A 120,908-nucleotide genomic window follows, 5' to 3' on the forward strand; every position below is an offset into this window, starting at 1 on the left:
ATATAAGTTTGAAAATTGGGCGGCGTTGTAGTGGTTAGAAATGATGCCCCACAGCAAGAAGGTTCTGGGTTCGAACCCAGAACTCTGGCCAACTGGGGCCTTTCTGTGTGGCGTTTGCATGTTCTCCCGGTGCTTGCATGGGTTCTCTCTGGGTACTCCCCCCCCCCCCCCCCCCCCCCCCCCCATTGACTCAAACTGTTCTGGTGGAACACCAGAACAGTTTGAGTCAATAGGAGGATCATGTTTACCTGCTACTGTAAACCAACAAGGTTAGGTAAATGTTAGGTGAAGGGCAGGTAATCATCAGCACGAGGGCCGCTGTGTAAAACAACTAGTACACAGTACAGGTAAAGCATCGGAACTGGTAAAGCATCGGAACTGCACAAATTAGCCCATAACATCCTTACAGTGGAGCTTGTCCAACGCTGGAAAAATTCCCAGACTTGAGTTCCTGAATGATCCAACTAAAACTGAACATATTCATGCACTGGCATAGAAAACACATTGATATATGCCTAATTTTAAGTTTCTGTTAGTTTTGAGTGTTATTAACCTCATGGATAAAAGTCCTATGTGCGACATTCTTGGTCAGTCGGTTAAGCCCCAGAGGTTGAACCCTACAGATAAAGGTAATCTCCTCACTAGTACTCTCCTTGGAGCTGCCGATAATAAGCACCTGGGTTCATTGTTCACATGAGTGAACACCTCCAGGCCTTTAGGAAAAGGCAGTGAAATCTAACCATGCCAGAAATGGTTACAGTCACAATATTGAGCAACTGTGTCAACAGCCATGTTCACACAAACCTTTTGCTGTTGAGATTATGTTACCAAATATAAATTTAAATATTGGACACCAGTACTGTTTGAGTCAATATGAGGATCCTCTCCCACAGCACTATTTGCCTACAACTGTAAACCAAGGTTGGGTAAAGGTTGGGTGAAGGGTAAGTATCATACATGTGACAGAGGTCAACTTTAGAGTGATAACACTGACATATCAACACAATGACCTCTGGGTAAAAATCAGCTTAGCATTATACAGTAGAGCTAAAGCATCAGAACTGCACAAATTAGCCTGTAACACACTTTACCGTGGAGTTTATCTCAACCTGGAAAACGTCCCAGACTTGAGTCTCTGAGGTCTTCCTGAATGATCCAGCTAAAACTGAACATATTCATGCACTGGCACGAAAAAAACATATTAATTTTGTGTGTCTAATTTTAAGTTTCTATTAATTTTGAGAGTTATTAACCATCTGGATAAATGCCCCATGTTGCTCTTCAGTCGGTTAAGCACCGGAGGGTGAACCCTACTGATAAAGGTAATCTCCTGGCTTGTCCATTCCCCTGACAGATATCTCCTAATGGCACAACATTTTGTGCAGACATTCATGCCCATCTCAATATACACCAGTCAGCCATAACATTATGACCACCACCGCTTGTCCTGTGAAGGGCCGCGGGGGGGGGGGCTCTGTGGCAAACTCAAAGGCCCAGTCGGCCCATGGATTTGAACCCGGAACCTTCTTGCTGTGAGGCATCAGCGCTAACCACCACCCCACTGGTCCGCCCCATCAACTTTTTTTAACCAAAACTAGATTAACATTCATTCCATAAGCTCATTTTGGCGTCATAATCTGGTACAGACACATGTAATATAAGCAGAAAAGACTCCCCTTAGAGGATTTGCGCTTACAGTTGCTATCACTATAAATTACTGCCATTGCTTTGTGTAATTATAAGCCATTAAAAGAAGCTAAGGTGTGAACGATATTGGATTTTTATTTATTTTTTGATACCAGCGTGTTTGTGTTCTCCAATTATGACTCTTCAAATGTCCCTTCATGGCCCTTTGTATCGATCGCCACAGGCTTTACTGCCGTTAGAAATAAAGGGGATTATAGACTCACTTGTTCAGGAGATAAATTGCCGAAATAATTGTGAAGTAACTCCCTTTATCAGTACTGTGGCCTCAAGTGTGTTATACACACACATGATACTATTCCTTTTTTTAAAAATCATGGACTGAAAGCTGAGTCTACAGGGGATACTTGTTCAGGATACTTCCATCCCACTCTGTTAGAGGTCTTCCACACACCCAAAGAGAAAAAAAGTGAGCATGATGGAGTGTCTTGTAATCCACATTATGAGGAGACGCCCTCTTCTAGTGTTTACGGAGGAGCAGCTCCTACTGTTTATTGGTCTGGTATGAAAAAGTAAACAGGTGTGAGGCCGTTCTATGTCGTGCACTTGACGTACCACATGCATTTAAATACATGATTATCTTGATTATCTGTGCTTGATCTTTATTAGTTTCAGCAGAGGACACGGCAGCTCGTGAAGCTGTCATACACGTTACGGATAAATGCATCAATGACAGCTGCAAGTGGGTTTTCTTTGTGTGTCAATATGTAATAATAAATATTTGAGCGCTTGCTATTGTAGAACTAGTGACAGGTGGACGCCCTGATAGTTCATGTGACTGAGCAGGTGCCCGGTGAACTTTTATTTTGCAAATGGAGTTTTTTCAGCATTTAAAAGGTGTGTTCTGTTGACACGCTGGGCGAACTAAAGAAACTACATTTTTGGTTATGCAGCTGTCTTTGAGGTAGACTCCTTTGTTTGTTTTTTTCATAAAATGGATTGCCATGAAATTAGTTTCAGACGCTGACGATGACCAGAAGTTGAACACCTCACTCTTCGTCATTGACGTTGCTGCTGCCCGTGGTGCTGAATCCTGGTTAAAATGAGCAGGATGGTACTTTGGTGACACAGGTCAGTTTGTGCCTGATCTCGTGGTGATGTTAGTAAATGATACTCCATTTTGATATTAGCTGGGGTGGGTATAAAGGAAGAAGAGTAAGAGGTGTTTAACATGCAACACTGGTCCTCAGATATGGTAGATGCCTTAACTATTAAGTCAACAGGTCATCATCCACATCCTGATTTCTGTTTATTCATTTACTTATTTTTGTCTCAGGCTCTCCACATTCAGCAAATCTGTCATTTCTGGATTCTGATTAACCACTGCGGATATGCAGATAATGGGAAGAGCACAGTCTGGACTGTAGTTGGCTTCCATCTAATCATTTGTGACAAACAAAACTAAAACACAGCACTGCTGGTGAAGGATGTTTGGTTAACTGACTACTAAAGCTTGGTTTGTGCTTCTGCGACGGAACCACGCTGAGCCTACTTGAGCGGCCACTGTATCTATGCATTTAAACATTCGCACCGGTGCGTCAGCATTGTTCTGAAGACCGTACACACCGGATGGCAGGTCAGCCTCGTTGTCGTGTTCGAGTTGAAAGTTGAACAGGAGTTGCTTTTACTGAAATCTCTGCAACTCGGAAAAGAAAGAAGACACACACTGATCAGGCATAACATTATGACATCCCTTGTGGCAACAGAATGTTGTTAGTGTGGGGGCCTCTGTGGATCATCCCACAGATACTTGATCAGTTTGGGATCTAGTGAATTTGGAGGCCAGGTCAACACCTTGTGCTGTTTTTCATGTTCCCCCTCGCCACCCCATCCCCTCCCAGTGTAGGTCCTGCTCGGGACGATCATTGGCGCAAACGATCCGGCGGATAAAACCGGAGAGGAGGGAATACGAAGGAGAGGTGACCGTAGAGTAACACCGGCTGAGGCACACACACACACACACAGAGTCTCCACACAGAGTCTCCGCACCGAGTCTCCAGCATCACCCAAATGCGATGGCATAGCAGCTCCTGCAGCAAAACGCAAAGACTCGACTCCGATCAGCAGGGCTCTCATCCACCATGAACCTCTGAAAGACATCTGACTCAGGCACAGTTGTGAAGGGTGGGAAGGGGAGTAGAGGGGGGGAACAGGACGACCCCTGCCATTGCACTTAGGATGTAAGACTGCAATGTGAGGTGGATGGTGCATGTGTGTGATGTTGATTTAGGAGGAGGATGTGTTTGAGGAGGATCCGAGTGATACTAAATGAAGAGCCATTTGGGAAAAGTTTGGGAGACATAAGAACCGTCTCTACTATAGGAGCCGAGCCATAAGATCCGAATCATTGAAAAGAGCTGGACTTCCCATCACTACTGGCAACAGAATTGTTTAAGTTGTTCCTAAAGCATTTTTGTGTGTGTGTCTGTGTCAGGCTGCCCTCAAGGAGTGTCATTGCTATGGGGGTGGGGGTGCCTGGTCTGGTCTAGGTGGGTGCTACATGTCTAAGTAACATCCACATGAATGAATGGGTCCTAAAGTCTCCCAGCAGAAGAACCGTCGCAATTTGCAGTCCTGATTGAACTCTGACCCTTGTCTCGTGCACGTACTTCACTTGTGGTGATTTAGGTTGAATGCCAGGTCCAAAAGTTTCCCAGCAGAACACTGTATTGTCACAAGATGCTCAATGTTATTCACTTCTCCTGTCTGTGGTTTTAATATTGTGGCTGATCGGTGTAAACCGATCTGCCATGTGAGAGTGGGGGGCCTCCAACTCAAATGCATTGTTCATTATTTCCAACAGTTCCAACTTTAAGTTGTGACCTGCTGCTCCTCAGGCGCCACCCTCAGGCCGCAGCACCAGCGGTAAACGTCTCCAGACGGCACCACTGTCTCTTCACATCACATCCGAGCAGCGTTTTTGCCCGCTGTGCAGTGAGCGTTGGAGCCTCACGGGGTCTCTGGCACGGTCACGGAGTTTCTGATCGGCAAACACTGCGCGGAGTTGGGTTCTTTTTTTTTTTTATTAAGGCAGCCATTTTGGAGACTCTGCGGAGCATTAAAGGAGAAACGAGTAATTGCAGACGTTTCTGCATCTGTGCGACTCCACTCCTCCTCTCATGTTTCATCTTTATCTCCGAGCACGGGCGACCCCCTCGCCCCGCTGATAAGCGGCATAACGGGGGGGAGGAGGAGGAGGAGGATGAGGAGGTCCCTTCTCGCGGGGCTCCTCCTCCCATTCCCTTCGTATTCTTTCACTTGCCCCCACACACACGCACTCGTCTCCACCTCCTCCTTACTGCGAGAGGCAGAGAGAGAGAGGGAGAGAGAAGGGGGATCGTGATGAAAAAGACGTAAAAGACAGGAGAGGAGTAGAGGGGCTTCTTATTTTTCATGCGAGCGGAAAAGGCGTCACAGCGGGTGCAGAGCGCAGCGCGGAGGACGGAAGAGAGAGAGAGAGAGAGAGAGACGCATCACGGAGGGAGACAGAAAAGACGGAGGGAGGAGGCGGCAGCGGGTCGTAAACACGACAGAAAACGGCGAATAGGACGCCAGACAGCGGCGATCATCACCCCACCGCCACCCCCACCCCGTGTTCCTTCTCATCTCTCCATCTCCATCCTCTTTTTTATTTTTTCTGGCTGAATTATTTTGCGCACCGGATCAGCTCGGCGGGTTTCTCCCCGTTGTCTTTTTTTTTTTTTGATAGCAGCTCGGTGTTTTCGGGGAATAAGCGTCGGCTGAGCCATCACTGCAACCGACAGGACCCCCTCCTCCCCCTCGCCACCCCATCCCCTCCCAGTGTAGGTCCTGCTCGGGACGATCATCGGCGCAAACGATCCGGCGGATAAAACCGGAGAGGAGGGAATACGAAGGAGAGGTGACCGTAGAGTAACACCGGCTGAGGCGCACACACACAGAGTCTCCACACAGAGTCTCCGCACCGAGTCTCCACACAGAGTCTCCAGCATCACCCAAATGCGATGGCATAGCAGCTCCTGCAGCAAAACGCAAAGACTCGACTCCGATCAGCAGGGCTCTCATCCACCATGAACCTCTGAAAGACATCTGACTCAGGCACAGATGGGTAAGAGGAGATGCTCGGCGTCTTGTTTTGTGAATTCCGGGATGTGGAGGCTGGGCGGGTGGGTGGGTGGGGGGGGGGGGGTTGTGAAGGGTGGGGAGGGGAGTAGAGGGGGGGGGAACAGGACGACCCCTGCCATTGCACTTAGGATATAAGACTGCAATGTGAGGTGGATGGTGCATGTGCGTGATGTGTGATGTTGATTTAGGAGGAGGATGTGTCTGAATGTGTGTGCTTTGCATTAAGGCGCATGGCTTTTGTCGCTTGTTGTCCTCTGTTCTCTTGATGCCTGGTTTGAATAACAGTCTTCCAGAAACGTGGGCTGATAGGTTCCTGAATGGGCCCACTATACAGCCTCTGGGGTCAAGGGGTCAGAGAGGGGACTACTGCCCTTTTACCTGCAAAAAGTCTTGGAAAGATAAACAAAATGAATTAATCTTTAAAGTAATCCATAAAAAGCTTAATGCACTAATTCAGAAAACTAATCCATAATGGGTAAAATGACCACAACAAAACAAAAATGGCCCCGTGAAACGACCACAGAACCAAAAACTATTCTTTGCATTTTCAAATCACTAGTAGTTCTGAAAGGCCCAATGCTGACACGACTTGGGGTCTGACTCCCACTTCCCCCTGCGGCGTTTTCGCGAGGCATTTTTAAGTGCCCACTAATGTTGCCATGTTCTACAGCCTGCCTCTTCGTTTTTTTTATTTTTTTTCCCCTACCACTGTCACACGTCCCCTATTTTTCCACCCGACGCACCTGAACTGATGGCAGCGCTCAGAGCCCTGTCACCGCTACATCTCCCAGCCCCGGAGGAAAGCGGCGCCACATGTCACATCACCGCGTCTGAATCACCGCTGCGAGCGACTGTCTGCCGTTTGCAGCGAGCGCTGACAGAAACCGTTTCTGTCTCGGGTCCAGTCAAACTGAAACCAAAAGCTGCCACAGCTGAACTGCAGCTGGGTCCGTTTCTAATTTCTCATGAGAGCGGCGCTCAGGGGTCGCGTATTGATCCGAGGCTCCGGAAGGGTGCAGGCTTACGATGGGTTGAGTAAGCTGATATATCTGATTTTTTAGCTTACTCATTTTTCTGCAAATGAGTGAGGGAGGGGGGGTTGGCGTTGGCCTGTGGGAGGCAGAGAAGCAGATGATAGTTTGGACTGTGGCGAGACACACAGGAAGAATCTGGCTGGTAAACAGGAAATCCTTTCTCTTTCCCTTCGCGTCGCATGTTGCCCTTGAGCCTGGCAATTAATCGGCAATGACTCCATTACAGCGGCCCGGTGGTGCAACAGTAGCAGACTGTAGTACCTGACAGCTCCCAGGTGAGCATGTGGGAAGCAAGGCGTTGCCGTTGAGCATGCACGAATGCAGGATTTTAAAGATGCACGGGAAGAGGTAATGATTTGAGAATGTTTCTCCAAGAGGGTACCAGCTCTTGGATGGCCTGTAAGGTATGCCACACCTCTTCTTTGTTGGTGGTCCAGTTGCACCCATAAGCTTCACCATGAAATGGCAATTTGTTGACTTGTTTGGACAAGATCATTGCCTGCCAGGTGTTAAAAGGGAGCAGGGAAGGAGTCTGAGTCAGAGGAAAGTACCTCACCGAGCTTGCAGCTACTGCTACCACTTCTGCCACAGTGGCTGCCAATGGCTGACGATGCCCCAACAAACATCCCAGAGCCCCCCCGCCCCATCTCTACCTTCCAAACTACAACACGGACAAAGATCACATCTCATCGGAGAGCCGGCCTTTTCAGTTCTGAGATGCTGATGCTGAGAGGCAGACGGGCTGGTGTGGGAGTCCTCGTGTTTGTGTGTGTGTATAGGCTCAAGGGCAACGTGTGATGTGAAATATTAAGGGGATCTTTGGGCGGGATTGGATTTCGAATGAGAATGGATGGATGCGTAGGGGGAAAAAAAATAGAATACGAGAAAAATAGAGAGAAAAGAGGGATTGACAAGGGAGCTCCACCTGAGCCCCACGGCCAAAACTCACTTCTTTTGCCAGATTTGCTTAAGGAGCACTCGAGTGATTTCTCCCTCTGTCTGTCACGACGTCTCAGCTTCATTTCCAATTGGCTGCATTGGCATGACATGTACGTACATTAATGTTGTCACAGACTAGAGAGAGGAAAATAGTGGATAAAGGAAAAGCCCCCCATACACTGGTCAGCCACAACATTATGACCACTGACAGGAGAAGTAAATAACATTGACCATCTTGTGGCAATTCAGTGTTCTGCTGGGAAACATTTGGACCTGGCATTCATTCGTGTGGATGTTCCTTAGACATGTAGCACCCACCTAGACCAGACCAGGCACCCCCACCCCATAGCAATGACACTCCTTGATTGCAGCAGTCATCCCCACAGAGACACACACAAAAACAGTTTAGGAACAACTAAAAAAAAACATGAAAAACAGCACAAGGTGTTGACCTGGCCTCCAAATTCACTAGATCCCAAACTGAGGGAGACCTACACAATATTAGGAAGGTGGTCATAATCTTATGCCTGATCAGTGTACATCTCCTATTCATAAGAATAAATTTTCTATTGTTTTGATTTGTCATCTTATCATCTTATTGTCATTTGACACCCGGCAAGGAAGCAAGTAAGCGCTGTTCCCGAAATGGCGAGCTACCCCTTTAAGGCCGTTAAATGCAGACTGACAGATCATTTGTCCTCTGTCCGTCTTTTCCCGTGGCAGCAGATAAACTTAGCTGCTGGTCCTGCAGTGTTTCTGTCTTTACCCACCAAAAGAAAGGCCGCCATCAGTATCATCGGACAACGTCACAATGTCCGGAGCGTTGCTGAAAAACCTTCCGCTCATATGTAGCTCTGAAATGGTATACATACATACAGTACACCGATCAGACATAACATTATGACCACGTCCTAATACTGTGTAGGTCTCCCTTGTGTCTCCAAAACAGTTGTGACTCATCAGAGAATGGACATGGACCTTTTGTCCATTATTTTTTTTTATTAACTCAAGCCTGAATTGCTGCCTGCTCTGTCTGATAACGGAGCTTTTTAACCGCCAACTGCTCAAATGTCAGATTATTAGTCGCAAACATCAACGGATCCAAACGTTTCTCCCCACCAGCAGTTAACACACTCATTTCACTCAAGTTAGCCTTCAAAATGCCTTTTACGGTGTCCTTTAACCTTTCATTGGAGATCTCAACCTCATAATGATTCGCTATCTTTAATAGCTGCTACCTTAGTAGTGCACCTATCCAAAAACTCCTCAGATGGAGCCTTAACAAACTCAGCTACTTCAGCCATGGCACACACACCGGAGAAAAGCCCGCAGTTACTTCTCTCAGACACAAGACAACATGAGTGACAGCAAGGTGAACACAAGGTCCGACAGGCCCCCCAAACAGAGCATACGATCCCCTCTAACTAAACTACCTAACCAAAACTAGCTAAACTTAATCACCCCTAGTCTTCGTGCGGCTACTTGCGGCGGGTGTTTATGCACTGGAGACCGCTGGCATGGGAAAGCGACCGCTCACTGGCGACAAACCCATAACCACGGCCGTGCTCCAGAGGACCAAGCTCTACCGCTTTCACCCCAATACCAAAACACAACGCCGCTTCGTAGGAAACGTCGCCTTATTCATAGCAATTAACGAGCCCATAAAGTTGTGCACCGATTGCGCAACAGAACATGAACTTTGTCGTGACCTGGCTCGTAAGCCATGACAAAAAAATGGAGAGACGCAGGTTAAACGTAAAGGTTAAAAAATGTATTTAAATTACAAAGTCGGCAATCAAGACTGAAATGAGGTTTGAGCGGGCGTATCGGTGTGCCTGTCGACGGGTGCATGATAGTGTGTGTGTACTGCTGGAAGGTGCGAAAATAAAATAACTAGGCCGATGCCAGCAGAGCAATAACGCAGTGCCGGAGGGATCAAGATCGAGAGTCGAGATCCGTGAGGGCTGCTACTGCCAGATCTTAAAGGATCAGGGAGACTGATCAGGTGCTCCCGGTTTCCCAAATTGAGTCCCGCCCACTAAGGTACCTGCAGAAAACAGACAAGCAAGAAAACAAGGGGGGAAAACACCGAACAGGCCCTACGGCAGCAGGCTGCCGTCACAGCGAGATCTCCCTGTCATCCATTCTTCCTCTTATTCCTCCTCTCACACAGCACTCCCATTATGCCGATCCCTCTTTTCACAGCCTGTGACTCAAGTTGCACGGCTGAAACAAATGGCCTAGCTGGCACACACAGAGAGTCTGTCAGTTAGTATTGCCAGAGGTGATCAGAAGCCACCTCCTCTGTCACATCAACCTGTTTTGCAGCTTTTCCTTGGAAAAGATAAGAATTTCTTTTCTAGGTAATCAGGTGTTGGCTACGAGTCACCCGAACCCCTGGTTTCAAACCCGTAGACTGCAGTCACATCGAGGATGTTTGAAGCTGTCATGTCAAGAGACAGTTTATTCCCCGAGTTTTTTTTTTTTTTCCCAAGTTGAACGTATTGCGTTTTGTGGAAGTGAGTGAGAATATCTGCTGGAAGCGGCCACGGACCAGGCTTGTTGTTATAAGCAGATGGAGGCAGACATCTGATATCCTGCAGTGTGTGAACACCAGTGAAGGACGGCAAAGGGCAGCAAAGACAGCTTTGCACAGCCGAAGGAAATTTGTATGTCAAATACAGGAAGGCATTTTAGTGCGTTCCTTCATTTGTTTGTCTTCCAGTGGTGACTTTTGGAGACTAAACTCAATTTGCTGGAGTGGAGTTGGGTGTAAACAAACAAAACAAACAGACAAAGCAAACATTTCTTTTACGTAAAATACCATATGGAACACTCTTTGAGTATGTTCTATGACCTCAGAAGAAATACTTTTAGCACAGCGTCACATAGTAAAGAACTATGAAAGGAAAGAAGGATTCCTTTCACTGAAAATGTGTCACCTTCCTTGGATATTTGACCCCCACGACCTCTGCAAGTCGAGGCAACTTTCCTCACTCTCCCACTTGTATACGGGCGGAGGACATGTTGACAAGTGGAAACTCGCGAGCCCCCAGATGAGAAGGAGACATATTGTGTTCGGCAGTTAAACCCCTGAAATGAAAAAAATATCTGTATGGCCATTTCGGAGATTCTGGACTTTTCGGTGAGGCAGGAGGTACAGTCTTTCTAAGCGTTTAAACTTGGTAGCGTCAAACACATTTCTTTAATTTCGCAATCAAAAGTGTAAAGCGGCACAGAGGAGCTGCGGTTGTCTGCCTACGGGTTCATTTCTGCTCTAAATTTTAATGCAGCTCTGATGCGCTGACAGAAACTGAAATTAGCGCATGTTCTCAGGATGCAAATGATGCACATGACTTGTTTTCCCGCACACTCCGGACGTGGAACGATTGTGGCTTTGAGCATCAGAACACAAACGAGTCTTTGTTTAGCAGAGGTTGCTGATCAGGTATTCAAACACAGCAGTGTCGCATTAATCTCCCAGGTGAACGTAAAAGGTCGACTGGCTCCCGGTTGCAGCACTTCCAGATCACCTGCGACTCCGCAGAGTGAAGTGCCGGTGGCGGCCATATTGGAGCGAAGGTTGCGGGAAGCCCAATCATGCGGGAGGGTTCGTGCTGGTCCCGGCGACCCCGAGGCAGCTTTGGCATCAATATGCTCTTTATTCCGCCGGTAGTCAGCGGGACAAAGGGATGTTTTGATTGCCGAGACACAGAGGCAAAACCCCGGTGAGCACTAAAGCAATTACAAGACACAGCTCAGCGGAGAGTGAAAGCAGAGAAAGGAGAAACATGCGGCGACCTGGGAGAAGCTGGAAAATAATCAGTTTCTGAGCGTTTTCTGTCAAGAGTTTTTCTCTCGGCTTTCGCGCGGCCCCGCTTCCCGTTGCTTCACCGTTGATACGCATCGTACGGTGTGCACCACTGTGCTTTGTAAGCGCCGCTGTTCAGGGAGACTCCAGGATGTCCAGATAGTGCAGCGCTAACCCCGCTAACAGGTTACGTACGGCCGGGCACAGCCTGCTGCTGCTGCCGTTGGGGGAATTAAGCCGTGCTCCACCTCTGATCTGGCATCTGTAGACACACATTCGCTCTATTAGACTCTACAAGGCTCCTGGCTGTGCTTACACCATTCCTTTAAAAGAGAGAGCCAAACACACACATCTCTTTCCTTTTTTGACACATATTTCATGCAGCGCATATAATCTTTCTCGGCCTTTCCCGCGAAGTCGTCCATTGTCTTTCCTCAGACTACACTTTTCCTACACACGCCTGCTTCGTGATCACCACCTCTGGCACATACTGCGGATCCCGTGTTGTGTTCAAAGACAGGTTGAAAGGGGAAAAGAAGGAAGGGACCGGTCAACCTGTACTTCCCCCCCCCCATCCTGCCTTTGGGGTTGAGTGTTCAGAGCCCTGGTTAGTCGGTCGGAGATTGTCCGACGATTGCCCCGGTGAGCCGCAGAGATAAAAATACCCCAGCAGAATGAAAGGTAGTGCTCTGGTGTCCTGCTTTCTTTTTATAAGCTCTCATTAGCGCAGTGAGTGAAGCTGCTTTGTTGAACACCCAAGCATCCCACATTTTCCTGTGTGAGTGTGTTTCGGCTCTATAGTTACCATGTCTGCACATCGGTATTTATATCATATTTTATGACCTATTTAAAACAAAAGAATGATAAAAAAAATTTAGAATCAATTTCCTATGTTTTTGTGAAGGACCATATACACCAATAAGGTATGGCATTATGACCACCTTCCTAATATTGTGTAGGTCTCCCTTGCGCCTCCAGAACAGTTGTGACTCATCAGAGAACAGACATGGGCCTTCTGAGGGCGTCCTGTGGTGTCTGGCAACAGAGCATTGTTAGTGTAGGGCCAATGGGTCCTGTGGGTTGAGGGGAGGGGCCTCTGTGGATCATCCCACAGTTACTTGATCAGTTTGGGATCTAGTGAACTTGGAGGCCAGGTCAACACCTTGTGCTTGGCTTACTTAGTCTGCAGCCTTACATGTCAGTCTCTAGAAATACAAAATGAACCCGAGCCAGGTTTGTGTGGTTTCTGATCGTGTTGAATCATACCGTTTCATATTCAGCTTGGTGTGTTAAGATATTCATGTAATTTCCGGAATGTTTTGCACAGACTTTGGGCCACAACGCATTTACCGTACTTCCTTCTTTGTACACTCACAGTTCTTGAATCCTCATGAGCTGTTTACTGAACCGTGTGCGCTCTTGGCTGACAGTGCCTTGATCCTAACTTTGACCTTGCCTACGTGCAATCTTCCAGCCTGTAAAGATTTCTGCTGGAGCCATTTCAGATGTAAACCGTTTCACAAGGATGGCCTGCATGTTATGAAGTTGCCTGTAGCTTTGGCCAACGTGAAAACAGTGGATTCCCTTCTTCTCAAGTGCATTAGCCACTGGAATGCATCTGTCGCATACTTTGAGATATTGCCCCCATTGTAGGCTACATAAACCACAGACTTACAATGCAGCGCAAGTCCACTTAATAACCCTTCCATAGTCTCTGACACACAAACACACACTGTCTCTCAGGCGGGGTCTTGAGGGGGCAGTGGTTGTGATGATTAAGTATAGATTTTTGCTGTGGCAGGTCGGACTGAGTGTGGCTTGGCTTTATGTGGGGGTGGATGAAGAGCACTCCACACACTGCTGCTGTTTGTCAAGGACTGACGCGACCATCAAAGGACTCGCGTCGCTTCCTATCTCCTTTCTGTCCCTCCTCCTCTCGCAGTGTGGAGGGTGCGTCCCTTTTCTAAATAAGGCAGTTTCTCCCTTGGCGTCCTCACCCCTCCCTCCACACGCAGGCACACACCGTCGCTGTGTCGTGCTCCTGTCAGGCTGCCAAGCTGACTTTACCACCGAGCCAAAATAGAAGTTGCCTGTCGCCGAGGACGTATCTTCCCCTTTCTTTCAGTGCCCCGCTTTCTCCCTCGCTTGCTTTCCTTTCAACTTCGCCCGTCTCTGTCGCCTCCGCGCCACCTTACACCGCTGTGGAGGCTTCGGGACATCCTCAGGAGACCCACCTAGCATGAAAATGGTCCTGACCTGCGCTCGACCCAGCATGTGTGTTTACTGAGGCTACGGAGCTGGAATGTACCGCTGCTGCACAATTTATAGGAGGGGTGCGCCTGGTGGTAGTTGGAAATGCAGCACGAGTCACGCCTGGGTCACAGATGAATATGAAGGTCTTTATTTGTGCGTTTTGGCTGCATTGCGTAACAGATGGTTTGGCAGAGTCAAAGGAGAGAAAAACTGAAAATATTCCACAACATTTGTGCATTTAGGTTAAAAACTGTGCAACATATAGACATTCTCCTAGCGTTTCAGTGGCTTGTACAGATCATACACACACCTTGCAATAGGTATCCATCTCCAGATACTGATCTACCGTGTCTAAATTTAGACTTTGTCTCGAGTATGTAATGGGATTTCTGTCTGTGTCTGTACCCGAGACATTGTAGTGGAAAAAAATGAGCAAATATAAACGATGGCAAACACTTGCACATTCAAAATATAGCATACATACTATATTTTAAACATCAGTGCTGACATGAGTCATCTGAATCTGACAGCTGGATTTCCCCTGAAGCTCATTACTCATTTGCCTGAAGCGGTCAGTGTAATAATAGTACAGGTGTACGCTGCCTGTGTGCAAATAAATATCAATCTAGTGTTGGTTTTCAGGTTCGCCTCTGACTGAACTCAACAGGAAGATCAGTTCTTTTTCATTTGCCATTGAACCTTGTATAAGGTGTTTTTTCAAACCGTAAGTATGCATAAGAAAATTAGCTAATACATTTGCCGTAGTCAGTGTTTAAATAAGGAAAGCGAACCAGTCAAAACACAGTGGGTCTGATGGGACCGGTGTGTTTTTAGGTCCCACTTCACATTGAAATGTCAGTACATGGACACCTTTGTACGGAGACACTTTTGAAAACATCTTTTGACTTGCAAATGCTTCTGGATTTGTGTGCAACCTTGGCAACACAGTGTGCGCCCATGATACACATCTAACACAAACACTACATCTGAAAACCAGTTGGCTGGAAGGAACATTGAGAATTTCTTTTGTTTTTTGCAAATGGTGGAACGGAATTCATAGTCCAAACGAGCAGAGGCAGCTAAGTGGACCTACGACATGTTCAATTTGTATTTGAAAAGACTCCATTGGATCGGGCCAGTCTGAACTTTGCCGTCTCTGCAGCATGTAGGACGTACATTGGGAGATGCCGTCGTGCCGGCTACACAGGCTTAATCTTTTCTTCCTCTCCGCTCAACTTCAGCAACCCTCCTGTCTTGAGCATACTTTGCACAGATTTGTGCAGAGTCCTCCCATGTGATGTACTGACGTTAAAGTCCTTCAGATATCTAAAGGGAGTATGTGAACTGACCACCAACAGACCTCTTGTTAATTTCTAGTCTGCCGAACATTGCTGTTTGGGTAGGCCGCAGTCATCCATGCGAAATACGCGACCAGCCTATCAAACTTGGGCTCATCTGATGGAGGGTGCCCTCCTTCAAAACCTCTGTGTAAGGTATCTGATCCTGCCTTTTGATGAAGGGCAGTCTTCAGAGGCAAATCCTGTTACAGACGTCAGCGTGCTGCTCCTGACATTTATCCTGGAGTTGGCGTGCAGCAAAGGTTATATCAACAGTCCACGCTGACTTTCCGGAATAAGATCAGGCCCCTAGATGTTAAAGGAGATATTTACTGGTACATGTGTCTAGATTTTGGAAGCTGTGGACCAGAAAGAGAGCCCCCTGTGATTGTCACAGAATTGGCGTTTCAATTTTCTTTTGTAGTTGTGCACAACAGTGGTATCTTTAGATATTTGGGGAAGTCAGTCTTTTTGTTTCACACAGAGGTAGAACTGAGGTTAGGGTGACATTTCAGAAAACACTAACCGCTAAGTTAATTTCCCTTTTGTATTGTTTTTTTGTTTTGACTTGCGAGGTCATCTCTATGCAATGCACACTCAGTTTTGGCGCGCTTTATTGTTTCTTGGGAGCCTACAGCATATCTCAAAATGATTTTGACTCTTGCCTGAGCACGAAATTGAAGACAACCCTATTCTATTCTATTCTTCTTTCACAGCATTCACTCAAGAATGTTTCAGGGAAATAAATAAAAAGAAAAACCTGGAAAAATCAGTGGAGGCCAAGGTAAAAGCTTCTGACAGGAAATTGAATTAGAAATGTTGTGGGCGAGATTATGTTCCATTCTAAAAAAAAAAAAAAAAAAAAGAAATACAAAATAGCAACTCAGCCACTGAGAAGTTTTTTTTTTTCTAAGAACGGCTGTGACGCACAGTTATCACATTACTCTTCTTTCTTCTGGTTGAAAGATGCGTACGTCAATGAGGAGGCTGTCGCTGCTAGTGCGAGGGAGGTGAGACGTTAACAAAGGTGGAGGAGGAAGAGCAATGGTGTGTGTGTGTGGATGGATGGATGGATGGAGGGATGGATGGAGGGAGGGAGGGGTGAATAGAGAGGACAACAGAGTGATGAGGAGGAGGAAAGACATTTTCATCAGGATTATCCCGGAGCAGAGAATCTCATCTGGGAAAGTGGCCCAGTGCTTACTGAACACACACACACAAACACGCAAACACACACTGCCTCAGGAGGCAGAAATAACTGGGAAAGCTCTGCTTCACCTCGGTTTGCCCAGGAAAGCCCCTCTTTAAAGCTGCTCGCTGCACTGTGGTCCTTCCAGCAAGACGCTGCTGCCGGATCCTAATATACTGTATAATGCCATGAAATGCTATGTGTGTTCATTCGTCAGTCCTCTGTGTTGAATCCCAGTGGATTTCCTCCCACTTGATTACCCTGTTTATTCATTGCGCGCCCCCAAACCCCTTCCCACCCACCAGCACGACGCAGCCAAGAGGAAAGCCTTGATAGCTGCGTGGTGCTTTGTATTCCACGGCTGTAGTTGCACACTGAAAACTCGAAACCAGATGCGTCAAAGTGTAGATTCAAGACCAAAACCGGGCGTATAGAAATTGCAGAATTACAGTGAGTGGCACAGAAACGATTTCCAGCGGGGGGAAGTGACCCTACTTGTGACATCAAAGCATCTAGAGTAATTCATCTCCGGCTAAAACCTACTAGAGCGCATCCCTCTTCGATTAGGGCCTGATCTTTGGTGGGTTTTGCCTCTCTATTCTTAGGCTGGATCTGGGCCTTAAGTTTTCTTCCTGATCCACTGATATCTCTGTGAAGGTTCTCAGTCATCCAGGTCATGGTATATCCAAAAACGTTAAAGAAAGGCAACTGGGAACGTCTTCTTTTTTTTAGATATTCCACCAATATCATGATTGGTAGCAACTGTTCTACACAACACTCTTGTCAGTCGCCTCTATTTGTTCGTCCTGCCGGTGGGGGATCCTGAGCTGATAGGTTCCATAGCATCATCTCCAGGGTTGGATGGAGCTCCGCTCTTGGCTAGCCTCTCTTGAACTTGTGTGATCTACCTTGCCTTCCTGGCCTAGACTTGGCCCGCTGATATTCCTGGCTCGGCATCACCCTACCTGGGCACCCGTTGCCCCCTATCACGTCATTTGATGCTATTACTTTTAGCCATAGCTCACCACTTCCTCAGCAAGATCCTACATAGCATCCTGGGTCTGCACTTCATATCCCTGCCCTTGACAGTTTCTGCTGGTCCTGGTTTTGTTTCCTCCACTAATGCCTCCATTCTTTTTGGATTACTGAAAGGCGGTGTGCAAGATAAAATCTTCTAAATCTTTGTTAAAGCCACTTTTTTTTCCATGTCCTCTGTTGAAACAGCTCTTCTCTGTTTACTCAGTGTAAGAGCCCTGTAAGTCTTTTATCTTTTACGAGGATTTTTTTTATCACAACCAGCAATATTGATTTTTTTCTTTTACTACAACACTGTCTTGGATTAATCCTAATGAATGCACCCCTCTTACTGAGTCCTCTACCCTAGAATTAATATCTTCCCATCAGAAAGATCAGAAAGGTGGAAGCCTTGTTTTCATGCACATGAATGATTATCACTGTTCTTTTGTCTTGCCCGGTGTTGATGTACAGTCCTTGTTTAATTTATACAAATCAATGTGCAGTTTAAGTTTCCATTCAGGTTCCAGTCCTTCCCCTCTTCAAACTGATACTCCTACACCGCTGAAATTTACCGTCTGTTCTTCTTCCTTTCTGTCAAGAAACCTTTGAGTTTCCATGAACCCCACTCCCTCTGGTAGAAGGAGCTTTTAATAGCTCATGCATAAATGTTTTAGATTCTATAGATCCTGTCAAAATCTCCTTCTTTGCCATAGTTAAAAGAGGACATAAGAAATAAGAAACAGATATTCCCAGAAGCAAGACCCCCCCCCCCCCATTTTTCATAGGAGATCCCTAAAGATGGTCATAATCCAAGAGTCCTTTCTAAAACCGTAGACTCTGTGATTGGTCCTCTCCATAGCATAGCTTTCATTTTTGTTTAGGACAACATTACGTTTCCTGAAGTATGAAAATGATTTGTTCCCAAAGCTTAGAGAAGTTCAGTATGATACAGTTTTCTGGGATCAACACAAGACCAAATGGTATTCCAAAGAGCTAAATCCATTTATATCCACTCGTAAAACAATTCTTTCTTCCAGTAGCTCATGTGGAAACCTTCCCTGAGCAATTTTGCCATATAAGCTCCAAAGCCGTGCTCTAAAATGATCTAAAATTAAGATTAAACTTCAGTTGGAAGCACAGGCTCACAGGTATTTGGTATGAAATGCAGCCATGAGTCTTCTTTGCTTCGGATCCTATGCATTGCGTGTTTTCAGAACGACAATAAGCCTCGAGGCTTTCTGGCCCCCTCCCCGCCTCATGGTCAGATATTGAACACTTGAGTGTTTCACTTCACCGGCGGCGCATTGTGCTGTAAAGGTTGTGTAAGCAGACACCATTCCCAGTGCCAATCAGTTGTAGATACCTGGGAGACAATGGAGCGTTGAAGGAAAGGTCGTGGTAGAGATCGGGTGTGTTTCTGACTTTTTGTGTTTTGGAAGAATCTGAGCCACACTGCAAAAAAGGAGCCAGCTCACATTTAACATCTATGTGAGATAACAGGTCAGTCTTACAGGCAGAAGTAACCGAAGACTTCTTAAACAATATATACATGTTAGGGGTTGTATAGACTTTACTGCTGTACCATGACGCTTTAAGCAGGAAGTCGACTAGTGACAGTTCATGTGACAATAACAACACGGATGCCTCCTGGAAAACAGGTGAGGAGCCCAGTGGGTCATTGCAGCAAACTAGCAGTGGTTCATCAAGTGTGTGGAAATACTTCACTAAAGATGAAGCCCATGCTACCTCGACTTGTATATAGGCTTTACATATCTGCACAGGATTGATAAGCTCATGTGTTTATGTTCAGTGGTGTGCTCTGTTACTTTACATGGTTGCTGTGGTTGTAGAGCGTTTTTTTTTTTTTTTTGTTCAGGCGAGAGCTGCATATCAGAAGTCTCAGTCTGACAGTGTTTATGGTGTTGACGTGGGTTACGACCGGCAGTAGTTTGTGTTCAAGCTTCAGCTACCTTGCAGAAAAGCCTCCGTAGCTTCTTTTCTGTGTGACGCTACAATACGTATTCAGGTCAAGAACATAGATTTCATTACTTTCTACTGTGTTTTTATGTGTGACGTCATCGACTAGTCAATGTCGACTCGACTTTCACCTCATAAGTTCAACCACTAATACATAAACCATACAACAGCCATGCTCGTGGCTAAGTGAGACTGTATTTGGACACGGAATGCTAAGCATGCTGACAGTGTTGATATGCTGTTGTTTAATGGGAACATGCAGTAGTTGTCTCCATCGTTAGCGCGCTAAAATGCTAACAGCTGCTAATTTGGAAGATGCATAAATCTCATAATGATAAAAATGCCAGTAGTTTTGCAGAAAATTAGTTGACTCACAACCTTTTGTAGCAACACATACGTTTAGATTTGTGCTTTTGAATGATTTATACAGATATGTTTTTCAGTGAAGTGTCAAGCAGAAATGTGGAATGACTGTATGTGCAACTCAAGGAAACAACGTGGTAAATAATTGTGGGCGTTGTCACAGGGGTGGCACCACTGCAGCTCGACCTGTATTCATATCTATGTAGTGTTTTTAATATATTAACATTAACACCCATGATTATCCAAGGGCCTTAAGGGCCTTTAGGTTGCACTGTGTGCATTCAACATGCAAGCAAGATGACATGACACAGGGCTGTAGTCATAATTCACAGTCTGACGGCCCATCCCGTCGTCTCATTCGCCCGTGATGGCATTACATTAACATAATGACAATCCAAAGATGGCTTTATTGAGGATTATGTGACTGTGCTGTGTGTTATTCTCACAGATAGACACACACATACACACACTCTCCCGCCGCACCAGAAGCTGTGATACAGCACTATGCTGGAGACGGGAGGTGGGCACGGCGTTGAATGGGCCCCATTGTGTTTTGCGACGGCACTGTCTTGGAGACGGACGCAAAAACATAATAAGAGGCAGTGTACCGGCATCAACGGCAGCCTTGTCCTCTGATAAATGACACGGTTTGCGCGCATTAGCATCGGCTCATCTCTAAGACGTGTTAAACATCTAAATACAGCAGTTGTTGCACGATTACTGGAAAGCTTCTGGCTTTGCACATACAAATCAACATTTTCTGTGGCGCTTTTTCCGGAAAAGTGTAATAATTTATCAAAAGAATAATAAGAATATGATTTATTTTAAGTTAGTCAGATTAGTTAGAAGAGATCTCTTATATTAGAACTCATTGATTCGATATATGAGGTAGTAACGCTTTAAGGTCTCTTAGATAAATAAATCCGTGTTGCAGCCCAACTCCGTATTAAGTTGCAGAGTAGTGGAGAACAGGCCGTCCCAGTTCTGACTTGAAGAACTTTTAAAGCGCAGCCTTTCCAGCCCAGTGATCTGTTGTTCGCTGCCATTACTTGCAGCATTGGATTGTTAACCCCAAGGACCCAGTTTTAGTCATCGTGACCAGAAGAAAAAGACGCCGCAATCAGGGAGCAATTTCAGTAAAAGCAGCTCGCTAAGTTTTATGCACTGCAGCTCACCTGAAGGCCTACAGGTGATAAAAAATGCTTGTTAAATGCTCTGTAACAAATGATTCCTGTGCAGTGGATTGGCTTACTTTATGTAGACTAGTTTCAAACTGACTACACTGACGGAATAAGAGATATTCCATATCCATACTGGCAATATTGCCGGCTGTTCGGTCCTCCATTGGTTTTGGTCCAGACTGAATGTTCAAGTTGAATCAGCTGCGCCCTCAGTTAGTTTTTAATGCTGCTATCTTGAGATCACGAGCTAATCATTTCGCCGTCTTGAGGATCTTGTTTCCTCAGGGAGCCAAAGTAGTATTAAGAGTCAACAAAGTCAGCGATAAAAGTTTTTCCTTTTTTTGTTAACCTATCATTTTCACTTTAGTTTTTGATTTGGTTTAAGTGTCAGAACTCCTTCTTCAGGTTTAGGAAAATATCAAGCAAGCTAGAATTCCTTGAAAGCAAACAGGTAGATTCATATCAGTGGTAAGGAAAACAAACAAGCCCTTTGTCATTCCCAACAGTCACGACAGCGATCTGTACGGTGTAATTAAATGACCAAATTATCCTTAAGCATAATGTGATCTTGAGATAACACAAATATCTTCTTTTCTTGTTATCTCCACATATTTAATTCGAGATAGCACCATCACAAACATTGTTTACGAGCCCGGCCATGCTCCCCTTCCACGTGCTTCACACCAGGACGAGCTGTAATGCTGTACGTTTATGGATCTGTTGACTTCTAGCGCTACTAGCAGGTCAGACTATCATACACCTGCACCTCTCCTGTTCCATTTAACATTTGCTAACTACTGGTTAGCATATCTCATCATGCTAAAAAAACTCAGATGGTAGTCGCAGTGAACATCACCGTGTTTTGAGCATGGTGATATTAGCGTTTATCTTGAAGCATTGCCGTGCAACTGCAGCCTCGTAGAGCCGCTATCGTGGCCGTTTCATACGCAGTCAGATGTCGAGATAAGCGCCTGAAAAGGCTTGCGCAACACTGTCTGCATGTGTGATGAGCCTACAACCATGGCTGCCTCGGACGCTCTTGAAAGACACCAATCAGGCGTAACATTATGACCACCTTCCTAATATTGTGTAGGTCTCACTTGTGCCTCCAAAACAGTTGTGACTCATCAGAGAACGGACATGGGCCTTCTGAGGGTGTCCTGTGGTGTCTGACTGGCAACAGACTGTTGTTAGTGGGGGGCCTTTGGGTCCTGTGGGTTGCAGTCTATGAATGATCGACCGTCTTTATTTCATCTTTTATGATCTCCATATTTACAGAGTCAAGGTTCATGTTTTCCAGATGCTATTGAAGAGGGTTGTAGAGTAGTACTAGTTAAACAGTTTGTAAAGGGTGTCTGGTTCGGCACACAGGTAAGACTTACTACTTGCTTCTTTCCTGTTTATTTGATTGTTGTTAACTAATTTATACGATTAACTCTTACATGTCTCTACACTCTTTCAAATTATGTCTCTGCAAGGAGAGACATCAAGCCCTTTTGCTGCAGTGCTTTCTGACCTAAAGTCGGTGGAAACAAACCGACGTGAAATTAAAACAGCTTGTAGCTGCAGATGAGTGCGAAGATGTAACGGAAGCCACAGGCGTACCGATTGCTGTGCCACCACACTAAAGCTGTAGTCGCGCGGTAAAGTTATTTCACGTTCTCTACTGGCAGCATTCAGATGTTTGAGTTCCTTCATTTCATTTTGCTTAGTGTGGGATTGTCAAATAACAGAAAATGAATATTTAGCGTTCCTCCTCCTCCTCCTCCTCCTCCTCCCTGTGACTGACACACCAACGCAAAATGTTGTTTTAATGACTATGAGCAGCAGAGACAGGAGTTGATCTGAGCTGCACCGACGGCGAAAAGATGACAACTCACACCCGGGCCTGGTGCACTCACGCTCGTCAGTCGACAGTTTGACTCTTCGCCGTGAATAAAATAAAAACACGCTCCCCCCTTTGCACAATCAGCGGCGGTGGCACAAAGAAAAATGCACGCCGGGCGGCAGGAGACGAAAGCCTGCAGACAGGTAGAGGCGTTCACGCTGACTCTGTCAACGCAAACAGATTAGACGGATAATCACGGGCGCACCGTTCATGCGAGCGGCACCCCGTCAGCTGACGCGGCTCTGACGTGCAGAATGCAAATACAGATCTGATGCTCTTGTAAATAATATCACCACTTCCTCTTTAATTTCGTCTCACGTCCTGTCCTTTTGCTTTCTTTTATCACATCCATGTTTAGTCACGTGTTCTTCACTTTCAATGGGTTGCAGAGTTTTGTGCATTTATACATTCTTAGCAGAAGAAAATAGAGAAGAAAGTGTTTCTGCCCACGCAGATAAAATGTCAAAATGTCAAAATATCTCCCTTTCCTTTGAAGGTGCACTTTTTGTTTTGATTGTAACGTGGTTAAATCTTGCCGGGCTGACTCCAGACATCAGTTGCTGCCTCAGTGGGACTGTTACCGTGTTAAATGCCTGGGGCAGCCTGACTCAAGCCAACCAGACCAACTTTATTTATATATATTTCACTCTGAATTCTTTACAAGACACTGTGAAGAGGTATCACGGCAGCGTTGATAACCTGACAGGTGAATTTTAAGCTAAATCACCATCTTGCAGCTTCATTTTGCACTTTAGCCCAGGGAGTCATGCCTTAGTAGTAAACCATTTATGCCCTTATTCGTACAGGTTTAATGTCTTATCAGCAGCTTCCTCACCTTCTGAAACACACTTCATATCACCCCCTACATCTCTTTCTACCTATTTTTGTCTCCGCTCTCTCTCACATTGACTCCGGCGAAACGTCACGCTGCCTCTCTGCAAAAGTCTTCTGCCATTACTGCCGGTCTGCCATTAGCCTGTGCTTGATTTTGATGGAAAGGCTGCAGAAAGAAAGATTTTTTTTTAAATCCTCAAATACTTACCTCGGTTTTAATACTCCGTGCAGTACAATTACGCAATTAACACCCTGCTATTCTTCAAACAATTTGCCTCGACAGCGCTGCGAGAGACTTTACGGGCTTGCTTCATGGTAAGCTTTGTTTTTTGCTAGTTGCATTATTATTATTATTATTATTATTATTATTTGAATCTCAAACTTTGCTGCACATTCAAAATGTTTTGAGTGTTACACCTTGGCTTTGTGTTGCTCCTACAACATGCACCGCCACGTGTGACAAAAATGCATTAAAACTCAATAATCTGTTTATTAGGTGCTGTTTAGGACCCAGAACGGGTGGACCCTGGATCTTGTTATGGTTGGTTGTTCTGGCCATCATCCATTAACTGAATAAATGATAGGACAAGGTTGATCATAGGGCTGGGTTTATTTATATATATATATATAAAAAAAAAAAGCTTTTCTGCTGCAGATCTTCCTTTGAAAGATCCAGTATCGATTAATAAAATCCTTGGACTACCTTTTTTTTACCTTTATACCTTTTTTTCTTTTTTTTTTTTTTAAATATATGCAATTTCCTGCATCCTCTATTGCATGACTGGTTTTGCATGGCTGCTCTTGCGAGATTGCACGACATGCTTAGTCATCATTATTGAGACATCCCGGAACATGACAGAAGCTACCAGTCTGAGAGCACCATCAGGCCCGAAAGCTAAAGTGTGGCAGCATTTTGAATTTAAAAAATAGGACTACAGAGAAAAGCTGGACAAAAAATTAATAAAAAAGCAAAGACGTACCAACAAGAGGTAAAATACTGTGGAATTACCACAAAATTAGCTTTGTGATTATCTCTTAAATAACTAAGCGAACCTTCATTGAAGCTGAAATCATATTTGATTTATTATGAATAAGATTCTAATTTATTAGGGACATCTAGACCAGGATCTAGGTTGCGTACCACTTATGCTGAACTGTCAGTAAGTAAAGAAGTACACAAAATTCTGCTGATGCTGAGGTGCAGTAGTGGTGCTGATGCCCTTTTTGCAGAATGATTAAGAGACACGTTTGCAGTACTTTAGTGTTATTTTTCGTGGGCGTGAAATGAATGGTTGCACTGTGGTGCATTTTGATAGACTGACTCAAACATCTCTTTCTGTCAAACTGTTCTTGCTATTACCATTTATTTCTGGCTACAGTGCTCATGCTGATGCATTTTGAACATTTCAAACGTCCATAATCCGCTCTTAAAAGCCCATCGACGAGGCGTGAAGTCGGAGAAAACCCCCCGACTGTTCTGTACCCTGCGCCGTTTTTTTTTTTTTTTTGGGAACATAATGCAGCATTTGTCAGAAAGAGAGAGGGGCTGTTTGTGCGTCTAAATGGTCCAATTTAACTATGTGAGCATACAGCTGTCCTTTGTGTTTAGGTTGTACCGCCGTTTAACCAGATTGACTGCTTGGCCATTGTAAGCTTGGTTCAGAAATGTGTTGTTGCTGTGTTTCGGGTCAAGACTTTCGTTGTCCGCTAACGCGAAGCTCCCATTTCCAGAAAATCAGAGAATACAATGCACACAATGACACGAATGGGGCATGCTGAAATTAATCACGGGGGAGAGGAATGATTGAGTCAAAGCACGTGGAGATGTAGGCTGAAAACTCATCACAAGTCACCATGCTGAATCACGTATCATCACCTACATTCTTCTCTTGTTCTACCATTAATTACTCTCAAACACCTTCCTCCTCTCTCTTCACCTCTGAGTCCTTTTCACCTTGATCAGTTTAAGGTCAGAGGAATTTTGTTTTCCTTTTCGGTTGCTGGGGAACGGAGGCTTTTTCTTCCTGCTCTTCTTACAGTAGGTCGATTGAAACAGAAGCGATCCGAGTAGTGAAGCTTATTCTCCCCCTGATGCCCCAAAACTGTAAAAATTGTAACTAATGCAAATCGCAGGGAATTGAACTGAATGAGTAGTGAATTTGGCGAGCCCGCGGAGTATTTCACAGCAAGTCTGACATCAGTAAGGAAAGTATAGCGCAGGTCAAGACTACGGTTCATAGCCTTTTTGTGGTTTGTGACGGCCTCATCGGAGGTCAATGGGCTCCAAGTAAAACAACAAAACGAGGCATTTCCTATTTCCGCTGAATGATTTGTAGTCATCTGGAGAAACAAAGTTAATTTTGTGCTGTGGATTTATTATTTCCTTTCATCTCACAACTTGTCACAACAAGTTAATAAATCTCCTAAACCCTTACGGGCGCCCAGGTCCCTACTGGGTAACTGTACAAGTTTTCTTTTTTTACTTCAGTTTTTAATACATCCACATGGCTTCATGCTCAGATTGAAGCCTGAGACAAACCTAAAAAAAAAAAAGTAGCTTTGAAACAGATGTGAAACAGATGGCAGACAAAAGAAATTCAGAAATGAAACTGAGTTATGTAAATGTCTAAGTATAGCTTAGTGTTTCAGAGGCAGGTGTTTGGTTTGGTCCAGGTTGATGGATGTTTTTTAAATGTCTAAACTGACCATAAAAGTAGAAAAATCCCCTTTTTTTGTTGTGTATTGGCAGAAGGATTAGGGATTATATGTTACTGAACTTTACTGTCATAACCCTGTGACAGTGTGGTGAGACAGAACCTCTGATAACCATCCAGAATGTCGTCGTTTGTCATATTAAGCTGAATCGGTAGATCTTTGGAGAGTGAAATAGCTGATGTGTTATCCCACCATTGAGCACTGTATCTTAAAAGGTTGTTATTTTCCATGGCTAAACTTTGAAACTACCCCTTGGTACATTTGTCCAGATGAAATAGCCTTTGTAGAAGGTTTTAGGACATCGTGAAAACAGCTTTTAGAAACCAGCTAGCCACATTCAACCTTATCTTTAGCAAAGGAAATGCAGGCTTAACATTGGCGCCTTTAAATTAATCAAGAGTTGTGCACATATTATAGGTTTTCTGTGATAAGAATAAAGTCCCAGCTGCATGACTGTACGTCAAACAGCACTTAGACGGGTTACAAAATGAGCAAATCTATAGCAGGTGTTAGTGTTACACCCATCCTACCATCACGAGAAGGAGCGTTTAACACCACTAACAGTTCCTCTGTGATCGCAGTGTACGAGTGTGTTGGCTCGTGTGTGGCTGATCGAATGCTGAAGACTTAGGAAGTGGACGGATGTTGCTGAATTATCAGGAAGTCAATTAGACCTCATTGGTTTATGGGAATTATGCAGTGCTGTATACAACGATCAGGCATAACATTGTGACCACCTTCCTAATATTGTGTACTCATCAGAGAGTGGGCATGAGCCTTCTGAGGGTGTCCTGTGGTGTCTGGCAACAGAATGTTGTTAGTGGGGGTCCTTTGGGTCCTATGGGTTGAGGGGAGGGGCCTCTGTGGATCATCCCACAGATACTTGATCGGTTTGGGATCCAGGGAATTTGGAGGCCAGGTCAACACCTTGTGCTGTTTTTCAGAATTTTCCGAAAATGAAAATTCTTGGCCGAAACCGAAAACCGAAAATGAAGAAACCAAGGCCGAAAACTGAAACACATCATCCCACAGATGCTTGATCAGTTTGGGATCTAGAATTTGTAGGCCAGGTCAACACCTTGTTGTGTGTGTGTGTGTGCCTGTATTAGGTTGTATCCTGCTGGGGATGGCTGCTGCCATCAAGGAGTGTCATTGCTATGGGGTGGGGGTGCCTGGTCTGGTCTAGGCGGCCAGGTCCAAACGTTTCCCAGCAGAACATTGAACTGTCGCAACATGGTCAATGTTATTTACTTCTCCTGTCAGTGGTTTTAATGTTGTGGCGGATTGGGGATATAACTCTGATGGCTCCATATTGGTAAATGTCGTATCTTCTGCCCGTTTGTGTACATTTTCGTCTGCTTTATTTGCTTATGTGTGATTGTGCCCCGTACTATCCTAACAGCGGGGGTAAGGCGCTAGCTCGGTGTCACCCTCACCCGGCGCCCACGTCGTTAACAGGTTGTCTCGTCGAATATAACGAGCTGCCAGTCGTATCTCCTGCTTACTCTCACATCCGAGGCAGCAAGAGCCTCCTGATGGGACAGGTGCTCATTTGCTAATTAATTTTTTTGGGGGGGGAAGAAAAATCCCTTCGTTTTCCTCCAGTCAGTCAAGTATTGTGTGCGTGTGACATCCAGCGCATGTCACCCTGTATTTACCTCAACAAAAAAGTGGCAGGTATTCATTGGAAACGGGTCTTAGTTTCTGCCGGCAGGTTTGCAGCGGCGTTGGGGTCTTAAACTGATTGTATGACACGATGTTAAGAAGTGAAGCGCGCAGATTTGTATAGGCTTGGTTAAGCGGTATAATGCACCGCTGCTACTATTGCTATGTTTAGAGTCAGGCAAACGTTCTGTGGCTTCTAAACCGTGCCAAAAAACACATACGGGAAATAAAAGCAAAAACAACAAGGTCTCAAACAGGACTCAGAGAATTTAAGGCCACATAGTTAACACATTCTGCAGCTTAATCATAGTAGTACTTATTGTTTACATAATGTGTCCTTACCGGTTTTGTAGTTCTGGGGATGACTAGCAGGCATTTCAATAACTGCAATCTGAACTTCAAACTGAAAACGACTCGTCTATACATGTATTTTGTGGAATATCCGGGTGTAGTGGTCATAGTGATGGATGTACCATTTGCTTAATGTAGTTCTGCACCATTGGGGAATGGGAATTATATCAACATTTTTTTTTTTTTTTAATGCCGTCCTCTATCAACGTCTTTTGCTTTTGCACTTAGTAACACAGAAAGCAGAAGTCTCAGGGCGCAGCTGAAGATAAGAATGGCATTTTAATCCTTTCAGTCAGGCGGTGACTTTGGCGTTCTGTTCAGCTCACGTCACGGAGCGGTTTCGGTGTCACCGCGCTCATGAGTGTGAGTTTATTTAATTTTGCAGTCACAGGATATACAGTGTGCACATGTAATCAGTAACTGTCAGATCTAATTTGTGGATTTTAAATCAACTTTCCCCTGAAAGCACATTAGTATAGGATGCACAAGCTTTCTCTTTATAGGGTGAAGACATTACTGTAAGTGTGTGAGGTTTCATTTAAAACTGCGGCATGTGTTTGCTTGGTGTAGTGCCCCTACTTCCTCACTAGTCTTGCAAAATGAAGTGAGATTATTTACACCGATCGGGCGAAACGTTATGACCACTTCCCACAGTGACTCATCAGAGAAAGGACATAACCTTCTGAGGGCGTCCTGTGGTGTCTGGCAACAGAATGTTGATAGCGGGGAGGCTTTGGATCATCCCACAGATATTTGATCAGTTTGGGATCTGGTCAATTTGGAGGCCAGGTCAACACCTTGTGCTGTTCCTCATGTTTTTTTGAGTTGTTCCTAAATTCAAAAAATTGTGTGTGTGTGCCTGTGTGGGCATGGCTGCTGCCGTCATTGGAGAGTCATTGCTATGGGGTGGGAGTGCCTGGTCTGGTCTAGGTGGGTGGTGCATGTCTAAGTAACATCCACACAAACGAATGCCAGGTCCAAAAGTTTCCCAGCAGAACACTGGATTGTCACAAGATGGTCGATGTTATTTACTCCTCCTGTCAGTGGTTTTAATGTTTTGGCAGATCGGTGTACACTGCATTTAACTTCAGTCAAAGTGCAGGAGAAACCTCAAGTTGCCCTTAACCGCTGCAGCCCATCTGCTGCGGTTTGAGTTTTCTAGAATAATTATTGTTTTGGTAGGCGTTCTCTGTTTTTATTTACCATTTCAAAATATCTGATGACTCATGCTGCACTCGGGGGCGTTTTATTTCCAGGAACGCTGGCTTTGGGCCTCGGGCTCGAACGCATCGTCCGGCGCTTGCACAGTCCCACCGGGACCGCCTCTGCTCTTGACACGGGGACTTTAAGGACTGCTCGGCTCTGGTAGTTTAAAATTTGAGTTTAATAGCTTTTATGTGTCTGTCAGCTAATTTCTCACTTGTATGCTGTTATCTCGGTGATCTGGGGTTTTTCCAGTCTTCACATGAACATTGCGGTCTTTGAAAATCCACAACGTAATTAGACTTGCGGAGGCTGATGCAGGTGAGTGCGACAGTACTGAGCGGCAACAAACAAGTTATTTCAGTCGGTCGCTGCCCTTTTTATAGCCCAGGGTGTAAACTTATACCAGCCACCCTGAGGCTGCATGGCTGTATACGTTTTATTGATGTACGTTATATACGCGCCTGGAATCTTGACTTAACCAGAGGTTGCCTAGTTTCCATTGAGTTGCTTGTCTTGTAAAAAATTTAAGTGGAAATGTAACTAAACGGATCTCTGCAGGAACTGATTTATCGTTCCACGGCTACGTGCTAATTTGACACTACAACATGATTTGCTGCTCGGTGTCAGATTCATTACTGAACTCCAGTAATCTAATTTACCTTTGTGCAGTTGATCATTATTTTTATGTAATTGTGTTAATACAAATCATGTGTTCCGGTAGCGATCACACCTTCAAGTTCCTTGCCATGTTGTCTGGTGATTTGTTAAAGTAATAATAATGAAATATGTGCCGTGTTGCTTTGCAAGGGGCTTTGCAAGAAAGCAATCCGAAGCTGCGCAGCGGTGGAAGCTTAAAAATATCTGCAAACTCCCCTCCTTTCTTTGTAGGTCGAAGATGACAAGGGAGTCTTATTTTCTGGCCCAGAGCAGAGAGGAAGACAGAAGGCAGAGAGAAAAAAGACAATGGGAAAGACAGGACGAGAGAAAGGGAATGACAATGAGATGTCAGCAAGGGGGAGATTGAAACTGGTGACAATAGGTGTTATATGTGTGTGTGTGTGTGTGTGTGTGTGTGTGTGTGCACGCCTGTGTGAAGATTAGCATGAGCGCGAGCGGGAGGGGGATAACAGCAAACAGCCCTGGGTTATTTACCAAGCCCTCGGAGGGATCGGACAGGCCAGCGCGCCACCTCCTCTCTCCAACACACATCCTGCTGACGAGTAGCTCAGGGTGCATGACATTTTCCTTTTCGATTTTTTTTTTTTCCCTTTTCCAGCCGTTTTCTTTTTTCCTCTACATTCCTGACCTTTCCAGCTAGCGCTGCAAGTGCTGGTGGGCCTTGTGTAGTCGAAAGGGAAGAAGGCTTGACAGAGATAAGAGCTAGCTGGGCTTGCCAAACGGTGGAGGTGGACGCCAGCGGCGGGGGAAACTCGAGCCGAGTGTGGAGCTACGGCGGCTGAATGGATGTTTGTTGTGGTCCTTGAGCGGCTTCTCGAAAATTGTCCAAACTCGAAACACATGGTAGCGATTGAGATGTTTACACTGTCTGACTCTTAAAGAGTCCGTTCATCCGTGTTGCAAAAACACATACACCGATCAGCCACAACATTAAAACCGCTGACAGTAGACGTGAATAACATTGACCATCTTGTGACATTTCAAAGTTCTGCTGGGAAACTTTTGGACCTTCATTCATTGGTGTGGATGTTACTGAGACATTTACCACCCAGGTTTTCACCTGGCCTCCAAATTCACTAAATCCCAAACTGATCAAGTATCTGTGCGATGCATTAGAGCAAGCCTGATCCACAGAGGCCCCTCCCCTCAACCCATAGGATCCAAAGGCCCCCACTAAGACACCAGACACCACAGGACACCCTCAGAAGGCCCATGTCCATTCTCTGATGAGTCACAGTCTGCTTGCCTCATCTACAGTAACAAGCACCCAGGGGGGCAAATATCGGACGAAACAAAGCACCTTGGCTAGAGCAGATAGTTCCAGACGATCAGATGCTCAGCACAAGTCCTCAGGTCCTTAGTCACAAGCACGAACCTTCTGCTGCAGAAATGATTCTTTCACAAACAAAATAAAACCTCGAAACTGAACTGAAATTCTTACACTTAAAAATAGTGCTAACCCTTGCCCTTCCTTGTCCTTCCTCTTTTTAGTTTCTGGGAACGACGTAAAGAAACATGAAATAACTAAAAATAACATAAGGTAGGGGAAATACATGAAATAGCTGTCATGATACAGACAGAACTGTTTTGGAGGCACATGGGAGACCTACACAATGTTAGGCAGGTGGTCATAATGTTATGCCTGATCGGTGTATGTGCTCACTACTTTTAGTGCTGTATAGCCGTGCACTTAGGTTTGCTCATAGTTGCATTGTATGTGAGATTGCTGTTTTTATCCAGTACAGAGGAACTGGAATGAATCATTGCGGTGACTGCATAATATTATCTCAGGCTGTGAATAATTTTCAGAGGAATCGTGTCTTTGGCAGCTTCCTCTTCCAAGGAAAATTGTTCGCTGCGACGTCAGTGGATTAAGGATCGGTATTTATGATCTGGATTTTTTTAAAGCTGCACCAACAAATACATGTATATCGCCAGTGGATCCAAAGGACTATGTGTAATATTAAAGGGATTACTTGTGGAGAAAAAGCGACACATAAACACGGCCCTACTCAGGAGCTCCATTGAACATTTTTGAAATTTTGAAATCACTGATTCGGTTTTACCCACAGCTTTAATGTTTTCACGAACCTTGTTTTTATCTTCAGCCGCTTTGTTAAACCCAGTGTGTGCAACCTGATCTGGGCCTGATAAAGTTAGCAATTAGCCATTGACCACAGTGACTCATAAGAACCTGAGAAGCTGAAAAAACAGCTTCGGTTAAATGCTAATTGTTGCACCTTTTGCAATAGTTGTCACAAAGCAATGCGTTAATGCCATAGACAGTATAAAGACGAAGCCACAGCAAGTAGAGCTCCCCCTGGTGGCTGGCTGCAGTACAGGTCATAAGCTCCACTTCCTCCATGTTAGTGGATGGGACTTGGGCCAAACTAGAACACTAAAATACACGTCAAATTTATTTTTTTCAAGCATGGTTTCTGTCATTTTAGGTAGTTAGTGTAATGTTGATGCATACACTTAAGTGTCAATTTTTTGGATAAGTTTCGCTTCAGTTATTTGACGCTACATAAACAGGATGTGACATATTGGCGACTACAGGTTGCCATGCCAACCACTCCGAAAATGTGTCCCGTGAGACTGTGAGAGTCGTCGCAAGATGCCAGCGCCCGTACCCCTGGGAAAATAGCATCAGTTTGGCCAATGCAAGGAAGTGGCGACGCATTGTCCATATTTTTATACAGTCTATGCTCTGCATGGTTAAAGCTCAAATAAGCAAGTTGTCACTTCCAGCTCTCAGTTAGTTGGCGACACTTTGTCCATATTTATGTACAGTCCGTGGTTAATGCAGGTCTTTTTTTCAGTTTTTTATCGCCTTCATCGTAGGAGATATCTCCGAAATAGGTGCCTAAAAATACCATGTAAGTAGAGACACCAAATGCATTAGACCTTTGACACGAGAAATGCCAGGCGGTCGGCCGTAGAGAAAGTCTCCGGGGCGGCGGTGTAATTGAAGCACTCGCAGGCTGCAGTCTCTGAGCGAGCAGCTGGAAACCTTAAAAAGCGCATGAGTCAGTCTTCCACTCTCCTTCAGCGGTCTTATCACTGCGACGCCGCTATCTGAGGGAGCTCTGATTCTGACAGAGACGTGGTGTCGACTCAACAGACTGCGGCCGCTGCGACCGTGAGAGCCAGCCAAGGGAATAATGGACCTTTTCTGTTGTGAAGCTGTGCAGCGCAATTTCCTGCTATGTGATCACACTCTTGCTTATGTGTGTCTTTTGCTCATTTATTGTCTCAGTGACAGAGGCCAACTTGAATTGCTTGAATTTTTCGACAGCTTTGCAACATGATCATTGTTCAGCCCGCCCTCGTCCTACCTCCTGTCTCTGCAGCTATTTGGGTTATTATATAACAGATCTGGGGGTCAAGGACAGTAGCATTAATAGTTTTTTTTGATGCAGTTGTGCAATAATTAGCGCACTCTTGACCCCCGGTGGCGTGAAAACCAATCCAAAATTTGCTAAAAAACAAAACTGATGTTTGTCATTGGCTGCTTCCTGCTTTGAATGCGAGCCTTCTGTAGCACAGCTGCAGGAAGTAGATCTGAGGCTCCGTCGAAAGCGGCACTTTCATTGCACCATAGCCGAGGGTGGTGTTGCGTTTTCTCTCCGTTTCACAACTTGTGAATTCTCCTTTTTGTTCTGGATCAGTTCACGAAACAAACGGCCAAAGTGTGTGTTCAAAAAAAAAAATCTTTCAGGAAGTTTATTTGGCTCAAAATAGCTCAGTGGCCGGTGCACTTCTGGGAACCAGAGCTTTTTAGATCCACTGTTGATTCTCCAAAATTGAGAACAGAGCAGACGGCTCATTGTCAAAATGATGTGGCCCTGGGCTTTTTCCCAGGCAGTTGTCTTTGAAATGATCCGTTCTATTTTCAGATGGGTCACAGAGAGGTTAAAGGCGGATTTTATTTGACACGACAGCCACAGATTATTTTAAATGCCATCAAACTCACTTTTAAGTTTTTTTTTTTTCTTCCTCTTCTTTTTATTGTGTTGGCTGGATAATTGCATTTGCAAGCTTGTGTTGTTTCCATTTGCTTTGCCTCCCTGTTTGGTTCCTAAAATGAACTTCCTCGGTGTCAAGTCTGAACGTGACCGAGGGTGTGGTGTGAAGGACAACAGTAACACACAAAGAGCTACAGTCATTCTTAATGGACATGTCTTCACATGTGCAAGAACAAGAAGGCGCAAATAATTACTTTATTGTCCGCACACAGTCGAGCAGCCGCCCTGACAGATAAGTGCGCCACGGAGGGCACAGACAGGCGATCGCGGTTGGCACCGGGCTCGTTATAAGTCTGTGAGACGTCTTGATCGGGCACCGTTGCTTTCTCGTGAGCGACGGCAACTGCTGAACAGCCTGTCGCGCTGCTTGAAATGTCTGCCTCGGACAGGGGAAGAAGCTGGAGAAACAGCGCGAGGGGTAGGAAACAGAGGACGTTTTTGTATGTCTGTGTGTGCGTATGCATGTGTGCATGTGTCAGCAGTGCATGTCTGAATGTGTTTTCCAGGGTCGTGTGGGGTGAGGTATGTGGTTGTGGAAAGAGTCAACAAGTGGTTCTTGGAGCAACTGAAAAGCATTTTAAGAAATCGGTGGCTTAATCACAAGCCTGGAACAGGGAGGGAAAATAACTGGATGATCATTTGAGAACTCCAAGTCAGAAATAAAAAAGATGTTACGATGAAACAAAACCAAAAACTCGAATGAGGATTTAAACTTTTCACAATTTCCTTGCCAACTGTTAAAGAGCGTGATAGAGCTTTGTTGGTTGGTGCAGCGTTCTGACAACTCGACCACTGCTCTGCACCACAGACATTATAAAGATGGACGTCGGAACGACTTCTCAAAAGTGAAGCCAATGCAAGTAGAGCTCCCCCTGGTGTCTGGCTGCAGTATAGGTCATAAGCTCCACCCCCCTCCATGTTAGTGGGTGGGACTTTCAAGGATGGTTTCCGTCATTTCAGGCAGTTAATATAATGTTGACGCATGTTCAAGTGTCATTTTTTTTTTGTATAAGTTTTATTTTAGTTATTTGACGCAATAGAAACGGGATGTGACATAATGGCGACCACCAGTTGCCTAGCCAACCGCTCCATAAAGCGTTTTTGCATCTTTGAAATCACTGATTCGGTTTTACCCACAGCCTTAATGTTTTCACGAACCTTGTTTCTGTCTTCAGCCACTTCGTTAAACCCAGTGTGTGCAACCTGATCTGGGGCTGACAAAGTTAGCAATTAGCCGTTGACCACAGTGACTCATAAGAACCTGAGAAGCTGAAAACACAGCTTCAGTTAAATGCTAATTGTTGCATCTTTTGCAATAGTCGTCACAAAGCAATGCGTTAATGCCATAGACAGTATAAAGACGAAGCCACAGCAAGTAGAGCTCCCCCTGGTGGCTGGCTGCAGTATAGGTCATAAGCTCTACCCCCTCCATGTTAGTGGGTGGGACTTGGGCCAAACTAAAACACTGAAATACACGTCAAATTTATTTTTTTCAAGGATGGTTTCTGTCATTTTAGGTAGTTAATGTAATGTTAATGCGTGTTCAAGTTTCAATTTTTTAGATAAGTTTCGTTTTACTTAGTTATTTGACGCTATAGAAACAGGACGTGACATAAAGGCGACTACCAGTTGCCATGCCAACCACTCCAAAAAAGTGTCCTGTGGGACCGTGAGAGTTGTAAAAACATTTTTTAGAGTCGCAAGATGGCGCCACCCGTATCCCCGGGACTATAGCGTCAGTTTGGCCAATGTAAGGAAGTGGAGGCACATTGTCCATATTTTTATACAGTCTATGCTCTGCGTGGTTAAAACTCCAATAAGCAAGTTGTCACTTCCAGCTCTCAGTTAGTTGGCTCAGACAGAAGTCTTTGGCTGCACAGTGCAGATATTTTGTCTTCTTTGATCCTGCAATCAGTGTCAGGTTCAATATATTTAGACTGGCTTTTAGTTTAAGAAAAGAGCAAATATTTTCATATATAATGCTAGCCACTTGTTGTCCTCTTTTTCTTTTGTTTCTTTTATCTCTCTCATTGCAATTATTTGTCTTTTCAAATTTCTGTTTACTCACTGCTTCACCATGAAAACCTGACCCTTTGTCAAGACAGATGAGTACGCTTTCAAACCGCTTTCAGAGCTTTGACCCTTTGACCCTCGATAGCGCTCATTAAACTGAAGCCTTTTCTTCTGTTGTAATGGAAACAGACGAAGCTAATATTTATACACTCGCTGTGTGCGCACAGACACCTGCCGGCCGAGTCAAGTGACGCGTGACTCACATCAACCGTCTGAAATCCCCTCAGTTCAAATCCAGCTGCACTTTTCAGGCACTTCCTCTTTGGATCTTTGATTAACTAGTTCTTCAGAAATGAAAGAAAGAGAGACAACTGGGAACATGTCATTATAATCTGTAGATACCGCAGTTCCACTGCAGTTTTCAACTTGTGCTAAATCTTTAAAAAGATGACATGGTGAAGTACGCCGATCAGCCACAACATTATGACCACTGAGATGAGAAGTGAATAACACTGACTGAGTTTACATGGTCTTTAGTATCCCGGTTTTGACTGGGTTTTTGAAGTATCCCGTTTTTGTGTTTGTGCATGTAAACACCATATCCCGAATTCAGAAACCGGGTTATGCCCATTTCCCGGTTTCAAGAAACCCGGTTTAGCCACCTGGAGTACTCCGATAGAAGCGGGGATACTGGAGCATGTATACACCTTATCCCGGTCTCTGACGGCTGCCCACTGTCTGCGCAGGCGCGAGTGACGCCAGGCGACGCACTAGATATACAATCAACATGGCGGCAACGAGGACCTCTCACTTTTGGAGCGACGAAGGGACTGAATTTTGCCTTAAAATAATGAAAGAACTCAACATAACTACGTGTTTAGATGGCAGAAAACACAGAAATGCCGACATATTCAAGTCTGTTGCAGAAAAGCTACGTGACGCTGGTTTTCCACCTCGCACTGTTGAACAAGTTAGGTCGCGTTGGAAAACATTGAAAAAGACGTAACACACGCATGCGCAGATAGGATGCAGTGATCAGAAAACGGGTTTCTGGTATTTATCATGTATACAGGGATATGAATAACCGGGTTTCTCTGTGTTCCATGTAAACACCATATCCCACATATGCTCAAAACCAGGATACTAAAGACCATGTAAACTCAGTCATTGACCATCTTGTGACAGTTCGGTGTTCTGTTGGGAAACTTTTGGACCTGCCATTCATTCGTGTGGATGTTACTAAAACATGTAGCACCCACCTAGACCAGACCAGACACCCCCACCCCATAGCAATGACACTCCTTGATGGCAGCAGCCATCCCCAGCAGGATGCAGCCTGACACAGCACGAGGTGTTGACCTGGTCTTCAAATTCACTAGATCCCAAACTGATCAAGTATCTGTGGGATGATCCACAGAGGACACGCTTTGTCCGAACGTTTTGTCCGTCACATGTGAAGGGATGGGACGAGCTAGTGGGGTGTGCTGAGTGATTTTAGGCTTTCCGCTGGTCGTCTTCTCAGTAAGTGACGGTCCGAGAACAGAGCCCCGGTGCCGCTCTCTGCTTCTTCTTCTTCTTCATGATCACACAGCTGACACGAATCACCTGACTCTCACTTTCATCTCGCCTCGCGGGCATCCAGCTCCTGCTACTCTTTTCAAAACGCGCCACTCCGCCTCCACCCTTCGCTCGGCCCCTCTTTGTCTCTCGCCGCGTTTACATATGTTTTAGTAACTCGATTAGAGCCAGCAGGGCCATACCGCAACTCTCAGATAAACCCCTTTAGAGTTATCTCGCTCGCGTTAAGGCTGTAATCGAGGACGCAGAACTCGATTAACCCAGCTGCGTTACTCAAATTCCTCTTGGCACCTTGGCGGCTTAGCGATGATATGTATTTTTTTTTTTTTTGGCGAAAGCGCTAGCAACTCTTGTAGGTGATGAAAAAAAAAAAATAAATTTAACACTGTTCATCTGGTGCAAGAAGCGCCAAAGAAGTTAGTTCGTGTTGTTGCTAAATATAGTTCTGAGTGAGATCTGCTGGTAAATTTCCTGACCGCTTAATTAAGTGTTTTCAAAGTTAAAAGACATTGCATTATCTTATATTAAACTCCAACATATTTTAATATTGATATTGGCCTCAAATGTCCGGTCTCAGTCGGCCTTGTTGTTGTTCTTGTGGTCGTCCAGATTACTGCGAAGCGTCTTGTTCCCTGAATTAAACTTTATCCTTAATCTGCGTCTCCTCAGTAGTAGCTGAATGTTTTAATCTCTTTCTGTTGAATTTGCTGTTGTTGCATAGCTCATCCTCTCCCTGTGATCTCGATCACACACACACACACAGCTTCTGGCTCTTTCCTTATTCAGATCTTCCAGTGCATTCCTCCCCCACACATCCCTTTCTCTCTCTCTCTCTATTTCCGTCTCCTCCTCCCTCCTTGCTTCCATCTCCGTCTCATATCTGAAGCCACACCGCTTCCTGCTGCACCACCATTGCAGCACTATTATCTCTGCACTAACCCCCCCACCCCCCACCCCGCTCCCTCGCGCTTTCACTTGTTAACTGCTCCTCTTCCTCCCTCTAGCAGTTGCTTTTTTATTTTTTATTTCCGCTGCCTCGCCCGCAGTCGCCACAACACGCCACCCCCTCAGTCTGATCACGACCTCTTCCCTCTCCTCTTTCGCTCTCTGATCACGCCCGCTCCTCGAGTGCCTCGGTTGACCTGTAAATTTAAATCGTTTTTTTCTCGTACCGAACGTGCTTCGTTCAGGTGCGGCGCCCCGACTCCTCATCTGAGAGGATGCTCGTTACCCCTGCGACGTCGGACAGGGAGGAGTTAAACAAAAAATAAATAAATGAAACTTCAGTTTCACTGCTGGGGGTTGTTGCTCTTGGACTTTTCAGCAATGAGTATCCTGTTACGCATAACACACAACAATACTGGACACAACGGCGTCATTCGTTCGGCAGTTACTGCCTGGACAGTGGACTAATGCAAAGACCATACGGCTTAACCAGAGCCAAAATGGAACCTTTCTAATGGGTTCCATCTTCCTGTTTCCGCAATAACAATGGATGGAAGCCACGCAGACAATAGCAGCGTGTCACTGGATCCTCCAGCCTACTGTTTTGTTTTTTGGGTGTTGACCTACTTCAGTTAATCCCAGTCGAGCGTGTACGCCTGTATGTCGTGTGTGGCTCAATTTGCAATTAAGCCCTCGTCGATTGGGCCGTCAGCGATGCGGCATGGACTCCTATAGGTTGAACCAGATCGTTAGCCAGCTGTCTGGTTTTGTTAAATGTAAAGCTGATTGCAGCTCGAGTGGATTTGAAGATGGCAAAGCAAAAAACAGACGAGGGGGGGAAAGCGCGGCGAGCACAAGCAGGTGCACTTTCAACAAAAGCCGTCTCTTGCTGGGACGTGCGTTGAGGATCAGTGGAAGAGCCCACGTGCGTCCGCCGCCGTTTCATTTTCTCCCACGCAGGCTGACGCGATGAGAGCCGGCACGTTCAGCAGGTAGAGATCATACCGCCGCCGCCGCCACCACCCTTCGAACTCTCTCTTATACTCTCTCTCTTGCGCACACAAACAAAACTAATGACTTCAGGCACAAACAGAAGTCCTGGCAGCAAGCAATTCTCAGTTCAGCAGGAGTCTGAGAGGAAGAGAGGGAGGACGGGAAGGTGGAGAAAAAAAAAAGAAACAGAATTGGTGTTTTCATCCTTTCTCGAAAAATAATGACACACCTGGGGAAAAGCGTCGCTACGAGGAAAGCATCCTTGTTTACCGTCAGGGTGATCTGCCGAGCCCCGTCATTACCGCAGATGTTATGCAAAAACAGTCGTGTGAGTCAGCTTCAGCCCTCCGCACGGTCTCAATGCCGAGCGCTAACGAGCTAACAGTAGCCTAGACGTGGCTGCTGGCCTTTTAGCTTCTAATAGAGTAGAAGTGAGTGGGTGTGGCAGGAAGATTTATGCCACGAAATGACTAAAGGAGCGAATCACTGCAGCGAAAATAGCTTTTTAAGAGAGCAGTGTTCATTAGTGGAGATGTGGGATGGTGCAGGAGATTGTGGGGAATTGGAAACATCGACTTTTTTTTTTTTTTTTTTTTTTTTTAGCTGTAGGCTACAAATTTATAACTGACATACCTTTTTTTTTTTTTTTTTTTAATTTGAAGCTCACTCAAACAGCACCAGAAACTGAGACAGCAGAACCGAGACCAGCGCACTCTGCAGGGAGTCGCATAACTTTCCGGGACAAAGCATATTCTGGAAAGGGAACGGTGGAAAAAGTGAATCCAGGTCAGGGACGGGAATGAGATGATGATGGTGATGATGATGGTGGCGATGAGAGGACACCGAACTAGAATGTTCTGTACGAGGCGCAGTTCATTCTCCGTGCATGAAACAAAACCGCTTTTATCCTCCAGGGAGATGCGGACTCGTTTCATTTCAGTCGTTTTCTTCGTGAGGCCTTTTATATTCCAGCTCTCCTTGCTTTTCAATCTCAGCCAGCTTCTTGAAATATGCATGATGTCATGTATACGAGTTCTAACAGTAGCTGACAAGGCTGCACGAGTTTTTACTTATTCAGGTTTTGACAGTATTTTTGGGTAAAATTTGATTTAACAATCCTAAGATTGATTTCAGCTATTAAAATAAGGGTTCTGAAGATTTGTTTAAATGTATTAGGTTCGTGAACGAAGCTAAGTGGATATTTGCTGTTCAGAGCAGTGGAGAAACAAAGCATTTTCAGATATATACAGATGAGGCATAACATTATGACCACCTTCCTGATATTGTGTAGGTCTCCCTTGTGCCTCCAAAACAGTTGGGACTCTTCAGAGAATGGACATGGGCCTTCTGAGGAAGTCCTGTGGTGTTTGGCAACAGGATGTTGTTAGCGGGGGGCCTTTGGGTCCTATGGGTTGAGAGGAGGGGCCTCTGTATCATCCCACAGATACTTGATTGGTCTGGGATCTAGTGAATTTGGAGGCCAGGTCAACACCTTGTGCTGTTCTTCTAAACCGTTTTTGTGTGTGTTCCTGTGTCAGGCTGCATCCTGGTTGGAGTGTCATTGCTATGGGGTGGAAGTAGGGTGCCTGGTCTGGTCTAGGTGGGTGCTACATGTCTAAGTAACATCCACTGGAATGGATGCCAGGTCCAAAAGTTTCCCAGCAGAACACTGAATTGTCACAAGATTAATTACGTCTCCTGTCAGTGGTCATAATGCTGTGGCTGATCGATGTAAATGGAGGAAATAAAAGTCCTGTGCAGTATTTCCAGTGGAGATGTGGACCCAAACTGTCAACATCAGACCATCTACACTGATGGAAGAACAGTTTTCTCCACAGTTGTTCTAAGAATAGCACGCTCAATCATCCAAGCACAATTTTTTTTTTAGTCATCATCATAATAATAATAATAATAATCACCGCCTTCTACGTTCACATGTGACATTTAAGTGGAAGCCAGTGTGTGACAGGCGGACAGCGTTCCATTACCATAAGAGACACCTTTTACTTTGTTTTTTTATTTTTTATGTACAGGAACGAGACCCTGCAGAGACAGATCACAAGAAACTCCTCTGTGAACTGCCGGTGTCAGAATGTCTTAGCCGCACGTCAGTGAGAGAAAGTTGAAATGAAAGGAAGGAAATGAGGAGAATGGCTGAATCAGGCCCGGGGAAAGAGGAAGCGGGAGAGTTCGGCTGAGCGAGGCTTTATTGTCGCTGGGGTGCACTCACTGTGCAGGTTTTACGGTCACAAACACAAAATGAGTTTAAAAAGAAACACACTGCAGAAATAATATGCGTTCCTACTAATCCTTAATACTCTTGAAGCTGGCAGCCTTTCTTCAACCATTAGATCCGTTACTGCTCGAACTCTTATTAGTGCATTCGCCGTCTGCTAATTTCCCAAATCGAAGTCATGAGGAGTTCTGCTCTTCCTCTGAAAACAGTTGGATATTGTCTGCTGTTTCTCTGGGCAGCCATCGAGCCTGAGAAAATTACTCAAGTGACACCCTCGAGTGAAACCACTTACGGAATCTTGTTTTTGGCCTCGCAGGCGGAAGGACTGGGTTACAAACAAGGGTGTGGAGTTTTAAATAAATGGACATTTATCTGGCTGAGAATCACAGTGAAAGGTGAAACCCTAGTTGAATTTGGGGATGTTTTTAGAACCGGCGTTTTTGGAGCTTGACCCGGTCTGAGCGCATGAGTTTTGGCCATTCTTTGGCCAATTTTGGACACTCACACTGCAATGTGTTTATATGTAGACAAAGTGTTACAGATTCATTCATGAGTGCTTTTGCTGCTTGCCATGATATTTCTTGTTTTGTGTGAGCGCTCGTCTACCCAAATCTCTACAAATGGAGGCGGTGAGCGCTAAATTAGCACGACCCACATAGCTACAATAACCACATTTGTTAGAAATACATTCATTCATTCATTCATTCATCTTCTGTAACCGCTCATTACTGTTGAGGGTCGCGGGGTTTGCTGGAGCCTATCCAAGCTGTCATCAGGCGAGAGGCGGGGTACACCCTGGACAGGTCGCCAGTCTATCGCAATGTACCTGAATTATCCTTTAGTCAAAAGCAGCTGTGAACATATTATGTATTATTTCTTTGCGGGTTTTTATTTCTTGATTTTACATGTAAATGAACGTGGTTATATTCAGATGAGTTGATGCGATTGTTTGCCTAAGCTGAAAAGGGAAGGATATGGAGTAGCCTACAGCAACTTGGAGTGGTTACTAGTGTAACCAAGGTTCCATGAATGCTCACCAAGAAGAAATATAACCTAAGAAGTGTCCAAAAAAAATGTTTCTGATGCACTGATGCTATCCTGACTATTAAAAACAATTTATACAGTGTATGAAATGTCTGCACACAGAATAAGAGCCTGCGTTTTGTATCGTTCCGTCTTTGTGCTAGCCCTTAGCTAGTTCACGTTACGTCTGGAGGTGTTTCCTCTGGGTTTTGACCAACTTGCTTTAAATAATTGTAAATCTGCGTGGTCTAAAAAAATCAAAAGCACAAACACTGGATTTTAAACGGCGGCGGAAACGTTGTATCAGTGAACAACACAAGTTGTCCAACCTGTTTTATCCATCAGGCTAAAGTCAGTAGAGAGCAGGTGAGCGGCCGGTGTGTGTGGAGGGTCTCGGGGGAGGTAGCTTTGGTGGAGGGGAGGGAAAGGGAGGGAAAATGATACCATGGCGGAGTAAATTAGATCCTGGTGGGCCACCACGGTATTAACGTTGTGTGGGAAACCCTGCTTCAGCCATACAGTACACAAGTGTTAAAAATGTTTGTGTAATTACCATTACCGCCAGAGGGGGAGACAGAGGGCAGCTTTAACAAAAAAGTGGAGGAGGTCCCATGTTACCCACCTCAACATATTCTCGATGTTCAGAGCGACTCTATTCACTGTAATTCACTGAGCTGCTGCTCATAGGTGTTTGGCCTCCAGAGTAGATGGGAATAGATAGATGGGGAGAGACGATGAGCTGTACGGCTGAACATTTGTCTCCACCTTCAGTGCAGAGAGTAAACAACTAGAGAAAGACCTCATGGACTGCCAATGGGTTGAATTATAGATGAGGATGGAGGAATGGATGCACTCCACGGCTTTTCCAATCCTCTCACTTCAATCCATGCGTTGTCACACACACACACACACACACAGAGCACATCAAGCCTACTACGTCGAGACAATATTCCTTGCACGCACCTGAGTCTCTCAGAGGCATCACACGTTCAGACTGCAGCTCCAGCCCTCCTCTCTCAGACGTTCACGTCGGCCTACTGTAAACACGCCTCGTATCTCGCGGTACTCAAAGTTTCACACGTTCATACACACACTTCCCGGGCCCCCCTCGCTGTTTCTGCATTATTTAAAGCCACTTAGCGCGCCGGCTTTCTCCTGACGTCTGACTCACCGCACCAGTGACCCGTGAGTTCAGAGAAGAAGAAGAGCTGAATTCACAGATTTCTGCCGCAAAAGATACGGGAGAAGAAGTGCTGCGTTCAGCTACTGGAAGAGATGGCCTCTGGTGCTGATAGGGAAGGGGAAACATTTTTGACCAGGAGTATACAAAACCTGCAAAACCAAGTATCTATATACAGACACATATTAAGTACAAACTTAAACTGTAAACTGTAATATTCATAGAAGAGCTGACCAGTGCCTGTTCTGGAAGCATCCACACAAATGAATGCCAGGTCCAAAAGTTTCCCAGCAGAACATTGTATTGTCACAAGATGGTCAGTGTTTTTCTTGTCAGTGGTCATAATGTTATGCCTGATCGGTGTAAGCAGAGAGACGCTTTGCAGACTCGATGAGACAATACCAAAGCCTTTCTGTCTTTGAAAATACTTTCCACTGACAAAATGCATCACCCTAAAACCAAGTCTTAACAGGTTTTAACCCTCAAAAAGTTGTAGGTCCCAGAAAAATGATCCCACAAGGACAACATGGCTCCAAAACGTTTGTATTCCATGAGTATCCGGGCCCCTATAACTGATAAACACACCCACACACACACACACACACATACAGAGAGAAGAGCTTTCCTGCCTTGACTTCTTATAAAACAAAAGGCTTTCAGGCACTTTGCAGAGGCAGGGCATCATTTATCATTCCACCTATGGAACCGTTTAGCTGACACGACAACATTTTTAAAGCCACAATACTATCGCTGGACGCTCCCTCTCTGGCCAGGCCGAGGGCTTTCAGTAGGTAAATACCGCTTAGAGCGATTTCTTTGAGAAACCACATCCTGTGTATGCTAATGTCTCATCTTTTCATGAATTAGAGCCATTACTTTGATTTATATTTTTAAATATATATTTAGATAAGGGCTGTAAATTGTGGCCAGGAAATGCAAATAATAGTAATACAATTAAATATGTATTCGGTTTCATTTCGAGCATGTGAATAAAATTATTTGAATAAAAAAATATATATATATAAATTTAAAAATTATTAAATTATAGTGTTTTCATTTTTACCTGCTTTTAAAAATAAATAAATAAATAATAATAATAATAGCTACATATTTATTAAGACGTTGTGGAAGCAGAGCTGGTAACTGCACATAAAGGCTCACTTCAGCCTCCTCCCACTGTTGTCATGTAGCCATGGCGACAGACATGCCCCGTCTCTGCCCTCCCGTCCTCCGCCAGCTCCAAATTCTAAGGCTGACAAACTCCAAATTAGTTCAGCAGGTCAGCAGTGCCCACACACACACACACACACACACACACACACACACACATTAAGTAGGGGGGGCAGTTAACTGAGAGAATTCCTCCTCCCAGCACGTAGACTCTCTCTATCTGTGACTGTTTATCACTTGGATCGGCCTCTGAGTATCCAAACCAAATGTTTGGCCCGTGTTTTACTCTCCAGGGGTGGACGTTTAATCCCAAAACCTTGTATTTATTTAGAAATCCTACAGATGCAGAGTTGTGTTTAAGGGGGAGGGGGTGTTGCAGCGTTGCAGGGAGTGGGTGGGGCGGCGGGGAAGCTGCTATCTCTCCACCTTTTCCGATATCAGACTATCCTCGGAATTAAAAGCTTTCAGCCGCGTAAACACAGGAACTCAAGCCGTCCCGAACGAAAACACGCAAAAAGTTTACGGACGGTGTCCTCTTCCCTCAATTCTTGTACTCAGTTTGAGATGGGTGTTGCCCTGCACTTTAAAGTGACCCCACCGGTTTAAATTTGAATTCTTCTCTGCACGACAAACCTGTCAGACTGAAAAAACAAAACAAAACAAAAAAACATGGTTGTGTGCATGTGTTTTTCCGACAAGGTCTTTTGCCAAACCTCTGTTAGACATTCACAGTTTTGTTTTCCGCGTGGAATTATCGACAAGACATTCTTATCATTATGCTAAGCTATGCAGTGTTTCACCTAGATTTTGGGTTTTGAGGGAGCGGATTGTTTTCCGCACACGTGTCTGTGTGTGCGCATCTGGGCGGAACTCAGCCATGTGCGATAACAGATGAAAACTAAACAAAAAAAACAAACCAGTGTTTCATATTTCTTTTTTTCCACCTCTAGGTATCTGCTACACGCATACCAACATTGCAGTTTAGTTTGCTTACTACTTGCTCTATCTTTGCTGGCTTTAAAATACTGTTTATTGTTTTTTCCTGTGGCTTTCCGGTCCTGTCGCATTAAACATTGTTGCATTCCTTGAGGCCTCCGCCCGGGTGTCTGACTTTTAAAACTTCCACCTGTGCATTATCTGACAGGCAGCGTCGCAGGGGGAGAGGAAGGTTGCAACAGTAGACTGGGAGCGACTGCTTGCGAGGGCTCATTTGGATAATTTCTGCAGTCATGCCTTGGCATAGAGGTTCCTGGGTATCCCTGAATCTGCAGAAAACCCCCACGCGATGCCAGCGGTTGCTCTGTTTGTAAGTGTTTTTGTATATGAACTGGTGATGGGCTGTGTGTGGACTGGTGACGGGCTAAATCAAATCAGTTAGGTCAGTTCTGCGTTATTTGTTTTCCCTCTTTTGGACCTCCTTCTTCTCTGTTTTCAAAACACCTTCAGCACTAAAGGAAATCTTGATTTATGCGGTGAAGTTAGCCATCAGTCAATTTGCAAATTTGTTGTTTTATTGTTATTTTGTTTATTTTTTGTCCCATAAATGTACCTTGTTCTACGACAGTAAAACCTTCAGTAACACTCGGACTAAGGACGATCAGATAATGACTACTTATCACCATAATCAGTATGAAGGGAATTACAGGCACAGGAATCATGTTAAAACCCTTTATAGGGCACTAAAACAATGTCAGTGAAGTGACCATATATGGTTCCTCGCCCAATAAAGGGTTAAAACCTTGATATGTCTTTTTTGTTTAGATGCGATTCTTAACACATGAACGTAAAATAAACATAGGCCTAGTTTCTCAAGCCGACACATCATAGTTTCAACTTAAGCGCGGTTTACTTCTCTGCGGGACATAGACTCCGTAACCTACGTACAGTACGTAGCCTACGCCGGCGTGAGCCATTTATACTTGTGCCTCGTCAGTCTGGCTCGCTCTGTAACACCACCACCCAAACACTAGTAGGCGCCGTGTCCTTTTTTTTGTCAGGGTACGTTTTGTTAATACTTTCTGCTTCACTTTCAACAATGGCGACTGAAACCTTCGCCGAAATTTTGACCAAGACGAGTCATAAAAATCTCTGCGTCTCCGAACCTCCTCAGTTAACCTTTCCTCGATGTGTTCCATCTTTATTTATATAAGGAGCAGCTGGAAATACTAAAGTGGAGACACGCTAATAACAAGCAGACCAATCGCAGCTCTTGCGGTCTGCGTCGTTGTGACGCGTAGTTACATTTCTGGAGCGTTAGGATCTGCGTAGGATGTCCAATTGACGCAGAAGTATAAACGGTGCATCACTGGTGTTTCCATGACCTGGGCGAGGTTGAGATTTAGTCTGTGTGCACATTGAAATGTTAATAAAGTCTGGTGATGGGCCAGATGCGCAAGAGCAAGAGCGTGTTTAGGCTTAGGCACGTGCTGTACGTCACGGTAAGGCAGTGGCATGCAGTAGCTGGCTTTGTTTGGTTAAGTGTAGATGAGCAAAGGGCGGCGTGAAAACACGATCTCTGTGTGACAGGGGCTTTTGTTGCGTCTTAAAGGAATGCTTCTAGTTGTTATCCAACACTAAGCAACAGACAACTAGTCTGGTCTGTTTGATTCTACTGGTTGCTCTGGTTGGATTTGTTTGTGGTTGTGACTTTTAGAAAGTACATTATCTGATGCTGCATCATGGGGGAAGAGGAAGGTTGACTGCAGGCGTGAGTTCATTGGTATGTCTTCGCTCATAATCAGACAATCACTGTAACCGCCATCTATGCCCCGCAGGTGCAGCCTATAAAAGCTGGTGCTAAACTTTTGCTTCCCTCTCCGTCGCTATTCTGTTCAATTTCTTTGCGAATTGGGGAAGAAAGAAAGATGAGCCTTCACTCCGCACTTCCTCTTCTTTGTACATCGCGGTGGGAGAGTGGAGGGAAGGAGGAAACTAGAGATGACTAAACCTGGAGTTGAGAGAGATTGCTTCGGTAGCAAGCACCGGCTCCCACCACATCGCCACTCTTTACCTTTGACTTCTCCTTTTTGCTCCCGCCGCCTCTTCTCCCTTACCCTCCCCTGTCCTCTCTCATGTATAATTCAGCCGAGATGTCGCGCATTCTTCATTCATATTTTGAGGAAGCCCTCAATCTCGGCGAGCAGTTGGAACGTTTCCACAACTGGAGCGCTCCTCCGTCCATTTATAATCGCGCATTTCTGCCAGAATCTCTGCAGTTATCGGGGCTTGCTGGCTGAAGACGAGGAGCGTTGGAAAGATTCCTTCCCACAACATTTCCTGAAAGAAAGCACCGGCATTTAATTTAAAAAGTTGGGGGAAGGGGCTCTTAACAGAACTTTGGTGGGATTTTTAGAGATTCAACTTGAGCTTTACAAGTATTTTGGGACTATTTTGTTGCAGCAAATTTGACAAATTAATGACTTTATGGTCCCATTTGATGTTTAGTTTGCAGGTTATTGCAAGTACCCGTTATCATGTCATTTGAATGTGGTAAAAGCTTTCTTCTTAAACTCTGTAATTAAGTCCAGTGCTTCAAATCTCTTATTAACATTGTCGAAAACTATATCTTCGGATTTGGATACAGGTGCTAATTGAGAAATTATTCTGCAGTTCATTAATCTCATTAATCTGCAGTTCATTAATCTCATTAATCACATCAGTAATTAACACAGAATCACACTCGTGTATATTAATCACTTTCATTTGTGAGTTCTTAGATTTATTTATATTTTAGTTAAACGGGCGATCATTTATAATAGCAGTGTGTGTCTTTTTTTCTGAATGAACGAGGCAAAACTCCCCCTGATGAGTACAAACGGTTTTTAGTTTGACGCAGGACACATTGTGTCCGTCTCCAAATGTGGTCAGAGATCGTATCTCTCAAATGCGATCATCTCGACGCGTCCTGGGGGTGTCCGCGTCTGTCTTTTGCGTGATCACCCAGATCCTTCTCCTCCTCCCCCATCGTGAGCTGGAGCAAGCTATTCTGACTCGTGTGATGCATTGATGGGGAGTCACTGGCAGAGCTGGCTGTCTTTTTCCCTTACTATAGTGTTTTGTTCTTCATTTCCCCTCAACGCTGTGTGCTTAATGCGCTCAGATGTCCAACATTGTTTGAAGACGGATTCGGCTGTGAGAATAAACCTTGCTGTGTAAGCACAGACCGTCGCCTGCCTGCCTCAAGAGCCGAGACAGATGCTCAAAGCTTTGAGACCGCGTTTGAAAATGAAATGCATTTTTTAAATGAAATATAAGTGAAATACGGGTGTGGGAAAAAAAAACAGAGCTCTCCTCTGAATCTCCTTTATTAAAAAGCTGGAGGATGGGAGCTCAATCACTAAGATCAGCATCACAGATGAGCCAGGGCTTACAGTTTAATAAGATCTTACGAATAGAAGTCCAATATTCACTTAGTTTTAGCTCTGTTTTGGTCTCCACTTACTTCTGTGGAAAAAAAGTTGTTATTGGTATTATGCAGGAAGCAGAGACAGCAGTGGGAATCATTTTATCCATCATTAATAGAGAGATTAGAGAGATTATACATTGTCTGGCCAAGAAAAGAGTCACCACCAAAAAATAAAAAGGTCACACACTCTAATATTTCATTGGACCGCCTTTAGCTTTGATTACAGCAACATTCTCTTTAGCATTGTTTCGATAAGCTTCTGCAACGTCACCAGATTTATTTCCATTCAGTGTTGCATTCATTTTTCACCAAGATCTTGTACTGATGATGGGAGAGTCTCAATGGGGTAAAGGTCTGGACTCTGTAGTGGCCAATCCATGTGTGAAAATGATGTCTCATGCTCCCTGCACCACTCTTTCACAATTTGAGCCCCAGATCATAGCACTGCCCCCACAGGCTTGTACAGTAGGCACTAAGCATGATGGGTGCATCACTTCATCTGCCTCTCTTCTTACCCTGATGCCCCCATCACTCTGGAACAGGATAAATCTGGACTCATCAGACCACATGACCTTCTTCCATTGCTCCAGAGTCCAATCTTTATGCTCCCTAGCAAACTGAAGACAGTTTTTTTTCCCAGTTAACTTCACTGATTAGTGGTTTTCTTAAGGCTACACAGCTGTTCAGTCCCAATCCCTTGAGTTCCTGTCTCATCATACGTGTGGAAATGCTCTTACTTTCACTTTTAAACATAGCCCTGAGTTCTACTGTTGTTTTTCTTCAATTTAATTTCATCAAACGATCAGGATTTTTTTCCTGACCACATTTCTTCCTTGAAGACGATGGTTCTCCGCTATCCTTCCAGTTTTTAATAATGTGTTGGACAGTTCTTAACCCAGTTTTAGTAGTTTCTACAATCTCCTTAGATGTTTTCTCTGCTTGATGCATGCCAATGATTTGACCCTTCTCAAACAGACTAACATCTTTACCACGACCACAGGATGTGTCTTTCAACATAGTTGTGTAAGAAATGAGAAGCTGCTCATTGCATCAGTTGGGGATAAATAACTTGTTGCCAGCTGAAAGATAATCACCCATGCAGTAATTATCCAATAGGAAGCTCCTACCTATTTGCTTAGTTAAATACAGGTGGCGACCTTTTTTTTTTTTTTTTGGCCAGGCAGTGTTTATTTTGCTGACTCATTTTTTCCACAAGCTATAAACTAAAAGATCCACGCTCACGTCAAATCATCAAGCCAATTCCATTATCTTTACATACAACAAACAAAGTGCGCGTATCCCTGAGGTATTTTGTGTATCTTCATGCTGCCAGCCTTTTTTTTTTCCTTAACAAGCGTATTTACTCCCTTTCTGCTGTGCTGACTGAAGCAGTTGTGGCATGTGTGCTAACTCCAAGGATAAAAGGCATTTTCACGACTGTATGCACATGAGGTTAGCGCCATGTGGAGACTTAAAAAAGAGGCTTTTGCATACATGCTGCGGATATGAATAGAGAGATGATTCAAAATTGAGTTTGTTTTTTTTATATTATTTTTGACTCATGTTTCTTCATTTCTCTCCCTTCCCACCTGTCCCCTCCTTTCTGTCTTTCCAGGATGAAAATGCGGCGGCACAGGGTGTTCTTGCTCTGCACGGTGGGCCTGTGCGTCATCTCGTTCCTCCACTACTACAAGGCCCTCCATTACGTCTCCCTGCTGCGCGAGCTCTCCGCTCCATACCCCAACATCAAGTCCTTCATCATGGTCACGGGCTTCTTCTGGAGGGAGAAAGGTATGGCTGCCACTCCCCTCAGCCCCGCCTCTCCGGAAGAGGCCCCTCCCGTACCAGTTCTCCAGCAGCTGGACAGCAGAGGCGTGGCGGGATCTGTGGAAGGAGGGGGAGGGCTGGATCTGGGGATTGAAGGGATCGTAGTTGGAGGTCACGGAGACTTTGGGCATGCAGGGTTGGAGTCAAGGGAGAAGCAGGAGCCGGCGCCTCCTCACCCTTGGGAGAAACCAGTGGAACATCAGCTAGAAGACATACCAAATGAGGTAAAATGGGTTATTTCTTTATGCAAATCCTACTCTCAGGAGAGATGAAGAAAACAGAATCACAGTCAGTTATATGGTCCCTTTTGCACACTGATAAGGTTGTACAGGAGTGTAATACTGTATATCAAATTGTTATCCTATTGCTGTAGTTTTTGAACTTGGGTTGTGATGCTGAACTAAGTTAATGAGAAATTAAATCACACGGAGCACGCTGTGGACTAATGCCATCACATGAAACCAGATTTGGTGTCACAGCATGCTCAGACACACATATGAGACAGAGAACAGACTTGCGTCAATGGCAGCCCGTCAGCCATATGTGCAGCAACATTCGCCCGCACTGAACGTCTGAACGCGTGTCCTCAGACGTTCTGCTCACGGTCTACTTGCTCCAGCATTGTTTTCGCACAGCCGTATGTGTGGTGGTCATTCTAATTTTAGCAAATTGCTGCGGATGAACCGTAAAAACGAACGCCGAGCGGTTGAGCGATCAGGTCTGGGTAAGAGAGTCAGGGTCTCGTCAGGGTGTCGGAAAGGTCTTTCAAAACAAAGCCGATCTCTAAAGATGCATGCTCTCTGCTGAAAGTCTATGCTTTCTCAAAGAGAGTTTGTTTTTATCTCCATGCATCTGCTACGCTCTCATGTCAAGTGCCGTTGAGTGTGTTCACATTCATTCATTTACTTATACAGGTGTGTTCCTCTGTGATCAAGTTGAGATTGCTCAGTGTGTACCTTGGAGCAGCAAAAGACACTTCTAGGAGCATGTCACAATAACATCTGAACATCTGTTTCCATATTTAACGAGCCCTTTCTCGTTACTAAAACTTCTAACTATTAAATCATCTTATAAATACCCTAAAACAGAAAGTCATAAATGGTGTTCTTCGTGCCAAGATCTTTTTATAGCCCCTTTGAGCTGATCTTAATTTAATATTGCCTCACACATTCGTGATCGCCTCTCTTCGTTCATCTTTTCCTGCTGTGGTTGCATTTCATCGGCGTGCAAACAATCTCCAACGTCCCTCGGAGACGAAAACGCCGCTCTGTAATCCCTCATCAGAGGGCACATGGTCATGCAATGATTTACTGTGAAAACGGCTGTGAAGTAAATCAACACAAAAGTGTTTCTCAATAAGTAATTGCTTGCAAACCGGTGTTGTAATGATGAGGTGTTAGTGCAGCTAATGCACTCACAGCAATGTTTCTTTTGCAGTGACTGTTTGTCCTACTTTTATGTTCAGTCATGCTCGACTTGGTTTGATACAAGCTGCAGGATTATCTACTAACATGTTCTGTTGACAGTGAGGCCAACGATGTTGCAGTTGAACTATTTTCTATATTTTAACAAAATGATAAATTCAATATATTAATCTAGGTTCAGCCTAGATTAGACAAGGATGCTTTTAAGATGATATTGGAGACTACTGGAGACAAACCACCATTGTGGATGGCCCTTAGTTGTCAGTTTTGCCAAAAACTGGTATAAATCAAATGGATAAACTTGAAATAAACTATTCTTCTTCTTGTGATCCACAACAGCTTTTCTGACTTTGTGTACCATCACCAACTTGTCAAAATATTTGACATTGTTCTATATAGGGGAGAGCTGTTGTAATTGCAGCATTTTTCACATTTTTAACTGACAGCCTACATGACATACTGTTTGTGTCTACTTAATTGGGTGGATGGAAGTTGTAAAAATACTTCATGACCAGTTAGAGTGTTGCATCGGTGGCATTTGCCAATACAATGAAGGCTTTTTGGGGAGGCCCATTTATAGCCCAATTGCATATATTATATTACCAACTGATATGGCTGACAAATACTATTCCTTACTGTAGGCCCATGTGAGATCATCTCATCCCAAAACACAATCTGTTGGTGTACAATTTAGTAAATCAACGATATTGAAATATACAGATGCTACATCTTTATTTCAAGGTGAAGTTTCCGTAACTCTTTCCCCTACTGTCTTGTTTTCCCAGGAGGCAGCTGAAGACCATTTGAACGTTCGGAATCCCAGTCACCCAGCCCAACCTGCCAGGCCAGACCCTCCAGAAAAACCATTAATGGTCATCAAGGATCAATTCTTGGACCCCTTAAAATCCCTGGGAGACCTCCACACCCGCACTCACCAGCTTCAAGACGACAAAACACCTTACTTTGTCCGCACCAAAGCTGGAGCACTTTGCTTCAGGCAAGGGACAGAGGTGGCTACCCCAAAAGAGTACTCTGGAAAACAAGGGGGGGCCGCGGCCAACGGAGCTGGGGAAGTTGGTCGAGCGGGGGCTGCTGGGCAACGGAAAACTCTGCAGCTCCAGCAGCAGCCCTCCCCTGCTCCAAAAGCTAAGACGAAGACCAGGGGCAACGGAAAGCGTCTGGTCAAGTGCGTTTGTCGGCCAGGGTGGCATGGACCTTACTGTGGGGTTCCCACCATGGTGTATCACTCCAATCTGCCAACCAAGGAGCGGCTAACGCCCAGGGAGACCCCGCGGAGGGTGATCAATGCCATCAACGTTAACCATGAATTTGACCTGCTGCATGTGCGCTTTCATGAGCTGGCCCAGGCCGTGGATCTGTTCCTTGTATGTGAATCAAACTTTACCGCCCATGGAGAGCAACGGCCTCTGGGGTATGACAGTTTCATTGAACAGGTTCATGTGATTAGTGATTATGAAAGCTATGCCGTTAAGGTCAAGTTGTATTTACGCAAGAGGCGTAATCGTCTATGGAGCAGTTCTGTGGCCATCAGTAGATGACTCTCTACTACTACTACTACTACTATTGCTGGATAAAGGGTATCATGATGGGATGAGTAGTACAACAGTGCAGTCATAAGAAAAGTGTATGCATATTAACCACAGGTTATGTCATGATGTCTTAATATATTCCATGCACAGAAAGAAGCTGTTCAACAATTCAACAGTGTCTTATAATCCCAAGTTTTTGCCAAATTGTGAAGCAGCTGATGCAAAGAGTGCTTTACAGTCCGCCTTTACGGCCATCCGTAAAGCTTCTCGAGTATCAGCGTGCTGCATAATAATTACAGTTAGATTCCTTTGGCAACAACATGAAATGCCTCAAGAGCAATTTAACAGCAGATTATGATAAGAGCGACATGATTGACTCGGCGTGTTGTAGCCTCGTAGGGAGAGATTGGTGTGTTCAATCACAGGATTTGACACTGCATGAAAGCGGCTACGTTCAGTGAACATTGTCTTTCGCTATGCATATCAACAGGTTAATTGAGTTGTTCTCGCAGTCTGGCTCGGCGCATGGAGAGCGGGTTTTTTTTGCTGAAAGGCATCATTTGTCAAACAAGTGCCTTTTTGACCTCTGATTCTCTCATCTTGCAGCTCGTCCAGTCTTTTACCTTTTTTAGTATAAAAATCTCTTTATAGCCTTTTGAAAGTGGTTGATGCATTACACTCAAATAATTATTCAATTTATGCGAGTTTCTAGGGCTTACTTTCAAATTTTTGGGATGAAAGAATCTTCTTAATGATATTTGTAATCTCCCTAGTTTCCTGCGGCTCCTTCTCAACGGCACGTACGACTACATCCGCCACAAGATCCTGTACGTGTTCCTTGACCACTTCCCAGAGGGCGGTCGGCAGGACGGCTGGATAGCAGACGACTACTTGCGTACCTTCCTGACACGCAACGGCCTATCCAGGGTGGTGGGAGGAAGATCTGACGACGTCTTTGTCATCAACGATGCAGATGAAATCCCAGCACACGAAGGCCTCCTTTTCCTCAAGCTCTTCGACGGTTGGACGGAACCTTTCGGCATCCACATGCGCAAGGTAACAGCACTGTTTCAGCTTGTGTGTAGCATGACATTGGGATCTTGCTTTGTCGTACTTAAGCAACTTTCTTTGATCTGTTTCCATTTAATGCTTTAAGCTGTATGTAATTCTGTTTTGTTCCCCTCCCCCCTCTCTGTGCCCAGTCATTGTATGGCTTTTTCTGGAAGCAGTTTGGGTCTCTAGAAGTGGTGTCAGGCTGCACGTTGGGGATGCTCCGCTCCGTCTACGATGGCGACGGCATCAAACTGCGCCGTCGCGAATATTACACCATGCCGGGGTTCCGAAAGTACGAGAACGACACTGGGCACATCCTGGTGCAGTGGTCGGTGGGCAGCCCTTTCCACTTCGCCGGTTGGCACTGCTCCTGGTGCTTCACGCCCGAGGGGATCTACTTTAAGCTGGTGTCAGCGCAGAATGGGGACTTTCCTCGGTGGGGCGACTACGAGGACAAGCGAGACCTCAACTATATCCGCGATCTTATCCGAACAGGGGGCTGGTTTGACGGCTCCCTGCAGGAATATCCGCCAGTGGACACGAAAGAGCACATGTTTGCCCCCAAGTACATGCTGGAGCACTATGACAGGTACCGCTACCTCCTCGAGAACCCTTACAGCAAAGTCTACAGACATAATGAGGGCTAGGACTTGAACCGGGCAACAGTAAGTCAAATAACTGGTGTGGCCCAAGCGAGGCCTCGGCACTGAGTTTTCAGGAGTGGATGGGGGTACTGGTGAACTGCATCTCCCATTGGAGTAAAACTAAATGTATCTCCGCCAGGCAGCACTGATGTTGCAGGGATTTCAAATCTCTTTAAAAATCATTATTTTGGGGTCAATAAAGGGAACACACTGAATCACATCCACCATGGATTTACAAAGAGGTCGAGAGGATACAACCACTGGATGGACAAAGTCATTGATCTCCTCCCTTTTTGGGGGAAAGGCCAAGCTGTCTCTCTTTTCGTCACACCACCCGCCCACCCCTTTTCTTCGCCCGCCAATTTGACACGCCTCTTCTCCGAGAGAAAAGGGCCGAGCTTCAGAGACAAAGCTAGGGATATTTCGCAAGCGTGTGAAACCTGTGGAGATGAGAAACTGAGAAGATGAGAAACTGCCCGGTGTGTTTTTTTTTTTCTTCCCCCGTCTGTGTTTACTAAAGTTTACAGACTTGCTGATGTTTCCGCTCCACCCTTGGATGTCTTCCTGTCATATTTGGTGACCTCCCAGAAACAGACTCATGTTCAGACATTACAGTGCATTCGCTTGGTATTCAAGAAAAAATGGTAAATCCTGTTTAAGCCCTGCCGGAGTACCTAGCACCAAATCAAAAGGAATGACTCAGTGGAAATGTTTCAGCTCGTGCATATGCTCACATTCACCTACATGCACCTTACCGGTTTGTAAAACAAAAAGTGCGCGTGGTCTGTCTTTACATCATGTTGTGAGTTTTTTGGGGGGGCTATGAAGGGTGGACGAGATCAGCCAGATGAAATAGAAGACACAAACATGAAGCGGGGACTGGGGCGCAAGAGAGAAAGGGGCATAATAAGGGAGGAAGAGAGCGGTGATGAAAAGGAAAGAAAAACCGTCCACTATTGCAGGGATGAATGTGTGTGAATGTGTTTCCCCAGAACTAACGGACAGCTCTGAATAAACCGTGCCCCGTTGACGGCAATCTGAGGTGGTTATTGCCATTTTTGTTCGTGGGGGGAAGGCTCACCCTTTTACTTTACATCCCTCCGTCTACCCAGAAACTGAGATAACTTTGTCTCCTTGGAAACTAAAGTACGGGATGGGTGTTTTGGTGAGATATGAGTGGGTGGGTTCACGTCAGACAAGGAGCTGCAGTGTTCAGAAGAGGTCAGTCTTGACTGAGGGTCCCCCGAGGTTAAATATTTTGCTTTCTACTCAGCTGCCAATTGCAGATTCTGAAAATGACTCTTCAGAGCCTTTTCTTTTTCTCAGATACGCGTCGTTATATTCCATGTGTCTTTTTTCTCTGTGTTTCCTCTTTGACAAGAGATATTTCTTCTCCTCAATTCACTTATTGGCTGCTTTCTCTACTTATTCCAAAAAGTCCAACTCATCTTCAAGTTTCACCTCATTCAGACATTCAGCCATGCCCTGGCTCTCAATCCATCTCAAGTCCGGATCCATTTCGTGTTAATCCTTTCAATAATAAGGGCCTATTCATCTCAACTCTGCCTCATCCCCCCCCACCTGTCTCGACAGGACAAGGCAGCCGTTACCATGGCGATGCCTTCCCTTTGCCCACAGATCACCTTATCTGAACGTTCAGGCATGAGCGCTCACGCCCGAACGTTGGCGTAGACAGCCGCTGATGTGGCGAGATCGGCCAAAACCGCCACCCTGAGATCGTTGGCAGCAGCTGATGTTGTAGACGGTTTGGCAAAACATGTTTTTGCCTGTGGGTGCGCCGTGATGTGGGCGGAGGCCAGCGGGAAAGCTGGGCTCCATTCTTGCAATGTTTACAACGCCGCTAATAAAGCTACACACGAAGCAGCAGCAGCCGCCGGATCCGCAAACAGCAAGTGCATTGATTTTTTTTTTTTTCCCGTCTCTAACATCAGATCGACTGTAGCTGCCATCTGCGTCTTTGATGCCCTGTTTTTTGCAGATGCTGTTCAGCTTCGGGCTAGATGTTGATTCAAGGTGAAGCGCTCCTTTAGAGGAATAAAAAAATAATTTTGATTGGTCGCTGAAGGGGGTGAGGATAGGACTCAAAATAAATCTAAATAATAAAGTTATAGTATCATGTTGTACCTTTAATTTAAGACACTGGCTCAGGATGATTTCCACACAGACGGGTTAGAGTTCTCTTCAGCTTTTTCACCCTTTCTCTGAATCAGTCGTTGGATCACAACTAAGATAAAACCCTAAAATAAAATAAAAAAGTCCTCTGCTTAGAAGCATTTCCGTCCCCTCGGTTCATCCGCATACCGTTTCTCCTCTGAGCTCGTGGCGGGAGAATGAGATTAGCCAACAGGCTGCCGACAGTTGTGTCGGGCCTCCGCTGCTGCTGCTGCCGCTGCCGCCTCGATGGCAGCGTGGTCTGTGGCGGCAGCTGTTAGGGGTTTGGTGTTGGGAGCCAAAAAAAAAAAAAAAAAAAAAAAAAGTCCCATGCAAACCCAGAGGGGCTGCAGAGTCATGAGCTTTAGGGATTTGACGTGAGACGACAAAGATGCCGGATGTGACGTTTGGTTTTTGCGTTCTAAATTAGATTTTTAACACTTGTGCAGTGTGGATCTTGCACGTCATGAATTCAGGCAGTCCTTCCTTTTTATTTGCTTCGCGTATCCACTGCTGAATTAATTAATATTTATTGAGCTATTCCATCAAAACACCATCAATGGCGCAGAAGTGCTTTCCGGTATCAGCAGTCAACACCAAACCGACTAAGGTATCAAATCCAATTAACAGAAGAACTGTTCCTGCCCACTACCCTCCAACTTCGAAGCCTCAAACCACAGCTGACTCACTCCGTCGGTCTTAAAATGACTTCACACTCTGACATGTTTTCAAAAAAACAACAAGTTTGTGCTTCAGAGTTAAACGCCATGTCAGGAATGCGACCGCAAAGGGGTGTCGGTTCAGTCCCGCGAAGGATTGGGGGAGTTTATGTATGCGTTCAAGCTTTTGCCAGGAGGTATTTAACTGGAGTCGACTCCCAGCTCTGCAACGAGGCTGCAACATCTGGTGAACAGCGTGTATGTTTGCATATCTGCGTGTATGCTATGCGCTTTTGTGTTATTCCGTGCGGCGGCTCCGAGTGGTCCACGGCAGATAAGTGCGTCCGGGCTGTTGAAAGACAAGCCGTGGTTACTTCGCTTGGCCTGTTGCCCCATTATCACTATGGCAACAATCCCCTTGTGGAGTTCCTGAGATCCCAGCCTGAGGTCATCAACCGAGATAGCAGACCAATGGGATAAGAGGTGAGGGAGTGCGTGTGACATACAGTAAGACTGGAGATTTCACAGTGCATTCCACTTAAAGGACAGCAAATAATGCAAAATGTTGCCCGGTAATTGTCGGTGAATGTCGTCAGAGTGGTGCAGAGCCTTAGAGTAGTGACATGGCCTCTTTCTTCTGCAGTTTTGTTTGTGTTTTTCCTTGATTTGCCTGCCTCATCACAGCATGCAATCTATTTGCATGATGAGCAGAAAGGGTAGACAGGAAACATCTTTTTTTAGCTTAAGCCAGGAATGAAGCATGAACGAGGACCGAGCCAGAAACAAAATACAAGTAGTCCCTTTTTTTTTTTTTTTGATGAATCGAGACAGGAATCCAGAAAGAGACATTTCAGAAATAATCCTTCCAGTGCGGTTCCCCAGGTTGACAGTCTTATTGGATGAATCGCCGCCACGACGCGGGGGAGAGGAGGCGAGGTAATGAGCTTGACCGAGCGGCTTTGATTTTTCACTTTGATGAGGGGGAGAGTCATCACGGCGGTGAAATGAAAACCGTCCAAACGAAGGGAGCGGCTCATCATCCCCGTAAAAGAAAAATCTATAAACCGGTGACACTTTAAGTGAAGATGAGGTTGCCGTGTTGAAATACTGGAGAGCGGCGCTTCTGCGCCGCCTCGCTGGGCTCGCGATGGATTCGAGGAGGCCGATATCCAAGTGTGGTGGTCTGTCTCGCTAGAGGAGACCTCAGCTGGTGTTATAGACAGAGGACATTTATGTTAACGGGGAATGTGTTTGCAGCTCAGGCCGATGCATGCTGCTGTTTTTTGTCGAGATCAAGCCGTAAATCTAAACTAAAGCTCTAATCCGATCTGTGATGTCTTCCTCTGCATATGCTCAGCCTGTCAGAAGTCTCGCTCGCTCGGTTTTTCGGCAAAGTTTTGTTTCCATTTTGACGACGAGCGCGACGTCCGCTTCGAATAAAAGCGCCCTTCGCGTCGGAGCTCAGCGAGCAGATTGTAAACACCGCAGGAGCCGCTCGACACGGCCAGAAATGGAGTTCAGAGGAGAGACGGTTCACATCTGTGTCAAAAATGGTAACCTGGCAAATGAAATAAAAAGTAGGAGGAACTGAGAGCGGTTGTTCTTTTTTAGCCTAGCGTCAACCACAGAACTTACCAGATTTGCCACTAAACCTTTCGATAATTCGTTAAAGACTCTGACAGGACAAGAAAACAACATTTTTCAGCATTTTCTACACCCAACCAAACAGATTTTGACCAATTTGGCTATAAAATAACGAGATTATAACTAGATGTGTCATCACCACGGATTGATCTCGAGAAAATAACCATCAAAACAGAGGGTTTACCTTCCCTTCATTTGGTAATAGCCAGCCTGCAGCCACATATTTGCCAAACATTCAAGTCAAACTCTTTGACTTTTAACTTTACGGGTTTTCTTGGGCAGCCCGCCATCAAATAATCTGTAATAAGAGGAGCCGCTCGCTTCACTTGATTGGAACTGAGGGAATAAATTAAGCGTAAAATGCAAAACCGTTAAAGGAGACTGAGCGGTGTTGCCGTTGTCGCCACCGCCGCAGCAGCAGCAGCAGCAGCAGCAGCAGCAGACAGGGTTCGGAGTTGCGTTGCTAGGAAACAGCCGGGTGTTATTTGCTTATCGGTTGCTGATATTAGCCACGGGGAAATAACCGTTTGGAAGGTTTTATGTCTGGAAATGTGGAGTGGTCTAAACGCTGGATGTCAAGTGCTGTCAGCGGGTGGTTTTTTTTTTGTTTTTTTTTTAAGTAATATTTACATCGTCACTGCGTTGAGGTTGAGTCCTTTACTCCATCGTATCAGTACCGAGTTAACGCTTGGATATCAGCGAGTCTTTCCGTTTAGTTTAATGCAACCGACAGTGTTTAGGGATGAGCACATAATAGGCGAGAGAGAGCAAAGAGGCTAAGAGAAGAAATTGAATTGTGCGCTTAAACTAACCCTAAGACTGCACAAAATCAGAACCATCGGTCTATATAGATCTCCATCAGCCTCCAAAACCCCCCATCGGTCCAGCCCTCTTTTCAGCACGCGCACACTAACCATCAACACATGTTTGTAGACTTTAGCACGTGTGTGTATCCTGCACAGATGTGTTCCTGCAGGCTTGTGTTGCCTCCCCCCTTTCCCTTCCCTCCTGCCTCCGCCTCCGCCACCACCACCATCGCCATCACCCCCCCCCATCTGTTGTTGTGCTCACAGAGCAACCTACTGGCTGCTCGTCTGTGGGGCTTACATGCCTTCACGGCTCTGGACCCCCGCCATTGATCTTTTCCAAGAAACATTAGTAGAGAGCAGGGCCGGAAATCAAAGGGAGGAGGAGGAGGGAGTGAGGGTGCAGAAGGAGGGAGGCTCCATTTTACTGGGGTTCCTTCTTTTTTGCCTTTGTTCTCCCAAGTAATTTCCTGCTTCTATTTCTTTTTGACGTCTCTCCCGCGTTGGTGTGCGGGATGGCGTGGGAACCCTGCAATGTATGTGAAAAAGCCGCTCGCGCCGTCTCCGCGCACAAGTGCTTCTTTTGTCAGCTTTGACTTTCAGCTCGTGCGTTCCGAGGTTCCTAACCGGGAACGCTGCGGCCGAATCGGGCAGAACGCTCTTAGGCTTTCGAGTCAAATGAAGGCATTAAGTTCCCGGAGTAGGAACCGTCGCCTCGGCCGTAAACATGTTATTATTCTCTTCATGCAAGCGGCGGAGAGAGCGTTCGCATTCCACAAACTGAGCAATAATCACGCCTGCTCCCGACAGCTGCGCTGATGTGTCACCGCTGATTGGAAAGTACTCCGTCTTAAACCGCAAGCACTGCCTCCAAACAAGTCTCTAACTTTATTTTCTTTTTTGTCCTTCGAGCCCTTCAGATGTGAATTTGGTAAAAAAAGGTCAGCTCAACCAAATACCAAAATTCCCACTTGTCTCCAGTGGTGCAGTATCTGAATTTGTTTTGTTCTACCGTGTTCTTTTTATACCTTGCCACTAAACTGAGCAGCGTGGCTAGAAAAAGGCTTCCACTGGGAAGTAATTATATTCCTTTTGTTTAGCGCTGAGCAGCAGATTAGAGGCGGCAATGAACAGGAAATTAATTACAACCACTAACTCCACCGCCTCTGTAAACATGTCAGGTTTTATCATATGGAATTTATAGGCGATGTACGCGCGTCGCTCTGCGTTTGTAAGTCAGGACTCGCAACACTTCTTCCAGGACAGATTGGCGGCTTCGGGTTGGGTTGGGTTGTGGGACGGGAGTCAGGTCCAGGAGTCCATATGTTCTGACACGGCAGATCAAAAAAAAAAAAAAAAAAGATGAAAGTCAGCGTGGCGCCACGGAGACAGATGGACGCGCACTGGAAGAAAAAAAAAAATAAAAATAAGTCGGGCGGGCAGAGCGGCCGACGCCACCTGGCTGCACATCAAATGCCATCGGAGCCCGGGGAGGGAGGGAGGGAGGGATGAGCAAGAGTGTTAGTGTGCGACAGACCGCGATATGTACGGCCACAAATTACACAGACATCGATGTCATGCCTTTGGGTGTATTGTTCTGGCTGAGGCCTCTTGATTGCAGTTATTATCATAAAGGCCCTAGTTTAACTTCAAATCAAAATATTTCTGCATAAAATGAAGCATTCCTGACCAAAAATATAACAACTTATGTAGCGGGTCACAAAATTTCATTGCCTTTCATATTAAGAATTTAAAGCTTCATTGCAGAACGTTTGTCTCCCCCTTCTGGCAGTGAGAAGAATTACACAAACACTGTCGATGTTTGCCAAATGCTGCGAACCAGTGACACAAAGTAGGAATATGAAATTAAAAAAAATGAATAATTCTCTAGCGTGAAAAGTCTAAACTGTCCTCGACATTAATTTAAAGAAGAAAAGACAAAAGGCACCTTTAATTTAATATTCTTGACTACTTTATTTGCCCTTATTAGTTTGTTATATCAGCGGATTAATGAGCTGCACTGTTTGGGTCTGCACATGCTCTTGTCCACGGAGGTTTCTTCCCCTTTCTGCGTGGCTTGTGTGCGATCTTACTTTGTAACTCGAGCCTCCCCCCGCCGTTCTCAAAACCTTCGCCGCTCCTTCATCGCCCGGCCTGTGCTGGGACAGAGAAAAGGGGAAGGCGATCGGGTTAGAAAGAGGCAAACGGAGGGGAGGGAAGGGTGAGGGGTTGGAGTGGGGGGGAGAAGCCTCCAGAGGGGTTTGAATTCCCCGCAATCAGAAACAGAGACGGAGCTGGAAAGGGAGGGAGGGAGTGATCCTTACAATTACGGCCTTTCCACTTTCATAGTCTCTACCCCCTTTTTTTTTTTTTTTTAGTTGTTTGTTTTCGTTTGCACTTTTTTCCCCTCCTTTTTGTGTAAAGTCAATCGATGCGTCTTTCCTTCTGGGGTTTTAAAATCGCTTGTGGCGGGAACCTGAGTAACGGAGATGGAGAGGTGACGAGCGTCTCCGTTTTTCTATTTAACTTGTTTTTTTGGACTTTTATTTGTAACCTCATCCACTTGGCAGCTCTATATTTAATGTCTTTTTAAGGCAGGGTGTGCATGTGTGTGTGCGTGAATGTGTGTGTAAGCTCATAAGCACTGTTTCAGCCTACTACTAGAATAGACGTCCACTCCAGCCCCACAGATCTTTTACCTCCTTCGAACGCCGTGAGGGGGCTTTGCGCTGTGGCGGCCATCTTTGTTTGCTCTCTGGGCCTGATTTACTTTTTGTTTTTTTGTTTGTTTTTTTGACATTAACAGCTACAGATAACCACTAGATTTATGGGATGCTTGTATTGGGAGGGGTTTATTCACACATGTTGGTTTTACTTAAAAGTAACTACGTCTCATCCGAACTCAAAGACACACACAGTGCAGCTTCTTTCTTTATTTTTATTTTCTTTTAGCATGGTCGGACTGTGGCCATGCCCTCTGCCGGTCAAACATTCAGACTACTGTAGGCGCTCTGTTTGTGCCCTCGCTGTTATGTGATCGCTATGAAGGCTTTCCATTGTGTGACCAAAAAAAAAAAAATAAATACATTTGCGTCTCTCACCACTCAGAACCAGTTTCGGCTAGAGTCCTGACCCCGAGAGCAAAATTTATCTTTACTTTAATGTTCTGTGTTTGGCACAAAGCTGGTTTCGTTTTTCTGTTCTGCTTCTTTCATGACGGATTTCCTCTTTGATTCTATTTCAGTTAAATGCAGATAGGATTTCTGCGTGTAAAGCTTATGAATTGCACCTTATCGGAGGGATGTGTTTTTGATTTGTTTCTAATTTTGTTAAATGATGTAATCGTGTACTTGTCAGGCAACAAACAGGGTTTTTTTTTTTTTGTTTTGTTTTTTTAAGCCGTTAATACCAGGTTTCATTAGAAGTGTTTCGGTCACCGTTTGACGTAGGAGAGCTTCACTCAGCAGCATCAGAAAATGAACCAGAGAGTGGCAAGTGTGCAAAAAGTCTAAGTAGAAACCCAAAAAACAACTGTGATAATGGGTTTTAATTTAAGTTTACTCCACAAAACTGGCTGCTAGTGCTAAAAGACTAATAAAATAATGTTAATCCAACAAGTTTCATGCAAGAACTAACTCCCTACAGCCTTAGAACAGGTGTCTCTGCAGAAATCCTGCTAATATTAAATGATTTCCTGACTGCTGCTCGGTGAAGCGTCGCCCGGCCTCACAGGGTGACCACCAGGAGGCGTCCTGCATATGCACCATGCATGCACAAACGACTTCATCTGCCTTCCGTCCATCTTGTCCTTGAAAAAGGAAAAAAATCAACATTGTCAAAAAACACACACACACACACCTCGACAGTCCAGCCTTGGCAGATGACTGGCTCCCAGCACGGCGCTGCCACCCGGCCCCCTGTCCCCGGGGCAGAGTGCTGTCTGCAGCCAATTAACCAACAGTGGGCTGGTTGCCAGTCCCATATCCATATAATCCTCTCCACCCTCCTGCCGGTTTGCCAGAATTAGCCCTCCACTCTTTACACAGATTTAAAAAATGAAAAAAAAAAAAAAAGAATTAAATATGGTTTACAATGTGAAGGAGTCTTTTTCTTTTTTGGGAGTCGGGGGGACATTTGTTGGATAAAATCCATAAGAAACTGAAGTAGGTTGCAGCACTTTGTCTTTGTGTCTTTTAATTTTTATTTTCATGGAAATGTGGCGATCTAAAAAGAAAACGCGTACCCTTATCGTGACATTGTACAATAACACGACCCCCTGCCTTCCCGTCCCCCATGCACTGATAATGATTGTAAATGTTCGCATAGGTTTATTTTTTTATGTCATTGTTGGGGTTTGATTTAGTTTCCTGGGTTGTCTTTTATTTTTATTTTTTTTTTATTTCTATTATTTGTTTGTGCTTTTATTTTGGTGGGTCTCTGCGGGGGATGTATGTGTATGTACTGTAGCTTACAGTGTGTGTGTGTGTGTGTGTGCGCAAGAGAGAAGAGGAAAGATATTGGGTGTGTCGCTTAGTGGCTCCGTGTTCGGCTCTCGGTGCACATCAGCCCTTTGCCCGTGTTCATCATTGTGCCAGTGTGTTCAGGTGTTCCCTTGCCTCTGCACCCATTCATCCAAATGAGCAGGAGGAGGAAGAGGAGGAGGAGGAGGAATCCAATTTTTCCCCCCTCATTGAAAGGGGGGAAGAAAAAAAAACTAACGAGAGAAAATACTTTCAATATTTTTCTCCTCTGCGCGGTCTCAAAGAAGAGTGTACATTTCTAAGTTAATTGAAAATAATGATAAAAAAAAAAGTGGGAAAAAAAAAAACTCATTTGTTCTCTATATGAATGGCTGTATGTTAACCATGAACAAAAAGTAATGAGTTCTATGACAAAGACATATAATAAATTAATTTTAAAAATTTTAAACAGGCTGCTCTCCGTTTGTTCCTGGGGTCAAGGCGCCCCCACCCCCCACCCACTGACTGACAGGTGTCTGCGATTGGAAGTTAATAGATTATGGAGGTTTGCATCATCCATCCCTCGTCTCACTAGAGGGCAGCACTGCAACACACATCATTACATCTCATTAGGATGCAGCATGGTGCAAACTTTACATTGCTACGGATTTATTTTAAAAATGTGCAAAACTCCTAATTGGGGGAAAAAAAAAATGTTATACGCTGTGCATAACTCTGAACTGCTAATTAAAATTTAAATTCCTTCAGTTTTGCAGCATTAATCCATTGCACCATTGCACCGCTGCACCACTGAATCAGAACTTCACAGCTGGACTAACACGTTAGGCTAAAATTTGTTAATTAGCCCCCAACTGATGCCTCCTGATGGGGTGGCACAGTGGCGTGGTGGTGATGTCCAAAGACATGCTCATTAGGTTCATTAGTGATTCTAAACTGGCCGTAGGTGTGAGTGTGAATGGTTGTCTGTCTCCGTTTTAGTCCTGAGATAGACTGGAGACCTGTCCAGGGTGCAGCTCTCGCCCAATGCCAGCTGGGATAGGCTCCAGCCCCCCAGTGACCCTCCAGAGGACAAGCAGTTACAGAAGATGAATGATCCTCTTAAAGCTAAATACATTCTTTTGTTGAAATAAACCCAGTGGGCACCACTTGCTTTGAGACGGCCTGATTAACCTTATCTGAGAATGTGGCCTGTGTGAGCAAAAACATAAAGTTATAAAGATTTAGACGTGTACCCGACCATCTGTGAACCAGATTACTGGTTTAAAAAAAGAAATAATAATTGATGCCACACTCACATCCGTCTGCAGCAGCCAGGAAATGGTTTCGCTTAACCTACCGCAAACATTCGAGAACTGGTCCAGAAAAAAAATCGAGCTGACAGAAAACTGAAGAGTGAAAGGAACACGTTGTGGTTTTTACATGAAATCGCTATTTCACAATTGGCCGTGCCCCGTTTCTTTGAATTTGCACATCTGAGAAACGCGATCTTCATAATGTTCACAGTCCCCAGAGTGAGAGAGAGAGTGGAGAGTCCGTTTGAGTTAAACTTATCTGAATACGGACCGTGGGAACAAGATACAAACTGTTAAAGATTTTGATCTGGCAGAAGTTTAACCAAAGATCTGTGACCCAGATTACTGGTGAAAATCTATTACTCGCTCGTACCTGTGTGCTACCGATGACACAACAGCCAGGAAATGGTTTGGTTTAGTGTGACACCAAGACTTTAAAGTGAAAAAAAAAACATCAAGCCGGGCTCTTACAAAAACTCAAAGTGTGAAAACAACAAGTTGCCTAGTTTACAGTTTCACTACCAACTGTGCGCGGCGGTTTCTTTGATTCTTGCATTGATCAGTTGGAATAATTCCAGGCAAATTTACAAACCTGTCACTTTAAATGTGAGAGATTCAAAAAAAAAGAGACAAAAATGTCACAGGATGTCTTGAAAAAAACGCATTCACTTCATTTTGATGAGTGATCCTGAGCTTTCAGTGCCTCGTTTAACAGCTGTCCACCCTCCGAGTTAGTAAAACAGACTAATCAGCAACATTAAATAGTAAAAACTGGTCCGGCTGGAGGCCACCTGTGATGATCTGCAGGGATACATCTCCACCACAAGTACAACTTTGCTAAAACCAAAAAAAAAAAGGGGAATTTCTTACCTGCAGTGAAACAGTAACCGAGTTTGTGAACTTTTTCCCCCTAGTACAAGCTAGAATAATGATAATGATAAAAGACACACATGAAGCCCTTGGACGTCTACAAATTCAACCGCATCATTTAAGGTTTTCATTTTTTTGGAGACAAAGAGACTGAAAGTGTCATTTAAGGCCATGGCATATCCTCAGGGAGGGAGGGAGGGAGAGAGGAGGGGGGAGAGAGAGAGAGAGAGAGAGAGAGAAAGAGAGAGAGAAGGAGAGAGAGAAAGAGAGAGAGAAAGAGAGAGAGAAGAGAGAGAGAGCAGCTGTAAGTGTAAACATTGAGTTAATGTCCAGCTTAGGTGCCAGATGAGCCACAGTGGACCAGGGTGTAACAGCTCCCTGCCCAGCCACACAGACCAAGGAATGCACTGCTGCTGCTTTTTTTTTTTTCCTCAGTCCACAATGCAGACAATGAGCCACCAACAAAAGGTCTTTAAACATCCGAAGACACTCTCAGCTCAATGCACGACGCAGGCAAAGAAATATATATACACATATACAGCAGGCTGCATGAAAAAACGAAGGTACAAACCAGGGATTGCCACCACCCCCTAACAGGTTATCTGAACCTGTGACCTTTCGAGAGTCTCATGAAAAGCAAATGCTGTCTTGAAGATTGCACACAATTGGTGGAATCAGGATTAACTGGCAGATATGCTAAGGTCAACAGGTAGTGTGGCCGAGAGGTCTAAGGCGCTGGATTAAGGCTCCAGTCTCTAAGGAGGCGTGGGTTCAAATCCCACCACTGCCATTTAAGGTCACTGTAGACAGGTATCTTATACATTTAGTACATGGAGGCCATTTGAAATCTGTGGGGGAGTGTTTAGAGCAGGGGTGTAGTAATGTCAGCCTGAAAGAAAGTAAGACCATGTGTCAGTGTTGTGTTTACTGCAGCCAGTGGTCCAACGTTGCAGGTTTCCATGGCGTCTTTCATAAGGAACCTTCGATGTGAAATCAAAGTCACACTGAATTCTTCAAATCCCAAGGGGCTCGTTTTTTTCGAAAGGCTCCGTCCAGCTGATGGACCGCAGCATCGGTCCAGAGCTGTAGCTCATCGTGCAATATTCATCTGGGCTGCATGCCGACACTGACTGCAATTTTTCCCCTAGCAGGTATTTGAATGATGGCAGAAAACGGTTCTGCGTTATTGTTAGAATAGTCGTAGTGATACGACCGACTGTAAAATACCTTGAATTGAACTGACTGTGCATTTATTTGGACAACATTTGCATTTCTGTAGCTTCTTGCAAGAGGCCAAGATGCTGGGAACATTTAAGGTTTTAGAGATCTAAATTAGTTCCTATTACATTACTGTTTATTTGTCCTCCTTTGTACATCATTTATATTGGCATTCTCTGCCGCCCTAATGACTCACTTCCCAGTGAGCATCAATCAATATAAGTCATCACTTCCTTGTGTTTTTTTTTTTCTTTCCCCTTACTGCTTCTGACTTACGCCACCGTTCAATTAAAATCCTTTTCTCCGATATCACAGCGCCCACGTCACGCCATGTCCAGGGAGCAGAGACGGCATGTAATTAAATGTACTGTAGTGCAGAATTGAATTATGAAACGAGCAACGTCTCCGGCGCAAACGGCTCCCGGCAAAGATGAAGGCCTGTCAGAGCGGTACACTCTTAGTACAGCATGAATCTGTTATTTGCAATAATGCCGCAACACCATTTCTGAAAGGACGTGATAACTTTCAACAGGAGATTCTCCACAACCACAGCAAGTCTGAGGTACTTGCATCAATATGTCAGAAAGTTTAGACCTAGTTTGTGCAGTCTTCTTGATGTAAACTATTCATCTTTTCTCCAGTATCTTGTGCAAGAACAGAAGGAGCAGCTGTGCAAAAAATAAAGCAAATGCATTTCTGTGGTTCATACTTGAAACGGATCGAGACTCCAACAGGAAAGAAAAACAAACACACACTTCTTTTAAAAATCCATTTTCTAAACATAGACGTCTTTCCCGATATAAAACGCCAACGCTTTTCCTTCCACTGGTGCCCCGTCTCGTCATGCAAGAGTGTCACAGGAGAATGAGGAAGCCGATGTTTTAGCTGTGGTTTCAAGAAGCAGCTCAGGAGCTGGCATCGGAGTCTCCGAAAGAAAACACACATTGCTCCCGTCGCATTGCCGATGTGGGATTCGCCACGAGGCAGCAGAGCTTTTACGACGCACCGAACCGTTCCTCCGAACTAATAGGACTAATTTCATTCGCCGTTATCTTGTTGTAGTCATTTTGCTGCTTTCATTATTCAAGTGTGCTCAAGCGTCTCCAAGGTAACGGTGATAGCTTGTGTTAGTGTTGTAACTTCAGGTGATCTGACAGCAGTGTTACTGTTGTTAGGGACGGCAGATGAAGCACATTAAGATTTTGCATTTTCTGCAACCGCTTGTTCTCTGGAGGGTCGTTGGGGGGGGGGGGATGGAGCCTATCCCAGCCGTTATCGGGCGAGAGGCGGGGTACACCCTGGACAGGTCTGCAATTTAGAATCACCAGTTAACCTAACCAGCATGTCTCTGGACGGTGGGAGGAAGCTGGAGTACCCGGAGAGAACCCACGCAGACACAGGGAGAACATGCGAACTCCACACAGAAAGGCCCCAGTCGGTCATGCACGACACAGGCAAAGAAATATATATACATATACAGCAGGCTGCATGAAAAAAATTAAGGTACAAACCAGCCACCACCCCCTAACAGGTTATCCGAACCTGTGACCTTTCGGGAGTCACATGAAAAGCAAATCCAGTCTTGAAGATCGCACACAATCAGTGGGATACTAAGGTCAACAGGTAGTGTGGCCGAGAGGTCTAAGGCGCTGGATTAAGGCTCCAGTCTCTAAGGAGGCGTGGGTTCAAATCCCACCACTGCCATTTAAGGTCACTATAGACAGATATTTAGTACATGGAGGCCATTTAAAATCTATGGGGGAGTGTTTAGAGCAGTGGTGTAGTAATGTCAGTGTGTCTGTGAAGGTTCTCAGTCATCCAGATCATGGTATAGCCAACAAAGGCAACTGGACTTGTAGAGTTTCGTGAGAAGACGTTTCACCACTCATCCGAGTAGCTTCTTCAGTTCTAGGGGACTGGTGGGAAGTCTGAGGGAGAACATGTAAACTCCACACTAGGGATGTGCGATATTTTATCGTTTATGATATATTGTCAAAAACATTCCCCACGGTAAGAATATGTCATCCCGCGATAAAAAAAACGATAAATTTCCATTGATGATGTATGTATGTGCGCGACACGCTCGCAGCCCAGCACGTGTGGAATATTGACAAGGTGGAGCAGATATGCCGGGCAGCGAGGAGCTCTAGACGAGGCTCCACCTCCATTATCTGGAACGGGTTTGGTTTAATACAAGCAGCAATTTGCAATATGCAAGGTTTGCAAACAAATAGTGCATACAAAGGACAGTAACGCCACTAAAACACAGTTCAAGCCAGAATATGAAGAAAATGCGCAAGAAGTAGCGTCGACTTCATCCAAAGCCTCCGGTAAAAAAAAAATAAAATAAAAAAAAACTCAGACGAAACTTGCCAATGCAATACAGTCAAAAGGATTAGGCTAAAATGGTGTTTATTTATCGTCATTTTTATCGTTACCGTTATAAATAGCAGAAATTATCGGGATACATTTTTTAGTCCATATCGCCCATCTCTACTCCACACAGAAAGGCCCCAGTCGGCCCATGGATTCAAACCTAGAACCTTCCTGCCGTGAGGCATCAGTGCTAACCACCACACCACTGTTCTGGCACTATTTGGTGGATTTCAAAGAAAAAAAAAATAGCAATTCCAACTAATTCAATATATCCCTTGTATATTAAGCACCACTTGAAGTTCTGAATCTGATACACGGACAGAGTACACATTGACAGGATGGAAAAAAATGGAAAAAAATGACCATAAAGCCATTTTGTTCTTTTGATTTGCCACATTTAAGGCTTATTCTTTTTTAAATGCATTCCACTGATCACACCGGTGCTACATACAACCAACGCTAATGTTTATTCATTCATTCATTCATACATCTTCTGTAACCGCTTGCTCCTGTGTAGGGTCGTGGGGTCTGCTGGAGCCTATCCCAGCTGTTATCGGGCGAGAGGCGGGATACACCCTGGACAGGTCACCAGTCTATCTCAGGGCTAACACAGAGAGACAGACAACCATTCACACTCACACCTACGGCCAATTTAGAATCACCAACGAACCTTACCAGCATGTCTTTGGATGGTGGGAGAAAGCTAGAGTACATGGAGAGAACCCACGCAGACACAGGGAGAACATGCAAACTCCACACAGAAAGGCCCAGTCAGTCCATGGATTCGAACCCGGGACCTTCTCGCTGTGAGGCATCAGTGCTCGCTAATGTTTATAATGAATTAAAATCAATAGCATCCATTTTCCTTCTCATTTCTTCCCGTGGAAGCGTCAGTACTCGTCTATTCCTTTCTTCAGTCGTTTGTGACGCTGTGCAAAGCAGCATTCAAACTTTGCATCCTTAATTTAGGATTCGGGGGTCACGCAAATGCTTCAGTGCAACACTAAAGACATTTATTCACTGCTGCAACAGAAGAAAAAAAAGTCTTGGCTCATCATTGCAAATCCAAAGTAAAGTTTCAGCTGCCAGTGTGGCATATTAATTTACAGAAAAAAAAAAAAAAGTCAAGCAGAACAGAGCCAGAGACCCTGTGTAGTAGCGTTAATGGTAATTATTCCTATAAAGCTCCAGCAGTTGGAAAACTCTGCATAGATGTTGCAGTGCTGCGTTGGCAGGGATTGCAAAGGGCCCCAGGCTGAATAGATCAGTGTTGCTGCTGTATTGCACGGTGCCGTGTGTGTTTGTGTGCGGCGGGCGGGGGGCTGGGGGTCAGCGTAACTGGGGCAAACTACTCTGTAATTTGCCACAACCGAGATGGAGCCCGGCAGGCTCACAGTTTGTGTGTAAACTAGATTTGTTTAGTGCAGACACGGCTATTGTTGCGAGCGGTTCAGCTTTTTAAACGGCGGGACACATACGGGCAGAGTAGAGCAGCCATCCCTCGCCGCTGGCAGCGCACACCAAAGCCCTGAATGAATGCCAAGTCAAAGTATATCTGGTTCAGGATCTACTTTGGGACCAAAAGTTTGTAAAAGGCTTGTCTAAAACTACCATTTTAAATCACAAATCTGCAGCTCTCTAGTAGTCTTTGTGGAATTATTGAGGATGTAATGGTTCACACATTTCAGGGTTTGGTAGCACACAATTCTTATATTTACATTTATCTTCAAAAGTTGAAAGAGTACAATTGGATGCACAATGGTCACTGTAACCATTAGTCCACTGAAATACTACACATGGTCAATTGGATGACTTCGGTTTACGTCCAAGGGTAAAATAAGTGACAATTCATAGTGAAATTTAAAAATTAGTGTCTGTAATAAAAGACAGACATGTGATGTGTAGGAGAAAAAGCTGCAAATGCAAGACAATTCAAAGCATTAAAAGGGGTAAGATGGGACTGTGTGTGTGTGCACAAGGGCTGATAGGGTAATGAGAGGCAGGTGAAGATCATGAAGGAGGAACCAAACAATCCAAAAGCAGGAGAGAAACACAAGGAGCAAGACTAACGGCAAAGATCTTTTCAAAATAAAACCGGGAAACGGCTGAAAAAAAATCAAATACAATAAATCCAAAATGCATAAAAGAAATGGAGCACATAAGGAGTACAAAAAACATTTCTTGTAAAATCTCGTGCCAAATCTTGTGATTTCCTTCCTAAGAATGTTTTTTTAGAACATCATAGCATGCTAAAGCTAATACACAACATCTAGTGTACAGCCAAATCATTAAAGGGGAGCCTTGTACCTTAGACATTTTCTGTCTTAGACTGGACTATGTCAACATTTATAGACTTTAGACAGAAGCCGTTTAGATCACACTGCGTAACCAGCTAGGAAAGTCTCATAATCACTTTGACCGACAGAGGAACAGAAGGTTTGTAGTAGAAAGAGATATGAGAGTGAAATCAATTAAATGGAAAAGTCCTGACATTTCTAAACACCATAAAAATTCAACACAGCACCAACAAATTACAACCACAATCAATCAATCAACAACAAACTATTGACAGAGGAAACCAGCTGCCTTTTATACCCTCCTCCTGCTCCTGGCGATTAACAGGAAGGTCTATTTACAGGGGAAGGCATCTAATAAATCACTCAACATTTACCTCAAATGAACACCATATAAAATAAAACAGAAACAACAATTATTTACACACACATCCACCAATATATCTGTACTATTATCACTTAAATCAAACATGTAAGTCAACACCACCTGATTCTATTACCCCCCCAGTCTAGTGATAATGGTTTAACCCAACAATATAAAAGCAGGTGATCAGGCATGCTTGACTCTTTTGCACCTAACTAGGTAGATTTAATTTAACAAAGAAGATAGTAGGTTCAGTCCCTCTTTGCTTACTCAATTGCTGTTTTTCTTTTTTTCTTCAAGACTCAAAGAGTTTATTGTTGTGTGCACAGTAGAAAAAAAACAAATTATACTTTATTGATCCCAGAGGGGAAATTATGTTCCTGCTGTTTGACCCTTCCACTCGTTCAAACAGTAGTGTGTGCAGTTGGAGCAGTGGGCTGCAGCCTCTAAGCAGCATGCCCCGGGGGAGCAAGCTGGGGGTTAGGTGCTTGCTCAAGGCACCGCAGCCATGAACACGAGGGAGGTGAACCTGGGAGCTGCAACTCTAACCACTCCTCCAAACTACTCCACAGCTCCTCAACATGTTGTACAATGAAAATGTTCTTTTGCCGGCCACCCAAATGCCTAAAAAAAATACAAAATCTTAGAAGTAGCAATAGAAAAAGATGCATATAATAAAAAAATATGCAAAAATGTGCAATGAGAGTCTGATTTCGGTGGCGAAAAAGGACTTCTTCAGTCACTTGACCCAATAAAACATAAATCAATATACATGCATTTAAATATCAAATTCCTTCCCATGCTATGTACGTTGTACATGTGACGGAATGGAAACACTGGTCTCCATTACACCCATCATGAACTGAACGTTGTCAAGATTTAAGACAGAAATACACACAGCCGTAGCGAAGTCGCTGTGTTAAACAAACGACATAAGTGCTGCTGGTGCCGTTTCTCGGGACCTGTTGCTTCAAGCGCTGGTTTGAAAAATAAAGGTGGGAATAAGAACGCTCCCTGTGGTTATTCCTGCAAGACAGACGAGAGTTTTAGTTTAATCCTAGATATCTTAAATGAAATCTTGGGCTTCTGACAGAAAATTGGCCGCATTTTATTAAAAACATTATTGGATTCAATTTATGTTGATCGCCACATTTCAGCCCTAAAGCACCAAATGTAAATTGCCTGACAATGACAGACATTTAGTAACCTGAAGGAGAAAAGATGAGCGCATGCACAGGTAGACCCACACTAAAACTGTACACAACATTAAATATGAATCTGGGACTTGGTTTGACCTTCGAACAATGTAATATATTCATGATATTTAAATAGGCTGCGACCGACAGTTTCTTATGAGACGCCCTTCGAGTTGTAGTAGAAATACGCTGCATAACGTTTGCATTTGTTTCTTAGATGACTTAACTGACAGCTAAGGAAGAATCCTCAGCTCCTTTATGTAGACTGAGAACGGGCCGAACAGGATTAACATTTATTGAACAATCTAGTTGACAATGCTTTAACAAGAAATGGTGAATTTGAACCGACTACAACAACATTTTCCACAATAAAATAAAATTCAAAATTTAACATCAAGGAAAAATAAGAACACTAATACACATGCAAAGTAGGATATGTCAGTGACTCAAAATAACAAAAAAGGAGGAGTGTTTCATTTCAAAACTATGTTAGTCAAGCTTTTGGGGTTGATAAGGCGATGCTGCTTGTCCCTCCTCACCCTGAGACAATGGGTCGCCCCCATCTTCATCCATTTATCATGCTCTGAAAATAACAAACGCAAAACAAAATGCAAGCACAACCATTAAACTTCACACATTTTATGGTATTTTTTAATTTTGGATTCAAAAAGTGCTCATCCCCTGGTTAGCATGTCAGTGTCTGGTTCAGGTGCTGTTGTGATCTGCAAAATGGCGTGGAGGTTGTCATCTGTGATGGGACAATAGTATACAGTCTATACTAATAAAAGTCTGTACTATGGGCTTTTAGGCTGCGTTCAGACTGCCAGCCAAAATCCGATTTTTAGCCCATTCAGATTTGAATCGGATCTCGATTTTGAAGTCTGAACAGTGACAGATCACATGAAATCCGATTTTTGCCAAACGGTTGCAAACCACATCCAGAGGTAGTTTCATATCGCATTCGTATCGGATATGGACAGATGCGTCTCAGTCTGAACAGCTCCCAACACTCAGATGGGTTTTGACTGTCCGTGACGTCACTTACGCGACGCCAGGCCAGAACCAATGCGCCAGACCGCGTGCCTATTTCCGTTGTGGAGGAGCCACGTTACGGCCACGGACAGTGATATTACAGCTATCACAATGGAGGAGGACTTTGAAAACAATTCGCCTTGGACAGAGGAAGAAACTGCATGCCTTATAAATCTTTACACTGACGTGACGTACATCCATCGTGTTGTTTGTTGTTGTTTTGCTTGTCGCTGTCGCAATTATATGACGTCTGACAAATACACGTGCTGAATGACGCTTCCGCTCGTTGCTACAGCAACCTATCAGACCGGTGAAGAATGTGGCCCAGTCTGAACAGAACCATATCCGATTTGGACACTTGCTAAAGGCAGTGTGAACAGTCAGCCCTAAAAATCAGATATGAGAAGGAATCAGATTTGAATCAGATCCGTCTGCAGTCTGAACGCAGCCTTATTTTAAGGCAACCATAAGCATGTTAAACTCTGGTGGACCACATAAAGTGGCGTGGCTTGAGTTTGACACACACACTTAAAGCTCATTTAAAGTACTGTGGGCCCATTAGACTCACCTGGGAAGGATTCTGGCAGGAGCACATGACACAGCTGCGACTACTCTTCAATCAAACACTTTAAAAGGCTGGCCGTGGATTCCCTCCAGTGCCAGATAATTCTGCATGTTATGGTTTGTTCCAGCTCTCCAGTGTCACCTTGCGCCTTTAAGGTTTAACCTTTGCAACTTTGGACTTATCTCTTGTGTTTCTTTTTTCTACCTTCCAGTGCCTCCCAGGGAGAGCCAGAATCCTGCCCCGGCAGCTGCTTTGAGTTTTTTTTTGTTTGTTTGTTTCTCCTTGAGTTGCCAGCGCCTTTTGTTTGTCTTTTGCATTTTTAGTTTTATTTCTGGGACTACCACGCAGTCCAGTTTTGGTTAATCAACTCAAAATACATTGACTTTGATACGTGGTTTTGTCTCCTTCTTTGGGGTTCCGCCCACCGGCTGGACAACCCTCACACTAAGCCTGTGCCGGTGCGAGCCATTTATACTTGTGCTTCGTCAGTCTGGCTCGCTTGGTGCTGTGTCTTTTTTTTTTTTTTTTTTTTTTTGAAAGATTGGTTAATTTCTGTTTCTACCTCCTGCTTCACTTTAAACAACAGCGACTGAAACTTGCACCGAAGACGAGTCGTACAAATGTTTGCATCTCCGAACCTCTTCAGTTAACCATTCCATAATGTGTTCCATCTTTACTGATCCAAAACAATCAGTTTAAAAATTGTGGAGATGGAGAAATACTAAAGCAGAAATGCGCTACTACCGAGTGGACCAATCACAGCTCTTGTGGTCTATGTAGCTGCGACGCGTAGTTACATTTCTGTTGAGATGCACATCAGCTACGGCATCAGGATCTGGACTGTCGCCGTAGCTACAGCGTAAAATTGACGTATAAGCCTAAACGGCCTATTTGAAGGTAGTTTAGACATTTTATCGTCCATGTACATGTACACGTCATACTGAAACTCCAATGACTAAATGAGTGAAATCTCCAAATTACAATTGTCCCCCTAAAATGTATGAAATAGACTTGTATTGATTTGCATCTGAAAAACTTTCCAAAATTTAAGATGAAGCCTAATTATTATCAAAAAGGTCTTATCATAAGGTCAAGAGGGAAAAAAAAAAACACTGAAAGTAGGGAAATTCCCAAACACTGAAGATGGATAACAAGAGCCACCTGAAAAGTGAAATAAATCAAGTAAAATCTGTAGTAAAACAAAGGGAAAAAGGGAGAATAAAACCCAAATCTCTTTCAATGATCCAAAACTAACAAAACTTATAACATTCCTCTGTAGAAAATATTGGACTGGATCAAAAGATTTGCAACTCGGCACACACAGTCAGAATCTAGGCACTTTGAGGCCTTTGGCGTTCTCACGTCTCTGTGGCTCTGCAGTTATGTAACCAGGCAGAAGGGAAATGAGAGGGTGGAGCTGGCGTGGTGGTCGAAAGGTTATGATGAATGTTATGAGGCCGTGAAGACAAATTCAAGACAGTTTTATTTAAGCTGAGGAGTTTGAAGGCTGAGCCCCGGGGCTAACAGCTGTTTTCAGGGGCTGACTGAACTGCAGCCTGTACGAAGCAAGAAAGCGGGGCCAAGTGCCGAGGCAGCGTTCTCCTAATTGCAACCACATGACCTCTGACCGCACTCATCTGTCACAGAGAGAGACGGAACAGAGGGGCAGATGGAGGAAGAAAGAATGAAAGAAAGAATGGAAGAAAGAAACAGGAGCTCGGAGGAGGAAGAGCAGAACAGGTTGGAAGCTAATGTGCCGCTGGGAGGTTCATGGAAAGAAATATGATTAAACTGGAATGAAAATATGTATGGCAGATCAAAAGTCGCATCCCAGTCGCAGACATATTCTTGAAATGACTAAATTACAACTCTCTGAAAGAGAAAATACCCAAGATGTAAATCTCCCAATCTCCAGTTTCTATAACTACAATCTACCCCTGCAGCATAAATAGAGCAGACAGGAAGGCGCGCTGAGAGAGCCAGCTAACCTTTCATACGCTCGCCAAAGTAAGCAACATAATGTCTAAGAGTTGTACCCCATTTAGATGGGGCGCAGGTACAGTGTGTGTGCTACTTAATGGAGACACACTGAGGTCATTCCTCGGCACCAGTCTGCAGCTGTTTTTAGTTTTTTAACCTACCTTCTTTCTTTCTGTCACTATTGATAGTGATGGATAGGTTCATTGCTTGCACGATGGAAGTAAAGGTTTACCCCTAAAAGAACGTGTCTCTTAAAGTTTGTCGATAGGTGTGCATGTACACGTAACTGCAAACAAATTGGAAGTGAAAAGGCTCCAGTCAGCTCCCACAAAAAAAAAAAAAAAAGAAGTTAGACACACAGTTTTTGAAGGAGTTTTGAAGGAACACTGAATATCCCAGCTGTCATTTGGCGAGAGGCGGGGTACACCCTGGACGGGTCACCAGTCTATCGCAGGGCGAACTCAAAGAGACATTCACAATCACACCTACGGCCAATTTAGAATCACCAATGAACCTAACCAGCTTGTCTTTGGACGGTGGGAGGAAGCCGGAGTACCTGGAGAGAACCCATGCAAATCCAAACAAGGATAAATGGCAAGAAAAGCCAGAACAAATGTGTACCATACATGCCCCTACATTGCAATGTGATTATACTATTTTATTAAACACTGAGACAAAGGTGAGAAATGAAAGCTATGCTGTCCTTGACATGCATCCCTGACTGAAATGGCAGAGACACTTAAAATCTAAATCCCAGTGTGGTAATACAGTAAAATCCAAAGGATCATCCAAGTCAGTAGGCCTCACCATCTACCTGTGAATGTCTGACAGGCTGACGTAGCTGTTCCTTTATAAGATTTGCTGTGAGCCTTCATGCGAGTCAGCCTCGAAATGAAAGTTCAGCACCACAACGATTAAAACCCCTTTTAATGTCAAAGGATAAAGTCACTTAAAGATTGTGGATTGTGGCTCAACAATGATCCTTGACCTTTATCATGTCAAGTCTCACTCTTGGTCACTGTCAGGAGCATAGACTGTATATAAATGTGGACAACATGTCGGCACTTCCTTGCATTGGCCAAACTGACGCCGTTTTCCCACGGATATGGGCGGCGCCATCTTGCGAGTTTGGAGCCAAAGTGGAGCCGTGATATTGATGACGGGCCCACACTTCTTCGAGACTCAATTGCGTTTTCATTTAATTAATACTGCGCTCTGCTCTACCTGTTGAAGTCCCATCCACTGACATGGAGGAGGTGGAGCTTATGACCTATACTGCAGCCAGCCACCAGGGGGAGCTCTACTTGCTTCGGCTCCACTTTTCAAAAGCAGTTCCACGTCCATCTTTATACTGTCTATGGTCAGTAGACACTATGCATTTGGAGGGTTAACAAAAACTCTTAATTTGTATTAATGGTGGCTGCATAGTGCATCATGAACAGCTCAGAGCTTGGATTCATACTTTTTTTTAAAATTCAATTCCAAATATGAGATGACTCCAGAAATAACTGCAGTTTTGTCAGCCTGAAACACAATTAAAATGGATCTCAACATCTAAACTTTAAATCCACACACACTGTACATGCACTGTATTCAAGTATTGTGAAGCCTGGATTGTGCAGTCAAGCTGTATTTATGTTTCTGAGTAGTTGAACAAGTGTCCACTTACATTTAAGTGAATTTATCCATCAAGATGCCAAACTAACTGAACTATTTCAGGGGGTAGCTGCTGTCTCATTGTCTCCTTTTAACGTTTTCCATTGTTGTGTCTCCCCGTCTTTCCATCATCCCTCACTCCTCTCTATGTCCCTTGTAAAAGCCTCGCTAACTCATAATTGAGTAATGGCTCTTGAGAGAGCGCTGCCAGAGAGCTGCTGGGTGAGTCAGATACGAGGGAATGTGGGGGAGGGGAGGTCGATGTACATGGCAGTGCCAGACACGGCTCCACGCTCCGTTTGGCTTCATTTTTATCTTACTGTGAAGGTCATGAGTGGAGCAGAGACGAGCAGATTCAGGTCTGTGCAAATGAGGTAAAATCTCATCTCGAGCCAGCGGAGCAGGCCAGTCAGCGGAGGACAAAGGCAGCGAGAGTCGTTTGGAACATGATTTAAACTTTTAATGACAAAATCTGGAGACTGCTCACAGCTCATTTGCTGTAAGTTTTAATAGAATTTTCTGTTGATGGCGACGGGTTTCCGTTGCTTTCTGTAATGGGTCGGGGTTTATATCTGCAGGTTATCATGAAGAGGGTACTGAAGCTTAAAGATGACCTGAAATGAAATTATGTGTCTGAAATGGATTCAATAACATTTTAAAATAACAGGATTTATCTGCTTATTCAAATCCTTCTGAATGCCACGTCAAAGCTTCAACATTTGCAGTCTGTGACAACGTCCAGGCCTCAAAACCTACTTCCTCATTTGTTGGTGTTTGGGCAGTGGTTTGTTAGGAGTGGTTGCTGACACCTAGGTAGATGTGACGCACTCCAATCAGCCACAACATTATGACCACCGATAGGAGAAGTAAATAACATTGACCATCTTGTGACAATACAATGTTCTGCTGGAAAACTTTTGGACCTGGCATTCATTGGTGTGGATGTTACTTAGACATGTAGCACCCATCTAGACCAGACCAGGCACCCCCACCCCATAGCAATGACACTCCTTGATGGCAGCAGCCATCCCCAGCAGGATGCAGCCTGACACAGGCACACGCACAAAAACAGTGTAGGAACAACTCAAAAAAACATGAAGAACAGCACAAGGTGTTGACCTGGCCTCCAAATTCAATAGAGCCCAAACTGATCAAGTATCTGTAGGACCCTCCCCTCGACCCATAGGACCCAAAGGTCCCCCACTAACAACATTCTGTTGCCAGACACCACAGGACACCCTCAGAAGGCCCATGTCCATTCTCTGATGAGTCACCACAAGGGAGACCTACACAATATTAGGAAGGTGGTCATAATGTTATGCCTGATCTGTGTATTTGACATAGCGCTGCCGATATTTCTGTAAAATCCCATCCTTTAGCCTTGTAAAAAACAAGGCCAAGGTTTTGTGGAGGACATTTCGTTTCTCTTCAGGCAGATGTTCATCAAGAAAAAATAAAAAACCCTCCTTACTCTGACTTATCTCTCTATCACAGCCTAATTTAGTCGTTTGGTTTCCTGAGCCAGAAAAGGCATCTGACGGGGCGATCTTTGATGAGACGGATAATGTGTCTTGTCTGATCCATATGCCACCAGCGCTCTCCCCGGGCTAAGGAACAAAATGCTGACTTCTAAACACACGCCCCAGGTCACGGCTCTTATCTGCTCCCTACACAGACCGTGTGCTGTTGAGTTGGGAACGAGAAAGATGATTCTCTGGTCAATACACTTCCTCCGTGTGTCTCAGTCGGTCTGTGGGAGGCAGTGGGAGGATATTTATTCCCTTTCACATATCGTCTTTCACCAAGCCATTTAAATACAGACCTATGTGAATCAACAAGCCAGTAATTGTGGGTATATTTGTGCAACCATATTTTGTTCCTAATGTTCTATATTGAGGATAATAATGCAGTGAAAATTCAGAAAGAAATATGAGATGAGTCCATTCAGTGACCACGAAGCTTAGTATCTCAGAAAACCTTCTTAACTGCAACTTTCTGTTTGTCTTGTTTGGCGTCCCAGTGACTGATATGATGTAACATGTTATATCACCAGCTTGTTTTTGGTTCTTCTAAAACAGATTAGAACATGGTCACTGAGTCCATCATCACATTTGCTCAAAGGAGACAGTGGGAATCGGAAAACACTTAAGAGATTGGGTTCATTAACGAGTCTTCATCATGTGGTTAACACCAGGCCTTACCAACACGATACCAAGTCCAAGAAACTGAACTTCATTCATTCATTTCCTTTAACCGCTTGTCCTCTGGAGGGTCTCATTGGGCGAGAGGCAAGGTACACCCTGGACAGGTCTCCAGTCTATCTCAGGGCTAACATAGAGAGACAGTGAACCATTCACATTTACACCTACGGCCAATTTAGACTCACCAATGAACCTAACAAACGTGTCTTTGGATGGTGGGAGGAAACTGGAGTAGAAACTAAACTTTAAAGGCAATATTTGGCCAAACATTTGAGGTTGGCAGCTCCACAAGTGATGCTTTACAGTAGAAATACATTTTCAGTCAGAAAACTGTGCAGTCTTTTTTTACAACCTGGACATTATTTCTGGCATAAAATACCATAGTTTACTCACCCATAAAACTTTTGTGTAGTTTGTATTCCTTCGGGAGATATTTAGATCTGCGTATATCCATATAGTGGGAGTGACTGGGGCACCCATCGAGTCCGGAGTTACCTGTTATCATCCGGGGTCTGTAGATTGACCAACCTAGATTGCTTGTTTACCTGTAATTTGACTCAGTGGGGAATAGCACTAGCTTATCATAACAAAATATTGGTGAAATGAACGAGTTTCGAGGCAGATAATGCGTTATTTAGAGGCTGCATTTCGGTGCCCCAGTCACTCCCACTATATGGATATACGCAGATCTAAATATCTCCCGGAGGACTGCAAATAACTCCGAAGTTATATGGGTGAGTAAACGATCCTATTTTATGCCAGAAATAAGGTCCAGGTTGTAAAAAAAAACAAAAAAACAGTAGTTCCTCTTTAACTGTTTTTGGAGGGACATGCAGAGCTGTCTGCAATGAAAAGGGTTTGTTTTTTCTTGTCCAGAATAAGGCTTCAAATTGTGTCCTTTACAATTTACTCTTAAATATATATACACAGAGAGAGCGAGTATATAAATGCAGATTCTTTAAAATGAAGCCCTGTTTTAAAGATGCAAAAGGAATAGGAATATGTTTTGTTGTTGAATGACTTGATTTGATTTATATTCGCCCCTTCATATATTGTTATATATTTGTCTTATATTTCTTTATTTTGTTATCTCCATATTTGTTTTTTGTGTTTATATTTTAAGAGACTGGCCATGTTCTTGTAAGAATCCTGTTCAGTTTTTAATTCTGTTAGTTTCGTCACAGACGCTCAATGATTTTTCAATCAAAGCCTCTCTTCAGTGTGAGCAGTTAAATGAGAAAGTGAAGTTTTTAACTAGATTTAATGGCAGCGCTGATGGTGGGTTTCTGGAACATTTTCACACGTCAGTGCTCCTGGGTTTTTGTATTAATAAACCTACACGTAATCTGTTCTGCGTGTCCCTGAATAGCTGCATAAAATTACATTATGGAGTCTTTGATGTGTGTTTTTTTATTCTTTTATCTCAGATAAGCTACGTGCTCTATTCTCTGATTAAAACTATTCCTAGAACAAATGGTGTAATGATTGGACATTGTGCTGCTACTCGAGAGAAAACTGCTTTACTTGCAAAAAATATATATATAAAACTGGAAACTGAATGAAATCAATCAAAACCAAACAAGCAAAAAGAAAATCATCCAGAGAGGAAACATCAATAACACATTAGACTAGTCAATAGTGTAAACTGTATATGCAGGCTTTGACTGTAATCAATAAGATGGCTCAAATCTCTCGGAAAACTGGAAAGCCAAGTCCACAAGTGCTGCAGTTGGCGCACAGTCATGCAAAAAATAGGTACACCCAATTCAGATAAAAGAAGCACACTCAAGTCAGAGACGAAACACATTGATATATTTGTAATTTAAATGACTTCTACATATCTGCAGCCTGTTGTTGTCTTTGGTTTTGAAGCGTGTGCGGTGTCGATTTTCCAAGAGCTCTGTAAGGCCTTCAGAAAAAAATAAAATAAAAAAATGCTTGTGGTCGTCAATGAGTCCAAAATCTCCAAGGGGTTTGTAAGAAAATAATCTAACAGTGGTATAGATTTCAAACAAAACTACCAAGTTGTCTGTTTGGAGAACAAAAAAAGTCTCCAAGAACCACAGAACTGCCTCACACGATCGCCGGGTACCCCCGAAACTGTTGGTGTCAAAGTGCTGCATCTACAGTCGGAAAGAGATTGCACAAACTTGACCTGCTCAGGAAACGTGGCAGGAAAAATTCTCTGCTGTCCAAAAAGAACATTAGCGCAGGACTACAGTTTGCCAATGAATATAGACAAAGAGCGGGCCTTTAGAGACAATGTGCTCCGGACCGACGGATCAAAGAAATTTAAAGGAAGTGGAACTTTCAACAGGATGACGATGCTAAACAATCCAGCACGGCTAGAAAAGAAGTACGTGGTTATGGAAAGGCCTAGTCAATATGGGAATTCGAAAGATGTTGTAATGTCTCGTAACTGAAGAGCACTGATACGGAAAAGTTGTCAAAAATGTCTTCAAGCCGATGCCAGAGGCTGGTGGATAACTAAATATTTAAAACGTATAAAGTTGGAAATAGATGACAATCCTAGTTTCTAGGGCCAAGCATGGACTTATTTCTTCCACAGGAGATTATTGAAAAAGCAAATTTTCCTAACAGCTGTGCTCACATACATCCCCTTTATCTGTAGGTCCTGTTTCAATAGGGGTCAAATGTTTGATTCTCCAAAAAAAAGTATGTCAAAAAATAAACATCATCTGCAGGGAGTGCTTAGGTTTTAAGATTTTTTTTTGGTTGAACATAATCAAATGATGATTTCCATGGACATAGAGTGATCGTTTAATCCCCTCTAAGTATCATACTTGAATGTAATACATGTTGAAACTGAATCGACATCCTACCTTTCAGCTCATACCTGTTACTGAATCTTAGGCCTCTGCGCAGGTTGCCTTAGCAGCTGATTGAGTGAACACTGGCATAGTTGTTAACAGGGATTGTACAGACTAGACACGACCAGTAGGTTTGTCAACTTTACTGTTGTGCCATAAGGCTTTAAGCATCATGTTGACTGGTAACTGATCACGTGACGATAACAACATGTACGCCTCCAAGAAGACATGTGAGGAGCCCAGTGGGTCGTAGCAGCAAACTAGCAGCAGTTCATCAAGTGTGTGGAAATACTTCACTGCTGCTGTGACATGTCAGTCCTGAAATACAACAAAAGTGCTACTGTAGTGCACACTCATCTGAAAAGTCATCCGCTACCGCTGGCAGAGGAACGGTCCAAATCCTCTCGACAGCAGTCAGTTAATGACTTCACCAAACGCCCTGTGGTAACAGAGGGAAGGAGGCTGCACATCAACGATTTGATGAAGTTATTAGAAGTTTAGCTGCAGTACAGAGAAGACTTCAGAGTTGTTGTTTTTTTTTTTAACCTGGCTACACTATCCCAACTTACACCAAGCTGTGAAGTGCTATTAAATGCTGTTGATGGTGCTGAGTTGCTGCATGTTTTTATACAGGCTATACATATCTGCAGCACAGTATGTAGCACATGAGCTGTCTGTTCTCAGTGTGTGTATTCACCTCAAGAATAGATTTCATTGTTGCTTGTTGTTAATAGTGTCAGAGACCAGTCGGTATCGACTTGACTTTCATCACATAATGGTCGACTTTATAATATCTGAAGTCATACAACCTCTAGTTGCTAGAAGCCATAACTGTGCTAGTATGCTGCCGCTCACTTTTCAGTCATCTGGCACAATTGAAAGTGAACTCACACCACTTTTCCGTTTAATACTATTAAGTGAAACAGCCTCAACTGGCCTATTTTCTTCAGTCCTGTAAAAGTTGAGTTAATCAGGCTGATTGCAGTAACTGACTAAGGGGGTGCTCGGGTTAAATGGGCAATAAATGGAGTGCATATATGATTAAAGGCTTTCCTGTAAGAGTTATTATTGGTTATTTTGTTTATTTTTTCTTTGCACGGCCTTAAATTTCTGCTGTTTTCCAGAATTATATCCTTAAAAAAATCTAAAGTAAGTTAGATAAACCCAAATTAGGCCAAATGGACCTCGAGTTCTCGTTTTAACTAACAGCTTGACCGCTCTGCATTTTGGACCGGCCTCCACTAGTCTGGGCTGATGATCCAGAAAAGATGTCCCGCTTTGTTTCCCAAAAGAGCTTTTCAGATCTCCACTGAAGGCTTAAAGTATTTACAGTGCTGCAGTCTGCTTTTCCTCCCCGAGGACGGCATTACAGCTAATAGGAGAGACATGGCCAGACAGATGGAGCTGGCATGCTGCAGAGGCTCATCCGCCGTCTCTGACAGTTCTTAGAGATGAGCTTTTGTTTTCTGGTTTGATTATTTTCTTGACAATTTTTTGGATTAAGTCTTAAACGCAATTTCCCTTATAGGGTTCCCTAAACGGAGAGCCAAGCGCTGAGCTGGATGGCGTCATTTGTAAGGAATTAGATGGGTGAGGAAAGTTTTCCTGCAGAAATGTGAAATATGAAGATTTAGACCTGGAGAAGCTACGTGGACGTGTGGCGAAACGTCTTCAAGAAAGTCCAGTTGCCTTTCTTTAGCGTTTTTTGACCTACCCCGACCTGGATGACTGAGAACTTTCACAGACATGATGATGATGTGCATTTGTAGAGTGAAAAATGAATACATTCACAAAGAAATAAGAGCGTCTGATTTGAAATTACAAAAAAAAAATTTAATTTCATATAATCAAGTGTTGCTCAGTGATACAGAACAAGGAAAGACTCAAATCACGTACCTCCGTTAGTACACTTTCATATAGTACACCATGCACAAATGATGATGGAAACCTTTAACCAGCTGATCTACGGAGCTAATGGCTTCTACCTGACAACAGCATGGCCACACACATCGATGTGAACACATTTACGCACCAAAAATAGCCAACGTTTGTACGGAAGAATGCGATTTGAGACGGGGCCTTGGTTAGCGAAGGAGGAAATATTGTTTACAATGTAAACACACAAATACACAGCCCAACCCCCAACCGCATATTAAAGCTAATAAAGACAGCTAATATACAGCTATTTACATAAACTGCTCTGCAGTTTGAAGTCTCAGCAAGAATATGCTGATTGCCGAGATCCTGATGTGTTCCTGCATTTGATAATAAAGCACCTTAGGTTTTTATTTTGATATGTGGGTCACGTTTAAAGGGTCAGTTCACCAAAACATACTGCACGTCATTCACAATGCTTTGAGCGAAATTAAGCTCACCTGTCGTTTTTGGTTTAGATATGTGCATGAGGAGATTGAAGAGTCAGAAATGGAGATGCACACACATTGGGTTTGAATCAGTGAGCAATGCATGCAATACACTAAGGAGGGACAGTTGAGATGTTGGGTCAAACTTGATTTTAAACTCCATGCAATACACTGTGAAAATAACTCTCACTGGCCCAGCTGCCTCTCGACAGAGGGTTTCATATCTGAGTCACACCAGCGCCGTCCGGAGAAGGTTGACAGTGTGGGACAAATAGGGACATCTTCAAATCCAACACACAACATGCCTGGCTCCAGATGGCTGCACCCGTTTCAAAAAATTGGAAAGCCTCCGAAACGAATGTGTGTGTATATATTCATTGAAGGGGAAAAAAGAGACTTGATCTGAAGGGACCTTGAACACATAATTGTTCCCATTAGACCAAAAGACTGCTACAATGATGAACAGCGTTTTGATTTGCTGTCAGTGTTCAGTGTCAGAAGGCGGTGATTTAATGGTATTCTCATAATGTCTTTGGAACCAATGTTAAGACTTAAAAACTGCTTTCCAAAAATTATATTCAAAAGACACTGGTATAATACCAACGTACTGTGCTTCACCAACTATTAAACACTCTGTTGTTGATTAGGCGACTTATTGACAAAGGATAGCAACTTTCTACGGAGCTCTTCTTTCCAACAATGTGAAGCTTTCCCTACAGTTCTTCATCTCTAAATTAACCTGGCTCCGGGTTTGCTCAGTCAGTTTTGTGTCAACTTGTTTGCCAAGGTCTTGAATGACGTTCACTGATGTGTCTGTATAGCCACGCAGCGTCAGGGCTAGGTGGAATGATGTTTTGGATGAACTGACCTTTTAACATTTTTTTTTTTTTACTTTTTTTTTTTTAAGGCACAAAGGAAACATTTGTTAAAAAAAGGTATGACAGCAGTCTGTCCTGACACATTCCAATCTGACAGACACTCTGGCTGTGTTCAGAAGCACCACGTTGCAAATGCCGCACAAAACGGATTGCACAGATTTACAGTTCCTGATAAGTGTTTTTTTTTTTCCACAAAGTCCCTGAAAGGAGTAATCCAGCAGCACAGTTTAGAAGTAGGAAAAAAATCATTCACTTTTACAAAACTGTAGCCTATTCTGAGTGCAAAGGAAGCTTCAACATTTTTTCCCTAATTGTGCGCTGTGTTACTGTTTCTATATCTATTGTTAATCGTAAATGTTTTTGGGCAGACATCATTTAACAAATAAAAACAAAAACAGCATTTTCCTCTCCAGGATGGAAGGAATATTTAATAAGCACCAAAATGTATAATGTCCTCTATTTAGTTCTTCTTTCTGGGCAGCATCCGTGGCAAAAACACCGCACCCCAGCCCTCTGACATGCTTTCACTGGATGCTAGGTGCCACCAGGTATCCATTAAAGGTGATGTAAACATCCACGTCGTCGCTGTATATGGCATTCTCCCTCTCCCTTTTATAGAGGCGGACCCAGACCTCGTCGTTCAGGGCCAGGTCCATCATGACACTCTGACTCTGCATGATGGACCTCTCGCTGGGCTGGGCGTAGAGGATCACCTGCTCCTTGTCGTTGTGCATCAGGTGCAGGTACGTCTCCTTGAAGTTCCAGGTGTGGATGTTGATGTTGAAGAAGTAGATCCCCGGCACGTAGCAGTAGAACTTCCCTTTGAACATGTTGAAGTGCTCGTGGAGGTTGACGAACACCGTGTCGAACACCAGTGCCTGGTAGTAGTCCACGCTGTGCAGGGACTTGCGGCGTCCCACCGAGAACGACGATTGAGGGATCTTGCAGGCGTCTCCTGGGGCGCCTGCCTGGCCTTTGCTGCCTTTAGGACCCATAGGTCCTCGGGAGCCGGGCGGGCCATCCCCACCTGGTTTTCCGGGTGTACCTTTGTCTCCTTTGTCTCCTTTATCACCTGCAGAGACGAGTTGAAACAACACAAAATTAGACTGAATATGTTTGTGGGTGACTACAGAACCTTTTTCTAATGTGCCCATCATGGTAATGTTTCCACAGGGGAAAGTTTTGCTCATTCAGATATTCTTGCTACATTCACTTTGTTTGTTTGGGATGGAAATTTGTCTATTTGTACCCATTAACAGTCAAGTCTGATCCAAACAGCATGAAGAATGTCCCAGATTTAGAGAAGATCTTCCTGAGCGAGCAACAGGTCAGAACGTTTATTCCAAGTTTTAGCACAGAAGAGACCGTCCGTGTTTTGAGGACACACAGTGCATTATTTGTTTATCCAGATCCAGTAATGGTAACACATTCAAGCAAGCTTTTAACAATCTGACATCCCAAATCCTGCTCATAAATCTGCAGGAGCCGTTCTTTACAACCAGTGCTTATCTTGTTTTTTTAACTCGACGTGGGCTTTAAGACAAAAAAAAAAAATGTTCTAATGGAGTCTGAAAAATGTTGGGTCTGATCAGAAGCCACATATTTTGGATGCTGCAGTCCGGTCCAATTTCAATGCAATCTATGTCTTTTATTGACCTCTGCTGAAAACCAGTAGGAACTGTCATAAGAGGTTCTTCCAAAATCAACAGTAAAAAAAAAGGATGCAATCCAAATCATGGTCTCTGGGTACGATGCATTTTCATTATGATCCATGTGAAACCACAAATCACTATGAAGCTGCAGTAAAAAAGACCTGTTAATTAATCCAGCACTCCCTCAACTCCCTTATAAACAGAAGCAGATGAACATAGAAAGAGTGCAGCTTGCTGAGACGGTTGGATGAAAGGGTGGTGACACTTTTACTGATTTCCATATTCAGTTGTGGGATGACATGCTTTTACACTGGCTGTACTAGAGAAACCAATTCAAATCATGTGGGTAGAGTCAAAACAACGGTTATCCAACTCCACTCAAATTCTCTTATGTAAATACATGCAGGTCTTTCGAGGCTCTGAGAAACCCCACAAATCGTTTTGTTAAATCTTCCTATCCTGTCTCTTGAGTTTTATTAGTTTGCCTATAATCAACCAGTTTGCCTATCTGTTTAGGGAGTTCCTATACCTCAGTCATGATTTAAACACCTGTGGCTGGAACCACAGGGGAAGAAGCCACAGAGCTGCCCTGCCCTTGCTCACCATGACTGACACTTCCTGGAAAGGTAAACACAGATCCACAGTTACAACTTCTCCAGCTGTAACCAGCGTTCACTCAAAAAAGCCCCGAGGAGAGTTTCACTCGTTTCCACAAATGCCGGCTTAGCAGCTCCTCTGCTGTACGTGACCTTTAAGTACTACTGGTAGTATTTGAGTCTCAAAGTTATTTTTCTGACATTATCTGCTTCTAACTTTTCTGAGCTTTTACCTTGGAAAGCTTGAAGAACTGATTAGTTATTGTTACTGTTATTTTCTTGCGAATGTTTAGTCTGTTTTGATGCTTAAGATTAAATTTGCTAATGCCACTTTATTAGAGCAGTTCTTCCAGAAAGTATACTGGCTGACAATGCAATAGTCCCAAATATAGAAAATAAATTGGCAATGATTGGTTTTATTCTATTTATTAAGTGTAAAACTATCATATAAGAAGGATTTTCTTTCATGCATCTACTAGATACTATATAACCAGCTGTTTTGGGACTCCTTATTCTTGTTGTTGAAGATGATTCTTTATGACTCTGGCTCCACGTTTGAGGTGACTGCAGACTTAATATGAGACTAATTACCTCTCTGATGGTACTGCATTGTGCATAAGAATGTAAACTTCAAAAGTGCCAGAAAAGCGTCATTTGTAACGAAGACTGGTAAATTCCTTGATCACAAGTCAGTAGTGTTGTGTCATGTATGGAAAAATTCAGTTCTGATGCCAGACATCATCTGTGAACACGGGGGTGTTCACATGTCCATGGTATATAAACCTTTGACAATCTGTTCAAAAATGAGCTCATGAGATGATGGTACAATTGGAAGCGATATCTATTTCTCACTTGGTATGGACCCTCTGTCCAAAAGTGGACTGTGACCTACCAGATGACTGACTTAAAAGACAAACTGGCGTCCCAGTTTCAGCATTGAACATCACTAAAAGAAGCTGTGGAACGTCATGGTCTGGAGTCTAGACTTGTCTAGACACAAGAAAATATACAAAAGTTTAGACTTCCAGCACGACAAGCTCAGTAGAACAAGTGGTATCCTCAAGAGCCTGTGTGGTATGACATATTGTTCATTGACATAATTTGTAATTTTAAGGGTATAAACACCAAAGATTTAAATTAGAGATTATGCATTTTGTGCTTCTAAACATTTTAACACCATGTGATTCAATCCTCTAAATGTATCTGCAGTGTCAAAATATTTGTGGGTGTGTCAGATTGAGGGTTCTGGTTCTTTTGTTTTGCTGGCTGCTCTCTATAATTCAGATTGGGTGACTAACTGACTGAGTGTCACTCACTGCAGCTTTGTGGGAGTAAACGTAATAAAACACACTAGCGCACACATACACCGATCAGGAATAACATTATGACCACCTTCAGATGTGACTCGTCAGAGAATGGACATGGGCCTTCTGAGGGTGTCCTGTGGCCTTTGGGACCTATGGTTTGAGGGAAGGGGCCATACTTGATCAGTTTGGGATCTAGTGAATTTGGAGGCCAGGTCAACACCTTGTGCTGTTCTTCACGTTTTTTGATCCTTAACTATTTTTATGTGTGTGTCTGTGTCAGGCTGCATCCTGCTGGGGATGGCTGCTGCCATCAAGGAGTGTCATTACTCTGGGGTGTGGGTGCCTGGTCTGGTCTAGGTGGGTGCTACATGTCTAAGTAACATCCACATGAATGCCACTTCTCCTGTCAGTGGTTTTAATGTTGTGGCTGAATATACTGTATACACAAGATGCAAACTTACAACTGAGCACAAACAAACATTCTGAAAGCCAGTTTATAATAACGTCAGACTCAGAAGTAGTGTTTGTTTGTGCATATATAAATCTAGCCAATCAGACATTCTGATTGGCTAGATTTATAACTTATTGGTGTGGATGGAGTAGTGTGCAGGTCCTTCAAAAATCTAGCAGAGGGTTAGGGTTCCATCTGTCTACATTGTGCTTATCAGTTAGTTTCAGTTGGCGCAGTCAGTTTGTTCTGTTTTTTTGGGGATGTCCAAACTATTAATATTCCACTTCCACTGTGGTACAGGAGGAGCTACATTGCCTAAAACTATGCATGCGTTTGCATATTCAAAGATGCAAACGCATCTGCCGCGATAAGGCAGAGAGTGAGAAGGCAGGATTTCTCTTTCCTATGGCTCAGTAGTTGGACTGGTTGGAGGGTTGATTGAGGGTCAGAACAGTCTTGGCATGTCTAGTTATCAAAGGACCATTTTATGAAACAACAGAGCGATGACACATCACTTGGACTGCTCTGGCTGAGCTGGCTGCTTAGCTTCTGATATTAGATACACATGTTCCCCCATATTCCCCTCCAGCTGTGACTGTGAGGTTCTTGTACGAGGAAATCCCTGACTTTTTCGATCCCTTCCCCCGCCGCACTTCTTTTCTGTTTGCCCCACTTTATACCGCACTTCCACAAACACACAAGTGATCGTGCAAACACAAGTCTCTGATTTGACTGACGGAGCTGAACTGAGACCACATGGATCTGAGTCACCCATCTGTAGCAAGTAGAGGTATACAAGGGTCCTCAGAGTTTCCATGTGACCCGATTCAAGAGTGAGTTTGGGCTGTGGCCAGATTTTTATTCAGTCTATTTTTGTAGCATTCACTTAAGTAGAAGCAGGCCTTGGGTCTGTGTGTCATTTACGTGCATTGCTGACCTTTTAAACTTGTCGTGGCTACAGCTGTATTGACTAGCCTACTTAATTTTTATGAAAGAGAAAACAAGAGTATAAAAAATGGGTGATTTTGAGCAGTAAGACCAGTTAGGGACTCTCCAAGTGGATTTACTTTATAGATTATATTGCACTTCAGTGGTTTTCTCAAAACAAATGTGCAAATACGACAAATCAATTGGGTTATATTCAGCACAATGATGTGCACAAAAACTTGGGACTTTTCGGGGCCATGGGCTGTTGTCGCTTTCCTGGTTAGTAATCAGTCACGATCCCGGGTAGCCATGCTACTGCTCGTATAGAGTCTGTTTGATAATTATGCTTTTGTCTACTTCAGAACAAGTCTGTCCACTAATGCCTTTCAGTTCAGTCCCCCTCTTTTTTTTTTAAATGTATGTCTGCATGTCATGTTTCCTTTAGGCCCCGCTGCGCATCAAGTGGAACATTTTGAACCCATTAAGACTTCTTGTAACAAGTCACACTCAATGAATAGACAAGCTTCTTTGGCATTTATTGACTTCCAGGCATGCGGTATATCTAGGTTGGGCGTCTCTGACGTGCTGCAGACAGATGAAATGATTAGTTTGCATTGATGTGGTTTGCGGATAGATTTTTTTGACGCAAGATGCCGCTCTTCTGTAAAATCAATTCCTCCACCTTGTGGCTTCTGTAAATTCGTGTATTTTCCATGACCGATGCCGTCGAAACCCATCAGCATCGCTCCGTCTTGGCCGTCTGGTTATTTCTGAAAATGTCGAGCACTTGATTTTTAAAGTGGTTCCAGGTGCTTCTATCAGTTGAGCATCCAGTTTCCTTTTCATAGACGGTCTTTCTTTTTTTTTTTTGTCTCAGTTCTACTTAACCGTCAGCGCATGAGTGATTAAACTTAAGCAGCACAGTTGCATTATAAGAGACATGATTAGTCTTTGATTAAGCACGACATATGTCAGACGCTCAGCCATCTGGAAAAGCAGAAGCCGTGATTAAGGAAAGGCTGATTTAAACTGAACAAGTAACGCAGACATTAGAGGATGGACGGTTTCTGTAAGTTAACATGCAACTCTCCTGCAAACACTGATTTACTGTACCTGTCAAAGGCTGATTTTGCAGGTTAATTCTTTCAAAACTCAGAAGAATAGCAAACTGGAACAACTGACTAAACTTAAGCAGTACTACATCTGAACACAATCTGATACAAACAATACCGATACCGAGCAGCTACCGGATGCTAATTAACGCTCTGATACCTTTGAGGATGGTCATGTTGATGACAGTTCGGACTTCAGGCATTTGATACTGGGCCGCGGCCGCCGGAGGCTCTGGTTGGTCGCAGCACCGTCGACACAGCTTGGAAGGAGACTTGGAGAGGGAGGGGACGCAGCAGACCAAGGGGAGGAGCAAAAGCAGTCTCAAGCACATGGTCAACATGGCTGCCACAAGCTGAGAGGGAAAGAGAAACAAGTTAAAAGGGTCATCGCAAGGGATCACAAAGGAAGATGTGTGTGGATCTATGTGGCTCTAGGCCATCATATGATATACTTTTTTTATGGTAAAGTATAATTACACTCATCTGCAGAAAAACAAAGTCCAGTAAAACTGAAGTGAAAAACCATCACGTCAAAACCAACATTTTTGGTCAGTTTGTTGTTTTTTGTGGTGTCCTGTATTTTTCCACATTCCTGTGGATGACTGGGCAACATTCAAGATATTTCAGTGATAACACCGTATCCGTCAAGTGTTGAAAACATCACGTTGCTGATGAATTTCACTGGATTAGCAATGTGCACCTACGTTTAAAAGGCAAGGAAGAGTAAGAGTAAGCACAGATGCAAGTTTCTCCGGCATGACATCATACACCAATCAGGCATAACAGTATGAGGGTAGGGGCCTCTGTGGATCATCCCACAGATACTTGATCAGTTTGGGATCTAGTGAATCTGGAGGCCAGGTCAACTTTTGTCAAAGTTTTTCCTAAACTGTTTTTGTGTGTGTGCCTGTGTCAGGCTGCATCCTGCTGGGGATGGCTGCTGCCATCAAGGAGTCTTATTGCTATGGGGTGGGGGTGCCTGGTCTGGTCTAGGTGGGTGCTACATGTCTAAGTAACATCCACATAAATTAATGCCAGGTCCGAAAGTTTCCCAGCAGAACATTGAATTGTCACAAGATGGTCAATGTTGTTTACTTTTAATATCAGTGGTTTTAATGTTGTGGCTCATCGGTTTATGCAGAGATTATCATCTGAGTATGGCTGCAGCCAAAAATAATAGACATATTAAAGTGCTCACACACTAGTTAGCTAAATATCAACATATTAATCTCATATTCGCGCACTTCTCTGGCAGAAGTATAACATTGTTTGGGAAATGTAGGTAATCAGTACTGTAATTAGTCAATGCATAAAAACTCTAGGAGCGTTTAGTAATTCCTGGAAAATATGAAATGCCACAGGTGACACCTGGATTGGATTTTCCTTCAACCTCAAGAGCATAAAAAACTCTTCTCTGCATTCAAAGTGACTGTGGAGCTGTGATGCTGTGTGGGGATCCAGAGGTGTTGGATTGAGACGTATTGTATAAGCAGGGGGAAAACTGTGACCTGAATAAAGGAATGGAGGGAAATATGTGACTGTAAGTGCACATCTGGACTCAAGTGGATGTGAAAAGCAGTGATTAGATTTCATGCGGCTATTTCCAAGGAAAATGTGTGCAGCTGAGGCTTTTACCTTCAGCACACACATAAAGCAACAATCTCCCTCTACTCAAATGTGACCTCAACAAAACTAAATACTGGTAACTACTGTGGTTTTCATATTTGATTCCCATTAGCAAACAATGAAATGCTGAGTAAAATAATAAAAGACTATATAATAAAAAAAATTTGGTCCATCATACTGTGCTCATATAATAGTGACAGAAAACCTTTGGCACTTGTTTGGTACTTTTACCCCCAGTGCCAGATAGTAAACCGAGAACTGAATGTGTTTTTCAGGATGGATAACCCATTGGGGAGCTGTACTTTCCAACCCTGAATGTGTTCCTCTAACCACAGAGTCCCAGAAGACTATGATGTGGCACAACTGGATAAAAAAGCACATGAGTGTTAGTTGGATTTTTCTTTCCCCTATGATGTTGTCGACATAATGTTCCAATAATATAATTGGACTTGTAATGGCAAAACAAATCTGTGCATTTTAATGTTAGCGACGCAATCTCTGGTCCAAAATGTAAAGCAGACAAAAAAGTAAAACTTGTAATTTCTATCCATGTATCGGTTTTGGAGAGATCAGACGTCCAACAATCATGTTCAAACAACTAAAATAAATCATTAAAGGGGCATTAAATATATTTTGGCCACAAGGGGGCAATATTTAACAGACATCAGTCCTATCACTGCGGTCTATGGAGGCATATTAGCGTTATTTGGATGTGTTGAGTTGAGCTTTGTTTCTATTCTAGCATCCACTCACTCAAACACACATGGCTGATTTACTGACTGTAAATTTGATTTATGTCAATACAGTAAATTGACTTAATTTTAAAGATCCATGCGTGGTCTCCACACTGTGTCCTTCCTTTGAGCCAGGTCGGGATGACGTGTCAGGTTTCTGGTGATCTGGACCATCGGGAACCTTTCATGGGTGCCGTCTTTACTCCTGACCATAAATTATAAATCCTGCACTATAGCTTTATTCCAGTACTCTTTCCTGTAAATTCTCTTTTGGTATTCACCAAGATCATTGGTCTTTCGTCTCTGTCTACTGTTTGGTGTTGGCCAGGAAGCTGTTCTCTCCACATTTTTGTTATCGCTGCCTTCCATTGGCCGGTACAGTGGCGTACCAGCTGCTGTTGGTTTGGGCCTTTCTTTGCGGAGCTTGCATGTTTTTCTTGTGTCTTGTGTGAATTTTCTCCAGGTACGCCAAGCATCCAAGCCAAAGACATACTTGTTAGATTAAGTGGTGAAGCTAAATTCTAACTGTTTGTGTGAATAGTTGCTTCTCTCTCTGTTTTAGCCCAATTATAGTCAGGTAACCTGTCCAGGGTGTACCTGCCTCTCACCCATGGCCGGCTGGGATAGGCTCCAGCCTAACCCTAACCCTAACCCTCTGACCTTTTGGAGGATAGCCAGGTATAGGTAATGGATCGATGCTTTCCATTGTCTTTCTCAGTCTACAATATAGACTTTCTATCTCTCTTCATCTGTCTTTTATATCTCTTATGTCTAATTCTTGCAGTCCTTTCCCACTTTTCACCTATTAAATCACACTCACAAGTAATTGTCTGGAAAGCAAGAGGACGGAAAATAAATCAAGAACAAAAGTAAGTGAGGAAGAAAACCATGTAAATAGGGCAGGGACAGATGAGAGATTTCCCGGGGTTTTTTAAGGTCACGGTTGTGTGTTAACAGGATCTGAAATGATGGATGGACCATGACTATGAGAAAATGAAACGACTGGAACACTGCCTGAACATTTTTATCTGACGGACCGACTGTGAAATATAACCATAACTGTTACGATCTGAATCGGATTCACTTTTTTATTTTTTTTTTACGGCGGTGCAGGTGGACACGAAGAGAGGACAGATCTGTCGGTTCCGCAACATGACTGAATTTATTAATATGATAAATTCAGATTTATCTCAATAATTTGACATTTTCTTGATCCTGATAATTGAGAGAATTCCATTAAAAAAAGATCATAACTAAGGCGTGTGGTTTGGAAGTGCTTGTATTGGAACATTGAACGAGTTTGGAAAATTTAAGGGATTTTCTTCTTGGGCTGCTTTCAATCAAATATAGATGTATTGTAAAGATAAACTACCCCAGTAGGTACTTTACACCAAATCCTACACTATTTTAAAGCAGTGTACAGTGTTTCAAATCAACCATCTCTGTCATCATTATGACAACAAAGAGGAAGAAATGATTCATCATCTTGTGTTTTGCATTAGTTTAGGATTTTATGTTGGCTGTTTTAGTGTTCTTGAATTGCACCGTTTTTATGGGTCACATTTATTATCTTAAAGAGACAAAATGTTGGCGATGTCGGTGCTATTAATACGTTCCGGGTGATGCAATCACAACTGGACAGCAGTTCTGAGTCCTTGTGTCCAAGTGTGACACCGCGCAGAAGAATATCATGCAAACAGCTGCAGGTCTCCAATGGAGCACTAATGTAGAACTGTAGAATTAAAGTAAAACTGATTTTTTATTTTTTTTTTAACCCTATACATTTTGACTTGGTGAAAGCAGCAGTGTATTAGTGATGGCTTAGTTCTATTAGGTGTATTATGATGGTGTCCTGTCATGGTAAGCGGTCTACAGACCTACAATTATTTACACCGCATAAGAATTACTCAAAACTTCAGCAATTTTCACACAAGTACTGAAAGTAGACAAAGAGAACACAGACAAACGATCAAGCTTAACATTATGACCACCTTCCTAATACTTTGTACGTCTCCCTTGTGCCTCCTAACCAGTTGTGACTCATCCGACAATGGACATGAGCCTTCTGAGGGTGTCCTGTGGTGTCTGGCAACAGAATGTTGTTATTGGGGGGCCTTTGGGTCCTGTGGGTTGAGGGGAGGGGCCTCTGTGGATCAGGTTTTTCCAGTGCATCCCACAGATACTTGATTCCAAACACTTTAGAGATGGTTTTTGTAACCCTTTCCTGCCCGATAAACTCTTTTTCCGAGGTCCAAATGTTTGTGGAAGGCTATGACGGCCTTCCACAAACATTTGGACCTCGGAAAAAGAGTGTGTTGTGTTGTGACGATCAAACTACGACATATGCCTCTTTTTTTTTTTTTTAACAAAACGGGGCACTGATCAACACCAGAGTCTCATCATTGGAACCACTTCTGAAAAGATGGAGTTGGCCTTGAAATTAACCTGTAATCCAAGTGGCACACTTACATTTGCACTTGACAGATATGTAATATTGGGTCATTTTCCTGAATAAACAAATACACAAGTAAAATATTTCAGTCACAGTTGTTTGTTTGGGTTCTCTTTGGAAAAACCACAGAGGTTTTGAGGTTTTTTTTTGTTTGTTTTTTTGCAGAAATGTTGAAATTTGTGAAAAAAAACAACAACTTTTAATCAGCACTGCATGTCTTGGTATCTAGAGGACAAACAATAAGCTGGCTGTAGACTCCCTTTTTTTTGTGTGGTTTACTTAAACAAAACTAACAAGAAAAATCTGCCTTCAAGTGGCTTGTTATTACGACTATTTATTACCAGGAGTGGCTGCTTCACAGCTGTCAGGGACTATTATGGTGATGCTGTGCAGGCTTTGCGTTTTTTCTGCTGTGAAATGTAATCCTATCTACCTTTCTGGCAGAATAAAAAACAAAACATATTAAAAGTTATGCAACCACAAAAACACAGAAAAGCTTAAAGCATCATAAATGGTGCCTGGTTTAATAATGATCACTACTTTGCATTTAGGTGAAAGGTCGTGGTAAAAGTCTTACATCATCATTTGACCTTATCACCCTCCATCCCTGCCACCCCTGCTTCCTCCTCCTGCCCAGATGTTGCGCGTGCCCAATTTTGCACCTTGATCGTGACAGCTGTTGAACCGAATGATACTGATCCAACCACAACACATGCAACAGTCATAATGAATTCATCTGAGAAGCCACGTATACAAAGCCAGAGCATCAGTTTGGCATGCAGCCGCAGTCCGGATAAACCACATATACAGACACACACACACGCACGCACACTTACACAACTCCAAACATACACATTGTCTACTGTAAAGTCGGGCAGTGAACTGGCGGCGCGCGTAAAAACCCTGCACAGCCACGGTACTGTAGGAGCTTAAAAAAACCAAAAAGAAAGAAACTGATGAGTTGGCGACCTGTGAATAACTTCTATCCTGCACGTCTCTGCAAGCACTCAAACGCGCCGCCGGGTATTTCTGCGTCTTCTGCTTTTCTTTTTCTTTTAGAGCCTCCGGTGGATCATTACGCATTGTTTGGCAAATTCTCACAAAGTCGTTGTCACACTGAGTCTGAGGTCGCTTTGCTTACCTGGTTGGAGTTTCACTATCCAGTCGTGGAGGAAGAACAGATCGCTGGTGTCAGGAGTAACCACTGGGAAGAAAGATCTCTTTCTCTCTCTTTCTCTCTCTCTCTCTCTCTCTCTCTCTCCCTCCCATGCACGCTAAAACACACCCTCCCTCTCCATACACTCACTCAAGAGGACGCACATATATACCTTTTATGTCTCCCTCATCCACCACCCACAAAAGTCCCTTACTCCCTCCTGTGATCACCCCCCACCCTCTCTTCCATCCCTCCCTAAACTTGACATCCACCTCTCTTACTTTAGAGAACCCAGGCATGCTGTACCTCCATCCAAAAAAAAGTTGTATAACAGAGAAAGAGGCATGGAAGCTGGAGCTGTCACAACCCGAACTGAAATATAGGTCATCTCTCCCTCCTCTCCGTCCGTGACTCAGATTCAAGGCTGCAGCAGCTCGCTTTGTTATAATTTGTTCAGTGACTTCCAAATTTGAGTTCTGCAAATAACTGCATTACATCACCTCACTTGCTCCGTGGAAACTCATTTGTATAGCCTGTCACATTTTCATCCACTCCCAGGTGGTTCTCTGTCTCTATGTGTAAAACAAAAACACAGCAGTGTCAAAACTCCTCGGCTCAGAAGATTAGAAAGTTTGTAAATTGATACAGGTGGAGTGAATCCGATAAAACTCACGTTTTACTCTTTGTACTTAATATCCCATTTGTACTTCCTGAGACATTCATGGAACAGTTTATTCTAAAAACATGGAGTGCTCTTTCTCGCTTGTGTGCTTGCTGGAAATCCAGGAGACATGGCTGCATCTAATACCGCCTTCAAATGGGGTCAAGTAAAGTCCGTATGAACAGCCCCTTCTTTAGTTCACAACCTTGTCAGGAAAATCTTTTAGTGAGGTCTGAGTTGAGACAAGTTTTCTGACATTTCTTAGAGATGACAGAGGTGGTAACAATTCATGGTCATTAGCTTGCTAAACTGTCTACATTCCAGCATTTCCTAGCAGCCCGTTCCTTCGTCTTACAGCTGACGTTGCCACTTCAACGCCAAACATTTTGTTTACGTGATTTTCCACAAGCTCAAGAGTTCCTTTCGAAGGCATCACAACATCCGGGTGTTGTGAGAAGGAGCCAGCCAGTGGTCTCACGCATGAGCTCAAATGAGCTGGCATTCATTTGTGCGGATGTTGCTTAGACATGCAGCACCGACCTAGACCAGACCAGAAACCCCCCATCCCATAGCAATGACACTCTATCCCCAGCTATCCCCACACGGACACAAGGTGTTGATCAGTTTGGGATCTAGTGAATTTGGATGCCAGGTCAAGTATGTGTGGGATGATCCTCAGAGGCCCCTCCCCTCAACCCATAGGATCCAAACGCCCCCCACTAACAACATCCTGTAGCCAGACACCACAGGACACCCTCAGAAGGCCCATGTCCATTCTCTGATGAGTCACAACTGTTTTGGAGACACAAGGGAGACCTACACACTTATTAGGAAGGTGGTCATAATGTTATGCCGGATCAGTGTGTCTTGCTAGTTAAATTTACTTGGCTGTTAAATTAAAACAAAACTGCAGTTTTATGAAGGTCGCTCACATCTTGAACGTACTCAGACCTTTCATTAGGACCCACGAAGTCTGAGAGGTCGGATGCCGTTCGGTTATGTAATTACCTTTGTGTGTGGGGGAAGAGACAGCGAGACGTCGCTCGGTTGCATGCTTTATTAGCCCCGAAAAGCCTTTTATATATCTGCACAGTGAGTGGTTTTTATAGGAATGAATGGGGGCAGCGTCTTGCAACAGCTTCCTCTGACAATCTGAGATGTGCTGGAACGTACAGTACATCAAAAGCTGCGGTGGAGACGTAAGCTGAGGGAATCATCAGTAAACCAAAAAAAGTCCTGATGATATATTACAGCCAGATCAACTGCCGAGTGGGGGAGGGGGGATTTCCGTCTTCTAAGTTGCAGACCTGGAACAAAGTCATTCCTTTTTAGTGGCCTCGGCCTGCAGCCAACTGGTACGTAGTGCTCTTATTGGTCGAGACCCACATGGAAGGATGACTGTGATGGTAAAAGCAGCTAATTATACAGCAAGTACACCCTGTGCTGCCTCATAAAGATCATTCGGTGCCAGCTGCACTTGACAAACTCACTGCCTCTGTGAATTCCTACGGCGTGCTTCAATCTTCTTCAGACTTCTGCAGACTACAGGGTGATGTAATGGATTTCGGGGGGTTAGGCACTAAACCAAATTTCTGCCACTGTCTTTCCTAGTCTATAAATGGCAGCAAGACGGCAATGGTTTCTTTCTTTACAGTTACTTCCCCGTGATCTATCTTTACCCTTCCTTCTTTCACCGCCCTCCTTCCCTCCCTCTCATTTCTAGCCATCCATCAACTGGGCTTTCCTCCTTTCTCTCAGGCTTTTGGCCGTGCGCAGCTTGTTCTGTTCCCTGACGCCCTGCTTAGCTTGGTGGTGAGCAGTCAGCCAACGGGACGCCACATGGTTGACAAAACGGAGCAAGGACATGAACAAGAAGAATGAATTCAGAGCTAGAAGGCTTCGGTTCTGCGGAGACAAAATGTCCCAATAAAGTATGAAAGAAGTTCATACTGCTCCTCACTGAACGTCACCAGCCCGCTAGATTTACAGTCAACAATTATCCAACAGTTTTGAGTAACACATTATCTGCCTTGATCATACAACAGAGTGCTAATTGCTGGTGAAGAGAACGTGTGCTTTAATCCGTTAACATGATTTGTGTTGACTCCTTATGTTCATTATGTTCAGCATTTTTCCAGGGTAAGGGCATTTTGTGATTTCTTAATTTTTTTGTTTTTTTGTGAGGCTTATTGTGAGGGTGGATCTGAATACTGTGGCAGGCTGATCGTGGCATACCGAGATAAAGAGTAATGCATAAAATCAAGACTAGGTTAAGGCTAGTTTATGATTTATGCTACACAGCATAGACTGTATATAAATATGGACGATGCATCCCGCTTCCTTGCATTGGCCACACTGAGGCTAGTTTCCCGGGGTTACAGGGGCTCCATCTTGCGAGCTTGGAGCCAGAGTCTGCGCAGTACAGTCCGAGAGCTTAGAACAGCAGAACTGCGATATCAATGCCCCGCCCACACTTCCTCCAGACTCACTCGAGTTTTTGTTTAATTAATACTGCGTTCTGCTCTACCTCCACCAGTTAGTTACAAAGAAATGTTGGATTATACGCTGTACCTGTGTATTTATTTATTTTTTCCAACTTTCAACTGGTAGTCATCAAGAGGTCACATCCTGTTTCTATAGCGTCGAATAACTAAAACAAAACCTATCAGAATAATTGACACTTGAACATACACGAGACATATTATAAAGACTACCTAAAGTGACTGAAACCACCCTTGAAAAAAATGTATTTTAGTGTTTTGGTTTGGCCCAAGTCCCATCCACTAACACTGAGGGGGTGGAGCTTATGACCTATACTGCAGCCAGCCACCAAGGGGAGCTCTACTTTTTTTTGGCTTCGTTTTTTGAGGAGCTGTTCCGATGTCCATCTTTATACAGTCTATGGCACACACACACACACACACATCAGTGATCAAGCCCTGACAGATGTGTAGTACAGTATCAAATAGTATTTCCTCCTATGCTGTAAACAGACACAACCATCGACTCATTAGCCTTCAACTAAACATAGCACAACAGATTTTACCAGGACCATGTTGTATGACCCTGAGTTGGGGGGGGGGGGGGGGGGGGGGGGGGGGGGGCTGTTTTGTAAATCAAACCCTGTCATAATATTGACTTCAAATCACTGCATGCAAAGTAGTATTACCAACCTCGGCTCCACAAGTCTTCAACTATATCTCTTTATTCTACAAACATACACAAGTTCAAGAGTTCAAGAATGAAAACTTGGCTTCAGAAAGGCATGAAATCTCTCATGTGTTGACAGTGTTATAATATATTCTGTACTCTGTTTTGATTGCTTGTTTCCCTGCTCCCAACTCTACTGTCTGCTTTTCCGCCAGCTGCATAACTATGCCTGATCTTCACATACCTCCGCAGTCTTGCCACGTTCTTTTTAACCTGGAGCTGGAGCTTTTGTGTTCGCCCTCTGACCTTGTCCAACTGCCTTTCTAAAAGAACTTGTTTGAAGTAAACTAAAAAGCGTCTTCTTTCCTGCCTGTCTATGTGTAATTTGGGTTGACTGTTTTCTTGTCAATGATATAAAATCCAATTAGGTAAGACACTCATCTCGTGCACATTTGTAGTCATCGTCTCCTTTAATGGGCTATTGAAGTACTATTAGTTTCTGCATCTGTGCGCATTTCCTACAAAACCAAAGCCGCCCCTTCCCAAAATGCCCATCCTGCTCTGATTGCTCAGCTCCAGTAGCCTGAGCAGGTGCCACCCATAGGTGTGCAAGAACTGCTGATGAAGTAGAGATGCAGGAGGGAGGAGGAAGAGAGACGAAAATTCAAGGAAGTGTTTCAGTGGATGTAAAATATGGATACACTTCGGCGTATATGTCAACTGCGTTGTATGTTGTCATATAAAACTAGAATTATTGCAACTAAATGGCAAAACAAGGTAGGAGGTAAGGTAAATCTTAAATGTGTCCATAAATTTGGTTTATTTGAACTGGTGAAACCAACCTATGCTGAACAATAACAAACTAGCGTACCTTTCCCTTAAGATTCTGCTTAGTGGAGCTGTGATCTTTGTGGAGACATATTCACTGTGGGCAGCCTATTACTATAATACATCTCGTATGAGGCAGAATATATTTTTCCTCCAGCGACTCGACGCACCAAGTGTTCCCAATCTGATCCGTTTGATCCATCTAGTTGTTGTATGAATATAAAACCTTTATAATAATTCCTCCCTCTCAGCATTGAGAGACACACATTGTCTTTTCTATTCTGATTCGTCTCTCACTGGCCTTTCTTCTTTTTTTTTTTCTTAATAATCGAGTTGTATCATCTCGCAGCACTACTTGACACCTTTGGGTCCCATTTGGCAGAAGGCAACATGGAAGAAAATTAGACAGATGGCGAGATAGGCTGAGGCGTGCTGGTGTGTATTTGTGTATAACATGAAGGTAATTTGGAAGAACGTGGCTAGAGTGTGTAATGTTTGTTTCAGCAGCATGTCTCTCTCTCTCTCTCTCTCTCTGTTGTCTCTCTTTGTCTCTTCTCTTGCATGTGCATGGCTGGAAAGCAATACATTTTTGATTTTTCTGTATCACTTTATCACATTTTTCTGTATTTCTGTGATTATTCTGTATTTTTTTTCTTTTTTTGCACATGCCATAAGAACTGCTTTAATGCTTTACAGTTTGCATTGTCAATTAGCTCAACATTCACGGTCGAAGGCACGATTAAGTGTGCCTTTAATTTAGCAATGTTAAACGTTAAAGCTGTAGCACAAAACATTTGTCTCCCACTTCAGGCAGTTGGAGGAATTACATAATACTATTTGCATAAGAGATATGCCCGTTATCTTCGTAAATTCTGAGCTTGTGGTCAGAAAAAACATAAAATACAGGGAAATGTAGAATAAATGTAATGGCTATGTTGCTTAATGCATATATTTTCATATTTTTGAATAAATTTTGGTTTTTCTCAGTCTTCCCTCAAGAGAAAAAGCCACACCAAACACAATCCATGTTTGTTCTCGATCTAGATTGCTTTATTATTTAGATGATAAAAATAATTCAAATACATCAAAACCACATTGGTACATGGACCAGAGAACTTAATTAACTCCTTTCTGACACTGTCAAGAAATACAGATTATTCAAATCTACAAACATACAGACTTGTTGGCCTCACTAGTAGACGCAATAAAGCCATAATATGACAATTCATTGCAGTTTTGAACATTTTTGCTCCTTTCCAGACAAGCAGACATTTTACCAGCATGCACACTTAGTGCCTCACTTCCTGCCACTGACAAACAGCAATTTTAATGGGAACACTGTCAGACTGAACAAATCAGTTTTATGGATACCGTCCCCTTGCTGTAACTTTCCGGTATATCATTAAAATTAGCCCTGAAACTTCAAACACTTAAACAAACAGTTGCTCCATGAAAAAGTAATCTCAAAGGAGTTTTACACAACTGACTTAAGCAAAAAGCAAAGGAAGTGTCCAGGATAAATAAACTCATGCGGCCGTAGTTACGAAACATGCTAAGGCTCTGGCTAAATCACACAATGCCAAAGCAAGAGCTCCATCCAACACTTTTCTGTGTAAGAATTATGACCTAACAATAACTTGATGACTTGTGTTGTAAATTAACATCTGGTGGTTTGACTTTGGTGTCATAACTGACTTGAATAGTTAGCTTTAATGTTAGATGTTTGTGATTAATAAGAGATCTCTCTGAACTTTGCTGCACGTAACACCTCCTCATTCAGTTCCTCTCCCTCTGACTTGGTCTATTTACACCCACCCACCCCCCTTTTTTCTCCCCCCTTCCATCTCATGTTCAGTCCAAAATGTCTCTCACTCTTTCAATCCAATTTGCTCTTCTTTCTTCTCTCTGTCATCTCCTGCCATCCTTTCTCTCCACTCCCACCCCCTCGCAGCATTTAGTTCTTTTCATCTCGCAGTCATGCTGTCTACTTGATTGGAGCTTGCCTTTGTAGAGTTTTCCATTTGTGGCTTTGGGGTCCTTTTCAGTCCGCCTGTTTCGTTCCCGTATCCTCCTCCTTGTATCCCTCACTTTTTCATATATTTTTTTTTTTCCACTATCTTACTCATCCGCACGGTGCATGCTCATGACATTTGCAAGAAAGGAATGCACATTGCTGGCTGGAGTTGTACTTTTTAATTCACCTTGCCTATTTAGGCCATTGTCCTTTCGCAACGTGGAGGAACAATGGTCACATTTTGGCCAGAGAGGACACATGGTTTGAAAAAGGAGTAAATTAAGCCGTCTATGTAAACCAGGGTTAGGGTTAGGGTTAGGGTTGAGTACTGGGTCCTTAACAGACCTGAGTCATGTGAGTTTCAAGTGTGCACCACCTCCTATGATCAGATTTTCCATTTGTTCAACACAGACTAGCGTGCAAACTGTGCATATGTTAAATGAATGTTGCATTTGCATCAACTGTGGGCAAGCATTGAGGTTTGCTCGCATCAAAGATAAAAAGGTCAAATAGTTTTTTTTTTTTTTTTGTTTAAACCATATATAGCAGGGGCTAGAGGTGGGCGGATCGATCCAAATATCGATAATATCGATACCAACGTTGGTATCGAGATTGATCGATACCAATGTAATGAGATCGATACTTAAGTTTCAGTTTCTCTCGTTTCATTAAAGAAGCGACCCGACTCTGTTTGTCTAGACGCCGCTGCTGTCACAGAGCAGATCAGGCTCGTTTTGCTCCTCCTCCCCCTCGCGTGTGTTTGTTGTACCGTCACGTGACACCGCAGCGCCAGGTGACCGAACACCGCCCACCGCTACCAGCCAGGCTCGGCCAGCAGCAACGCATTACACACGAGAGAAAGAGTAGGGCTGTTTGGTTCTATTTTCGGGCCGAAAATGAAACGATAGCAGGTTGTGCTATTTGTAAAAAGGTGGTAAGATACAGTGGTAACACAACAAACTTGTAAAAGCATATGGAAATTTTTAAAATCCCCCGCCCACTTGGCCCCTACAGATGCTGATAAGAAGAAAAAAAGTGCACTAAAGGGGAGAAATGTCTTATTTTTTGTTGTATTGTACTTCCTTAACACTTCCTTACATTATTTATAATATTTGTTGTGGAGTGAAAATTTTCTACACTTTGTTTATTTAAGAAAAGAAAATCCAGAAAGAAGTTCAATGAAGGGAGAGATTAAGTTTTTATTGTAGTTTCTGAACATGCCTGAAAAATAATTAGTTTTTATTTGTCCTCAAGTGATCATTTTGTGTTGTTTCTGAACAAAAACTTTTATTGTGATAAAGTATTTTCTATTTACTTATAAACCAAATTCTGTACTGAACTTTAATTGATTAATAATCCAAAAGGCAAATCACGAAAACACTTAAAATGTCATGAGAATTAATTCAGATTTAGATTGAGTCAGATTGATGGCGCATCCACCTAAATTTTTAAAAAGTATCGATATCGGTATCGGTATCGGCGATACTGGCCCAGTATTTACTTGGTATCGGATCGATACCAAATCTAGCGGTATCGCACACCTCTAGCAGGCGCAGTACAAAGTGAGATAAGAGGACGTTCCTGCTGGACCATTGAGCTACATGAAGACTAAGTACAATACAAGGGACTGTGCATAAAGCGCGCATGTGCGAGCCTATGTATGATGTTCTTGAAGTCCCCTAACCCCTGTCTGCAATTGAATTTTAATCATTTTCTCCACCGTTTCCTCTCCTCATCTCGTAGACTGCAGTGCAATAGTCCCCATCCCTATTCTATAGTCTTCCTGCACTTTATAGACAAATTTGCAATACAGTTTACCCGATGCTACCATTACATTTTAGCATTTTAATTGCAATTTTAATGCGCTGCTGTGTGTTCTTTCTTGGTTATATGCAGATTTTCTTGTGTGCTGCTGCTATAGCTTTTATTTGATTATTGTCGCTGAACTAGAGAACTGCTAAACTGTATTTCATTATTTTTACCAGACAATTACAAATAAAATGTCTTTAGACTCTTTCATTTCATTCTTATTTATTAGGTATTCAATAGTAAGACAAGAGAGTCCATCTACGCCATGATCCTGTGTGCTTAATTCTGTCTGTTTGAAAGGATGTTGTATGAGTAAGAGTGTCATGACTTGGGACAAGTGGCCACAACAATAGGAAGACTCAGCAGTATATCGATAACAGAATGACTTTATTTACAAAATTAATGTGTGAAATTAGGTCGGTAAAGTCAGTGGTGTATGGTGTGCATGAGTGAAAAGTATGTGAATGTTGTATGAATGCTGGAAACATACGGAAAAACCTCCATTTTCGGGTCCTTGGCCTGGAAAACGTTGAAGACCCCTGCTATAGAACATTTAAAGAGAAAAAAACTCAAGCAACACAACTGAGAATAAAACTCTTTGCACAATAAAAGCCAAGACGGCCTGGACTGAAGGCCAGCGAGAAGAAAATGGGTTTTCAACAGTGATTTAAAATGCTCCAAGGTCTGAGCAGCTTTAACATAAGAGCGTAGGCTGTTCCACAGTTTGGAGGCCGCCGTCGAAAAAGGCTCGACCGCCTACGTTTTTGAGCCTGGATCTGGGGAGGTCCAATAACAACAACTGGTCCCTTGACCTCAGCGCTCTGGCTGGAATGCGGCGGTGCAGTAATTCAGACAAGTATGGTGATTCACGGTCATTCAGACTCAAGTAATGCAATTTCAGACTTGGACTTGAGGCCTGCATGGGTGTGATGTGATCAGATGAGCTGCTATGTTTTGCACGGCTTGCAGGCGACGTAATGATCACTGGTCAAGTCCAATATACAAAGAGTTGCAGTTGCATGTGGGGGGAGGTAGGCCTTCACTTTACTAAGAAGACTGTGAGTCAAAAATCACACCAAGGAAGTGTCGGGACAGACGAGCAGAGAGAGAATGATTAGAGCTATGTAACCTTGGCACACTGGTCACCACAGGTGCTCCGGATCAATCAGCAATGACCAGCAGAACGGACAAACAGAGGTTTCTCCCATAGCGTAACCCCAACAGGACACCAGGGAGCTGTCACAAGGAGCTATTATTTTCCTCCTTTCAACCCTTTAAATCAGAGAGGAATTCACATCCCGCTTGAAATGCTGCTGAGCTCCTAGCTTCTCGCATCTGACCCGTGTGATCTCCATCTATTTTTTTTCCCCGACATCAGACATTTGAAAAGGTACCTTTCCGTCGATATTACGCCAGTGTTGTCAACAACCGGCGACGCGTTTGTGTGTTAAAGTAAATAGAAATTGATTTTAATAAATGTACCTACCAGGAAAACAAGGACACAGTCCGGGAAGAACATTTGATGTAAACTCACGGAAAATCTAGGCGATCGTTATGTTTTTGCCGCTTCCAGGAGCACAGCAAACCCTGCGGAAAGAAGCAATCTGAGGAAATGCTACAACTCAACTTTCTATTTGATCCAAATGAATGGGTCTAACTCGGAGCTCCTTTTAATCTACTGCTCCGCTTCGTTCCTCTTTTTAGTGGTGTTTGGTGAAGGTGGGCAGCCGGACTTTCGCTCTACGCCGCAGCGCTTCAGAGATTTGACTGAACAGTCGGCTCCAAAATTATCAGTAATGTGTTGGTTCAGAAAAGTCAGAAAATATAACAAACTCCTCTGTCTTCGCCTTTTTTTTTTTTTTTTATCTCACACTTTCCCCTTAGTCTGCATTTCTCTCTTCTGGTATCTCTTGTCTTCGTTCTCTGAAGTGCGACAAATGTGAGAAATTGCCTCTCTGAAAACCAGCAGTATAAAAAGTTGTTTATATACCTCCTAAAGAAATTCTATCCTCCGCTGCTGCGCATGAATAAAACCTCAGCACACTTTGATGAGTCACCCGTGGGGCCGCCGGGGTTGCTTTATGTTGCGATTTGCTGCAATTTCTCGACTTGCAAGTTTGGGTTTTGCCTTTTGCTCGTGGCTAAAAAAAAACCCACGCTTCAGAACTCTCAAGCAAATCACCCGTACCTTATGTTCTCCCAGACGCCCTGTTTCTTCTCTTTTTTTTTACGTGCTGATTGATGTGGCATGCACACTACACTACGAGAGCACACAGGGTTACAGTGGCGACCCTAGGTTCTAGGGGACCCCAGAGATATACGAACGTGCCCCGGGGCTTATGAGTTGTTGTGGGGTATTGTTGATGCGCTGTAAGTCATTGCAAAATATTGCCCCAGTTGCTTGGTTTGCATGTCCAGACCGAGGACCCCTTCAAGCATACCCGTACACATAGGTCAAAAATTTTCCAGTTGGTCTGTTGTCTACAATTTCTAAACAAATGTGCAAGTAACGCATCATGCCCAGCAAAGACGGAAAGAGCCACGGGCATCTCGGCTGGAAAGCCAGACACATCTGATCCCCATTAAATTACACATATATAAACAAGCTGTCTCCCGTGTCAGGGACTATAGACTGCTAAGACGTTGTTTCAAGGTTTTCTCCTGCCAAAGGTTCTGAGGAACACAGACTTGTTGTTTAATTTAGTAGGAGGCGACTGGCAAAGGTGCGAGACTGTGCTATGTGACATAGTCATGGCCACATGGAAAAAGAAAAATCACCAGTAATGCTTAAATATGCTTTCCAAGGGTTAGTTCATGTTCAGAGCATCCATAACTGGGTGTGAAAAACTATTAAAACTACTATTAAATATAGTTGCGCCAATGCAAAGGACTCCAGAAAACTCCAAAGGAGTACAGTGTGTAATCCAACATTTCCTTGTAAGTGGTGGAGGTAGATGAGAGCGTAGTATTAATTAAACGAAAACGCAAGTCTGGAGGAAGTGTAGCCAATGCAAGGAAGTGGTGACGTGTAGTCCATATTTATATACAGCCTATGTTCTAGAAATGGCCCTTCTATGGTCCTTAAATAGACACAACCTCAAAACTTTCCATGAAAATTGGATCTGTTCACATGTTGGAATCAGTTGCAAACTATTTTATTTATTATGTGTTCTGAGGGTGTCCTGTGGTGTCTGTGGATCATCCCACAGATACTTGATCAGTTTGGGATCTGCGTGGGGGTGGCTTGTCTTGTCTAGGTTGTTCTATCTATCTATCTAAAGCTGACCACTCACCATTCTTGTGATGCTCTCCCTCTATTCTGTATTTAGAGCCTTTCTGAGTTACCATATTGTGAAGCTGCTATCTTTAAAGTGGCATAAATTAAAAGTAGGACAGTCAACACAAGGAGCAGGACTGTAGCACTTTAAAAGCACAGAAATGGTACATTCTTCATTTTTTTCCCCCTTATCTATTTGTTTGTCTTAGTCATTATTTTGTCTTTCCTTCCCTCTTCGTATTTCCTTCTGGACCTCTGCACACTCTAAACACCCTCCTCCCACAGTCTAACCGCAACTCCCAAGATAAATGTAAACCACACACACAAAGCCTTCAGCTGTTTAACCCATCACTGTAGGAGAGGAGAGGAGCCCAGGGGAGCAATGGAGAGATGGACAAGACTGAAAAGAAAAACACAGGGTATAGATGTGTTTTGGTTAAACTGTACGACAGTCATGGTCATGGCACAAATGCTGCAGCTGTCAATTGCCCGATTTGAAATAATCCTACATTTTCCATAGAACATCTGATTGGTGTGGACATTTAAACACAGGGAGCCAAGAGCTGCAAAACGGGTGATTGTTGCATTTTAGACTTAGATTTTACTGATCCACAGGGGGAATAGTTTGGTCACAATAGCTCAGTTGCACATAAAAAACAAAACACTCTTAAAAACCGCAAGTAAAAAGAAATATAGGTGTAAATAAAATAAGAAAAAAAAGAATAAATAGAAATAAGCAAAAATAAAATAAAATAAAATAAAAATAAAAATTAAGAATAAATAGAAATAAGCATGAATAAAATAAAATAAAATAAAAATTAAAATTAAGAATAAATAGAAATAAGCATGAATAAAATAAAATAAAAATAGGAAAAAATTGAAATAAGCATGAATAAAATAAAATAAGAATAAGAAATATGCATAAATAAATAAAATAAAAATACATAGAAATAAGCATAAATAAAATTAAAATAAGAATAAATAGAAATAAGCATAAATAAAAATAAAAATATACAAAATCTGCATTTGTACAAATCTACAAAAATATAAACAGAAGTAAATATACACTGTATACATAGGAAGGATCAGTACAAACAAATTTAGTGTAGCAGCATCGTCTAAGACAGATCAACTCAAACAAACTTGTCTCGTGGTCACATGACGTGTGTCAACATTTCATTTGCTGACTGTCCCACTTTGTTTCCCCTGAAACGTTCACACAGAAATTGTATTTAGCCTAAGCCTTTTGGTTTCTAATATTGTCATGTACACCGATCTGACAAAACATTAAAACCACTGGCTGGAGAAGTAAATAACGTTGACCATCTTGTGACAACTCAGTGTTCTGTTTTTTAGTTTTATTTCTCGACCTGGGATGATGAATGTCCAACATTGCAGCCTGCATCCACGGCCTTTACTCGGTTCCTCTATAACTCTGAGAAATTGTTTTTTAAATCCTATTGTGCGCAAGGACACTCCTTACACTACAATGCAAGGCCTGCGTTCACGGTTCAGTGAGGGCCAGTGAAGACGCTTTAATCTTGCAGCCTTGTGGACTGCGAGTACACTACTAGATGGAGATGGAGTGGATTTCGTGTTTCTGCGGACAAAGTTGTTACCACACACACACATTCCTTTAGGTGTAGCTGTAACACTATATTAAAGACTGAGTGGAATTTATTTTGTGTTTGACCTTGTTTATTAAGATGTATGTGGTGTGGTAACTTCTAACAGTGCGTAAGCCGAGATTCCAAGAAACAACTTTCATTTTGTGGGAAGGATCACATACACACAAAGAGGTTAATGAATTATCAGATTAGAAGTCCTCTGCAGCGCTCGCAGTCAAGTGTGTTTCCAGTCTTTGTTGCCTGGTTTGATGTGGCTGTTCAAGTTGTGTAATGTAAAATATGAGACCTTCTTGGTCACTGTGTTGAGGTCAGCGAGGATCTCTGGAAGTGCTGAATCATTTAATTCCCTCTCGGGGCGTTTTTTTTAATTTTTTTTCACATTTGACCTAAATACTTGAACCTCATACCAGGAGCCTTTCTTCGGAAGAAGGAAATGAGAGGTTTGCTCTCACTGCGAATTTAAATCTAACGAGCATATAACGAGTTATAAGTTACACATTCAGACACTCGTGCTGCGCAGCTATGGCATGGATGGCTTGAACTGGATTAAGCATTTGGTTACAGACAGAAGGTTCCCTTTTCTAGGACAAACCCAGAGCCAGCTGCACATTTTACACTTTGTATACTGAATAAAAAAAGTTCAGTTCAGATGTGGGTGCGCCCTAAAGCAATTCATGTGCTGCATGAGAAAACACAGAATCCACTTTGTTCGAAGGGGGAAAAAAAAAGTTTGTTCTGGACAAGCGTGTAGAAAATCAAAACAAGCTTATAGCCAAGTCCATTATATTGTATTTTAGTTGATCTCAAGGAACGCAGAGAACGGACCTGATCATGAAAGCTCTGACCACCAACAGAATTATTAGTATTTTGTTTTCATCTGTGTTTAGCTTTTGCTGGAAGTCAGTGAAACAAAATTTTATTCAAAGCTGCACTGCTAGTGTGCAGCTTTGAATGACAGCTAAAATAAAAAATACTTTTGTCTCATCCACACACATAAGGACACACATGCACCCAACAGCCAAAATCTCACTACCATATCACGTAGTAATGCTCAAGCACGCACACTCTCATTTGTGCATTTTTTGTTTTTTACAACACTGAAGACATTTTGTTTGCGTTTGGATCCGCAGGGCTGTCTTAAATCCCAGCAGCACGCAACAATCAGAGTCGATCTGCTGTAACTAAGAGGATTTTCACTCACAAAACAAGCAGCTGATGATGTGTGGTAAAGTTTGCCGAGCATGATTTATGAGTTTTTTGTCAGTGTCAGAGTATCTCGTGTGTAACATGATTTTAAAAAACAAGTCAATAGTTAATAGTCAGTGGTTTCAGCTTCACAAAGTGATCACAGAGCCTTGTACCAATGACCCAGTGGCCTAATGGATAAGGCATCAGCCTCCGGAGCTGGGAGTTGTGGGTTCAAGTCCCACCTGGGTTGCTATAATCGTCATTGTTACTCTTTTGTGTTTCCTGAACAGTTGCATTTGTTAAATGTTGCTGTTTGACTGTTGTCAAAACGATAATATTTACCATAGTCAAGCTGTAGCCACTGAACCACCTCATGCTCATTCATTTCCCAAACAGCTGAGTGACCGCAGAAACATCTGGGTCGGGGTCAAGCCAAGAGACAGTTGACCACAGCTTGTATTTTTCCAGTCATCACACTTAAGCTTCTGACGGCGATCCCTCCTTCCTCGTTTCCCGGTGATGAACTGTGTGTCAGGAAGGAGGTATTGGAGGTTAGGACCCAGATGCAGGACTGAGAGGGCTGAGGCAGGAGTAGGCAAAAGGTATTTAATGAAAAACAGACAAAACTAAAGGCGCTTCAGACATGGCAGGAGATTTCAAACTTGATGAAACAAAAAGTACTATGAGACATAAACCGTGAACATGATGCGACAACTATGATACTTGAACGACAAGTAAAAAGACATGTGACGAGTACGACATGACAGAGAACAAAGGGGAAGGCAGGTCTATATATACACACACAGGGGACAGAGGGATGACGAGACACAGGTGACACAAATCAAGACAGAACACAAGGCGAAACCAATGACCTAATCAAAAGGGGAAAACACGGGGAGTAACAAAATAAAACAATAAACACAAACCCAGGAAAACTAATCACAAAATCATGACCCTGTGTTGCCAGTTTAAAACAGGTGAAAACAGATTCTAGACCCTAGACTGTATAAAGATGGACTGAAAAGTGAAGCCAAAGCAAGTAGAGCTCCCCCTGGTGGCTGGCTGCAGTATAGGTCATAAGCCCCACCCCCTCCATGTTAGTGGGCGGGGCTTGAGCCAAACTAAAACACTAAAATACACGTCAAATCATTTTTTTTTTGCAAGGATGGTTTCTCTCATTTGTTGATGCATGTTTAAGTGTCAATTTCTGCATAAGTTTTAGTTAGTTATTTGACTCTATAGAAACAGGATGTGACAAAATGCCATGCCAACCGCTCTGTAAGGCGGTGCCGTGGGACCGTGAGAGTACAGTATGTAATCCAACATTTCCTAGAGCAGAGCGTAGTATTAATTAAACTAAAACGCGAGTGAGTCTGGAGGAAGTCTGGCCGATGCAAGGAAGTGGTGACGTGTAGTCCATATTTATATACAGTCTATGTTCTGGAAATGGCCCTTCTATGGTCCTCAATTAGACACAGCCTCAAAACTTTCCATGAGTATTGGATCTGTTCATTGTTGGCATCAGTTGCAAACTATTTTGTTTATTATGCATTCTGATTTTGTTCTTTTACTTTAAATATTTATACGGTCTCTATCACCTTAGTTGTTCTAACAAAATAATGAAATTCAGGTCATAAATCCTTCCAGTATGTGACTTTTGTTTCTGGCTCTTATTTGTTAAACTTGTACAAACACACTGAATTCCCTGACTCCCCAAAAAATATATTTTCACATGTCTGATATATCGAGGTTGCGTGTTTGTTTATATCTAATGTAAATATTGTAATCTAATGGTTCAAGACAAGACGTTCATTGTCGTGCTCTGTTAGCTGGAACCAAACCAGATCCATCTGTCCTCCCGACTGTTTTCATAGGCTTAGCAAAAACATAAGAGCAGCAGAGATGGCCAGTGTCCATAATTGAATTAACATCCCGTGCCAAGACCGTCAGCCTTTTCCTTCTGTCTCTCTCAACCGGCTTTAGACTGCAGTCATTTATATTCCTTATACTTCCCCGACGAATTTAAAATTGGATTGTTCCTGTATGTGGGCGGACAGCTGATTTGTTTGAATATGTTAAATGATCGGCCGATAGAGGAGCGTGGGGGTGAAGGCGGATGCCGGTCACACACATAACTCAATCAGTGGTAATGTATTCTGTTTGGGGCAGAGCTTATTGTGCAGGCAACCCAGAGAAGCCAGACATATACTTTAAGAAAAGACTCATATCTTTAGAGGATAAACATGTAAGAACCTTGTTTTTATGACCAATGGAAATGTCTTTGCTGTTGTCTGGGCAGGTCTCTGCAAAGTCATCTATCAAAACAAAATAAAAGTCATGAGGAGGTTTTGCCACTCATCCAAGTACTCTTCAGTTCTTAAAGTCTGTGATGCCTACATGACTAGGGTCTGTTATCAACCAGCTACTCACCTGTAGTTGGAGGAGACTGTTTGATCTGGCGTTTCTTCCCCAATCAATTGAACTCTGATTCACCCATCAATGGCCAGAGAATCCGGTCTCAGAGTTTGAAAGGGGTGAAACCTATTGGGGAACTTGCAAGAAAACCTGCAAGTCCAGCTGCACTTATTTCAGCTTATTTTTTTGGATATTAATGACATGGTTGACTGGGAAACCTTTAACAGATAGATTTGGCATCTCCAAATGAATAAAATATAATAAAATGGTTAAATAGCATGCTAAACTACTGCTATGTAACGTCTTCTTTGACAGTCTTTTTGTACATATTACAACATTCTCAAGTCAACAAGCACCATCGTATTGGCCTAATAGGTGATGACAATAAATTACAGTACAGGGATTTCATCAAGAGGAGTCATTTGAGGTGGCTTCAGCATCTGGTAAGGATGCCTCTGGTAAGGATGCCTCCCGGACGCCTCAAGGGAGGGGTGCTTCGGGCATGTTCCACCGGAAGGAGACCTTGGGGCTGACCCAGGACACGATGGAGGGATTATATCTCTCGTCTGGCCTGGGGATTCCTCCGGAGGAGCTGGTGGAAGTGGCTGGGGAGAGGGCTGTCTGGACTTCCCTGCTGAGGCTGCTGCCCCGCGACAAGATGAGACTGTATTGATCCTGCATTTTGACCCATCCACTCATTCACACAGTAACAGTAGTGTGTACAGTCAGAGCAGTGGGCTGCTGTCTTTGAGGGGCACCGCCTGGGGAGTAATTTGGGGTTTTCAGTGGTTGCACAAGGCACCTCAGACATGGACACGGGGGGAGGTGAACCTGGTGTGGAGTAGTGGTTAACACTCTCTTCGGTCTCAAGCTACATCTCCTCTGAGAGGGCATCAGTGAAGTGTTACGTTATTCTTAAAGGACAATTACTGTTTGTATTTCATGTTATCCCCTAATGGTGGCCTGAGGGGAAAAAAACAGAAAACTGTATGAAACTTCAGCCACGGCAATCATCTTTTTTGCCATTTTTTAAAAACCTTCTTCTTTAGAATATTAGAAATAACATTTTCAGTCAAAATGATATTTAAAACTGTGGCGGTCATTTACAAGGCCCAAACATTACCACGTTTCTTTCTGCAGACCCCAGAGGTCAGTTTGAGCGCTGTAGTTATGCTTCATAGAGCAGAACTTTAGAGATTACACTGATAATGGGACCTTCAAAATATTGAATCACCCCCCGAGGATTTGGACTCATTTCCCGGACTGGAAAATGTGAGCTGGAGAGAGAACGTTAACGAGTCACAGATAGATAGATAGATAGATAGATAGATAAATAGATAGAATCCTCTTCGTCGTGGCTTTGTTTATAAATCACAATCACTCCTGAGTATACAGCCACAGGGAGGCTTGCCAAGCCCTGGCACCTGCTCCCATCCCTTTGAGAATATTGTTGTCATTTGAAATACAATCAGCTGAAAAGAAGAAATTGCCTCTCCTCCAACGCTGTGATTCATAGACCCTGAAAATAACCTCTTACATTCTGAAACGCGTCTCGTGGAAAAGAACATCAAACCTCACACCTGCAAACTGAATGTTGTGAAAACAGCCACTAACAGGCCCGTACACTGTGAGTAGTTTTAGCAAAATGGGTTGGGCCTGTGCAGCATAATGTCGTTGTACAGCTGCGCGATGATGGTAAATGCTCTGGTTTGATCATTTCCCTTTTCCGGCTACTATCGTTAATTCTCTACCAGCCGTCCGCGTTGATGTGTGTGTGTGAAAGTGTTGCAAGTGCCGAAGGTGTGTGATGCTCGTTTTGGAGATGGAAAGAGAAACTAAGCGTAGCCGGTGCGTTGTATTGGTCCGATGAGCTTATAATGAATGAAACAAAGCAAAAAAAGAAAGGTTGCTGCGTTGCTGTTACGACAGATCAAATCCCCACTCTGAATCAACGCCATCACAAGCCCTACATTTGTGATTTGTTGAAATACCAAGGCACTAAAAAAAGTCTCTTCATCAACTTATATTCATTCATTCATTCATCTTCTGTAACCGCTTGTCCTGTGAAGGGTCACAGGGGACGCTGGAGCCTATCCCAGCTGTCACTGGGCGAGAGGCGGGGTACACCCTGGACAGGTCGCCAGTCCATCGCATGGAGACAGACAACCATTCATGTTCACATGCATACCTACGCCCAATTTAGAATCACCAGTGAACCTAACGAGCATGTCTTTGGACGGAAGCTGGAGTACCCGGAGAGAACCCACGCAGACACAGGGAGAACATGCAAACTCCACACAGAAAGGCCTCAGTCGGCCCATGGATTCAAACCCGGAACCTTTTTGCTGTGATGCATCAGTGCTAACCACCACCCCACTGTGCCGCCCTTCTTCAACTGTTTGCAAAAGTAACCATGCATTATCCTCTGCTGCACTTTGTGTTTTGTGCCGATTAGCGCACACACAGTGTTGTGTAAGTTCACACTAAACCAGAACTGGTTCAAAGTGCAGTCCACACAGATACAAGTGAACTAGTTCAAGTTCATAGTTCACATTTTTTAATTTTGAACTAAGTTCATAGACTCCAAAATGAACATTTCGCATGAGTTTCGAAACTCACCTCTACTCTCACAGTTGGAAAAATTATGCTTTCAGATCACTGTTCATACAAGTATGACCTGTAGTCCATATTTATATACCATCTGCATTCATTGAACGCGTTCATGCATGGTG

At 43.7% G+C, this 120,908-nt stretch overlaps 2 protein-coding genes across 3 annotated transcripts; one reads left to right on the top strand and one right to left on the bottom strand.

The window, feature by feature from the left end:
- Positions 1–5,001: 5,001 nt before the first annotated feature.
- Positions 5,002–63,108, top strand: mgat3b (beta-1,4-mannosyl-glycoprotein 4-beta-N-acetylglucosaminyltransferase b). Of its 2 annotated transcripts, XM_084565878.1 has the most exons (6): positions 5,002–5,791; positions 46,557–46,718; positions 51,433–51,868; positions 53,854–54,500; positions 55,392–55,674; positions 55,821–63,108. In XM_084565878.1, exons 2-6 carry the CDS (start codon positions 46,642–46,644, stop codon positions 56,316–56,318), a joined length of 1,941 nt encoding a protein of 646 aa, XP_084422004.1. In that variant the 5' UTR covers positions 5,002–5,791; positions 46,557–46,641; the 3' UTR covers positions 56,319–63,108. The 2 variants fall into 2 exon arrangements, with proteins under 2 accessions (XP_084422004.1, XP_084422005.1); XM_084565879.1 differs by lacking the exon at positions 46,557–46,718.
- A 24,650-nt stretch (positions 63,109–87,758) lies between these two features.
- Positions 87,759–101,362, bottom strand: c1qtnf6b (C1q and TNF related 6b). Its single transcript, XM_084563909.1, has 3 exons — positions 101,192–101,362; positions 95,399–95,591; positions 87,759–90,265 (listed from the first exon to the last, which is right to left on the bottom strand). Exons 2-3 carry the CDS (start codon positions 95,577–95,579, stop codon positions 89,718–89,720), a joined length of 729 nt encoding a protein of 242 aa, XP_084420035.1. The 5' UTR covers positions 95,580–95,591; positions 101,192–101,362; the 3' UTR covers positions 87,759–89,717.
- Positions 101,363–120,908: the final 19,546 nt, after the last annotated feature.

Source organism: Chelon labrosus (genome assembly GCF_963514085.1).
Source record: "Chelon labrosus genome assembly, chromosome: 2".
Lineage (NCBI taxonomy): Eukaryota > Metazoa > Chordata > Actinopteri > Mugiliformes > Mugilidae > Chelon > Chelon labrosus.

Coding starts and splice junctions, on each gene's coding strand:
- c1qtnf6b (XM_084563909.1), bottom strand. CDS start 95,579: ATGTTGACCATGTGCTTGAGACTGCTTTTGCTCCTCCCCTTGGTCTGC. Junction 90,266..95,398: donor CAACATGACCATCCTCAAAG/GTATCAGAGCGT, acceptor TCGTCTCTGCAG/GTGATAAAGGAGACAAAGGA.
- mgat3b (XM_084565878.1), top strand. CDS start 46,642: ATGCCTTGGCATAGAGGTTCCTGGGTATCCCTGAATCTGCAGAAAACC. Junction 51,869..53,853: donor TAGAAGACATACCAAATGAG/GTAAAATGGGTT, acceptor TTGTTTTCCCAG/GAGGCAGCTGAAGACCATTT. Junction 54,501..55,391: donor GGAGAGCAACGGCCTCTGGG/GTATGACAGTTT, acceptor TAATCTCCCTAG/TTTCCTGCGGCTCCTTCTCA.